This window comes from Pagrus major, chromosome 20, assembly GCF_040436345.1.
Source record: "Pagrus major chromosome 20, Pma_NU_1.0".
Taxonomy (NCBI): domain Eukaryota; kingdom Metazoa; phylum Chordata; class Actinopteri; order Spariformes; family Sparidae; genus Pagrus; species Pagrus major.
This window is the reverse complement of record NC_133234.1, coordinates 13980446-14090445: the sequence shown is the minus strand read 5'-3', so window position 1 is coordinate 14090445 and position 110000 is coordinate 13980446. Positions and strand designations below refer to the sequence as shown.

At 41.8% G+C, this 110000-nt stretch overlaps 12 protein-coding genes across 16 annotated transcripts in view; 5 read left to right on the top strand and 7 right to left on the bottom strand.

The window, feature by feature from the left end:
- kif22 (kinesin family member 22) overlaps nucleotides 1–1490 on the bottom strand; it is an 8767-nt gene extending 7277 nt beyond the window's left edge. Inside the window, exons 1-2 of one of the 2 annotated variants that reach the window (XM_073489398.1) lie at nucleotides 1402–1490; nucleotides 31–242 (exon numbers count right to left, since the gene is read on the bottom strand). In XM_073489398.1, the coding sequence (XP_073345499.1) occupies nucleotides 31–218 (188 nt within the window). In that variant the 5' untranslated portion in view covers nucleotides 219–242; nucleotides 1402–1490. Of the gene's footprint in view, nucleotides 1–30; nucleotides 243–521; nucleotides 1000–1401 lie in introns of those variants that run through there. The other variant, XM_073489397.1, reaches the window with a different exon arrangement.
- A 17-nt stretch (nucleotides 1491–1507) lies between these two features.
- Nucleotides 1508–4266, top strand: pagr1 (PAXIP1 associated glutamate-rich protein 1). Its single transcript, XM_073489402.1, has 4 exons — nucleotides 1508–1679; nucleotides 3222–3555; nucleotides 3641–3729; nucleotides 3810–4266. Exons 1-4 carry the CDS (start codon nucleotides 1508–1510, stop codon nucleotides 4043–4045), a joined length of 831 nt encoding a protein of 276 aa, XP_073345503.1. The 3' UTR covers nucleotides 4046–4266.
- A 1509-nt stretch (nucleotides 4267–5775) lies between these two features.
- tlcd3bb (TLC domain containing 3Bb) lies at nucleotides 5776–12629 on the bottom strand. Of its 2 annotated transcripts, none has more exons than XM_073489400.1 (7): nucleotides 12175–12629; nucleotides 10614–10816; nucleotides 10360–10443; nucleotides 9774–9999; nucleotides 9029–9124; nucleotides 7993–8102; nucleotides 5776–7848 (listed from the first exon to the last, which is right to left on the bottom strand). In XM_073489400.1, the coding sequence occupies exons 2-7, from the start codon at nucleotides 10736–10738 to the stop codon at nucleotides 7581–7583; spliced, it is 909 nt and encodes a 302-aa protein (XP_073345501.1). In that variant the 5' UTR covers nucleotides 10739–10816; nucleotides 12175–12629; the 3' UTR covers nucleotides 5776–7580. The 2 variants fall into 2 exon arrangements, with proteins under 2 accessions (XP_073345501.1, XP_073345502.1); XM_073489401.1 differs by lacking the exon at nucleotides 12175–12629 and adding an exon at nucleotides 10918–12159.
- Nucleotides 12630–14647: 2018 nt separating this feature from the next.
- On the bottom strand, nucleotides 14648–22870 carry mazb (MYC-associated zinc finger protein b (purine-binding transcription factor)). Its single transcript, XM_073489399.1, has 7 exons — nucleotides 21932–22870; nucleotides 21596–21746; nucleotides 19931–20355; nucleotides 19154–19401; nucleotides 18509–18572; nucleotides 17838–18009; nucleotides 14648–16949 (listed from the first exon to the last, which is right to left on the bottom strand). The coding sequence occupies exons 1-7, from the start codon at nucleotides 21962–21964 to the stop codon at nucleotides 16606–16608; spliced, it is 1437 nt and encodes a 478-aa protein (XP_073345500.1). The 5' UTR covers nucleotides 21965–22870; the 3' UTR covers nucleotides 14648–16605.
- A 4533-nt stretch (nucleotides 22871–27403) lies between these two features.
- On the bottom strand, nucleotides 27404–52926 carry taok2b (TAO kinase 2b). 2 transcript variants are annotated; one of them, XM_073489726.1, is made up of 20 exons: nucleotides 52398–52926; nucleotides 49077–49217; nucleotides 47884–47955; nucleotides 47676–47777; nucleotides 46531–46576; nucleotides 46325–46421; nucleotides 45922–46035; nucleotides 44395–44486; nucleotides 44128–44221; nucleotides 42919–43000; nucleotides 41974–42141; nucleotides 40433–40639; nucleotides 39421–39638; nucleotides 39030–39207; nucleotides 38810–38938; nucleotides 38497–38700; nucleotides 37894–38133; nucleotides 32287–32499; nucleotides 29043–29225; nucleotides 27404–28342 (listed from the first exon to the last, which is right to left on the bottom strand). In XM_073489726.1, exons 2-20 carry the CDS (start codon nucleotides 49206–49208, stop codon nucleotides 27404–27406), a joined length of 3510 nt encoding a protein of 1169 aa, XP_073345827.1. In that variant the 5' UTR covers nucleotides 49209–49217; nucleotides 52398–52926. The 2 variants fall into 2 exon arrangements, with proteins under 2 accessions (XP_073345827.1, XP_073345826.1); XM_073489725.1 differs by lacking the exons at nucleotides 27404–28342; nucleotides 29043–29225; nucleotides 32287–32499 and having other exon boundaries at nucleotides 34001–38133.
- Nucleotides 52927–53039: 113 nt separating this feature from the next.
- Nucleotides 53040–58981, top strand: cabp5a (calcium binding protein 5a). Its single transcript, XM_073489976.1, has 8 exons — nucleotides 53040–53055; nucleotides 56737–57050; nucleotides 57448–57497; nucleotides 57839–57869; nucleotides 58029–58172; nucleotides 58291–58400; nucleotides 58508–58655; nucleotides 58795–58981. The coding sequence occupies exons 2-8, from the start codon at nucleotides 57011–57013 to the stop codon at nucleotides 58821–58823; spliced, it is 552 nt and encodes a 183-aa protein (XP_073346077.1). The 5' UTR covers nucleotides 53040–53055; nucleotides 56737–57010; the 3' UTR covers nucleotides 58824–58981.
- Nucleotides 58982–62783: 3802 nt separating this feature from the next.
- Nucleotides 62784–67186, top strand: nif3l1 (NIF3 NGG1 interacting factor 3-like 1 (S. cerevisiae)). 2 transcript variants are annotated; one of them, XM_073489553.1, is made up of 7 exons: nucleotides 62784–62871; nucleotides 63701–64299; nucleotides 64493–64649; nucleotides 65758–65881; nucleotides 66025–66163; nucleotides 66557–66640; nucleotides 66860–67186. In XM_073489553.1, the coding sequence occupies exons 2-7, from the start codon at nucleotides 63711–63713 to the stop codon at nucleotides 67042–67044; spliced, it is 1278 nt and encodes a 425-aa protein (XP_073345654.1). In that variant the 5' UTR covers nucleotides 62784–62871; nucleotides 63701–63710; the 3' UTR covers nucleotides 67045–67186. The 2 variants fall into 2 exon arrangements, with proteins under 2 accessions (XP_073345654.1, XP_073345655.1); XM_073489554.1 differs by lacking the exon at nucleotides 62784–62871 and adding an exon at nucleotides 63023–63078.
- Nucleotides 67187–70799: 3613 nt separating this feature from the next.
- On the top strand, nucleotides 70800–75047 carry tbx6 (T-box transcription factor 6). The gene is made up of 8 exons (XM_073490341.1): nucleotides 70800–70869; nucleotides 71751–71967; nucleotides 72185–72452; nucleotides 72545–72688; nucleotides 72788–72858; nucleotides 72952–73010; nucleotides 73127–73421; nucleotides 73865–75047. The coding sequence occupies exons 1-8, from the start codon at nucleotides 70800–70802 to the stop codon at nucleotides 75045–75047; spliced, it is 2307 nt and encodes a 768-aa protein (XP_073346442.1).
- Nucleotides 75048–81939: 6892 nt separating this feature from the next.
- Nucleotides 81940–87226, top strand: prodh2 (proline dehydrogenase 2). Its single transcript, XM_073489545.1, has 11 exons — nucleotides 81940–82016; nucleotides 82183–82613; nucleotides 82798–82988; nucleotides 83428–83554; nucleotides 84014–84085; nucleotides 84218–84298; nucleotides 84753–84896; nucleotides 84975–85141; nucleotides 85376–85486; nucleotides 86245–86333; nucleotides 86596–87226. The coding sequence occupies exons 2-11, from the start codon at nucleotides 82383–82385 to the stop codon at nucleotides 86772–86774; spliced, it is 1392 nt and encodes a 463-aa protein (XP_073345646.1). The 5' UTR covers nucleotides 81940–82016; nucleotides 82183–82382; the 3' UTR covers nucleotides 86775–87226.
- Nucleotides 87227–87681: 455 nt separating this feature from the next.
- On the bottom strand, nucleotides 87682–97008 carry eif3c (eukaryotic translation initiation factor 3, subunit C). Its single transcript, XM_073489085.1, has 23 exons — nucleotides 96856–97008; nucleotides 95514–95631; nucleotides 95362–95427; nucleotides 95077–95266; nucleotides 94793–94918; nucleotides 94632–94683; nucleotides 93282–93406; nucleotides 93062–93192; nucleotides 92483–92633; nucleotides 92227–92330; nucleotides 91725–91866; nucleotides 91440–91565; nucleotides 91102–91195; nucleotides 90776–90963; nucleotides 90418–90642; nucleotides 90138–90329; nucleotides 89740–89911; nucleotides 89487–89646; nucleotides 89238–89303; nucleotides 88946–89033; nucleotides 88662–88827; nucleotides 88444–88488; nucleotides 87682–88118 (listed from the first exon to the last, which is right to left on the bottom strand). Exons 2-23 carry the CDS (start codon nucleotides 95609–95611, stop codon nucleotides 88039–88041), a joined length of 2787 nt encoding a protein of 928 aa, XP_073345186.1. The 5' UTR covers nucleotides 95612–95631; nucleotides 96856–97008; the 3' UTR covers nucleotides 87682–88038.
- A 259-nt stretch (nucleotides 97009–97267) lies between these two features.
- LOC141015142 (uncharacterized) lies at nucleotides 97268–104071 on the bottom strand. Its single transcript, XM_073489078.1, has 8 exons — nucleotides 101434–104071; nucleotides 100589–100634; nucleotides 100130–100279; nucleotides 99700–99789; nucleotides 99382–99507; nucleotides 99100–99222; nucleotides 98504–98575; nucleotides 97268–98060 (listed from the first exon to the last, which is right to left on the bottom strand). Exons 1-8 carry the CDS (start codon nucleotides 103936–103938, stop codon nucleotides 98023–98025), a joined length of 3150 nt encoding a protein of 1049 aa, XP_073345179.1. The 5' UTR covers nucleotides 103939–104071; the 3' UTR covers nucleotides 97268–98022.
- Nucleotides 104072–105796: 1725 nt separating this feature from the next.
- LOC141015982 (uncharacterized) overlaps nucleotides 105797–110000 on the bottom strand; it is a 17431-nt gene continuing 13227 nt past the window's right edge. Inside the window, 5 exon segments of the mRNA XM_073490208.1 lie at nucleotides 105797–106014; nucleotides 106545–106636; nucleotides 106716–106795; nucleotides 106896–107091; nucleotides 107209–110000. The exon segment at nucleotides 107209–110000 is cut by the window's right edge and continues 781 nt beyond it. Coding sequence (XP_073346309.1) covers nucleotides 105954–106014; nucleotides 106545–106636; nucleotides 106716–106795; nucleotides 106896–107091; nucleotides 107209–110000 — 3221 coding nt within the window. The 3' untranslated portion in view covers nucleotides 105797–105953.

Here is a 110000-nt window from a genome sequence, read left to right as displayed (position 1 = left end):
CACTAGTTAAATCATGGTGAGGACACTGACTGGTATTTGACTGTTTCTGTAGCGTTCCTCCAGTTGACTATCTCCAGGTTCTGTGAGTCCAGGCCTCTCACACACGGCCCCTCGTCTTTCTCATCGGGTTTGCTCATATAGGGTCGCAGACGAACCGCTACCCGAACCCTGGTCGTCTTCTTGTTTCCTCCATCTGATTGCGCCACACGCTGAGCCATGGCTGAGCTGTTAAAAACAAAGGCCTGGACAACAACATATGCCAAGTTAGCCAAGCATAACTCACGACGTAGCCTATACAGGGTACTTTAAATAGAAAAGATTAACAAACTGGCTTATATTTCAACTAAACACCGTCATACTGAGCAAGTTTCACTTCATTAACCATGTCTTTAATCGCCTATTATCAAGCTAACATAGCTAACCTTAGCTAACGTAAAGTTTACTCTCGCTTCACAAACCTGCCTAGCTTAGGTCAGTTACTCCTTCACCGACATAATTACTAACACTTCGTTAGTGCTTACCGATATTATTTGCGTACTCCTTGAACACACCTTCGTTATCCTCCAAGTTGAACTTTTAGCAACATTGCGAGCACCGTCTTTTAACAATGGCGATCGAGCCACTAACCGAAGTTTTCAAATGAAGAGCGCAACAACCGGAAGTGGCTGTTAACCAATCAGAAGCGCTGGCGCCTCTTTGACGTCTGCCGTCCTCATTTAAAAGATTTACTCGCGTATTGAATAAAGTACAAAGCGGGTTGCTATATAAACACACGCGTACGCATTTTTAAAATGATCATTTAGCGTTAAGAGTAAAGCAAAAATACGGTGATTAAAATCGGGCCCGATTTTCATTCAGGCCTGTTTGCGATTGCGCACTGCACAGGATGTCGAGCCCGCAGCAGATCTCCACATCAACACCGCGACTGCCGCGTCTCATTGTGCCGTCCATGCTCCGTCCATGTGATGTTCAATCAGCGGGGGCGAGCGGTCCGACAACACCGAGCAGCTCGTCACGCAGTTCTTCTCGTCCAAAATGGCGCTATGTTTACGTCTCCGCATAATCGTTTATTATCCCTAGCACGTCTCATGGAGCGCTTTGGTGGTTTTATTCACAACGTTTAAGCTACACCAGCAGAGATTGACGATAAACCGTGCACACGGTGATGACTGTTTAAGGTTTGTTGTGTTTTTGTATTTTTCTGTGTACAACTAGCTAACCGTTGGGCCCAACTGACGTTAGCTAGCTAACTTAGTGAAGTCAAATCAGGACAGGATCACTTAATGTGTTGCTTTGTTGACTGATTCTCACGCAGGAAAAGTTAACAGCAATATTTCGACTGAGCTACCTGTTAAAAGTCATGCTAGTATTCCCGGCTCGCCCTTTTCTCAGACCTCTTACCTCACATACTGAGAGTTACGTCCACTCGTACAAAACATTAATCTCGTCTTGATGCTTCTGTTCAGCAGATCTGTGGCTATAAAGTGAACCAGCAGCAGCGGGAAGGATGCAGGCTGAGGCCACAGACTCGTCACTCAGAGAGGGCATAGAGGCTCTGGGTGTGAAGGACACCGAGAGACCTGCAGCAGTCCAGGAGGAGGCGGGCAACACGGAGCAACAGGACACCGAGATGACTGCTGCCACGGAGGAGGAGGATACTGCGAGCAAGGATGAAAAGGGTAACTCCATTTAACAAACACATAAAGCGGGACATGTAGCATCCGCAGACACACACGCAGAGTTGGCAACAAGTTTCACTTTTGAAGGCGAAAGTCTTTATTCAGAGTCTAAAAAAGTCCCCAATACACGTGTACCGATTAAAGGTGCAATATGTAAGAATTGTAGTTGAAAACAAGCACGATAAGTGAAGAAATAACAGTTTTGACATTATGACGTCGTCTATGTATTGGAATGCAGAGGTGTCTACTGAAGTTAGCATGCTAACAAGCTAGCTCCGGTCCGTCCTGCTACAAACTTCCTATCCTAGCAGTGTAAACACCAACCTTGCGTTCCCATACCCATACTACCATACTACCATACTACCATACTATGTAGTATGCCTCAAAAGATTTAAGGTGCGTTTCCAATCACATAAAACTTTTAGTACATGCTGCAGCTGCCCTTACAAAGTACACACTGTTGCTTGCAGTACGTATACAATTGGGACATGCTACTTAGTCATGACGTGCACCTTGAACTTTGACCCTCTTGCTCCTATATCCCTACAGTACAAAGAACATAGTACTTACACTGGCATGTGCTTTCTTTCGTCATTGTGGTGTCTGTCAATCTGTCAGTACGCTGTGGTATGTTTGTGCTATCTCTGCCTTTATATTTGCGTTACACACTGTGACGTATGTGACTTATCTCCCACTGCGCAGAGGATTGCGGCTCAGAATAGCCAGAAACCTTAACCCTAGTATGTCCCAATACCAAATATGTAAAATGCAGTATGCCTACTACGTCCAGTCACATTTTGCAGTATACAAGCCAGCATGCTTTTCTGGCTATTCCGTCCCACAACCCTCTGCGCAGGGGAACATATGTCACATATGTATCGATGTGCCACGCAAATCTAAACAAAGCTGAGAGAGCATGAACATTTGACACCACAATGACAGATGAAAGCACATGTAAGTGTAAGTACTATGTTCTTTGTACTCCAACAATTTTGCGTGAAGGCTGAGACGGATCTAGGAGCAAGAGGGTCAAAGTTCAAGGCGCACTGTCATGGAGTAGTATGTCCCAATTGTGTGTATACTGCATGCAACAGTGTGTACTTTGTAAGAGCAGCTGCCAGATAAACAAACACTGTCAATGTAAAGCAGTATTACCCAGTATGTGATGGAACCCTCCTCTGAATTAAAGGCTGTGTAAAATCCTTCAGTGAAATCTTTTCTCTCTTGTTTTGAGGATTTAAAGAAAGTAAATGTCTTTACAAGTTGTTTAATGACTTTTTAACCTTCACCAGTTGCTTTAAACCTTTTTCCCAATTTGTAAGTTTTACCCAGCACTTGACATGCAAAATATGCAGTACTGTAGAGTTGTATAAATAGTCACATTGTAATTTATCTGCAGCACTTCATACAGTATAATTAAATACAGAAGTGCTATAATTCTGTATGATGCATAATTAAACAGGTTGTACTATTATTCCTGTCATTGATCGCTCAGCAGCTTTTGCTAAACAGCCTTTCTGCACATTTTTGCTGTCATCTTAGATGGAGACGAGGATGCAGCAGACGGAGAGGAGCACAAGGACGAACCTCAGGCAGACACAGGTGTGGACGGAGAAGAGGGAAAGCAGGAAGCAGTGGAGGAAGGCGAATGGGAGATCCCATACAGCGACGAGGAAATGGAGGACCCCAAAAACTGGATGCCCCCTCCCGCTGAGATAAAAAGACTCTATGAGATCCTCGCGAAAGGCGAGATGCTGGAATTGGACTTTGTGCCCCTTCCTAGGAGGTCGCTTACGCCTGAACGTAAGCCCTCACCTGAGAGAGATGACGAGGAGGAGGCAGCAAAGGAAAGGGAGAGGGAGGAGAGAGAGCGCAAGTCAGTATTATTACTTCTCATCATTTGATCTCTTCAGGATTTTATAGGTATTGTGGATGACAAACCTCTTTACTTTTTTTTCCAGGCCACCATCTCCGACTGAGTTTGACTTTGATGAAGAGCAAATGCAAGCCACTCCGAAAAGCTCCTTCATCAACAGACGCAGAACACCAGGTATGACAGGAAATTAAAAGGATTTGCTTAGCTCTCCACTGTTTGGTATCATTAAACTCTAACTCTTCCTTCTCTCCCAGGATCTTCAGCCCGCTCTTCTGTGAAAAGGGAAGCTCGGCTAGACAAAGTACTGTCGGACATGAAGCGCCACCGCAAAATCGAGGAGCACATCATGCGCACGGGTCGAGATCTTTTCAAGAGCGAGAAGAAGCTGGAGGAGGCTCTGTCTCCAAACAGCCAGAAGGAGCGGGAGAAAGAAAGGGAACGAGACAGCAACCCCAACACCATCTTCTCCCCGAGGCAGAGGAGATACTGAAGTATTAAGAGACGAGGACTGGCCCAGAGGCAAATTTAGGCCAAAATCTTTCCGAGGCTTTCTCAAAACTTGAATTTTTTTTAATGTAACGAGTTTTGTATGTTTTCTATGTGTGTTTTGTATATTGGCAATAAATATTTTAACCCTGGAGAATGTTAACTGTTCTGCAGTCAGTGTGCAGTAAGAATGGGTGACAGAAATCCCCCATTAATTGTTTATGATCATCAGTGAAACTAAAGTTTGTGGAGGATCAAGGATATAATAACAAGATAGGAATGTATTTATGCATTGAATCAAATACATTATGGTCACATCACATTAAGTAAAAATTGTATGGATTAAAAAAACAACAATATTGTATAGTTGTATTCACAGGTCTTTGAGTACTACTTCATATATGGAAAAAAGTGGTTTAAAGCCTTTTGCAGCTCCAGACGAAGCTGCATGTAATCTGATGCATTGTGGGTAATGTAGGTGCCAGATTTTAAAAAGCAGTCCACTGGTCTAATATTGCACTTGGACTCGTAAAGTTGCTTTCTTTATTGCACGCAGTCTAATTCATTTTCCAAAACCTGCAGCTTACATTACCCACAATGCAACTTCAACACTGAGTGACATCACTAGAGGCAGTTTGTCGGATTACGTGCAGCTTCAGCTTTATTATATTTTTTCTCACACGTGCAGTCGTACTCCCCAAGTTCTGTAAACACACTTTAAATGTTTCAGATTGGTGGTTACCCCTTTAATTTACACTGCATACAATGGCCGACGACTAGTGGTGTACCAGTAGTAAAGTACACATTTCAGGTACTTCACACATTTCAATTTTATGCAACTTTATCTCAGACTATACTTCTTACTCCACTACATTTGTCTCACAACTTTTTATACTACTTTTCAGAAATTTTTGATACCCTTCCTGTCCAATGAAACCCATGTATCTCTGAATGTGATTTTTAATATTTTCGATGAGCTGAAAGATGAAGTGTTCCTTTACGCAAAATAAAATATTTTAAAAAACCCTCTTGGATTAGGTGGCAAATGCATCATCACAAAGCTGAAAACAAGTTGACTTTTTTAGAGATTTGTTCTAACAGGAGTGTCGCTACAAAAAAATATACATATATCTTACAGAATATGATGCATTGTTGTAGATTAGAGTTTAAATGAACTCAACCTTAAACATCTACTGCAGTAAAATGAGACAGTATTGTAGCACTCATAACTTTAACTTCTGATATGTGCCTGAGTGAACTGTACAGATTATACCCTTCCTTAATTGAAGGTAGTAGGATTTTACGGTGAGGCATTAGTACCTTTACATGAGTAAAAGATCTTAATACTTCTTCTACCACTGCCTAATACACCCAGATGTTAAAGGATATCCACAGAAATGGTTTGGTGAAATCTCTGCCATTCAGTAACAGTATACATTGCTTCAAGCATGGCATCCCTGCTGATGCCAGTCCTCATTTCCTCACATTTATCCACAATGTGAGGAACTTCCTTTATGAAACACATTAAAAGCCTCTTCATAATGTGGAGTCTCATCTACACTGAGGTCAATCAATGAAGTGTTAAAATATCACATAAATTCATGGCTTCTGGTGCCCTCTCCTGGCTTGTTTTTGCCTCATGATGAAGAAGTGATTTAAAAATGGCACTTGATAAATTCTACTTTTCAACATTGATTGTTAAAAAAGCTAAAAAAGAAAAGACTCAAGGCAGGCTCAGGACAGAGAAGTATATTTTAGCTAAGTTTGAGTAACAATACAGCCTTCACATAAGGCTCAGAAGCATATAGTTTAATATGTATGCATAAATATGCATTCAAAAACCACAAACCAAATAAATAAATAAATAAATACTTACAAATAAATAACGAGCATTTTGTGGAATATACAGTACATCAGTTGAAATGTTTTAGTATTGTCAAGAAGCAGTACCTTATGAGTCCATGGAACAGGGGAATGGATGTTCTGTGTTCAACATGCCCACAGTTGTCCAGATGTTTTGGCACACGCTGCCCTGTCTTTATGGTTTCTGAGCTTTTGTTTTATTTCTTTTTTTTTTTTAGACCCATGTGCAGGACAGTGAAGCTGCTTTAAAACAGTCATGAAATGATAAAAGCTAGCGTTTTGTTCATAGAAGGTTCATGGAACCAGTGGCTCAAATAAACGGCTTAGTGAATAGAAGCAAATCATACAATTTAAAAGGTTTAGACAGTTCATGGTTAAAAAATAATTATCAAAACAAGTCGCCGTGGACAAACTTGCCGCGTGTCAATCACAAGTGAATGCTTCCTTACGAGATTTCACTTTTGTTTCCCTTCAAACTGCAACATCAGAAGTCCTCTAACGAAGCTAAAAATACTCAAATCTCATGGATCCCTTAATGAAATATTCCAGCCAATCAAGATGGATATTTTGAGATTCACATCAGCACCAAACTATAAAAAAAAGAAAAAGAAAAAACACATGTAAAGTGACTGCTACTGTGCATCACTTCCTTGAATGCAAAAAACACTTTGTGATACCAGTAAATGGAATGAGGTCATATCTACACTGAAACGAGAAGCGCTGCCGTTAACGTCGGGGGTGGTGGTTTGCGTACACTAAGCTGGAAAAGTGTGAAATGATTTGTATTAATGCTAAGACGCCATTGTTTAAAAACGGGATGCAGAAATGAGACAAAACCTTAAAACATTAAAAAAAAGAAAAGAAAAATCGACATCGACCTAATACTGACATGGAAATGAGGACAATTTTACATCGGCTATGTACACCCGTCACATTTTTCCGTCTGAGGGAGCCTCTTCCTTCTCCTCTGAGGGTTAAAATAAAGTAAAATGTAAAGAAACTGCAAAAAAAATGTGGGGGAAAAGGGATAAGGCAGCAGAATACAGTCTTATGAGATTATCTCCCTTCTAAAGGTGAGTCAGTCTGCAGGTTGGTTACATTTTGTTAGAGTGACAGTGACTACATAGAGGATACAGATAATAAACACTAACAAGTCAAAATACTGCTTAGCCGGGATTTTTTTTTCTTTTTTGAAGGTCATCTTCATTACTAAACTGAATCAGGCCTTCCATCTACAGCAAATGTACTAACATACAATATAATACATTCCTATTTTCCTGCTCTTCCTGTACTGTGAGGCAGAGAGGACTGAATTTGATCTACATGAGGGAAATAGCCACCTATGCTTGCTATACATCCAGGCAAATTCCTCTCAGGTCAGTGCATGTTCCTATCTGTCACAGTGCCCGATGACATCTTTAAAATACTGAGTGCACTCGCACTCTGTTTCCTACAAACTGAGAAGCTGAAGTGCTTGACGGCCAGCAACCAAACACCCAGCTGTTAGATTGTTGGACACAAACACTTCAGCGCTCTTTGAGGCCGTCGTCTGTAGCTTTCTCTATATTGCTACTTGTTTCAAGTCTCGCTTTTTCCCTCAAAAGCTTTCTTTCCTTTACATACTCATTGGTACATTCGCCTTCCTTTCCCTCCCCACCCTCCCCCTGCCACTCTTCTCAGTGAGTGGCCAGCTCGGGCTCTGTGGGGCGCGCGCTGTAGCCGTTGGAAGGCTGCGGGAGTGCGTTGCCATCCGTCTGCTGCTCCTTGGCCGCCGCCGTGCTCGCGTGTGGTCTCTGAGAGCGGGAGGTGCCCATGAATAGCCGCAGGGCACCCCTGCAAATTAGGGAGAACCAGTAGAGCTGGGGCGCCATGAGCAGAGCGGCGCCGAGGTTACAGTGCCAGGGCACAGACAGGGGGACCATGTGGAAGGGGATGGACGCGTACCTGGATCCAAACACAGGAAAGGACATCTGTAAACGCGTGATCTATGAGCCATACAGTAAGACGTCATGTGGCTGTGCGAGTTAGCGTCCCAAGCTCAGCGAGACAGCAGAGCATGAGAAAACAGAGATGGAAAGACAGACGTACCTTCCATAGGCGTAGTAGAGGTAAGGGAAGAGGAGGACTCGACAGATGAAAAAAGTGATCAGCATAAGAGCCCCATTCACTTTGTGCAGGAGAGTGTGTTGCTGTTTGTACTGAGAGCAGAAAAACAGAGAGAGAGAGTGAGAGAGAGAAAAGCAAGCAGTACAGTTCGGTGAAAGCTGACGGGGTTAATCTCATTTGCCATCGTTATAATGTTAATACTAACACTGTTACACTGGTCTAGAATATCTGATGGGAGAGTGCAGGGGGCCATGCAGCTGGTCGGTTTCTAGTGAAGCAGTCCCTTTCCCAGATGACACTTTTATCTTCAACAGTCAACCTGTTGCGGTGAGATAACACTCGGGGACAAGCTGACGCGCTACAGGTTTTCCACTAGCCCGTTCACTACTCACACGAGTAACATGTCAGCCTAGGAATAAATACGTCTTTGTTTCTCGTTATTCATTGTGTGTTTTTATTCTACAGGTACAAGAGGGCGGCTCGACAAGGCCACAGCTCTTGTTTATCTCATGCACTGTTGTCATGGATGGGAGGGGGGGGTGAGGGGGTGAGGGGGTGCTAAGAAGGACAAGCTGATATTGTATCTGCTGAACATCCAGTCTAAATACTAGGGGCTATATTCAGAGGCTAACAGCTGTGGGAGCCCCAGATGGGGGACAAGCGGGAAGCCATGGAGGGGCAACCTTCACCCGGACACTGAAACACTGTAAACACATTCACACAACCTAAAACAAATACAGGAGGAGGAGGGGGGGTGTGGCAGCTCCTACAGAGTGTATTCAAGCAAACTGTGTTACCAATTAACGACTGATGTTTCTGACAGTGCTGATCGCGTAAGACACAGTCGACAGAAGCCGACGGGCGTGAACAAGCTGCGTGCCGGGAGTGACCGGAAATACTTTCTCCATTGAGTGAAAAGTGGAAGAGAGAAGTGGAGAGTGCAGAGGAACTTCAGTGTGACACATGCACATGCAGCAAACGCACCGACATCTTGTTTGAGGGCCAAACCGACACTCACCTGGATGAGGATTTTTCCTAAGCAGACAGACGGAGTGCTGAGCTCAGCCATGAACATTATACCCTGGAAATAATCTCCCTTTCCTTGTCGCCAAAACTGGAGAGAGAGAAAGAGAAAGTGGTTATTTGTCTAGAATGCAATTACAGCTTTTTTCCCTTTGGGGATTTTCTGGCAGATTTGCAATAGATTACCCTCCGTTATTAAATATCCAGCGGCAGCCAACAAGTGAAACATTTAGAAGAGTCAGACAAACGTGTGAATGTCTCTGCAGGCAGTCTGAATCCATAGTGAACAGTGACCTTTGCGTCACGTAGCCTGTTTCCAAGATGTCTAAGAGATCAAGTAACAACTCCTCTCAGGGAAGTATAACATTCAGACTTCTCTGGTTTAATTGGGTTGAGTATAAATGAAGTGAATCACACTTCTCATCCATGTGTTTACGTGTACACACGGCTATGGTGCACCGCCGCAGCAGATAAATACCTATACATCTTATAGACTGAAAACCATGATGATAATGGTTAGTTGCAGCCCCAGCGAGGTTACTGCGCCACTCAACATACCTTCATACTGCACACTTGGACATAAAGGCGTCTATTAAGTGTCTCGCTTTGGATAAAAATAGAAAAATAGCTGGCATAATTTCCCCATAACCACATTGTTCCTGTGGGTAGCTGCATACAGATAATTCAGTGCTATACTTTCAAATCTCAGCCCAACAGAAAGAGCAACGTGCGACAGTTACCACAGAGACAGGGAAGCAGACGGTGACCATGACAACGTGGTGCAGCACCATGAGGAACTCGCGACGCAGGTAGCTGGTCAGCGCCGAGCTCATGTGCTGGGGTGCCGCCGTGGCCTCCTCGTGCCCTTTGACCTGCAGCTTGTACCAGTAGCACATGAACATTGCGTAGATGTCGTACACGAAGTAGGGAACGGCGAACATGATGTAAGAGCAGGTCAGCCAGTGCCTGTGAAGAGAGGAGGAAGATTCAAACGAAGCAAGAACACAACTTTTCTAACGGTGTGTTTGCCCGTTAGGTTGGTAACTAAGACGAGAACATCTGACACGTCTATAAAAAGCAGTGCGGTAGCTTTCCCCATCTGCAATCCAGAAAATCTCAACGGAATCCGTCTCACCTGAATTTACAACCATCTAAAAAGAAGTGATAAAACGCTCGGGGCAGTTTTAAGGAGAGCTGAACTACAAAACTCTTAAACAATTCTGGTTCACGTTTGCAGACGATGTACGACAACAAGTCCAAATCCCAAAGTGCGTCCGACTTTTTCCCATACATGAAAAATATTCCGATGAGGATTTCTTGACTTACTGGTCCTCGATGATGTCCTCGCAGGAAGAAGCAATGATGTAGCCAGCTGAAGAAGCCATGACTGCCTGGACTGACGACACCAACCTGGAGGGGGGGGGGGAGCAGTAAGTAAACAAATGCATTTCTCATGAGCGAATGCGGTGAAAGCTTTTAGACTGTCTAGTTAACACGCGGTAAGAACGTAGTGCCTATACACTCTTATGCAGACACAACACAGCCGGAACAGCCTGCATTACTCGAGCTTAAGGTCTCACCTGGCGGACACAATGACGGCATCTCCTTCGCTCCATCGCAGCGCTGGGATTGACTTCAGGCATTGTTTGGACAGAAGGAAAAGGCCTGGAAAGAACACAGACCCAGCAGCTAGGATGGTCAGCATGGTCCCTGGCGAGCTGTCTGAGAGGTAAAAAGTTCAGTGGGCAATCTGGTCCTTGAGATCCGTGGCTCTTTCCCCTCTCTGTTACAAAAAAAACACACAAAACATCAATCGGTGAGCAAACAGTTCGTATCGATCTCCATAGCGGCAACTCCCACGAGTGTACAATTGGCTGCACTTACTGAGATAACAGCAAAGCACATTATCAAAGTCCAACATATGTGGCAATATAGGATTGTTAGTGCCACTAAAGGTCTCGCCTGTTATGCTGTAAAGATAAAAAGCGGTGTGCATCAAAGACAGCTCAGGCACAATGTGGGAAACAGCCTTAGATTACAGCAACATGGGATCAGGAGCAGAGAGACAGAGGATATCAGAGAGGAGGCCTGTTAGTGCAGCATGCTGCCCCATCCATCTGATGACGAGCCTTATTATTCACTTTCCCATTTATTCCTAGGGCGACCATGCGGTTTAGCAGTTTGCTTACACTAGACTAGCTGACTCATTAAAAAGTTCAAGTCCATTAGCAAAATACGCATTGCGCTATTTTAAAATCCCCCCAACATCGAAAGTATCGACATAGACATAAGATGCTGGTGCTCATAGTTCCTGGCAACAACGTTAGCTAACGTTAACTGAATGGGAAAATGAATTACTGGCCAAGCTTTGGCAGGTAGCACACCAAAAAAAAGCGAATAGAGACCGGCTTAGTGTTGACATGTTAGCTTAGTCTTGACGCCGATCCGCAAAAGCGTTAATAATAATAACGTTAGCTTAAGCAACTCTGTCTTAATGGTGCAACGTTTAGTCCGAGAGCACACATGTCAAATGAAACGCTAACTTAGCTAACCTCACACATAACGCTTTTCATAAAATACACCTGCTAGTTAAGCTAACAGCAAACCCGAGATAGCTACAGGTAACACAAACTAACGAGCTTTGTTTTTTGGTTGTCAAGTTGTTAGCATGAAAAACTAGGTCAGCCAGCATCCAAGTATGTAACCAGGTTTAGCGAGCAGAGACGATGCTGCTAGCACTAAATGTCACCCCTCGCCTTGGTAAGCATGACCGACTGTCTGCGCCGTGGAAGCGCCTGCTAACAATGACGCTAAGACCGTTAGCTAAGCTAGCTGCAGCTAGCAGCTGACACCGCTGGCTTAGTTAGCAACCATTTCGTCTAGAGCAATTTCAAATAACGGTAGTTAGCAAGATGATGACACCCAGTACACGACAACTAATATTTGAACGTGCCACTGCCCACGTTTGTCGCTCATTCGTGGCAGTGTTATATTGAAGCTAAACTGTTTTGTTAGCTTGGTATTTGTTTGTAGCAGTTAGCAGTAGCACGCGAGCTAACCGACACCCGTGAATGCTAGCTGGCTAACAGATCGGAGTTTGCACATGTTTAGACTAAATGGAAAATGTTAGGCAACATTTACACAGAAACTCAGCAGAGTCCAGTCAGCGGCCAGTCGAAACTCGTGTCCTGCAGAAAGCGTTTAAGGTTGGAGATGTCCCAGGGGTCTCCGCCTCGATGATCCGCATGTTTATGTGGCCACTTCAATGTCTGAAGGGTAGCGGCAGCGAGCTAACGCTAGCTTGCAGCAAGTTAGATCGACATCTATGTTGAGGGCAGCTCACTAAAGAGCATTGGTGACTAGCCCCGCGATCTTAGCCAGTTGAAGCAAAACAGCTGGCTAAAACACGGCCAAAAAAAAAAACAAGGGCACGATTTGATCCAGGCAATCAAGGTAACGTTAGCGAGTCCAGCCGCTATGTCATCTCATCTGTCTCGCAGCAGCAGACCGGAGATGCCGCCGCCTCACAGCCTCGCAGATGCAACGTTGACTCAACACTGTGGACTGACTGACTGCTGCGCCAGCTCCTTCCTACAGGTCCAGGCAGCAAGCTCATGACATGACGAGGAAATCTGCACCAGTCAATGCACAGCGTTTCAGAAACTGGGGTTTCGTGTTTTATTTGCAGGGAAACGTTGAATGGACTCCGGCTGCATTCACAATTTGGCAACATCCACTTAAAAACACGTGAATTCGCATGCAAACTGAAGCTGTCATCGTTTATGTGATTAACCAGGCAACCATTGGAAACCTGTTAAAGACAGCAAGACGATAACACGTGTGTCCGTGCAGGCTTTAGATTATCTTTGCAGCATTTTTGCAAATCAGCTGATGGATTATCAATCCTCAGCTGCTCCTTATCAGAGATGCCTGTGGGGTTTTTGTAGGTTCAGAGTCCTGACATTTTGCAAACTGTGACAGATTACATGCTTATCAATGCAAACACTGTTCAAACAGCCCAGCTCTGCCCTGAGAGGTTAGCTCATGTTGAAACTGTAACTGTGGCCTTTGCATGATTTCTACAACTGGGGATAAAAAAAAGAGTAGAAGTGAGATAAGTTAGAAAATGTAATTCATTTTTTAAAAAAGTATGTACTGTATATGCAACACACATACATAAAGTACAGGAGAATTGTGGGTGACAATAGAAAAACCCTGTCATTTAAAAGTGGAGTCAGTAAAGTGCAGCCGAGGCCTCAGACCAGGAGTCAATCGGACAGATTAGGAACAATGTTCGAGTTTCAGTCAGCAGACGTTCGGCTCTGAGGCTGGAAAGAGGAGCAGTGTTGTCTTGAGTGTAAAATCCAATGAAACACTTGTTGCCATAAATGACGAGAGCAAGAAAACTTCTGCTGTGAAAGAAAACATCCACACAGCTTTAACTTGCATGCAAGTGTTTTACGAGTATTTACTTTTTAGGGAAGAGACTTTGCTTCAGTGAGGGATCTGCAGCAGCCAGTGTGAGTGTGTCTCAACTTGTTGTGTTCATAAAGCACAATAAGTTTGTCAAGTTTATTTATACACTGGATTCAAGTTTTGCATCTGTGAAGACGTCACACACGAAGTCATCTTTGCAGGCTTGTGTTCAGACGGGTGTGAAGGAGATGTTTACACATGGACCTGTTTTTTTATGTTTTGTCTGTTGGGTCGTGCGCCAACTTGTCCATGTGTGCGTTGGTCGACCTGTTTGATGATACGAGTCATATTTCTGTGAGAAGAGGGATCTTCTTTCAGTCATTCATTACTAAAGCATGTGTACACCTAATGTTGGGTTTTACTTTAATATGACGACATTATTCAGGCTCTAGGGGGTCTTGTTCTGGAGGAGGTTTAAAGGGTAAGTTCACCCTTAAAATAAAAATGTAATCATCTACTCACCCTCATGATGATGGAAAGTCAGGTGAAGTTTTCGTAGTCCACAAAACATTTCTGGAGCTTCACTGTAAAACAATGTTGCTGCATTCTCCTGAACAACTGAAGCAGATGGGGACTTGTTTTAAAACGTGAGGAAGTAGGTGTTAGAGATCTTTCAAGAGCTTTTAGGAGTTGTTTTGGAGGTTTACATAGTCACTGAGGAGGTTTTAGACGTCTTTTAGGCGATTCTTGGGATCCTTTAGGAGCTTTTAGTGCTCATTAAGGAGGTTCTGCCATACTTTGTGTGTTTTAATTGTGTTTGTTGACCGCTGAGTAGCTTATTTGTGTCACAGGAGCTCATGGTGGTCATTGAAGAGATTCTGCAGTCAGGCTACTGTAGGATTTTAAATAGCCTTTTGATTATGATTGAGTAATCAAATAATAAATAATTAATCTATAGTTTAGGTTTTAGTGGCCATTCAAAGCGTTCCAGAGGTCCAGAGGAGGTTCTAGCGGGCCCTTCAGGGCTCCAGCAGGTAGTTCAGGAGGCTTGTGGTGTAACACCTTACTTTCACACTTTGTGTCGTGTTTTTCCTTTAACGTGTCGTCCGTCTGTCCCTCCAGGATGAATGTCTGTAACTGGCAGACGTGACGAGGGAGCTGCGATTCATTAGGAACAGATCAGCACACAAAACAACGGCTGTTTACTCTTTTTACTTTAAATCGTCCAAATTACAAAATAATAACATGATCTCTACCTCATCTACAAAATAACAGAATATTTATGACTGTAGTAAGCATCGTTGATTTTTTTTGCTCTAACAACCTTTTAGGCATGCATACTGTTGAGAAATATAAAAATATAAATATAAATACATCCCATTAATATTCTTAATGAATCCATGACTAAGATTTGAAATATTTCATCATAAAAGAATTAAAATGCAGTTGAGTACGATAAGGCATTAAGATGTATCACAAGAGCTGTACAGAATCCTAGAGTAGAGGTATTATTTTTTTCTTAGTGTAATGGAGAAAAAAACCCTAAAAAGTAACTTCTTAATTAATCACTACTTTTCTCAACAGGAAGAACACATTTCCAAAGGAAAGAAAAAGAAAAGGAAGAAAGAAACAACTCTACAAATTTCAAGGTAACATGAACACAAAACTGAAAAAGCACTCCAGTACAAAACCAGGATTTGTTTACAGCATACCATGTGGTGTTGTCACCCCCCATTGTACTTATTTCACCTGACTTGCGACTTCATAAGCCCTTTCTCGACACCACGTCACTCACAATTAAACTCAAAGCAACCGAAAATACCCGACAGACGAGCGACCATTCTTCACGTGATTAATGTAGAACGATAATGACTTGGGTTCAGAACATTTGTGTGCTATACAGAGTTAAAGGACTAAATCTAATGCATAAGTTTCACTCATTGGACTGGTACATAGAGAAAACGAAAAAAAAAAAAAAAAAAGGGCTATGGCAAATGACAGTTACAATCAAATGAATGGCCAACAATGTTAAAATCTGAATAAAATCAACACTTTTATAAATATTATCGTTAACAGCCAGCTAACTCGGCGGAGCTGCTAAAAGTTTCTTTTGCCGCGACCGCTCCCTAACGATAAGCATGACTGAGCGAGCTTATTTTCATGCAGAAGGTAGTTTTCAGGTGCAAGAACTGCAGCCGTGTCAGAAGCTGAAGTGTTGATTAGCAGTTTTATTTTCTTCTTTATTATTATTATTATTATTATTATGTTTTTCTCTTTAATGGCCCGGACCCAGAGAGGAAGACTCAGAGCAAGAAAATCCAAGAAATCTCAAACCCATTTTTTTTGATCCTTGCTGAATCAAACAGTAACATTTTTAAGGTGCTTGACACTCCTGAACACAACTCTACTCTTATCTCTGTACCATTAAGAAACAAATGTACTAGTACATCCCACATTTTCCATACTGACCACAACACGTGTGCGGCTTTCTGTCCTGATCTAGAAAACAACAGCCCTCTAGAGACTCGATAAACTGGCATCGCAAAAAAAATCAAATGCCAAATTTTAGTGTTGTGAACAAACAAGCTAACGTGCTAGAGGAGCCCTGACTCACGCGCACCCAAACACACAACTTCCCTTCTAATGTGTTTCTTCTCGAGAGCTACTCTCTCCCCGCTAGTTGCTTTACGCAAAGCCGTTTGGATTCTTAGTTAAGTGAGCTGCAAAATGGAGGTAAGATCAGAGCTGGTGTGAGATATACAGTACTTGGTGCACTTGCAGAGAGCGGCCAATGCCGGGGGAGGTTGAGGGGAGGGACAGAGGGAGAGGGCAGAGAGGGGAGAGTAATACAGTAGATGCTCACGATACCACAGTTTCACTGGAGTCTTAAACGCGTGAGAGCATTCGGGAATATTCGGACAACACATCCATGTTTGTCGTTAGTGTCGATGAACCTGCCGCAGCCGCCAAGGTCCCTTTTTCCATCACTTCATTTTAATACAACTCTTCTTTTTGCTCTGATGCTTTGAGGTGATGCTGCTCTTGAACGCTCCTTAATCCCGACCTTACCGGACCAGCATCTACGCGTAACTTTGACCTTCTCTAACCTCGCCCTCTGTAAAAGGACTGAGGTTGTTATTGCTGAGCTCTCTACTGCTAACTGTGTTGTTGCGGTGCCTGGATGCTAGAGCAGTCTGTGACGAGCAGGTCCACCACCGTGTTACCGGTGACGTATACAGTGGGCGCCGTCACCATGTTGCTGAGGGAGACAGAGCTGCTGGCACCCACGTTAGAGGTGATGGGGCTCGGGGCAGCCTGGCTGTTGCTGTGGGTGCCCATGTGCCCCTGGAGCTGGGTGGGTGTCTTGCAGTGGACGCCGCACAAGTGGCAGACGAGCACGCCGCCGGAGGCTGAGCCGCCAAAGCCCCCCGGACTGTCTTTCCACTCCTGGCCGTGGTGCTTCTGGGCGTGGACACGTAGGTATGTTAGTGTGGTGAAACCTGAGGAAAGAGGGAAAGTGACACATCAGTGAAGTGTTTTAGCAAAAGTGCAATCAGCAAAGACGGTCCAGGTAGTTAGGGACAGAGGATTAACGGGGCAATATGTACGAATTTTAGTTTAAACATTAAAAAAATAACAATATTTATCTACTGAAGTTAGCATGCTAACCAGCTAGGCCCAGGCCTGAAAACCTCTTCTCCCTGCGCTCCAAAACTTGTGCACTAGCAGTGTAAATACAGACACTCCCCCAGAATACACTTAGCCGCAGTTAGCAGTTACTCTGGTGATATGCTGCTCCTATTTGTTGGGAGTATGAATTTACCAGGTGGCCAATTCTTACATATTGCACCTTTAAGACACATAAACTGACCTGAAGGAAAATAATTAACTCTTTTAAAGTGGCTGTAAATACAATCTGATGTGTTAAACAGATATAGTAACTTGATTTTTACACAAAGCTACATCAAGAGGTTGAAACTCCAAGTTAAATACAGTATGTGTGTCTGCATTACTTTAAAATTATACTAGTGATTTGTTTTGCCACTTTGTAAGCTGATATGGTGAACTTACTGGCAAACACCTGCCTATTTACACATCTAACAGATATGGAACATTAGCCTCCATCTGGAGCGATTTTTCTGTCTGCCAGGTGAATGAAAATCCATATTCATCCTCTTTTTAACGGTTTTGGTCTCCAACTCCTGAGTGAATTGAGAAATATCTGGTCTCTAACTGTGTCTGTCTGAAATGACTGAAACCGTAAAGTTACAGGCTGAAAAACCAAAAACAATGAGCTGGAGAGACCTGAGGAGACAGTCGTGTTAACATGAAGATATCGGTGATAGCTGCTTTAATGTAAACTAGTAAATCAAAGCGTCTGCACTTACTGCGGTTACAGAGATGGCAGGCGTGGTGCTGCGACTGGTTGTGCACCCTCATGTGATCTGTGATGTAAGCAGCTGACAGGAGCTTGCCACAGATGTGACACGGGACCTTCTCCTCGTGGCGAATCATATGCGCACGCAAACGATCCTTTGTGGCAAAGCTGGACTCACAGGTCTGAAAAAAAAAGGTGACATTGATGAACTCCTACCGTTTACAACAAACCTAATTAAGTGACATCACTTTTTAGTTTCGACTGTTGACATGAGCCGTTGTTCAAGATGATCAATGTGGAAAATAACGTCATGCATGTACGTCACATGTGTGCAGTATGTGATGAAGTGCGTCTGTCATGCTTGTGTAAACATCGGGCTTCGAGCAGCTGCGTGTGCACAGAACCGTTTCAGTTAGACACCTCGCTACGTAACCTGATTCAACAGGGCATGTACTTTATCCAGATCAGTTTCCATGGCAATAGTCTCAGTGTTCACTTGCTCGTGTCAACAAATATGCGAGCGTGGCGACTAACGACGCAGATAAAAAGGTGCAGCAATGTGTGCGACCTCAACCTTGACTCATCTGGAACACGGTGCACGTAAACATGGTCGATGGACTAAAATAAAAAGCCGTGCACAGCTGCTGGGTGAGGACGCTACACAGGGTAAACATGACGTACCGGACATTTAAAGGGTCGCTCCGAGGAGTGCACCTGCCTGACGTGACTGTTCAGATGGTCGGGCCTTGGGAAAGAAAGAGTCGACAGATTAGTTTGGTTAACATTTGTTGGTTATGGCAGACACAGTGTTTTGGCTGACATCTTCTGTGTGTTGCTTGACCTAAATTAGTGTAACTGTTATTGTGGTTGCCCTGTTTGTCACTTCAGTCTTACTTGTGGTTGTCTTTGCTCTCATCTGTCCTTGCATGTGTCTATTTTTGCAAAGCTGTTCTGTAACTTGCGTGTCATCTCTGCCTGCTTGTTGTCGTATTGTTTGTCTCTGCTTCGCTGCACTGTAATTTGCTCTGCTTTTATTGCTGCCCCTGTCTTTTTCTGTAATTAACTTGCCTGACGCAATGATTGTTGTTTTTAAACTTGTTTCTTGATTTAAGGTTGCCACATTTACACCTGGCCAGGGACAGATGAAAACTAGCCTTTTGGCTAATTCTGCTAAATTTGCAGTAATGCTCATTAAAAAATGTGCCTGTTGAATTCATTCTCGAGAAGATCGATAACACTCTCACATCTGTATGCTCAATATGACGCTACATATACAGATAAAAACTCAGTCCTGATAGTGATGTTATTACATTCACTGTTCCACACCTGGAGAAGGCCTTGCCGCAGTGGGGGCACACGTAGGGTTTTTCCACACCGCCCTGGTGGGAGCGCACATGGTGGCTCATGCGGTCCTTCCTCTTGAAGCGCTGCTGGCAGATGGGACAGGAGAACGGCTTCTCGTCCGAGTGGGACAGGCGGTGGCGGTTGAGGTGGTAGACGTCGCGGAAGGCTTTCCCGCATGTCTCGCAGGCGTGGTTCTTCCTCACCGGGTTCGGGTTGGGATTCGAGGGCCGCTGAGAGAAAACAGACAAAAGCAAATAACACACTCTGGAGTTTAGATGGGAAGTGCTTCCTGCCGTTATACAAGAATAGAAATGCATGTCAGTATCAACCATGCAAGTGCACACAGATATCTGTGCCTGATCAGTACAGGCTTTTCATGTCATCACTTGTGCAAAACATTTTTCAAAGTTGATTCACATGTTAGATCAACTACTTCCCACTAGATCTGAACTCTCACGGTGTTTGTGTTACAGAGAACATGCAGGGGAGCGTGGGGGGCTTCTAGCACGCTGTTTCTCCAACTGGGGACCAGTGCCAAACGCTGGGATGGAATTTACTGGTCCCTGAACCGTTTACTGTACATGGACATGAGGTCAAATCTGACCCAGAGGAGAGTTTCAGTCATGTATGAATCAGGTGACACACAGTGCAAGTCCGGAAGGTGGTGGCTTAACCATCCCTGTGGCCAGACAGCTGAAGAAACAACATGCTTGAAGGTTTGGGGTTGACGACAGCCATCTCCACAAGGCCCTGACCCACCTGTACTGTCGCCCCTGTGGCCATGACGACAGCAGCAGGAGGCGGAGCATGGGGGTTAACACTAGCCATTACGTTAGCCATGGCAACCCCTTCACCATCCTGACTACACAGGGGAGGCTGCTGGGCCCCCGCCAGTAGGCCGGGAGGGGCGAGAGGGGGAGGCGCGGAGAGGTGCAGCAGGGAGAGGGGAACAGTGGGCCTCTCCACCCTCCCTCCAGCCCCCACCGCCATCACCGACGGGGCAGCCACCGCCACCTGGCCGGCCGCTCCCTCCTTTGCCCCCTCCGCCTGCTCTCTGGCCCTGTCCTTCATGCGTACCCCAGTGTGGACCGACTGGTGCCGCCGCAGGTTGTAGTTGTTCTTGAACTGCTTGTTGCAGATGGCACAGATGTGGGGCACGCGGGCCGGCCGAGACACTGGCTTCACTGGACCGCAGGGAGGCAGGAAGTAAAGACAGAAAGACAGTCGGTCAATTTCAAAGGAGGTGATTTTTATCTTTAAGTAAACTTTCAGAATATTTTTGTGAATAAGCGTTTCAATTATAATCATAATGTGTAGCTCTACTGAGCATCATGAAACCATCTAATGTTATGGAGACAAAAAGTTTCTCAGAGGTTCATCTCACTTTTCTTTTTTTAGATCATTTCAAATGTTGGATTTCTAAACGTGTGGCAAAAACTACATATTTATAAGGGTGTGATCAACCTAACCGTACCACCTTTATTAAAGAAAAACAAATATTAAGATGCTGTTGAACAGGTCGTCCAAACTGTGACATTCATATCTTGAATTTCAGTGTCTGAATTTGAGCCACCAGGCTGTGAAGTTTTCAATTAAATTCAGCTTATAGAAGGTTTTCAAAGTAAAACTTTCCGTTCTATGAAGTCGGTGCTATTAAGGTTTCTGCATGAAGTATTTAGCTGTGATTAAACTTATAAGATTCAAATCTTTGTGGCTATTATTCACACCAGTATGTCCTGTCTTTTCACTTGTGACTCACCAAAATAAATGTAAATGAGTGACTTTAAAGGATAAGTTCAGCAAAAAGTGAAAATCCATCGTCTGTCTGCTCACCCCCATGACGATGGAAGTTTTATAGTCCACAACACATTTCTGCAGCTTCAGAGCAAAGCAACGTTGCAGCGTTCTCCTGAACAACTGAAGCAGATGGGGACTTGTTATAAAACGTGAAAAAACAACCATAAACAAACATAAAAAGGCTCCATACAGCTCATCTAGTGTAATCCGAGTCCCCGCAAGACCCGAGATCCCAAATTGATTTGAAAAGACGTTTAGCGTTAGCGTGCATCTGAAATGGGTGTGTGACCTCGACCACGCATCGAGGGTGCATATATTGTCTTTTCAAATAAATGTGGGGCTTCGAGACACTTGGATTACACCAGATGAGCTGTAAAAAGCCATTTTTTGTTTGTTTTTTAACGTTTTAAAATAAGTCCCCATCTGCTTCAGTTGTTCGGGGAGAACGCTGCGCCGCTGTGAAGCTCCAGAAATGTTTCGTTGACGATGAAACTTCACCCTGACTTCCCCATCGGCACGAGGGTGAGAAGAAAATGACAGAACTATCATTTATGGGTGAACTTATCCTTTAAATGTTTTTTTTTTTTCCCAAACTGAACATCCACAGGTGTGCAGTGAGTCTCTCACCAGGCAGGGGCTCCTCATTCAGGGCAGCAGTGTCCACAGTTGAAGGAGGCTGTGCTATGTGGTCTGTGGGTGGGGTCTGGGGAGAGCTCGTATGCACGGGCATGAGCTCTGATTGGAGGCCCCCCTCCACTTGGTTTTGGGTGGGAGTATTCTGGAGAAGCAAGTAGAAGGCCATCACCAAATGTAAACACACAGGTCACAGCATTATCTTGAGGTGCTACCTTTGTAATGCAACATGTGAGGGGGGGCTGTGAGGACCCCAGACACACACACACACATGGTGAAGTGAGAGCAGAAACAGACAGAGCAAGACAAGAGGCTCAACAACAAGCCTACCTGGAAGAGAAAATTGCTCCAAGCAGCATCCATTTTGCGCCACAGCAGCAGCAGCGATGGAGATTATAAAGTCAGCTCCTGATTGAGATCGTGGCGAGCAGCCTTTGCATGGTTCACACGGGCCCAGCGGTGATCGAGGCTCCAGCTCGTCCCCCGTCCTGCAGCACACACGACGGGCTTCTGGATTCTCGTGAAAAACCGTGAATAAAGTCGTCTGCAGAGCCGTGCTGTTCTCATTGAGGTAGCCTGACGCTGCCCATTAACATGCACGCAGCTGTTGACTGAGTCGCGCAGGCTGCAGCAGCTACACAGGCAGGCAGCGGTGAGCAGGCCAGCTCCTGGAAATGGCCTGTTTCTTTCCTACTACACTTTGGTTTCTAACTTTAATTCACCCACAAAAAAACGCAACATCACACAAGAAAAACTGCTTTGAGAAAAAAACGCATATTACAGTATCAAGCTATGTTTCTTGTTTTTTTTGTTTTTTTTAGCAATAAACATAAACCAGTCTACGTGAAAATAAATGCATATTTTACGCAAGAAAACAAATATGGGTTATAACACACGTATCTGGCGGCACAGCAGGTCATGCTTTGTTTTTAATTTATGAATCTATTTTTCCGATTTCCCCCCAATAGGCCAATCGGGTGTTTGTCGAAGCCTCGTTGTTGGATTCAAGCCCTGACCCCGGCGAGCGGCGCTCTCGCCGGGCCGCAGCCTATCGCTCCACCTCGGCCGTTCAGCTGCGAGGATGTCATCTTTCTTTTTTTATCGCCCGCTCTCCCTCCTCCCTCCCTGTCTCTTTCTTCCTTTTCTTTTTTAATTCCTCTTTCTTCTCCCCCTCCTCTCCTTTTCTCGCACCGCTATGTCCCACTTGCTCTTAAAGGGATAGGGTTTCCTCTTTGGACACCCCCCTCTCATTTCCGCCTCCCTCGGCGGAGCCCGTCCTCTCCCCTTCCTTTCCTGGCTCGAGTCGGCCGACGTAAAATGCACCACAGCCTTGTGTGTGTGTGTGTGTGTGTGTGTGTGTGTGTGTGTGTGTTTATTCTCCTTCCTCGGACCAGCTGGAGCAGATCTGTGAGCAGATCTCTGGAGCAGATCTCCTGCCTCACCGCAGAAAACAGCCTGAACGAGAGATGACAGACGCATCTTAAAGGGGAGGTGTGCGCACAGAGCCTCCCAGTCGGCCTACAATAATGATGTCAGAGTCAGATATAGTACACAGGGCCAACAACAGCTCAGCACACACACACACACACACAGAGTAGAGGAGAATAAATGTCAGCGCTGCATAAATACATAGAAACAGTCTGAACATATTCTGTATATAATACTTGATGTTAAACTTTATTTAGTCGTGAGCGTCTATTATATTCAACTGGAGCTGAAACGATTAGTGTAGAGACACAGATTGTTTTTGTTTTTAAGGTAAAATCATCCAAATTCAAAGGTTCCAGTTTCTTAAATGTGAATAATAGTTGATTGAAAACTGATCATCTACGAGTGTTTGACTGTGAAAATAAGTAATTGGCCTGTTTAAATGTACTATTCTGACATTTTATGGACCAAATGACTAAAACATTCAACCAAGACAATAATGAATCAATGCTTAAAATAATCTACAGCTGCAATGAATGATTTTTCTGATCAAATAATCTGTTGTTGTTTTTGTTTTGTTTTTTTAAAAAGTGCTTCACATTTTCCCAAAGCTCCAAAATATTCAGTTTAATTTCACAGTTCATTTTTCTATGATTGTAAACTGAACATATCAGAGTTTTGACAAAATAAGACATTTTAAAAATTGGCTTTCTTATATTTACCAATTGGCTTTCTTATATTTACCATTCTGACATTTTATAGACCAAATGATCAACTGATGACCCAAGAAAACCTTGAATCATGATTAAAATGATCTATGGCTGCGTTATTTTATATGTTAAAGGGGCTCTATGTAACAATTTTTTCTATTTGCATGTTTTCGTCACTTTTCTATTGGCCATATGTGACCTGATTGTACCGTGACATGAAAAATGAGATCGTCCTTGTCTCTCTCTGTTGTCTGTACAAGCCTGCGGACGATTTGTTTAAGTTGTTTAATGCTGCAGGACTGTGGGTTTCTTTGTGAAGGACTCAGGTCAGATTTTCCATGACAATCCAAAAAACACGACTTTATGTACGTTCTCCAGTGCTTCGTCTCAGTGACATAAACTATCGATCGACTTCCAACGCAACACAGAGCCCCTTTAATTGTTTGATCCATAACATGTTAGAAAATAGGTTTCCCAAAGCTCAAAAATATTCAGTTTAATCTCATAGAGGACGAACAAACCCAGCAAATATTCACATATAAGAAATGTTTTGGTATTTTTGTTTTAAAAATAATTAAAATCAAAGTTGGTTAACATATAACAAAAAGAAAGATATAATATTAACTGCTGTTGATGCTTTTTTATTTTTTGTGAGATAAAATGCACTTTAAACAGGCCTGTGTAGGATCCCTAACTATTAATTCTTTAATGATCTGAGCAGCCAGAGCGACAATTTGTGTATGAAGTCAGTCAATTAAAGGAACTTGGGATCCTTCTATGGAAGCTCTGAGAGGCCAAGAGAAGAAAAAACAGATTGAAGAACAAAACAGTTTTTACCTCATAAACACAGGAGAGGAAACAGATGTTTTTCTTCTTCTCACTGGCCTCTCTGGGCTTCCGTAACTTAACATTTCACATCTTAATAAATGATGACTCAGTTATCAGATTAGTTTCTGATTAATTTTACATGATTGACTAATCGATTGGTTGTTTCAGCTAGTAGCCGCCCTGTAATAATAATGGTGCCATCCGAGTAAAGTACATCCAATCAAGACGAGTTAATGTGTTAATATCAATTTATTATCTTTTTTAAATTACTTTTTAAAGCACCCCATTTCTTTTCCAATACATGTGTTAAGACCCTTCGTCCTTCTCCTCCTCAAGCTTGGAATCGCTTGATTTGGATATTTAATAATAAGGATTTCAACCCGGCCTTACCCCCCCTCCCCGAAAACTCTGCAAAACACAGATGAGCCTGCGTTGCTTCTTCGTCTTCATCTTTCATCCGGGCGTGATGACGCAGGAAGTGGGACTCCCCTGTGTCGCCGCCGCCACCACGACCTCTGACACTGACAACAACCCGTCTAAAAACACTACCACACCGATTTCCCCCAACACAAAGGACCGTCCCAAAACCCGCCAGTCTTAGTTTATATAAGGAGTTTATGCATGCACTGAGATTTCCAACCAAGCATAAAGTAGTAGGTTATACAGGGAATTGTCTTGAGCTGGTGTTTCTGAGTCATACAAACAGCAGGGTGATTATCTTTTTTCTTTTTCTGTTTTTTTGAATTAAAATTAAATAAAAAAAAATACAAGAAAAAAGTCCAGTTATTTCTGATTTCCTTCAAGTAAATGACCCACGAAAAAGGGGGAACAAAAGCTCATGAAACACTGATTACTGGTGTCTTTCTGAGTGAGGACGGGCTGCTGCGGTCACCGCTGCTGTGCACCTTCACAGCAGCTCAGTCGACGCCTGTCCTTTCACTTCTTCCTCTTCCTCTTCTTCAAACACTGCACCCTTCAGCAGTCAGATTATCAGCTAGGATTGTGCACATCTCTTTGTTTTCTCCAGAGGTTCTTGTGAGGAAACCTGAACTGAAAACCAATAAATAATATTAATAATAAAAAAAAAGGAAACCAGCATTTACATTCCAGTGCCCAATTGTTTTTTTTTTAGTCCAGAGGAGGAGGTCAGAGTTCATGTGAACAGTGGGGGGTGTTGCTGTTGTAGGAGTGTCTTTTAAAATTGTTTTTGTCTTTAAAAAAAAGTGGCAATATAACCAGACTTGACCGCTCGACACACATACATAAATCATTAACAATTATTAATAATAACCCCTTATTAATAATCATTAATACCTTGAACACACACCATACCTGACAATGCAACAGTTTTTTTTTTTATCGTCTATTATTTTTTGTACAGTAAAAGTGGGCCCTTTTCTTCGTCGCGAGAAAAATGTGAACATGATTACAACAACAATTACATCAGGATTAGTTATGGTAATATTGACACCTATAGAAAATGCGGTTGGAGTTGTCGCTCTAAATCTTGAATTCAATACTCATTTGAATATATCAAAATTACTATCATTATCTTTGTTACTCTATAAAACCAATGACTTGTTTTTGTTTTTAATATTCCCATAAATATGTACAGTAAAGATCAAAAAATGTGGGACGAGTGATCTTAAATGCCAGTGAGACTTGGACAGGTACGGTACATTTCAAATGTGTTCGGTCATGTTTACAAATGCTTTTTTTTTTTTTTTTTGTACATCTATCTCATGCATTGGAGTGACCCCCGTAGACACCTATGTTGTTTAGATACTCAATATGTCATGGATGCCGGAAAGCTTTTTTTTTTTTCTTTTTTGTTCTTTCGTTTGTTTTTGTACACGTCCACACAAATGTTTCTCCTCGTCCCAGCTGCAGAGTCTCTTGCCTTTACAAACATTCTGCGTATTCGCATTTAAATCATCCTGCAGTCATCAAATACAAATTTTGATGGCACGACATCCCTTTAAGAACCCCTTAAAGGCATTGGTGACGTTCCAAGCAACTTGTTTTTGTGTTTTTTTATACACTTAATACAAAAAAAATCAACAAAACATCAACTGTTTTTAAATCAATAAAAAGTGTTTTTTTCCCCCCAACCTCCCAGCAGGCTGGAGACTAAAGTAACCCATCTTTTTGTGATTCACCCCCTTTTTCCTCACTGGAGCAGAAGTTACGAGTGCTTGCTAGATATATCTTGACACTACGGACTACATACAAGTACATACACAATGCGAAAAAAACACCATTTTCCTTTTTTCCTCCCTCTTGTCTCTCCCTCTCTCTTTCTCCATTCCAGCATAGAACATCATAGAAGAAGACATGGCTGCCGTCCCCTCTCTCTCTCTGCAGCTCTGGGAGGACAAAAAAGGCAAAAATATCCCTCCGTTCACACTTCCTGTCTCACTTTTATACAGGCGGTAACAAAGATAAAAACATTAAACACAAACCTCCTCTTTTTTTAAATCTAATATCGCCTTAATCCAGTGGAATCACAGGTGGTTACATTCCTCCCTTCCTCTTTGATACCTGTGAGAATGGGAGAAAACCTCTCTACCCACCCTGAGTCTAAAGAAGCAGGAAGCAGCTCAACAATGTCAGTTTGACCTCTCTTTGCCTCTGACTGATCTCATCGCCTTTCTGTGGGTTAAAAAGGAAAGGGTGATATCCCTAAATCCTCAAGCTATTCTAAGAGATCTGCCCAAGAAACGAGACAAGGCAAGGCGGTAAGCTGAGAGTATTGAGATGCCCCCTGTGATAGCTACCTTCCTAAATCACTCCCACCTTCAAGCTACCACCCTGTCCGCACTCTTCCTCCTGCCGTCTAAGAGTAGGAGAGGTGGGAGCCGTTAGAGATGTGCGAAGTGACTGAGGTGCTTCGGCTCAGGACGCCGTCGCTGCCCCCGGCTCCTCCCGGCCCTCCGCCGGATGCCGTCCTCCTCAGAGGCTGGGGGCTGTTTCTCAGCGCCATCAGGCTGGGGGCACCGCGCACGCCGAGCCCGCCGCCCCCGTAGATCCCCCCCTGCGAGGACGAGGAGGAAGAGGAAGAGGAGGATGGGCCAGAGATAGAGGGAGGGGCGGGTGGTGGGGGAGGTAGCATGGCCAGGGACTGAGAGGAGGAGCGTGAGGGCAGGTGATGGGAGAAGGGCAGGGGGTGTGGGTGGGCCAGGTCACCGCCGGAGCCTCGCACCCCGGCCCACTCCCGCTCCCTCTCCTTCTCCCGCTCCCTATCTCGATCCCGATCTCGCTCCCGTTCGCGGTAGAGCTGTGGCGTGCTCTGGTGGTGGTAGTGCTGGGGCAGGTGGTGGCGCTGGTGGTGGGAGGAAGAGGAGGAGGAGGAAGAGGAAGAGGAGGCAGAGGAGCGGGACGAGTGGTGCACCTCCCTCCCTTCTCGGGCCAGCCCAAGGGCCAATCCCAGGGCGTGGGAGGAGGACTCGCTCCTGCGGTCCCCGGCTCCACTGCCGCTGCTGATGCCGCTGCTGCTGCTGCTGTTGTGGCTGCGGCGGGAGTGCTGCTGCGGGGGCACGTTCTGCGGGTGCATGCCGTGGCTCCAGTGGCTGGCAGAGCGGGAGGCTGAGGGCGGGGCGTTGGAGTAGCCCTGCATGGGGTAGGCCTCGCTCGGGATGCCCGACAACGCCATGTTGCTGAAGCCCAGACGCAAGCTCTCTGAGTCGAAGGACTCGATCTCGCTGGCCTGCCGCTCCAGGAGGGTGCGGATGCGTTCAGAGCGCTCGTTCTGCAGGGACAGCATCTCCTCCTCGATCTAGGAAAAGAGAAACACGCATGAAAACACAATGTCATTTCTCTTTAAACGAAAGATAATGGTATTGAAATATTTTCTTAATTCTAGAATCAAAATCTTGCATTTTCAATTGTAAAACTCCTTGCCGCTTTTTTGTTTTGCATTTTTCCCCTATCCACAGCCATGCTGGGGGCGTGGCTATATAGTTGTGACATCACAACGTTACAGAAATCCTGATGGCTCATTTTCAGGCACAGTTTCTGAATACGGGCTGTGTGCTTCTCTCTTTGGACTGAGCACTTTGATAGTTTCACAGTATTTATATAGCACCTAGACCTGACTTATTATTAAAAAAGAAACGTAAGTCCCACTTTTAATAATATCGGTTCTTTAATGAATGTAAATCATCATGGAGCTCTTGATCAGTATCTTTCTGAACAGATGGAGTTGCCCAGCTCTCATTGAAACGATGTTCAAATTTCCATTTTTTTCTGATATGATGCGATATGACTGAAAGCTCCAGGACAGCTTGTGAGAGAATCTTGAGGTGAAAATCATTAAAGGTGCCGTTGTTGAAGAAATTTCTAAGTAAATTGTATCGAGAATTGACAAAGGACAACAAAAATCTTGCAAAAGCTAATAATGCTATGAAGATTATATATTATATACTATATTTTAAAGAGCTTTTCCTTCATGGAAGTAATTTCCAAAGGACACTCACCCTCTGCTCCAGCAGGGCCCGGCGGATGGACACCCTCTGCTCCAGGTCCTTGACCTCCCTCTCGTGCTGCGTGTCGGTGTGGATCTTGATCTTGCTCTGGTAGGCGTTGAGCAGCTCCAGCTCCTGCTGCAGCTGCATCCGCAGCACCTTGTACTCTGCTTCCTGGGTCTCATCCAATCGCAGCTGAGAGGGAGAAAAAAAAAGAGGGAGTGTTATGAAAAATGGATTTGGCGTATGCGGGCTGCAAATTGGTAGAGCAGAGAAGTTTAGAGGCGTAAAGGAGAGAAAGGGAGATGAACAAGAGAGCAGAGGAGAGTTTTGTTTGATCAGTGTTTTGTCAGGTGCAGCTTTGATCAGTCTGGGCCTGCATATGCTGTATTCAATAGGATGGTATTAAAGGGGCACTATGTAGTTTTGGAGGAGAAACTCAAACTCAGAATTTTAATTTACAATATTAATGAGGTGATAATACAAACTCAGAATTATTTATTTTTTCCATAACTGAATAAACAAGCTGCTCTCTGTTTGAAGCTAGAAAGGTGGCAGGGTCCGCCAAATATAAACAACGTGAAACACTATGAAATTGTCAGTTTATTTATTCAGTTTATTCAGTCATAAAAAAAAAGATTTTTCTCTTCTGATTAAAATGTCTTTCCCCAATGTAATAATTTGTTAACCTAAAATCACAACAAAGGAATATGTCAGTGTCTTTATTATTCAGATATCGTTTCATAAACTTGTAGATAAAAGATGGTAAAAGCTATCTAAATAAATGAGTATAATATAAACGTGAACTCCTTGTGTGTACTGCGTGTGTGTGATGCCTGTTTTAAAGCCTGGCTCCAGGAAACAGATTAAAATCTTGTTTCAAAAGACATTCTTCATTTGAAACATATCTTTTTTTCTGACCTCAGGACTCAGTTTAATCAGCGAGCAGGAAACCTTCCCAAAGAGATTTTAACCACAGCATGAGTAGATGTGCGGACAAACAAGGGCAGCAGGGATTTGGCTTACTGGGCTTACGTGGCAGGCTGCCATGTGAGGTAATTAAAGTGGCACAGGAGCGTTATGTCATCGAAAAGGAGCCAGACATTTTGTCACATCCCATCCCCGTCCTACTATGTTTCATTCATTTAAAAGCCCGGGATTTGTGTGTGAATGAGTCTAATGCTTCAAGGGCAGTGGATCAGCGAAGAGTTTAGCCATGAGTGGCTGTAGGAAAATGATTTGACTACTTAAAAAGCAACAGTGGTGGAATGTTAGTCAAGAACTGGACTTAAACCTACTACAAGGAACTTTTAATTGGTTATGAAACAGTCTCAATTTAAAGCTGATCGCTCTATATGACCTATATAAGCAATCGAGGCCTTCAGCGAGAAGATTCTTATTGCCAGGTCAGATTTAGACTTCTCAAAGCCTGAGGGAGGAAGCTTTAAGTACAAATTTCGAGTACTTGTACCTGACTTTAACAGTTTAATAATATTCATTACCTCCGCCAGGACGGTTATGCTTCGGCCCGTGTCCGTTTGTTGGTTGGTTGGTTTGTCACCAGGATTACACAAAAACTACTGAATGGATTTCCACGAAACTTGGATGGAGGATGGGTCTGGGCCCAGAACAGACCCCATTAACCTTTGTTGCTGATCCAGATAAAGGAATGAATCCAGGAATTTTTTTCTCACTTTCCTTAAAGTAGTTTTGGAACAGAAATACAAACTTCAAAATTTCCGATATTAAGAAAGGAATAATACAAACTAATAGTTCTTTTTTCCAAGTCTCAATGTCGGCCAAATACAACAGTAAAATGCTGTAATATCTCCACCGCCACTGCTCTCCAGGGTTATCAATAACTACTTTGAACCCTCCTTTTGACTTTTAAAACATTTTCATCTCCCTCCTCCGTAATATCTCAGCTCAGCCCTGATTACAAGGTCTATCTGTAAATGAAACATTTTTCTTTAAATAGCCAAAATTGCACATTGGGAGTGGAATTAGTTATACTATGTTAAACGTACCTGCATGTTTGAATGTAAGAGCTACTAAATGAACAGTTTTCACCACGGTTACCTCTTCTCACTTCACCCATTATTCACCTGAACATGTTGGATTATGCTCCACATGGATTACATCACAGGTTAGTCGATATAATACATTTAAATGTTATGACGCAGAATAAAGTAAAGGCAACTGTTAGCTAGTGAAAAAATGATGCGCTCTTTAAAGAGATAATGTTTAATCCCCACTGAACTATAAAGATCCATTATGGTTCTACCAGCTATAGTTCCTGTAATTGTGGAGGGCAAAGTAAAGCCCTGATACAGGTCAATGTCCTCTAAATACATTTTTTTTTTAAAAAAAATGTTTGATGTAACTGTTAAGCCTTTTTTCCTATTTAAACACGCAACACCCTCACTTTTCCATCCTGACAATAATTTCCACACCGTCCCTAAAAGGAAAAGAACTGGGCTTATCCCAGTTTGCTGCCATCTTCATGTCAACGTAGTTTTAAATGTGACACACACTGTATACAGCTTATCAAGGTTTATTTAACAATGCATTGGAAAGATGATTTAGGTCATATTTAAAGGGTAACTCCACTAATTTTACACATTAAAGTTTGTTTATGTGAATGAATGATGTCACTTGGGTCACTGTCTGAAGAAAAAGTCTGGGATGTGTGTGAATTAGAAAGAAGTGAGCTTACCGACCAAACTGCCGGCTGTTGAGTTGCATTGTGGGTAATGTAGGCAGCAGGTTTTGACCAAGAAGAAGAGCGTGCTGAATATATAAGATGAAATCTCTGGTTTCACTGTCCTTTTAAAGCCTCAGTCTGACATTTGCGTGTAATTGCAGTTTTATTAGTCTTATTATATGGCTGAATATCAGCGTTCTTAGCTCTGAGGTCTTTCTTTACATGATTGTAACTTTTATCCTCTGAACTAAAATGTCATCACTGCTCAGTTTTCCTCCCTGGAGGCAGGACAGGATGAGCATTTCTCCAAAAAATTCAAGGACAAGGATGGTTTGGAAGAGGACTTGCACAGAACTATTTCTAGGGGAAACAGGTATAAAACAGAGAAATGTGGGTTTAGGTGGTGATAAACATTGAGGGACCAGGTGGAGGCTTGTTGACAGGCAGGAAGGCAGGCGGACGGACAGTCGGGCAGGACGGCCCCCAGGCCAGGCACAGCAGTGGTGGTGTGGTGCGAGTGTGAAGTGAACGACGTCTCCTTGCCTTACTCACAGCCTGTGTGGACAGCATATCATTGATGGAGTGGTCATACTGCTCTGCCAGGATGGCCAGCTTACGGGTCTGCTCATCCTTCAGCCGCTTCAGCACGGCCTTGTGGTCCGACTTGGGCGTGTTCTCCAGCAGGTGGTTGCGCAGCGCCTTGTACTGACGGGTTTGGATCTTACAGGTGTCCTGGAACTGACGCTTAATCTGTAGCTCTTTGGACTGGAGGAGAGAGGAGAGAGACGGAGGCAGCTGGGCTCAAGTGCTCCTGTGGTTTTTATATACGAACATGCTGATGGAGGTGTTAAATACAGAAAATCAGGCAAAACAATGTGACTTTTTACACATTTTTAAAGACATTTTTAACAACTTGCTCTCAGTTTTGCTAGCTGACATGACTGATATAAATCTACATCAGTAATCACAACTGAAAGAATAAATACCTGTCAAATGCAGAATCTTTGCCACCATCACAGCCGGTGACAAGGGTTTGTACACTCACACACTACGTCTGCCTTTGTTTTGAAAGTATGACAAATTGAATGCATTGAAACACAAGTGCTTCTCTGAGCGCTGCTGTTTTTACATCTTGCTGCTTAATTATTATTGTGATATATTGCCCACAGCTGTAAAACTTTGTAAATGCAGGATCTTTGGCCGTCAGCTGCAAACTAAAGACATGATACTACATACTTGAATTCAACTCACAAAGACCGGGCCGATCCAATCCTCAAACACAATCAGTGTTTGAAACTCTGAAACTGTCATAGAATGAGTGTAAATGGATGCAATGATTTTATAGCAACAGTCAATAACTCCTAATAATGTAAGAACAAGTGTTGAAATAAAATGTAACATACAGGAAAGTGTTTAAAGGGCCAATCCACGGGCTTTTTTCATAAATTTAATTCAAGATGTAGATGAAAATAAGCCTTCAGTGCATTTTCCAGGGGGATATTATTAATTAGAACAGAAAACGTTAACAACTGAAAATAATTATTACTGATTCACTGATTGTGACATTCTGGGTCAATATTGATGTTTAAAATAACAATATGGCCGACAGCAGATGTCGATATTTTTGTTGTTATTTTGTTCTCCCATTTTGTGCAAGGGAAGCAAAGAAACCTTCATGATAAATATAACTGAACTATGACTAAGTCATTCATTTCTTCATCACACCATCTTTGAAAGAGTACAACTTCCTACTGATGTTTGGCCAATACATCAGTGCCTCCTTAACTCAGACACTTCTGAGTAATGACTCAGCATTGAATGTTTTGTCAGAAAGTCTGAAACAAACTCATCCATAAACAAAATCTAGGGAATATCTAAGGACTATTTTTTTTACTTTCCTTCACTCAAAACTAAACTTGTGATTTGGTAAATATGATGATTAAAACAAAACAGTCTACTAGTGAGACCTATGCATGACTATACACCCAGTCTTTAACATATTTCAACCGTATATGTTGATTAGAAATAGCACTTAAAGTCACAGATTCTGCTGGCATTATTCTTTGCTGGATTTTAGACAAAGGGGAGGGCACACCAGATGACAACAGAGATAAAATGTGTGATGATACAGGAGGAATGATGATGAACAAAAAGGTAAAAGGGATCTTTTTATATACAAGACGATCGGCTAATAAATCAGGGGAAAAGGAAACAAATGAAGACACGGTAATAATGGAAACGAAAATCATAAAAACAAACAAGACAATGATTTTCACACAAAAGAATTTATTTTTTGTGTAAAGAAAAAATCTGGAAGTATGACAAAATATTTTTTTTTTTATCTATGCTTGCGAGCACGCAGCCATACAGTAAGCCAACACTCATGCAGCTAAAATGAGAATAAAATAACAAAATGGCTGCCAAACATAATGCAGTACTAATCTGATAAATACTGCATAAATTAAATATATAAAAACAAAACAAAAAAAACTCGAGGTGATATAAACTCTCAGACGGTGTCACAACAAAACAAAACAGGATACAAACATGTAAACATACACAGAGGATCAGGAAATAACTGATACTGGAACACAAATGTAAATCAATGGCAAATAAGTTACATTCAAATAAAACAATGTTTGTTGTGAAATGTCTTTTTTAAAGCTTGACTTCCCAAATACAGGTCACCCAAAACAAGTGCCTTATTCTTTGTTCCCTCAGAGTCAAATACAGTTAAGATCGAGGTTTCCTACTCAGTAATATTCCTCCATGTAAATGGCTCAAATGTCGACCTTTCGTTGACATACAGGGCAATTCTTCCTACATGTACAGCATTTATAAGCACTAAAGCATTTTACTCATCTTAACCAGACTTCCCTTGCAGATATGCACATTTTAAAATCCTTATACTTTCACTATACTTTCAGCTATAATTGGTTAATTTGACTTCATTCAATTAAATGTAAACATCAGAGCATTTTGGTGTTCAAGTCCTCAATTTTGCAAAAGAATACGATAAAAAAAAAACAGCACTTTAAACTGTCAAGTTTTGGTCTGAAAGGAGTGAAAATGATCGGAAGCTGTTTTAATAAGCGATTAATTCTTTCATTAATCTTTTTTTAAAGCAAAAATAGTGAATAAAAGCCAAACGTTCTCTGGTTCCAGCTTCTAACATCACAGGACTTTATGCTTGTTTTCGTTATATATCAGTGTAAACTTAATACCAGACAGTTTTTCACTACTACACTTTTTTGACGTTTCATAGGCTAAAGGTTTTATAGAAATGTTCTCCCAAATTTGGTATTTTTTTTAAATGCTCTTTGGAACAGTGCAAAATCAAACAGCTGTCTGCTATTTCTGGATATCCTCTTCATATGATAGTCTCAATCTTAATGTTCACATTCAGTAGTTGCATCAATCTTTGGACTTATTTTATGATTGCGTGTCTCAAAAGATTGTCTATATGGCTTCATATAAATTAAGCTACACTGAAATATTAAATAGGTTTCTTTTGTTTATATTATACTACTCCAAAGTACATCAGCTTTCTTTATGTTTCCACTATGAATTTAGGATATGTCACTTCACAACAGACTATTAACATTTGTGCAAACTGTTGTAACTAGGCACTCAACTGGTATTTATATGATTATTAAAAAGGGGAAATATCTAAATGTTTACACGGTAAATCATAAGATTATTGCGTTACGTGCAATAAATAAGTGTATATCTAACTAGAATCTGACAGCTGTAAATAACATCCAATGATGTCTTAACATGAAACGATGAAATTGACAGACTTTATGTTGCAGCTTGGCCCCAACTTGATTATTTTAAGTCAAACCCGCTAACTATTTTCCATTTTGACTTCCAAACATAAATGGTGGTCCTAGAGTGGTCCCAGATATTTCTACTGAGCTGGTTATTGCACTTTTATACTGACAGGGAGCTAGTGTTCAGGGTGATGTTAGTAGAAGTATTTTTCTCATGTTTCACAGTATTCAGCTTTGGGGAGTGAATTATAGCCCTGACGCTACGCAACACTGTAATATTTGTTCTGAGCACTGACATCACAGTGCGCCCTATGAAATAAGACCACTAATAAAGAAAAACAAAAGATTGCACAAAAACGGTCTCAAAAATAACCATAAAAATAATTGTCTTACAAATTAAGAGCAAAATAATAAAATTAAAGAAACTTAAAGGAACTTTTACAAAAAGCACAATAATGAAATGTTAAAACTTCACTGGGTTTTGGTACAGTAACCGTGGGTTCAGCTGCATGTTAACATCTGCTGAATCGACAGTACAGCTTGTGTGCACACATGTTTGGAAAAGCTTCAACAGCCAAAATCACTTTCAGCCAGTGCACACAGATATACAAGTGTGCAGGGAAAATATGTCTCATCTTGGAGATGTGTGACCAAAAACCAGTTTGGGAATCATGTAACAAGAGAGACACGTGGGCCCAAATCAAAAAGACACACAGACAACGGTTGAACAATGGAGAATGATCATGATCACACACACACACCACCAGCACACGTGTCACACTCTTTCCTTCGCCTCACACTCTTGCTATCTCCACGGCCGTACTTTCGACCTGACAAACCTTCCAGATGAAGTTCGTCTCAACCCGCACTCCCACCTCGACTCATCGCGAAACATCCTCTCCCTCTCTACCCTCCTCTGCCTCTCCCTCTCTCTCCTCCTCCTCTCCCTCTGCCTCCTCTCTCTCATCTCCCTGGGCAGCAGTCGGGGCAGCCTGCTCGGGATTTCCTTCTTCACGAGCCCCAGAGTTTGGAGTCTGACTCTGACATTGGGCGGCAGCTTTATAAGGAGCTGTCTGGCTAGTTTTAACACTACAGAGTTAGCCAGGTCTGCCAGGACCCCGAGGGGGCGCCTACTGAACCGCCTCACCCACAGAAGGCCCTTGGCCAAGGGAGAGGTGTTCCTGCAGCGAGCCTGATACTCTAAAGGCAAGCTCTTCAAGGGGACAGGGATTTTGGACTGGCGCACACCCCAGTTGCGCCCTGCTTTGGGGAACATCTCATAGAGGTTACGCTCAGCCATACCGCCAAGGACTGACTGGCACATGGCGAACAGGGGTCGAGGCAGGCGGAAAAGGACGCGCATGCAGAGGCGGTTGACTTTGCGGGGTGCGTGCTGGAGGAAATCGCGGGCCGGCCTGACAACCAGCACGACCACCAGGTAGAGAGAGAGGAAGAGGGAGGGAGAGCTGAGGAAGGAGGCTGAGATCAAAATCATGGGGATGTAATAAATCCCCAAACTGAAGGACAGACCTAAACTGAAGAGGCCGCTCACCCAGAGGCTGAGCGACAGGTAGGTGGAGAGAGACAGAGAGCAGCAGGAGCGAAGGAAAAGGTATGAGAAGAAGAGCGCCAAGAAGGCGAGCTCGGCGGAGAGAATGAGGGAGGCCACCGAGGGCAGAGGGGGAGAGCGACGGAGGGAGAGGAGGAAGATGGAGAGCAGCAGCAGAGTGAGGTTGGAGGGCTGGGCAGCGACCGAGAAGGAGAGCAGGAGGCAGATGGCATGAGAAAAGAGTGAGGGAAGAGAAGTCTGGGCAGGGGGAGGGGGAGGAGGGGGTGAGGTGGGGATGGGCTCCAGCTCCTGAGTGTCGGGGAAGTAAAACTCGGACAGCTCGTCGATGTTTCGCTCGCGGAGCCGTCTCTTTTCTGGGGACAGAGAGGAGATGAGCTCTGACGGACAGCCGTCGGCCACACCTCTACCCTCGTCTTCCTCGTCATCGGTGTCTATATGTGTCGTTTTACTGTGCTCATCCTCGTCCTCCCACTGCACTCCCTCTACTTCCCTCACCTCTGTGCCTTCTTCACCGATTTTCCACTCCTCCTTCTCATCCTCATCTTCTCCCTCAGTAATTCCCTTTGGTTGATTGTCTTCATCTACCTCATCTTTTCTTTCTACCACAGGGACACTCACAAGCTCCACCTCCTCATCTCTGAGTTCTAATACTGCTCCGTCAAGCTCATCCTGACCATCATTCATCTCTTTAGCTATCACCTTCTCCTTTTCCAACTCTTCCACTTCCACCTCCACCTCCACCTCCCCGCTCGGCCCCCCTGCAGCCTGGCCCTCTCCCTCCTCGGGAGACCCCGGGCCCTGGGTGCTCTCACTCACTTTGAGGCTCTTGGGCTGTTGGCGGACCTCCACAGCGTGTTTCTGACGCAGCTCCTGCTCGCGCCTCTTGTTATACTCCATCTGGTTGGTGAGCTCCGTCTGGTGCTGCGTGCGGATCAGCTCGGCCCGCGTATGCTGCACCAAGCCCAGCTGGCGGAACTCCAGCTCCTGGGTGGACTCGTGGTGACGCAGGAGCATGGCGCACTCCAAGTCCTTCAGAGTCTGCTTCTTGTTCAGTTCCTGGAGAAGAGAAGATGATGAAGAGGCAACGAGAGGAAGATTATCAAAGAACACACAAAAAACACACTTGTCTAAATGACTATAAAAATATTTTACTTTTAGTTAGTTTATCTTTGGGAAACAGTGAAACCCTATTCCTCCAGTCTTTAAAGTTTCATTTAAAAATAAAATAAAAAGTATTTCTTTGTTTCAATTTGCTACCTGAAGATGAATTTGTGACCTCTTAATGAAATACACGTTTCTCTCGCCTAACTTTGTCTTTGTTGTTCTACTGATAAAAACTGATTTTGTCTGGACTGCTAGCTGTTCAAAATATGTTTCATGGAGAAGTGAACTGTTGATCCAACCATCTAAAAATGGTACCTCTCGGAGCAGATCCTGCTCCAGGTTGTGGCGTGCCAGCAGCATCTTCCTCTTGTACTGGCGACACTGTAGCTCATAATACTGCCTCTGCCGTCGCAGCAGGCCCGCCTCTTCCTCCGCCTGTAGCTGCTGCAGACACTCCTTCTGATGCACCAGCCACTCTTGTTTCTCCCGCTTTGGTGTCGACTGGTTCTCATTCAGTTCCTTGAAGGGAAGTAAATTAAAAGCAATGACCAGAAAGAACAGCAGTATAAGATGAAAAGGAAAGATAGCAAGCTAAACGATCTAGGCTGTCTGTATATTGTAGAAGCACCTCTTTGAGCTGCTCCTTGCGCTGCCGATACTGCCGTTTCTGGGACTCCAGCAGACTGGTCAACTCCTTCTTCTGCTGGGCCAGTATGTGCTGCTGGAACTTCTTTTCCTCAGTGAGGACTGCCTTTGTCTGAAAAAAAAAAAAAACAGTCTCATTGACATCAGGGTTCTGAGAAGCACACAAGTGGCAAACTTCCTTCATTCCTCCTCCAGTGGCTCACCTCCTTATCCATTATGACCGAGTGCTTCTTGGACAGTTTCTCTCCCTCCATTGAAAAGCTGTTTCTCTGATTCTCCAGCTCTTTGTCCAATCTCAGCTGGTGCTCGTCCATCTCCGACTTCAGCTTGTTCTCCAGGCCCATCAGCTGCTTCTGATGCTGCCGCCGCATTCGCTTGTAACTGTGAGGAGACACATAACAAGAAGTTAGCTAGAAAGAGATGCCGACACATCATTTAATTTCTTACAAGATTTTCACTGAAGGTTTTCTTTGAAATTCAAACATTAAGGCTGTTTTATTTCCATTATGATTAGGAGCAACACAAATAAACTTGACAGGCAGTTGTTTTCCCTTCCTTTTGAATAAAAACCCTAATTTGCAATGGCCACCTTACCCAGACATCTGCTCTCTGAGGGCCGAGCCCTGCTCATGTTCCTGGATCTGACGGGTGACGAGCGAGGCGGTTCTGATTGTGGCAAAATGGTCTCTGCCTCGACGGCGCCTCCCTCCTCCACCTCCTCCTCCTCCTCCGCCGCCGCCACCAGCAGACGAAGCTTCTTGTTGCGAGTCGACCTCTGGCTGATAGGGATCGTCGTAGATGTTGTCATGGCTCTACAGGAGACCAAGCAGAGGAAGAAAAGAAGTGAGCTACGGTGTTTGAATTTTTAACCGACTTATCTCTTAACTAAATCTTAAAAGGAGTACTAAAAACTGTTTATTTAACTAATATGACTGTGGTCCAACCAAGCAGTTGGTGGTTGCTGTGTGGCGATTTTCTTCTTCTGCACTGTAGGTGGCAACACCGACATGTCTACTGTGGTCAAAACTAGTGCTGCCATTACCTTCTATTTCCTGTAGGTGGTGCAATTCAGCATGTGTATAATTGGTCCCTGTGGATCACATGTAGCTAACATACACAGTAGTTTGTTAAACTCCAGCATTTCAATAGGACTGATTTGACGCATCAGGGTGTCAACGAGTATGAGACATTTAAATTTCAAGCTTTTTAAGACATTATCAAGATCAAGAAGTGTCTTATTCAGAAGAACTCAGCTCATTTTAACAAAAGGAAACTAAAAGATGGATAAATTAAATTAAAACCAATGAAGACCTGACAAATTCAGATGTAAGACTTCTTTTATGTCTTTCAAGGCCTAATATTTATAAAATATATATTACATTTAAGACATTTTAAGACTTTTTAAAAGGACCTGCAGACACCCTGTGCATCTTCTAATGAGTTTTACTTCTATTATATTATTATGATTTAAGTCTTGAGAAAAGAAAACCAGTTGGTTCTCTCTTTAAATGCTATGCTTGATGTGAAACTGATGGTCATTGTGGGGTTTGCAGGGGGACAGGACTTTGGAACTCCCACCTACAGACATTTGGACATTTGGACTGACCAGGGGCTTGTGCAGGACGGAGCTGTTGGAGGTGACGGTGTGCTCTCCCTCCTGCATCATGGCCATCTCCCCGCTGTCGTCGGAGCCGTCTGCCAGGCTGTTGACCGAGCTGCTCTGGGAGCTGGCGCTGATTGACATGGACGGCAGAGAGTGGGAGCTCTCCATGCTGTTGACTGTGCCGGTGCGCAGCATATACTGCTCCACATCCTGGGGGAGAGGAAGAAGAGGAAGTGTAGGTAAAACGGTTAAAAGGTTCTGGGGAAGGACAACACTTTAAAGACGGTGAATCTTTATGTCTTATGCTGAAAGTATCCGATGAAAACCCTTCTGAGCAGACAGAGCAAAATATGAAACGTACTAACAGTGACACAAGTGCAGCCCCACATTCTCTGAATTCCTTTGTTTCCTTTTGGGGGGAACAGCCAACTGGAATTAAATGCTGATGGAAACAAAGGCCTTTGTATGGAGAGGAAGGGGTCTCAGTTCACGATATATTGAGAAGTACATTACAAAGGCAGGATGGATGCTGAAACCAGCTGTTTTCCCTCACAGACTCTGAAACATTACTACAGGAACTTGAAGCATTTCCAAGTGGAATATGCAGTAATGAACAAAAGACCACTACAGTCTTTTAATCAAGGCTTTTCAAACGTGTTCTTGTTCCATTCTTGTTGTGAGCAGGAAATGCAAACTGTTTTACTCAGACCATTGAAAGCAAACCACTATCATATCCGTATCGGTGCCTATCGGGGTATGTTTCAAAGGATCGCCTAAAATAAAGCTGAACAAATGCTCATTTATGACAGACAGCCTCTACGGTGCAAGTTTTGTTTATACATTCGAGTGTGTGAACGTGGATGTATTTGGCGCAGTGGTGCGAGTGACTCAGAGTTCTCACACCCAGATTGGCCAAATTCAAGATTCGCTAAATTCTGACTCTACCTCTCTCTTTTTCATTAGCAAAGAGCAAACACATCCAGGTAGTAGCTGGATGTTTTGTTGCTGGCAGCAGGTCACATCCGTTTATCCTTAATTAACATTAATTCCATGGGTAATCAGATTACTGGCCTAAATAAAGTTGTCTGGTCTTTTGTGAGGGAAGAAGCTCCACTCTTTTACACCACTGCACGATTATGAGTGTTTCTGTAGCATTCACAGCTCTAACAGAGTGATGCATCTTTTCAGGAGTTACTTTCTCCAGTTCAACTTTTATTCATATCATTTCCATTATTTAAGATCATAAATGTTATGGTTTTGAACCAGGACATCCAGTTTTCCATCTAGTAGCTTGTGAAAAATGAGGTGTGTCACATTTAAGAGGCTACAGCTGTTAATTCAATACACTTTTAGTCAACATTTAGGTATTAAGTATTGCATCTGACTCAGTGTTAAAGGAGTCAGATCAGGATCAGGATCAAAATTATTTAAAATTAACATTTATTGCGAGCAGCAGTCATTATTTATTCCATCAGTCACTGCGTCTCTACCCTGCCTGCCTTTTTAACCTCACGTCTCTTCCTCCTCCTCCGTCCCATTCTTACCTCTTCCTCATCGCCTCCCTCTGGTGCGGGACCGTTGTGTGCCTCATGGAAGAGGATTTTCTTCATCTTCCGGTACTGAAGGTTGTCCAGCTCGCGGACAGCATCCTTGGTGCGGGCGATCAGGTCCATCACCACTGTCATGGGACGCTCTCTGCATAGGAAATGGTGCTGGGTAGACAGTAAGGACGACATAACAGGGGGGGGGGAAGAAAAAGGACAGAGACGGGGTGAACTACTGAATAGTCACAGGTTTTAGAGATCAAGATCTTGATTGTTTCCTCCTATACAGGGACCATTTCACTAAAACATCTATAAATAATGTAGCAGAAAGGAGAAGGGGCTCCTGCAGCCTCTTCTGTCAAGAAGCGATCATTCCCAGTTGACTCTTGTGTAACTTCATGCCTTTTTTATTGATCTGGTTGGTGCAGTGCAGTTTTGTCTCAGCTCAGCACGCAATATAGTGTGAAAGTGTTTATTTTAAATGATGAAATCTGCGACAAACAGTGTCACTATGGATTTCAATTGACCAAATCAGAATATTTTGCGTAAATAAATTCCTATGAATCATCATTTTTGGCACAAAGTGGCTAATAAACTAAACTACTCTTCCTACTTCCTGATGATGATCACACATTACACCTCCACTCCCCTTTGATATTTCCCTTTGAAGTTCAAGTGCTCGGCAAATAATTTGTTTCCCCAACAGCCACGAGCTGACCTGCTTGTTATGCCAGCGCAGACTTGAGCCAACTGGAGCAACGACTGTAAAGAGAGATAACTATAGCATTTGCATCTGGCTGTAAGTGAAGAGAAAGGGGAGCACCTTGTTTTACATTTCAGATTTCCTCTTGATTGATCACAAAGACGCTCCCTAACAAAGAGATGATCACATGTCTCTGCCGGCCTTCATGTACGACATCAAAAAATTCTTTTGACGCTTTGTACCTTGAGCAGCACATCAGAGGTAGGTCTGTCCTGGGCGATCTTCTGCAAACAGGAGTCCACAAAATTGCGGAAATAATCCGACCTGAAAATGATAAAATTGTCACTATGAAAGAAGCCTGCATGTGTTACGTATGCAACAAAGATTCATGAATTCAGTTGGTCTAATTAGTAACATTACTTAGGTGATGTTAAAATATAATATTTAAATTTTGTTTCAATGTTGTAGTTTATACAGGATTTTACGAAGCATTTAGCTAAAAGGATAAGTTCACCCGAAAATGAAAATTCAGCCATAAATTTCCTTGTCCACAAAACATTTCTGGAGCTTCAAAGCAAAACAGCATTGCAGAATTCCCCTAAACAATGTAAGTAGATGGGGAACTTTTTAAAAAAGGTAAAATAAATAAATAAATAACTCCAAAACAAACCCAACAAAAACATACAATGGCTCCATAGAAGGTTTTCCAACATGATGAAAGTCTCCAAAAGCGCTAAGATCCTACATTGATTTGAAAAGAAGTTATTTACACCCTCGACGTGCGGTCAAGTTTGTGCACCCACTTCAGACGGTAGCTTAGTAGCTACAGTAAAGATTTTGTCTCAAAAAGGGTGGATATTACGTCTTTCCAGATCAATTAAGGATCACAGGGCTTCTGGAGGCGTTGATTACTCTTAAAGAGCTGTGTGGAGCCATTTTAAAACAAGTCCCCATATGCTGTTTAGGAGAATGCTGCTATGCTGTTTTGCTGTGAAGCTCCAGAAATGTTTTGTGGACTATGAAACCTCCCCCCGACTTTCCATTGGCATGAAATTGAGTAGATAATGACTACATTTTAACAGATGCTTATTCTGACAGCAAATTGAGGCATCACACAGGCATTTTATTTTGTTTACCAGATTCTTTTAGTTTATAAGGAACAGAAATAATAAAACCATTGTAACCAATTGATTTGTGCTTCTTGATTTACTGAGATCTGAAAGGACCAAATGCTTCAAACAAACTACAAGAAACTGAAGCTGCAAACATCATAAATTCAATCAATCCTCAACCTTTTTAAAAGCAGGATGTTGTAAGAGCCTTAATACTATTGGACGCTCTTTTACAAAAGCAACATTTATAACATAATCCCAAGCAGCATAACTCAAACTCACAACGCAACAAAAGTCTTATTTGCCTAAAAGGACAGACTGTTTAGGGCTGACGCTCACCAGTGATTAGACTGCAACACAGGGCTCTCATTCTGGGCGATGTGGTATAAGGCACTCATAGCATTCATGTTGAACAGAGGAGGCTTCCTTTCCGCTAGAGAGTGACAAAGCACGACATAGCGTGACGGACACAGAGAGTGGCAGATAAAGAGCAAGAAAGAAAAAAAGAAAAAAAGAGGAGGAGAAAGCAAAGAAAAGGGTTTGATGCTTTTGGCTTTGTGAACACATAAAAACACATTTGTGGACCATTTAATTGCTGTGTCTTACCCAGCTCTATGCAGGTAATGCCAAGTGACCACACATCCACCTTCCCGTCGTACTGTCCCTCGTCCATGGCCAGGATCACCTCAGGGGCCATCCTGCATGGAGGATGCAACAAAGCAATTCAGCCATTTCCAGCTTTTTTTCCTTTGATCCTGGACCAACAGAGAGCACCACCACAGGGCTCACTGCCCTCCCAAGCGTCTCACCACATGAATAGACACGAACACGATGACGGTTAGGCTGCCTCATGTACAATAACAACAGTCACCTGTAGCTGATGAACGCTGGAATCTGATGCCCTTGAGGGGAAATATGCGGGTACGGTGAAAGGATTAGTTTACTGACGGTAAAATACTCAACACTCAAATAAGAGTGTTGTGATACAATGAAATCACTTCATAGTTTAAAACTTAGTTACTCTGCAGATTGAAGTTTGCTCTGCTGCATGTTTTGAATGAATTTGACTGTCAGGTCGCCACACCTTGTTGGAACGTTTTCGCTTCACAAGTGTAACAACACGTGAAGCACAGACAGAGGCGAGTCGTCGCTATTTGAAGCCTGCTGTAGTGCAAATAAAACTAGGGATTGCACCGATTTATGGGCCTAACATTGGTATTGGCAGACATGCGCCTTGTTGACTGCCATCGGCTTATCTGCAAATAAGGTGTAATTCACCGAGGCCAGTGGCCGGTGTTGAAACAACAGAGACCACATTATTAGAGGTTGTAAACAAACGCTTAATGGAGTCCGATCCCATATTCTGCACTGCGACCTCGCTGGATTCTAGATGTAGAGACCACTACTTTGATGAGGATGTTAAACAACCCGCACCCAATATAATATATATATATATATATATATATATATATATATATATATATATATATATATATATATATGTATATATATATATATATATATATGTATATATATATATATATATATATATATATATATAATCCATATAATATTATGCATGCATGTAATCCATCATAATTTCATCTAATTGTTAACGGCCTCACTCGTTTACTGCTCACTCTCTACACTGAGCCTGCGTGGGGGCAAGTTAGCAGTGAGAGGAAACAGCATATTTGTCATCGTGGTTAGCGCAATCGTGAACATTGATCAAAAAAAGCATCTATAAAAAAACAAGACAGCGGTCAAAACAAAGTAGCAGCTCAAGGAGTGTTTGCTGACCCATAGTGGTAAACCACACTTGCTGTTACCATGGCAACCAGGACCGTCTCTAAATCAAGCAGGGCTGGACTCTTAAGAAATACGACTTCAAAAACATCTTTCAAGTGGATCATGATATGTGGACATGCTTGACGGGGAATACTACATAATGGTTGACAACTGTTTCTGTTTGGAAAAGCTGATTACTACTGACGACATGAGCAAGGTGCAAGCTTTTCTGGATCGTTATTTGGTGTAATTCTTAATAATCCACATGGGGGTAACTTCTCAAACCATTATCTAATGACAAGGATGGCACTGCTGTGAGAAAAAAAAAAAAGTCTGACGTCTTACCAGTAAGGTGTTCCCACGAAGGAGTTGGCAGGGGCAACAATGGAGGCAGAGCCAAAGTCTCCCAGTTTGACCTGACCTGGCTCTGTTAGCAAGATGTTTCCTGCCTTCACATCCCTGAGAGGCACAAATGATCAGATAACAGAAAATGACTGGTCAGGAAAAACTGTGAGTAAGACAAAACACACAGAGAGACATCTAAAAATGTATTGTTAGAGGCTGGGGAGCAGCACGACGCACCTAAATGTGCTGCTGCAAAGTGTGTAAGTACATTCGCCATTGCATAAGCTTATCTTAGGCAGCACAGTTTGTGCTTTCTCCCCTGTATTTGTTTTGTCTCCTGTCAGAAGTGTGGGCAGGGAGAGCAGAATAGATACCGATAGTGAGAAAAGGAATGGGGGGCTACCTGTGAATCATGTTGTGAGAGTGAAGATACACCAATCCCTGCAATGCACCATGGGTTATGGCAGCTATTTCCACTTCCTGGAGGGGTTTTTTGTGGACTGAGAGAAGAGAGATATTAGACGGTATCAGGCATTGTTTATGTGAAACGTCTAATTAACTCAATAGGTGTTATCAATCACTCATGTATCCCTGTTCTTTTGTACTTACCTTCTAGGAGGTCAGAAGCTGAGCCCAAGCAGTACTCCATCACCAGCTAGGAGAGAGGCAGAGGGTGTGTTAAAAAACCACCTGCTATTTTAGGGAGCCTAACCCAGGAGCACACTTGATGTTAAGGACGTTTTACACACTTGAACCGAATGGAAAGGGTTTTTTTGGACTTGAGGCACTTTTTCCTGAGAGTCCAGTACAGTTATTAAAGTGTGAGAGCTGATGGTGAACGGTAGAGCCCAGGAAAGTGCTCTCATGTCCAAATCAAAATGGAGGTCTGAAGCCTCCACATAGTTGATCAACGTGACAAGATAAATGTGTCAGATTAGCATTATCTGTCATTATGTACAGTAAGAATATACAACTCTAAACATAATTATCATAAAATACTTAAACAATACAGCAGATAATTGCAATCCGGTGCACCTAACTTCTTCATTAGGTGCACCAGCAAATAATTTAGGTGCTCCCAATGACACAATTTAATTGAATTTCTTATTTCTTATTATGTAAATGACTGTAAACGGGAATAAAGGTGCAGGTGAATGTTGAATTTTCAGGGCAGAGTTTGCAGGGCTGAACATCAGCAATCGGCTGAGCACAGGCTCTGTGCCAACTATAACTTGGGGACCATTTCATAGAAAAACTACAATGGATATTAGGACAAGAGGTCTCCATTTCTTGTTGTCTTTCTTGTTATCTTTTAAGTAGGGCTTTGTTGTTGAAAGAGTGAATGAGAAAGAAGAGAGAGAAATAAAATGGGTAAAGAAGAGAAATAAAACTTGATCTGATAATGGTTTCATGGCGGTTATGTTCCAAAGCAGAAATAAATCACCATCAAACACTCAGCAGATCGTTTACTGTGGAGACAGTGGTAATGGAGTTTTCTTCCGCCTTTTTTTCTCCATTGATTACATCAGAAACATCAGAGTCATGCAAGGATAAATACAAAAGAACTACAAGATAACTATGCTTTTGTTTTAGCATTTGTTCTGTATGTCACAGGGACCAAAGCAACACCATTAACATACTGAGAAGCCCCTTTTGTACGTGCATTTCATGAATGTGACATAGACAGTGCACAGAGCTGCTGTAGATATGTAGAGCACAATCCATTTTACATTTACATTTACACACACACTCACCCATGCTGTGTGCTCTCTCAGATAGCAGCCACGGTACTCAACAGTGTTGGGGTGGCGCAGCTTCTGGAGGAACTTCACTTCCTTGACAATATCCTGCCATTTCTGGAGCAGGAGCAGAAGCAGAACCATGATCATTGTTGAGCAAACCTGACTGATAAACTGATCCTACATGAACAAGATACTGTATATATTAATGATCAGCTCCTACCTCATTGGACTGCTTGCCACTATAGGACATCTTCTTGATGGCCACCACCTCATTTGTGCGGATGTCATGGGCCTAAAAGTGGAAAGGTGATCGAAAACAGAATAAATTACTTCTTTTGAGTCTTTCTGGGAGCAGAACATGTATTTGAACCAGTAGATTTCAGTGAAAAAACGCAGGGATTTATCGGTCATTTTTGCATCAGTCCCAACAAAGAAATCACTATTATATAAAACAAAGATTTCTGTGAGCCAAGCCTGCTTCCTCTCCTCTCTTCTCCCCTCTCCTGTCGATCCCTTCATCCATGACTAGCTCCTTTTCACCCTTCATTACACAGGCCTTTTCATCCCCCGCTTCGGAGTTTGTCCTTTGTCCTTGACTCACACCATGCTTTTACCTGCCACCTTTCATCTTCGGCTGATGAGGTTTATCCACCTTGTGTTCTTATTGACAGTACCATCATCACCATCATCACCACCACCGCCACCGCCTTCCCTCCTGTCTAACGGACGTCTCTCTGACCCACAACATCACTCTTATTATTGTCTGTCAGCCTTTCTCCCTTGTTGTGATTACCTTTTCATACCATCCATCACGTGTGACTGCATCTCACTGATGGATTTTTGGGTTGTACCATCACTTGTCAATTACTGACTAAACTAAATTGTATTTTTTTTTTTGTCTATAGGATGACAAAAATAGTGACAAACTTCAATCTTGAGTTTGAGCGCTAGATAAAATAGAAGCAAATCAACACATTTCAGAATATAATGATATTCATGATTACTTTTATTGTATAATGTTACTTTTAAAGTAAGGCAAATTCAAACTTTAGTTCAATTTGGTCTTTAAGGTCTCAAGATAAAGATAAGCTAAAGATTAGTAGTCCAAACATCCCCCAGACGAGTAATCACTATTAACAGAAATCAACACTACAACATTTTTACATTTCTGTCAAGTAAAAAAGGGCTGATATTCAAAATCTTCAAAGTTCAAAGTTGGGGGTCTCCATATCATCGCTGACATAAATGAAAGACATACGATTTAGACCTATAAAGGGGATACCAGCACCTTAATTCAAATTAAGTACGAGGCCATCACATATTTACTGCACTGACAAAAAACGTACACTCAAACCCTGAAACACATACGCCCACTGTGGCGCCAATATCCCAAACAGCGAAAAAGTAACTCACGAAGTAGACCGCTCCGAAGCTCCCATGGCCGATCTCCCTCAGGTCCGTGAAGAGCTTCTCAGGATCCTCCCTGAAGAAAAGCTCAGCCACCTCCGGGTCCTTCAGGCTCCCGGCCCGCACACTCGACGGCATGGCCAGCGCCTGGTGAGCGCCGAAGAGACATACTGGGTGAGCGTCTGCTATTTGAGGGGATTACCGAAATTTGTGATGGAAACGTGAGCCGCCAAGGAAATATGGAAACCTGCGTTACTGCAATGAATCTATCTATATATCTATGAGACATGAGAGTTTTAACCTTGTTAAACTCAATAAAGATTTGGAATAAAAAGGTGTGTCACTTGTAATTAACACTTGGATCTCTTGAGGAAATGATCAATATTGATGTAGCTTAATATCCAGTTCTCTAAAGTGGTTGGCCTGTCATTCCTCTTCAGTACACTGTTGGAATATACCGGCACTTTAACAACTATAAGGAGCACCTTCTAACCAAATGTGTGTGTGTGTGTGTGTATATATATATATTTTCTCTGGATGTCAAAGATCAACATGTTAGTCTGCAGCTTGTTAGCTTTTCCACCCCACAGGGTTGAATCACCTCAGTTCATGTGTAAAAAGCAAACCCTGCTCTACAGCTGCATCTAAACTGTGTAACACCACAAAAATGCAAATCTGTGTTGCCTCAAATGGATGGAAAATATCAAAGTGCCCATCAGCTTCAAATGACCATCCATCCACCCACCCACCCATTCATTCATCCATCATCACCCATCTGTCTCTCTACCAGAAATATAAGGCTGAACAATACTGGCAAATCTTAACATCACTGTATTTTTTCCTTTTTTTTTTTTTTTACGATCAACGTCACAATATTCAAGAACAGTTAATTACCATAATTTCACCAGATACAGTCATAGGCAGTTTTTAGCTTCCATTGTGGAAGAAATGAACCACTGTTTTTGCTGCGCACAATGTTTTATTGAGATATCGAAATTTCCTTAAATGGCAGATGCAGCCATTGTTTTTTTTAAATGGTTTCTCTCGTTTTCCTCACGTTAAAGCAAGATTGAAAAAAATCCACGTCGTTATTGTGTGCTAAACATAACAATCCTCTCTGACAATGATTTTGACTGGTCATTCACTGGTCCTTACCACCCCGCACACTCGAGGCCATGGCAGTTTGACAGCAAGCACATGTCAATAAAACACAATCAAATCGGGCTGAAATACCAGGTTGCTTACATGGTTCGTCTCTAAGATTAGTTATGAAAAAGCAATTAATTTCTCGCAAGCAGTAAAATGTTTAGCGAGCCATGGTTGGCCTGATCAACCTCATTACACTGCATGCTCTGCAATGTGACTATCGCACATATCAAACAAATCAATCACAGCAGATCTCATGATGGTGAGAAGAATCCACCACTAAATGGATGTACAGTACAGAACATAGCTCGTCTGATTCTGGATTTCGGAGGTTGCAACTGACATTTGAAAATTAAAAGTGATACATGATGATATAACAGCTGATAGTATTTTTTAAAAACATAATCGTCAATCTTGATACAGGTCCCTTAGATTTGTTTTTTTTGTGACAAACTAAGCAGGACATTTTTAAACATCAGCCTCGATGATTTATCCGTCTAGCTCTGGTACAGAAAATCTCTCTGAAAAGCAGCAGCAGGCCAAATTTCCCCACATAAAAGTAAAGTGCCAACCAGTTTAACAGGCCCAGGATTTGCCTGCTGCGTAGGAACGGTGTGACCACAAGTTTTACCTTTGTTTTTATCGCATAACAACCTGGAACCACTACAGAGTTTGATATCTGTCTGAAAAAGGTCATCAGAGGTTTCCGCACCAATTTTGGAAATACAGCCAAAGGAGTGGTGTTCACAATCAGATAAGGCATTCTGTAATAAAGATGCGTCTATTGTAAACTTAGATTAAGATACTACAGGATGAAACTGATCACTGAATTGGTATTTTGTATTAGTCCCTATAGGGTCAGGCAATACGACACTATACACACTGAGACAATAGACATTTGGCGTGTGGGGTGACTGTAAACTCCTAAAATATAGCAGGAAAAATTGCCTTTGCCTTCAAATGAGCTTGTTCATAATATTTTTTTTATTTCTAAAGTTGTGTGTAATTTTTCAGTTATTTTGCATTAGAAATCATAAAAACAGGATTTTTTACTGCACCATGATTACTATACTGCATGCGTACTACAATTAAAAATCCACTTACATTGTTTTTTCAAGGATTTCGAGGCCTGATCTGTGTCGCTACAGGTTTTTGTATGATTTGAGTGTGTGCATGTACTCAAATACGAAAATATATATATGACATAGGCCTATATGTCATACATAGGCCTATATGTCATACTGATTCGATGTTAGTGATGGTTGTGTACCAGCGTCTCCAATTCCAGTCTCCCATTGAAAGAGAAAGAGATACCGAAGCTCAAACTCTTCCTAAAATGTACATATTAACTGTACATGTTGTATGCTTGTAAGTGTAGCTGTAGCTCATTTGTGTGACGCACCGACTGCCCAGTTAGCAGCCTGGCATGGGGTGTTACATGGGATATTTGGATTTTGTCACAGGGTGAACTCATGCTCCATACTGTGGTCAGTAACAGCTGGACCTTCGAGTCAGCATTTGAAAACACTTCAAAACGACCAGGCATCATATGAAACATTCCTCTAATGGCCGTTTTGCCGGTGTCAAAAGAGGAAGCATTTGGTTCCCTTTGAAAATGAGAAGTTCTTTAAATCTTGCAATCAAGCCTGAAGAAAACTCTCAATCTATATTTTTCACACATCCCTGCCATACTCAGACACACAAACATATGCTACAATTATGTAGTTTCATTCAACATTATCTCCATCACCTACGAGCAATTTTGCAACCTTGGAGTACCCTGGGTATATTTTAAAAAAAATATATATATATAAAATGTATATTGTCCTTGGCTGGTGAGACACACAGAAGTAATTATGTAGGTAGGTGCTTGCATTCAGTATCATGTACATCTCAGCTGAGCAAGCTAGATGGCTTTTGCACTTGGCTGGGCAATTAGGCTATCTTTGCTCTTGCTCACCAAAGAAATGCATGACATATATTCAACAGTAGACAACAACAACTCAAACCGGCTGGGTGTTCAGGCTGCAGGCCAACAACAAGCCTGCATGTCAATGTCAACGACTCCATGATCTGAAAATGAGGTAGTTCATGATGCTAGCTGCTCATTTCCCTGCAAACGGAGGCAGGGAGGCGCATTCGGCCGCTTTAGCATGCTGAATGATTTATAACATGTCTTACCGTGGCTTTTGGGATCCACTGTAGCTAGCTCAGGAGCTAGCTAACTGGCCTGGCTGGAAAATATTGGTCTCACTCCCCTTTCCTCGGCACTGGTGTCTATTCAACACGAACAAACCACATTCTGCCTGTCGATGCTTTTACACAAACCCCTCTCCATCCTGATGCTCCCAGTCAATTGGACAGCTAGCGCGTCTACGCGACTTGACATGAGTAAAGTGCCAGTCAATTAAAGTGACAGCTAGCTGACTGACGCCTGCCAGCTAGGCGAGCCAGCCAGCTAGCAGCAGAGCTCTCTTCCAAAGAAAATCTGAGGCTAGCTCTAGCTGCAGTTAGCTACAAGGCTAACTAAATAACGTAACGCCAGGAGCTGCCTGGGACGTTTTCAATGGGAAATTGATTCATTAATTTCCACGGGTCCGCTCCGTGCTCCACTGTGTACTGTCATTACGTTAGTGTTGTCGGCGGATTTCATCTCAAGTCCGTGTTATCCCCATTTTGCTCGACTCTCATCCGTTTTTGTTCAGGACTTCATGATGGCGGAGCGGGGCGGGAGCCGAAAGGAAAACGGAAGTGCTCTTCTTCGACGCTTCAAAAGCGGGCAGATGAGCTACAACGACGCCCCCGTGTGGCCGAGGAAGTTCGCCAAAACATCACGCTGGCAAGTTAAAAATTCAACAATAAGGTTAATTTTGTTAGCAGATACTGTTAACAAACAGCCTGGATATTACTGGAGTGATATGATCATTAGCTGTTTTCATTAACTTATGAGCTGTCAGTCTCTTTTTCAATGTTTCAGGTTCAACCTTTCAGTTTCTCATTAACAGTTTGTTTTCTGTTTATCAAATTAGCATCTGTTAGCTAAGTGGGCTAAATCAAAAGGAAAAACAATCAACTGTTGTGCTAGAGGCTCTAATTAGTAAGTATTTTAGTAGAATAATTTAGATATTGTAGCTGTTGGAGATGGAGGTATTTTTTTATTGATTTGGGTAGTTTAATCTATTGATAAGTGATCATATTTGATAAGATGATCATATAAAATCTGCACATGAAAAATAACAAGTCAGCTAACGGACATGTGGTGTTGTTACAATTTATTTTTTGAATGTAGTGGAGCACAGTTTGGCCCATAAAGTAGCATAAAATGGTAATAATTAAGCAAAGTAAAAGTGAACTTAATCACAGTAACTGATTAAATGTTATTTACCCACGCGTCTTTCTGCTAAACCAGCAGATCCCAGTCTAATTTTCACATCATCCTGATCATTATACTGAACATTAGATGAAATGTGTCTTCACAGTTTGTCCTTTAATCCTAATCCAAATCAACATCTGTTCGTTACCCTATTTCACTTGCAACAGCTGTCCTCAAAAAGGGGCCAGTGGACTAAAATTTTTGTCCAGAACAGACTGTACAGGTTAGGATGATGATGCAACAAAAGCTTCATAAAAGAATAAAAAAATGTTTAATAGCTACTTATCCTGACAAGTGGTGGAAAATATGGATAAATTCCTCTATCATATCACATCTAATCTATATGTATACTGATGTAACACATGGCAAGACAGGAAAACCAGAAAGGTATTCGTGTTTTAGCCTAATTCAGAAAATAAAGTATCTGTGACTCACAAATCAAGCTACATTGTTACTTGAGTGCAAAATCATATGTAGAGATATCAAACAGATAGATACTACAGCAAAAAAAATCTGGGGTATATATTTTTATATTGCTCAGGGATGTTTTATGGTCCAGAAAACATTTCTGGAACTTCACAGAATAACAGTGTTACAGCATTCTCCTAAACAACTGAAGTAGATGGGGACTTGTTTTAAAATGTAAAAAAAACAAGCAAAATGGCTCCATGCGGCTCGTTCGGGTTAATCCAAGTCTCGGGAAGCCCAGTGATCTCGAATTGATTTGAAAAGATGTTATATACAGAATTTAGCCATGGTAAACTTTGAGCTTATCAGCTGCAATGAAGATTTTAGCTTAAAAAGGGGTGCAAAAAAGTCTTTTCAAATCAGTTTAGGATCTCAGGGCTTCCCAAGACTTGGATTACCCTGGACCAGCCATTTTTCTTTTCCTTTTCTTTTTCAGGTGATTTTTACATTTTTAAACAAGTCCCCATCTACTTCCAGTTGTTAAGGAGAATGCTGCAACACTGTTTTTCTGTGAAGCTCCAGAAATGTTCTGTGGACTACGAAACTTCACCTGACTTTCCTTCGGCATGGGTATATAGGCATAGATAATGACTGGATTTTTAATTTTTGGTGGACTTTTCCTTTAACGACATCAGCTTAACATGGTCACGTTGGAGTTGAAATTCAGCTCAACAAATATAAATTGCATTTATCATTCATGTCTGGCACTCATCCATTTTAACAGTGACCGATATTAGGGATGAGAGATTATTATGCAATCCTGGCTGAGGAATGAAAATGCTATAGATTTGTATCAACAGTTGCATAATGTGTCTGAAACTCAGAACAGGGGTTGTGCTGTAAATCTACTGCTGCACTTTAATGCTATTTTCCAAAATTCAGATTTTATTTGACTGACTTTTCTCCTCATAGAGATTTAACTTGATGATTACAAACCCCAAAACGGGAAATAACTGAGGGTCTGTGCTGTTTATTTCTGGCCACAGATGACATTACATATTATATTGGTTTAGCTGTTACTTATTGAGATTTTTCATATGACTGGATTTTGACATTTTTTCTTGGCAAACTCCCAGTGTCATGTCCCCACAGTCCCACATATGGCTTGTTTGGCCGGGCTTTGCTCCCGTAATCCACTCGGTATAATCTCCATGTTGTGCACTTTTATCTGACGCACCACATCCACAAAACACACAATAAACCCAAACATCCATGAGGCTGTGATACAGTTGTCTTCTTTTATTCCCCAACACACATACATACATACAACATACAAACGAATGGATCCTTCCACCACCCAGCCCTCCCTCCTCCCCTTCTCACCTTTCATTCATACTTTCACCTCACCCATTTTCCTCCCGCCCTCCGCTCCACGGGCATCTTTTCACATCTGTGGGCACGGCCTTGCATAATCCTTCAGCTGGCCTGCTACGACAGAGGGAGGGGAAAAAGATAATAAAATCATTACTAGTTCCCGCTTCGTAGCCCGGCGGATTATGGCTCTTATGCGAACAGATTTTTGATGAATTTACATAACAGTGAATTCAGCAGGCAGAGGGGAAAAGGTCGGAGCAGAGGACACACACACTATCACACACACACAACCGGGACCCGATGCTGAAGTGGTTTCAGCTCAGCCAGTTAATTCAGGGTTTTACATCCCCGCTGCAGGAAGTGAAGCTTGTCCTCCTGGGGTCACAAATCCCAGACATTGTCATCAGGGAATTTCACAGAAAAAATAATCCTTTTCCTTTTTTTCAGGCAGATGTAACCAATACTCATGCAGATTATCACACACTGGGATATTAGCTGTGATTAGCCTGTGGCTCTTTAATACATCCTAAATCTGTTTCACTGTCATATATTTAAAAACAAAAGGGAGTCAAACAACAGACAGAAGATCCAGATGAGCCGCTATTGTCTTATAGTGTCGCTGTTTTTCAACAGAGAGAATAATAAAAATGATGAAATGATTTAGTCAACAGTTAACATATTGTCATAATTAATCAAAAAGCTTACTTCACTTTGCAGATTGCATGGTGCATCAGAGCCAAATTAGTGTATATTTGAATTCATTTTATTTTACCAGCAATCAGATTACAAAAACACTCAAATAATCAGAAAATTGCAAAATTTTGGATCTGATAATCGACTAGGCCTGTCAACCCCTCGTATAAAGTATGTACATACATGCATATATGTATATATACATAATTATATATATATAAATAACTTCTTTATACTTTTACTTGCGCTACTTAAGTAGATTTTTTTTTTCAGAAAATTACCATTGACACTTTTCCTCAAGTCCTCTTCATATGGGTGACTTTCACTTTACCAAAGTAATATTTTAGCATGATATCATTAAATTTACTCAAGTACGACTTTTGGGAACTTTTTACAACATTGATACTATATATACTATTTACTATCACTATAAACTATCTGTATATTTTGTTATACAATACAGAAAAAACAGCCAGATTAATCAATAATAAAAAGAACTGTAAGATACAGCCTCAGTTCTTTTGTACTGTAATCAATATATGTGACTCTTTAAATGTTGAATCTGCAGTAATTCAGACAACACTGTAATTAATGCAAAGTAAGCAAAGAACCCAAACTGTAAACAAGCAACTCTACCCCTGTGAACTCATAGTGTCCTATTTCTTGCGTCAGCTTCAGATGGCGGTATCATTTACAACACTCCACACATGAACTGCTGACTCCTCCCCGCCAGCACGCAACCCTGGATGCAGCCACACCTCCCCTGATACTAACCTCCAGCATCCCATCAGGCTGGGCAGACGCACAGGGTCGCCACACGCTGAGAGGACAGCTCTGTCCCGTGTGAGGATACTGAGAAGAAGATTACCAAACAGAGGGAAGCCAGAGGGGCTTTTTTGCTGCACTGCACGGGTCAGCTGCCGAGTCTCTGCTTCCCAGGTCGTGTATGATGCGCTTGTCTGAGGACAAGAAATCACCAGAAGAAGGTAAGCACACTTTTTTTTCTAATTATATTATAATTAGCTCAAGAAAAAGTGGTTTATGAGCTTTAGAGAAAATTATTTGAATTACATAAAACTGTATTTGACAGATTATTGATCAATTGAAATAATGCAGAAGAGATTCTTGATGTTTTTGACTCATTTTATCTAATTTAGCTTGAGTTTTTGTAGTTGTAGCAGTGTAACACACACACGCATGCACGCACGCACAGTTACATCAAAGGACAGGGCATTCAATCCCTCCGAGGGAACACAGACTATTCAATCTGTCCTAATCCCGATTTTTTTGATTTGGACCAGCTCTGTATCATGTGCAGGAAAGTATTTATTTGTGCAGTTTTTATTACTAATCGCACATCACACTCTGTTTCCCCTCTTGCAGAAATGAGTTTGGGGGCAGCGTGCATTTTCCTGCGAGGAGGGAAAAATATTGTGAGTACAACAGCGACACCTTTTTATATTTTTGATGGGTTGTGTTGATGTTTGGAAACTGGTCTGAAAGGTTTATGGGATTATAACCCAGGAGAATAACAGGATAAAATGAGAGGAAATACACACTCAGAGAGACAGAGAATCTGAGCCTCCTCTTTACTATTGTATTCCAGTGATTATACCGTAGAAATATCCTGTATTAAACTGTATAGATAAATGTTGTAAATGAGTTCTCTATGCATGCTTAACAGCTGCTTCATTTTACTGTAGCTTTGTATTACAGAGCACACATGAAGTCCAAATTAAAGTGGACCTAACCAACTGTTTTTCTCTTCTTGCAGGCGAGACAACTGGCTGATGATGAGATTGATGGTGAGTTATTTTCTGACCATCTGCATCTTCGTTTATTCTTATTTTTTTTTATCATTAAATGCAGATTTAACTAGTTGTTGTAACCCACACAACCATTACAGAAACTTTTACACCACGCTGGCTAGCTGACTTAATGTTTTGTTGCACATTTCTCTGCAGAGCTGCGTGATGCATTCAATGAGTTCGACAAAGACAAGGACGGGCTGATCAGCTGTAAGGACCTGGGGAATCTGATGAGGACGATGGGCTACATGCCCACAGAGATGGAGCTGATCGAGCTGAGCCAGAACATCAACATGAACCGTGAGTGAAGACAAAAACACGATAGTTAATCTGTTTAAATCAATGAAACACTTTTAAAAGTTAGAGAGTGGTGGATGCTTCTTAATTTCTGCATCAATTCTTTTAATTTTCCCTCCAGTTGGTGGAAGAGTCGACTTTGAGGATTTCGTAGAGCTCATGACCCCGAAGCTTCTGGCAGAAACAGCTGGGATGATTGGCGTGAAGGAGCTTAAAGACGCCTTTAAAGAGGTGAGAACTTCCTTAAATTCTTCAGGCTGTCAGATCTTTTTCTGCTTCCCTGTTCCAAAGATAATCCTTACCTTTTTAAAATCTTCTTCTATTGTTTCTCTGGTTAGTTCGACATGGACGGGGATGGAGAGATCACAACGGAAGAGCTGCGGTCTGCCATGACCAAGCTGATGGGAGAGCACATGAACCAAAGAGAGATCGATGCCATAGTCAAAGAAGCAGACGACAACGGGGACGGAACGGTAGACTTTGAAGGTGCGAGCCGTCTTTATAAATGCATTTCAAGAGTTTCATTTCAAGACTTTATGAACTTATGTTACAGGGGTTCAGCCACAGTGATTTTATTTATGATGAATCTACAGTAAACAAATGAAACTCTTCTTCTCCTCTGCAGAGTTTGTCAGAATGATGTCCCATCAATGACAACCAGGAAGCCGTCAATCAAGCGAAGCACCTCTGCACCTCTACAGACATGTTTGGATACTGACGCTGTCTTCCTGTAATTCCTCTTAACTGATTGTACATATGAAGAACAAACACTAATAATATTAACATTCATATTAAAGTGCTGAGACAATTCAGGTCGCTCTCAGAGAGAATTTCACAGCTATGCAAAGATTGACAATCATGTACTGAGACTTTTTTAAAAGTGTAACATTATGGCACAGAGTGTGTAAACAAATGGATGTATTGTTGGTTTGTTTATGATATTTGTTTATTGTATATACAGGAAGTCATTTTGGATTGTTTTGTTGAATTGGATTGAGATTTTTTTTTTAAATGTATGTATCGCTGACAGAATGTATTTATTCTTTATTTAATTACTCTGACAGTATTGCATTACTCTCTTGTCATAATCAGAATTTACCAACAGTTAATATACTACTGTGTAGTGTTGTCACCATAATGGAAATTATAACTTTGATACCATACCTAAAACATATCGATACCACGTTCGATAATATGAGGAAAATTTGATGCAACAATGAGATTTTAATGAAAAGATAAAAATATCAAGGCTTGTGTAATGTGTGTTGAGCCCAACAGCATCCTCAAAAAAGAAACGGCACTGGATAATAGATGTGATGTGATCAGCAAACTGTGTATTGTAATATCAACATACATAATATTTTGTATCCGTACAGTAATTATCTTCTCTGACCACATACGATCTCCCCATTACATTGCCTTAAATTTGATATGTTGAAGATTGTTGAAAAAATGTTCTTTCATCTGAGCTTTTATGTCCCCAACGCTTTTCAACACAAAGTGACGCCCTTGTGTGTAATGCAGCAGTGAATGTCAACTTGCTACTGGTACATGTGTATCGATACTGCAGAAAACGAGAATTCAGAATTGATATGTATCGCTATTTCGATTTTTTTTTTGACAACACTACTACTATGTAAAGTATATGTATATGTACAGCTTGTTGTAATGTGGAACTTCTTATCTAACAAGTTAGATACAAAATAAAACATATAAGTAAAAGTAAACTTTGCACACGAGTGATGATTTGAATCAATGCAACATGATTCCCGTCTGCATGTTAGCTGTATCAAGTATCTGATGAAAACCTGAAGCTGCCTCAAAATTCGGCGAATTCTACACAAACTAATGAGACTTTAGTTTGCAATATGTAAGAAGTTTGGTTGAAAATATCCAAGACTTCATTAAAATTAACAGCAGATGGCGAGGGAATAACAGTTTTGATGTTTTGACGTCTGTGTATTGTGTCGCAATGTTTAGCATGCTATCCAGCTAGCCCCGGTACATCAGGGATCAAACTTCCTGTGCTAGCACTTCCTCGGGGCTCCTAGCTCCCAGCCTGTACCGCTATCTGCACTGCTAACTGAGCTAACTAGCTAACAGAAGCTACAGTTGGCAGCGGTTAGCGGTTACTCTCTTGATATATTGCCTTCTATTCCTTTTATGAATTCATCATTTGGCCAATTCTCACATATTGTACCTTTAACAATGAACATATGAAAGAAAATCATGTCACATGATGATGTAATATAATCAAATTCCCAGCATGACTGCCATAATAAATCAACTTGCATAATAACACATAACTTGTGCTTGTATAATACATCCATGCAATGATCTGTATGTATTTCATGTGCCAGAGAAGGGATTTGGAAACCAGAAACATCAGTGATGCGGCTGTGCTGTGGGCAGAAATGTTGAGGATTGAGTAACTTCTCTGCCCTGGCTTTGGATAAAGAGACCAAAAATGGACCGGCTTCTCATTTGATAAACAGCATCCCAAAATTGTGACATCATGACATTATGCATAACAGATTTCTAGGTATTAAGCGTGAAAAAAAAGAGGAAAAAGATGTACATTTCCCAGAATTTTGCCATTTAGAGAGTCATTCTTGAATGGAACAAGTACAATTTGTTAATTCTCGTGGACATCTTCGTGAGGGGAATTTAAGGATGTGGACGGGAACACAATGCACCCCTCTCTGAATGTCTGTCTGTCTGTGCACATCAGCCAGACAGATGTTATTGAATGACAAATCGGACAGAACTTAAAATGGACGGACAGATGGGGCGAGAGGGCTTATAGTACCAATTAACAAAAGTGAAGCTGTTCTCTCCCTGAAAACACAGACCTAATAACTACGCACATCTGTCGGTGGCGCTCCACAGATTAGACAAGGAAGGTATAGCATGCCAATGTGCTTAATGAAAAAGTGTTTTCTTGTGTTGTTTAAAACTGCTCTTTTGTGTGTGTGTGTTTGTGTGTGTGTGTGTGTGTGTGTGTGTGTGTGTGTGTGTGTGTGTGTGTTTGTGTGTGTGTGGGCAGTTAGAGTGAGACAGACAAGAGTCATTTAGGATGGGTTAACATTGTGTCATTGCTTTTATAATGTATAGTGTGTGAGAAGAGGGGGTACCATGTGCACATGAGGGGTGTAGTGACCAGAGAGGTTGATGAGTCCAAAGAAAGAATCAGATGATGTAATGCTCGCTGACCGGCCTTTGCCCTGATCCTTCCCTGATCCCTCTAACATCCAGCATCGACCTTTATTGCATTAATCCACAATAATCTCTCCCTCTCTCTCTCCATCTTGGTCTCTTTCTGACTCAGTTCAAAGGTAGCCCCTCTGCCCAGCAGCTTGCCGGCGTGCATGTTAATGAGAACTGCGTTTCTCCCAGCATTGATAACTGTCTGATTTGTTTTTGTGTGCGTGCGGATTTTGTTTATCTATTTATTCCAGAAGACCTCATAATCCTTCTGAGAAATGGCGGATGTGACCGGGGTATCTGTTGCTGGGCCACCTGCGCTGTGAGGGTTAACACAGTCTATCAGTCATCCAGTCTTTTCCTGTTTACATTAATCTGTGAATTTGTTTTATAACATCACAGCGTTATGTAATGCCTGCAACTATAGGATACATGTTACTCACTAACTGAGCTGAATGCAAAGTTGTTCTGTGGGTTGCTCAAGTGTATTTTTGACAGGACACATCTGTTGTGGGGATAAGGAAACTTTGTGACGTTCTGATTACAATAAAAAGCTCAGTAAATGCTTCAGATTCATCTGATTAAATTCACCCCTACGAGTTAAGTTTGCAAAATTTCAATGTGTACAAGTTTTAGTAATATACTGTTATACATTGTATTTTTTTTTGTTCCAATCGGCCAGTCTGAGAACTAGAGAATAAAACTATATTAATATGTTCCTGCAAAAACATGATCTCTCTGCATTTGTAGCCTACTGACCAGAATCTGAATCCAGTGTCATTACAGATCACAACAAAGAGGAGCCTGATCCCCCAGAGTCAGGGGTCAAAGGGTTTAACCTACCTTTACGTTGTTTCAACAATGTCTGCAAAAAAACAACATCAAAACAAACTGGAAACTGCTTTTTTCACTTATTTATTTGTGAAACAGTCCAGTAAAGGTTTTGCATATAAATATAAAGGACTATTGTCTCTCAGAAGGTCTCATATCACTGAGTGGGTGTGATGAATCAATTTGTCAAGAGCTGCCAGTACTTTTTATTTTTTACTAGTGTGTAATAGCCTATTTGTGATGAAACTTTTATTATTTTATGTTTTTTTAATGAACCTTTATTAAATTAATCTTTATATAGTCACAAGTACATGACTATAGCCTGATTACGTGGATTCATTGTCTCGTTTCAAAGTAAATGTTTACTTTAATGTAATGTATCCATGTATAAGGTGAAGTATTACTAGAAACAAAACTATTTAACTACAATTACAGCCAGTGGTAATGCATTAAAAACTCATACTTTGTCCCTTTTCGCACAAAATGTGCTCACTATGATATTCACTGACGTTTCAGCCGTCCAATCGAAACCGTCACACGGAGAAACGGAAGCCGGAAAGGGACAATCAGTAAGTTCTCGCGTTAGCGCAGCCTCTCCGTCACTTCAGGAGAAATGTGTCCAGCAACAGAGCGCTAGTAGTCTTCTGAAGTGAAAAGGCAAGCCGAAGTATGTAATACTCACTCATGCACACATCCACATGTTGATGCTTTATTTTCAAATAGCGTGGTGACGATTTAGCGTGTAAAAGCAGCTAATGATAGCTTACTACCTAGCTAGCTCTGCTGGTAGCTGCATGCTTCCCTGCAGTCAGTGACATGTCCCAGGTCATAACTGGAAGTCCTGTTAGATCCACGAACAAGGTTTGAAACACAGGTAGAGCACTTTACTCCTGTAAAACATCAATTTGATACATATGAGGCTTCAGAAATCTTCACTGTCATCCTAATTAGCCAGATATTTGGCTAACAGTTGCCACAAAGTTCAGGTTGTTTACATGTATTGCTAACTGCTCAGACTGGTGATTTTGGTTGAAGTCTTAGAGGTTCTACTTTTTTTAAATTTATTTTTGAATTTTACTCATTAAAGTGTGTTTATGGGTCTGGGAGAGTACTACTGCATGTGTGGAAAAAGAAGTATGAAGGCTTTTTTGGCTCCAGAGCTGTATGCAATCTGATAACTTGCCTCCAGTGATGTCACTCAGTAGCGAAGTTGCATTGTGGGTAATTGAGGTGCCAGGTTTTGAGAAGCAGTCCACTGGTCTAGCATTACACTCCTATGACACTGTTGGACTCATTGTGGATGGTTTAAAAACAAATGGTCAAAATTGATGCTGCAGAACCAGAGATATCACCTTTCTTACTCCATGCGTTATTCCACCTTTTAAAAACCTGACACCTACATTACCCAGAATGCAAAGTAGCCACTTAGTTACATCACTGGAAGCAATTAAGGTGAAGATAAGGTAGGACCTCATTACATTATTCTGTTCACACAGGTCTCCACTGATGTTGGCTGGATGTAGGAGCCTTTTCTCGCCCACCTTTAGTCGACTTTGTACCAGGAGGAACTTGACCTCTCAGGCTGCTCTCTACACCACTACCATATCCACCTCACCATCTTTTCCTCCACCGGCTCACAGTCACAGCTTCTTGACAAGCCAACACGCTTCACTCCCTATAAACTCATCCCTCCACTTCTCTTCCACCCGCTGCGTCTCTCATTGTCACAGTCCAGGCCTGATGGAGCTGAAAGAAGTTCTACAGGTGATGGAGCAGCTTGCTCCTCTGTCTCTGGCTGAGTCGTGGGACAATGTCGGCCTGCTGGTGGAGCCCAGCAAATCTCGGCCCATTAAAAACATCCTGCTAACCAACGACCTTACAGATGCCGTCATGGAGGAAGCACAGGCCATGAGCTGCGACCTCATTATCTCATATCACCCTCCGCTGTTTCGACCAATCAAACGTCTGGTTCAGAAGGACTGGAAGCAGCGATTGGCGATCCAGGCAGTGGAGGCTGGGATAGCGATCTTCTCCCCTCACACGTCGTGGGATAGTGTAAAAGGAGGAGTGAACGACTGGCTGGTCGGGGGACTTGGTAAGAGGTCATCCTGAATGGAAAATGTGCCACACACACCTACACACACTCATTGTGCATATTTAATGAAGGTACAGGATAAAATGTTTTGACACATGACACTGACCCAATGGTCAACTATTCTGACCAAGTGTCCTCAGACTTGTCCCCTGAGTTTTTTTTTCCATCTCTGGTGTCTTCCTCTGATTCTTAGGTAGCGGTCAGGTGTCTGTGCTGAGTCAGGCTCTTGGTGGCGCCTCCCATAGTCACAAACTGGAATTCATGGTCAAGAACACAGAGGAACTAAATGCTGTTATGGAGGAACTGAAGGCTTGTGACAGTGGAACAACAATACAACATTCAGTTGACAGGTCCTGCACGTTTGCCTACACCAATATGTGTGCCAAGGATGTGTTTATGAATTAGCACTTAAACTGGGCCCTATGTTTTGCATATTGTGGGGCCCAAATGACTAATAAGTACAGAAAGATGAGGCTCAGATTGTTATTTTAAGTGGCTGACAACTTCACAGAAAGTATCCTTCAAGAGATAGATCTTTTAATTAATGAGTATCCTTTTTGTTTAAATAGAAACGGCTGCTATGTTGCTCTGTTCAAATCCACCAGACTCCATTGACAAAAAAACTGTGATTTTACCTTGCAGGACACTGGTCTAGTTGCTGGTCTACCGCTTCCTTAATCCGTTAGTATGTTTCTGTTATTGTGTGACTCAGATGTTTGCACACATTATTTGTCAATTCTGAAGTAATGTGTTAAAAACACCAAAGTTGCACAAAAACACAAACAAACCAACCAATCGAGGTAGAATTACTGTTTTTGTCCATGGAGTCTGGTGGCTTTGAGCAGAGCGCTATAACCGCTGCTTCTGGTTAATCAAAAAGGATTTCACTCTTTAACAAAACGGGTTGTAATTTCCTTAATTTCAGTACAGCATGAAATCAGCTTGCAGGCACCTAAACCTTCACAGTTAATCCACAGTTATTTTTTAATCTGGGTTTTACTCAAAGTTATGAAAACTGTTTGTACAACATTTTAGGAGTCAGTTTAAATGAAGAAACAGCCACTGCTACTGCAGTCACAACATCCAGATTTGCTTTATTTTACTGGCCACTTAGCCTGTGAATGCAATGCATTTTGGGACTAACTTTTCACACCTTGGGTGTCAGAGCTCCCACAAAGAGCCTGATACATCACACAGGCCCTGCTCTCAACTCCACCACCAGAAGCTGGTAACTTAACTTTGACAGCAAAGTAAAAGCTCAAACTCATGCACTCTGCCTGGTTGATTTCCTTTTTTCAGCAAGTGTGAAGGCAACTTACTGAAATGAACAGAAACTAGACGTTCATATAAATTGGAGCACGGTCATTACTGATGTAAGGTCCACAGAATTTGTAGGTAATAGGTTTAACCACAAGTCACTTGCCCTGGTGAATAACAGTTTATTTGCCCTCGTAACAGACCGGACAGCAGTGGGATCCATGTCAGTGTGACCTGCAGTGACTCAGCACTGACCCCCAGTGTCCAGACCCTGTTACGACACAACGCTCCCAGCCTGTCCCTCAACATCCTGAAGTTAGAAAAGGTACAGCACAAACAGCACACTGAAGAAATTCAGCAAATGCCATGATTTTTCCAATAATGTCGTTATTTTTAAGAATTAGCACAATTGTCGTTCACTGGAAACTGAAACTTTTGTACTAACTTGCCATCTTTTGTGCCCTGCAGCCCCCTCTTCCGGGCCATGGCCAAGGTCGACATAGTATTTTGGACCAGCCTGTAACCGTGGCCACTGCCATCCAGAAAATGAAGTCCCACTTGGGTTTGAGTCACCTCCGTTTGGCTCTAGGATGGGGGAAAACGCTTGGTAATGAACACTTATACAAAACAGCAGGCTGCAGAACAACAAAGTAGAGGATAAGAATACTTACTAATTAGCCCAGCAGATGTCCTGATGGTCTGCAATTGTTATACCGAGCAAACAACAAATCTGCTGGTTTCACAAATGTGCACAAATTGAAAAAAAAAAAAAACCCTAGTCTTCAGCCTGAACATGAAGGTAAATGACAAGTACGGCCAGAGATGTCAGCCTGGACTTTGGATTCTTTGAGGATTAATAGTTCACACAATCAAAGCAATCAAAGTCTCAAACAGCCCCAGTGCCACTAAAATGAAGCAAATTCATATCATGCATTGATTTCAAACTTTCATGTTTGCTTCGTGGTAAATGTCAGTTAGTCTTTGTTCTGATATTTCCCAGAGTCTTCTGTGTGTACTGTGGCTGTGTGTGCTGGATCTGGGGCCTCGGTGCTGAATGGAGTCAAGGCAGACCTCTACATCACAGGTAGGCATTTTGAACAAAACCCCAGTTTAGTTTAATTCAAAATCTCAGAAAAGATCACAGTTTAAGGGCATCACAGTATCAGACAATTATTGTTATTATTAGTTTAAATGAATGAAGGAAAACAGAAGGGTTTTTTAGGTAGAAGTCAATATCCTACTGCTAATGTATTTGCTTGACATCGCTATGCCTGCAGATGTAATTTTTATATCCACTGTTCAGGTGAGATGTCCCACCATGAAGTGCTGGACGCCTCGGCTAAGGGAACCAGCGTCATCCTCAGTGACCATAGCAACAGTGAGCGAGGCTTTCTGGCTGTGTTCAGGGAGAGGCTGGCTGTGCGTCTTCCTGACAGCGTAACAGTGGTGGTGTCGAAGGCTGACAGAGACCCTCTGGAGGTGGTCTGACCCATTTTGAGCAACAGTTGCACAAGTCAGTCTTGTTGGATAAAATTGTTGACTGTACAAAAGCAATGTCTGCTTTAAATTGATTTGTGTTACATGATTGCTTAAAAATAAACTATCTTCCAAGCTGTCCAGTGACCGTAAACCAGTTGCACAGTGTATCAGTGCAACATGTTATGATGAATAGGGCTTCCTCGGTTCATGTTGTATTATTTATCATGTTTTCCTGCCGTCTCTTAATAAAAATGGAATCTGGTTGATCAAAAAAATGGACTTTGGGCGTGTTGTATAAAAAAAGATAACCTCAAATTCACGGCGGGAGCCAAAGATAAAAGCATGTAATCTGAAATCTGGCGGCATGTGTCGTTTTGCACGCAGAGGATTTATTTATGGACTACACATATCGTGATTTAATCCTAATAACCACTGACCTTAAGTGCCCCCTGTGCCGGTGTGCAGAGGGAATTTCAACATCCACAAATAAAAAAATTACATAAAAGGAAGAGTGTTTGCATCCTGCACACAGGAACTGAAAAAAAAAAACGTAATCCTCATCAGATTAAAAGGTTGTTCATCATAAACATGCTTCTGTTTTACAGGGAGTGTTCAAACAGCAGGAGCATCTGCATCAAAAGTGAACCGGAAATGAAAATTTTAAACACAATTTATGATATTTTATACATTTTTAAAGAACCTGACCTTTAGACCTCAGTAAGCAAACGAAGGTGGAAATCAAACCACTTAGCACATCCATGTCAAAGAGCAGGCCTATGCTAATACTTAATGCACTGTAAACAGCATGCACCACCTTCCCCCGCTCCTGTAATGGTAAGAAAACAAAACCAGTAACAATCCCCATCATCGGCCATTATAGAGTCTGGTGGCCGCAGCGCCTGCGACACACCTGTCAGTTCGTAAAAACATTAAGAGACGTCACGCACACCTCGCTGCCCCCATCAAGGTAATGACTTTACTCTCAGCATGGCGTTCACACCTCTGCTTCCTCTCGGCCCTCGCTCGCTTTTATCCCCACTGACAAACACACGTATACATGCGCGCACAAATGGAGAAGGAAAACAACACCTAGAACAACATTTAGACTTCACTCCTGTAATGTGACCCCAGCTGTTGCTCTTATAGTGGCAGAAATGTCTGAGCAGGTAGATTTGGGCCCTGGTTTTCAGCAAAAAACATTCCAAGTTTTCATTTTCTAAGTATTGATCTTCACATAAAATCTCCCAGACAGACAAAAAGCCTCACAGTTTATCCTGTTTGATCATTTAAGTTGAAAAGGCTCGACTCATGATGTAACAGTAATCCTCTGATAAAGAGCCCCCATGGTCTGTTGACCAGTCCTCCAAAAAGCATCACTGCTTCTTGCATATTTAAGTCTCTGGTGAGGATTTGTTTTGACCATGGTCAGTTCAAGGAATTCAAGATTAAGCAACAAAAGCAGAACGGGGAACTTGTTGACGACGGCCAGTAAAATAATAAAAGAGAAGGAATACGGCTTTTTGCTGTCGATTACTTTGAGCTGCAGAAATCTAAAATCATATCACAGCTGGTTTGCATACTGACTTTTTTTTTTCCTCTCGGCCTTTTAACATTTTGCGCCGATTAGACACGTATATCCTCATATCTGATGCTGTAATGTTACTAAGAACACTGACTCAAGTATAATTTTGAGGTACTTTACTTGAGTATTTCTATTTTCTGATACTTTATACTTCACTACATTTTTGAGGCAAATATTGTAGTTTTACTCCACAACATTTATTTGATAAATTAGGTTACTAGTTACTTTGGAGCATGCTGCATCATATCTGATCCAGATATATATATGTGTATACATACGTACATGTCAATATACAGTATGTAAAATGTACTTTTACTTGTACGTTTGATACTTAAGTACATTTATTATCAGACACTTTCCTCAGTATTTTTTTTATGGATGAATTTCACTATTACTTAAGTAATATTTTAACATTATTTCTGTACTTTAACTCTGGTATGACCTTTGGGTACTTTTATAATACAGATATAACTAAGTACATTAAGTATTTCACTGACGTAAAAGGTTTTTCCATTGATGCTAATGTACTGCTGTGCTACATGATATTTCAGTGGGACAAAAAATGTCTATTTTACTCTTTTACATTGAAAAACATGTGAAGAGTGAGAATAGATAGGTAGATAGATAGAATATTATATATTGCTGTAGGTTAAACTACCAAAGAAAGTATATAAAATCATTATAAATAGCTCCCTCTGGAAGGAACATTAAAATGCTGCTTTTCAGTGGTTCAATAAAAAAAAATCACTAACATATTAATATAACACCAATAGGAGAGACTCAGCTTTATGATGAGTAGGCCTACATTTACTAACTAGCAGACCGTCTGGAACTACCAACAGAGGTTTGTGTGTGTGGTCTACATTGTGCGTTTCATTGTCTTTCATCCTGTCTGCTCACCAAACCTCCTTCACAAAACAGCAGAATTATATAGAATCAAGTCAACAGTGTTAAAAAGCGTTAAATATTATAGGAAATGTTTTCCCTGAATCAACTGCAAGACTGGGCTCATACCTGAATTAAAACTTCTCATATAACCTTCTAGACACTTATGTTTGCCTTGTGGCCAAATTGCAGCTGTCGGCCAAACTCTTCCTCTTCCACCTTCATTCATTCAAGGCCCGACTCCCTGCTGAGAGAGCCTAATAAGCAGAGTGGTGAGAGGAAGAAACATGTCATCAAGTCGTCAAACAGCCACAGGGGAGCTGTCAGTAAACACATTTCTATGTGTGTGTAGGAGCCAGTTGAAATTTGAGTAGCATTTCCCAGAATTGTTGAATAAATCACAGAAAAATATTATTAAAAATGGCAGTACACATCGTGTACCTCTGAATAAATGCTTTACTCATGACTACAAGTGAGGATAAATATATATAATATCAGAGACTGTTTCTTTTGGAAGAAATATTCAGATCCAACAACAAAATGTTAAAATACTGTAAAAGTGCAGATGTATCAGCAACAAAATGTACTTATCATATATATAAGTATCATGCATATATAATATAATTTACTTGTTGATGCATTAATGTGTAAGCAGAATTTTAATTTTGGAGGTGGAGCAAATTTGAACTACTTTATATCATTTGAGTAGTTTAACTTGTAGCAGATTTGTTTTCTTTGTATGTATAATGCTTATCTGCAAAGTAGCTGGTAACTGCAAATAAAACACAATATTTGCCTTTTGAAATGGAGTGAAAAATAATTTAAAAAGCACCAAAAATGAATACAAATAACTCAAAGCAGTACTGGAGTGGAAGTACTTCTTCTACCTCTACTGACATGAAATAACAAAGCACATAACTTTTCCCACTCTAAAGTAAACCCAAGATGTTTCAGATCACCTTTGATATGAGTGTTTGTGTTTATCAAGCAGGAACAGAAGGGAAGAAGAGTGTGGCGAGGCAGGGAGGCCAAAAGAAAAGGCCATTTGGCCTCATGTGTGAAGATCCACACACCTATTTAACAGAGCGATGCACCACTGTGGGCATTTGTAGCAAAGCACAGCAGAGGGATCAGAACAGAAATAGAGGCAAGAAAGAGCAACAGAAGATTGATATCACGTGTCTGTGGAAGGAAACAGAGAAGGAGACAGCGAGAGTTGAAGAGTGAAATGTTACTTTGCAGCAGGTGAAGAGGACGAATTAAGGGACAAACACACACACACACACACACAAGGAAAATGCTGAGCGTGGACATGTACCCCAGTCTGACTCTGGGACCACAGAGGATCGGAGACTGCTTCTACAGAGGTGAGTGTGTGTATACATGCATGTGAGTGTGAGAGATAGAAGTAGATATGATACACATGAATTGTAATTTTAGGATAATGTTATGGATCAGAAGTTCCCCTTAATTGATTGGTTAAAAAGTGTCACTCTGCCTGTCATGCTCAGATTATGAGAAATCGTTATAAATGTGTTCATTTCTTTTTTTGATAGAAACTTATGGCAGACCAACTTTGGCCCACGGGCCCCAAGCCTCCTATTGGTCTATCTATAACCACAGGGGTAGTGCACATTTCTAAGATAAACTCAATCAAATATGTAATGTGCAAAACAACATATACTGATCATTTATCTTAAATATGAAGAAAAAAAAGTGTATACATAAACATGTATAAATAAAATATAATAAAAAAGGCAATCAACTGGATACAAATCTGAGTATAAGATCAGAATGAAACTGGTTAAAATTAGTTATATTTTAGAAAACAGGCCATCTAAATCCAAAAATTTAAAGCAAATTATCAAAATGCTAACAAATAAATTGAACATTTTTAATTGAGCAAAATAGAGGGATGAAATCCTCTCTGGCAGAAGAAACAAAGAAAACGTCACTAACAAACCATCTTATTTATAAAGAGGACTTGAGGGGCGCTGAGTTTGAAGGTGATCCATATAAATAGATGTTGTTCTCTTTGAGGAGATGTTTCTCAGTGCCACCTTTTCATCTGTGGGGGAGGACATGTTCTATTCCTAGATACCTCAGAGAGGCCACGGGATGTTTTGCTAAAAAAAAAAAAGTCCATCTACAGGGCTTTTTACATCACCTGCAATATTCTGCAATATTTCAAATGAATGTGTTTATAAGTGGTTCCTACATTTAATCATGGTTTTGTGTGTCCCCACAGACCGGCAGGCTCCGGCCCACATGCCAATGTACCCGCCTCCCGCCTGTGACGTGGCGGCCAAGGCCCTGCCCCCAAGGCTGCTGGCCCCTCCCCCTGTCCCCAACGAGCCCGCCACCAAAACCCCAAAAGATGACGTGAGGATGGAGCTGGAGAACGCGTCTCTATGGAAACAGTTCAGCTCGGTGGGGACGGAGATGATCATCACCAAGAAGGGCAGGTGAGAGGAGATAGTGCAAAGACCTTTGACCCCACACTCTGTCTATACCTTAACTTTTTAATCTTCCATATTAACCATTCAGTTAATTTCTTCTCTGCAACTTTTTCAAGCCTGTTTCTTACATTGTTTTTGCATTTTCCCACGATTCTCTCTTCATCTCTGCCCTCATCTGCCAAAAAGTGAGCTCACTCTTGTCCCCTCTCCCTCCTTCTCCTAGGCGGATGTTCCCTGGGCTGAGGTTGAAAGTCTCGGGCCTGAACCCATCTCTCCGTTACATCCTCCTCCTGGACATCATCCCGGCAGACAACTCCCGCTACCGTTTCCAAGGCGGCGGTTGGCAGGCCGTTGGCGGTGCAGAGGCGAGGCTACCCGACCGAGTGTTCATCCACCCGGACTCACCCGCCACTGGGGCTCACTGGCAGAGCCGCACCATCTCGTTTCACTATGCCAAGCTCACCAACAACACACTGGACACACAGGGACATGTAAGCACAGCAGAAATACAGTGCCAAACATTCACTGGCAGATTGTGTCTTTATGGTGCATTTTGAGTCAATTTCCTTTCTTTTCTTTGCAGATAATCTTACACTCGCTGCATCGCTACCAGCCTAGAATTCATGTGATTGAAGCCAGAGATGTGCTGAGGTGGGGTGGAGGTCAACACTCCTTTGTGTTCCCTGAGACCCAGTTTATCACAGTCACCGCCTACCAGAACAACAAGGTACCAAAATAATACATTTATATACTAAGAAAGCGGGGCCACGAACACAAGCAGAAGAGAAGGTAAACCAACTGTACGCTTCTTCTTTGTTGTTTTCAGATCACAGAGCTGAAGATCAACTCCAACCCCTTCGCAAAAGGCTTCAGAGAGGAAGGCATGAACAGTAAAAAGTAATTCACAGAGAAACACACACATACAGATACATACACTTTTAATCGTTGCAAACATATGGAGGATCTAAACTCATTTTTTCTTCTCTGCAGACAAAGAGATGCAAGACAGAAGCGCAAAATGTCCACCGTGACAGAAACCTTGGATATTGGTAAGCAGGATTAACAGACTTGCACCAGTTTAAGTCATGAATTTGGACTTTATTTTGTCACTTCCTGTATCGCCTTTTTCCTAAAACTTCTCCACTCCTCCATCTGTCCCTCTTAGTGAACTGTGATCCATGCGACTCTGCTGAGCTTCTGCCGCAGCCCATAACCACTACTGCCACCAGCAGCACCACAGACCTGCAGGCCCTCGCTCTGGCCTCTCTGCCCCCGCTGCCTGATCCCTCCTGTGGCTACAGACCAGAGGAGGCCTCCTATCACGACACGCTGGTCCCGGAGCAGCAACTGGACCTCGGCCAGGCATTCATGGCATCCCAGATGTCTGATATCGGCATCTCGATGGCCAATGGGATGCAGAGCACACCAGGAAGTGAGGTGGCCAATAGTATGATTGAAAGGTAGGTGTGCAGAAAGACAGGAGTTTACTTTGTGTGATAATTAGTGGAGTTATATTTTGTTACCTTTGGCAGGAGCTAGGCTAGCTGTTTCTGCCTGATTTTCAGTCTTTATGCTAAGCTAAGCTAAATGTCACTTGCCTCCAGGTTTATATTAGGTAAAGAGATTTGAGAGTGGCATGAATATTTTCATCTTACTCTCAGCAAGAAAGGGAATAAGTGAATTACCCAAATGTCAGCTGTTCCTTTAAAATGATCATCTTCCTTTCTATTGAAAAATGGTCCTTAAAAATGTCCTGAGGGGCCAGGGGAACATCTGACACACAGAAACCAGCAAATGTTTTTCATTTTTGCTTGAAATTACTAACTGTAATAGCAAAATTGTTGACTAATCGTGTCTTTTCAACATTAAAATGAACATATATACTTCTTTTTCTCCTCCACAGATCGGACACTATTGGCGAACCCGCTTACACCGCCACCTTCCCTGCCACTCAGCCCAACTCCTCCTCTTTCCCCTCGGCTGCCCTCTCTCAGTCCTCCTCCTTCTCCTCCCTCCCTGTCCCCAACTCTTCAGATGCATCCAACCCTCAGCCTCCCATCGACTATCCCTCCATTCTTGCCTCCTCCCCCGCGCTCTCCTCCCCCTCCAGCACCACACCCTCACTGCAGCAGACCTCCTTCACCTTCCCCACTCCACCTCCTTCTAACTCCTCCTCGCCACAGCCACTTCTATCCTCCCCCCACTCTGCCGACACCTATCACACCATCCCAGAGATGATCAGCCCGCACACACCTACAGACGCCTCTTTTTCTGCCCCGCCCTCCACGTGTCAGTCAGGTCTTCAGGGTCAGATATCAGCTCAGTCTCTGCTCGCCCAGCCTGGTGGAAATAATGCACCTAGTGATCAAAACTCAGCAGCATTTATTGATACAAATATTCCTCTTGCTCCAGTTACCGCTCACCAAAACCAACCAGCTCCCATCATGCATTGCTCCCTCCCCTCTCACGCTGCTCCGGCATCTTTTGCCTTCACCTCCGTCCCTCCACACATGCAAAATCTGTCTTTTCCAAATGTGCCTCCCAGCTCTGCCCACCCTGCCCTGCACCTCCCAAATCTGAGCCACCAAGCCCAGACTCCCTCCCTTTCTGCTGCCTTCCCTCACTCCTCCTTCACTCACCCATCATCCTCCCTTCCTCACCCTCCTTTCCAGCCCTCCTCTTGCTTGGCCTCTTCCTTCCAGCAGTCTGCATCCTCGTTGCCACCAGCAGCCCATCCTCAAAATCTGCCCAATCCCTCCACTTCCTCCTCCACCTGCTCTTCATACCCTCCAGTGGAAATAGGTGCCATCCCTCAATTCAATCACACCGCCCCCTACCGCCCGGAGATGGTACTGCACCACCCGTCTCTTCTCCCTCAGCTGGATCCATCACTTCCCTCCAATCTTCCCACCTCCAACCCTCCCCAATCCCTCTACCCTGCCTTTCCGTCCTACCCTCTCCGGCTTTGTCAGGACCCTCACTCGTCCCTCTCCATCCCATTCAGGCATCTGTACAGACAGCACCAGCATGGCCACGCCCACCCCCAGGGGTCTTACCTGGACATGAGCACAAGAGCTGTGTTTTAAAACACAGGAACGTTATTGTTGATGAAATATTTTGGCTTGATAGCGCTTTTAGGTTTTTTTTTTAATCAATGTGTAGCATTAATTCAAGTAGACCAATTGTACTTTGTGTGTTTGTGTTCCCAAGAAATTAGCTGATAAGCAGATTTATGAAATTGAAGCAAATTTGTATATATAGTTGTGAAAGATGTTTTTTTTCAAATATCCATTCCAGTGTGAAAAATAAAAAAAAGAGTCTTGTATTTAAGGATTTTGTCGTTCATTTCTTTGCAACTGAAACACTTAACAGGCTAAAAAAATGACTGTATAGAATATAAATGGGGTTCTTTGTTTTGCTAGCTAGATATCTGGATTCGCCTATCTGGCAAAAAAAACTAAAAACCTACAAAAGTCTTCTGTTAAAGTAAAACAGTTTGGGAAACGTGCTACTTCACTTTCTTCTCAAGTTAAATGAAAACATTGATACCGCTCTCATGTCTGTGTGATAAATATAAACCTGATTAATGATTGATTTAATAAATAATGGGGAGTATTCCAACATTTTTTCCCTATATTCTTTTTTATAAATTATATATAACATATATATGTAGGCTATACAAATAAAAAAATTAAATAAATACTGGCCTGCCTTAATGACGTAATGAGAGGATTCTATGGTTGCTATGGACGCATATAAATATGAAACGGCCCAATTTGCTTCCGCCATTTTAACTCGTGAAATCCCGACACATCCCACCAGAGAATTCTAAACACAAGCTAGCAGCTAACAGCGAAAGAGACCACCAACCCAGAGCAACCTCAAGAACCAGTGACTGACCCCAGTTGTCCCACCGCCTTAACCATGGTTAAGGTAAGGATATTAACTTATAATTACTTTAAAGCCTTTAAAAAAAATTCAAGTTCAATATCTGCGTCTTTTGGGTAATAAGCATGTTAGCTAAAGTTATTGCTAGTTAACATTCATGCTAGCACTTAAGTGTGAATTATTCAATTTTCCATTAAAAAGAGGCCTAACCAGTGAAAGGAAAATAATAACAACCCATCATGCATAATTTAAAAGCCTTTTAGAATTTTGAATCTGCAGTGTCATAGCATGTTAGCTAACATTAATGTTAGCCTTCAAGAATGACATTTCAATACATGATTTTAGTGTAAACTCTTATTTAAGTGTGAATAATTCGTAAATATTTTAGTTTAAAAAAAAAAAATTCAATATCTTTTCTTTTCATTTGGGTAATTAGCTTGCTCACTAATGTTAATACTAGCAAACATTAATGTTAGCCTTTCAAAGTAGGATGTTTGAATTCATGAAATTTGTGTAAACCTCTTGTCACATTTTAGTTTTAATACTAACAACAATAGTAATAATAATAACAAAAGGGAAAAAGTTCTGGTTTTAAACCTCTTAAATTTTTTAAAAAGGATTTTTAATTCCAAGTCGGGACTCATTGTAAAGCTGAAAAACTCAGTCCTCAGGCGTTCACCTCTGCCCAGCAGGTGGACCCTGTGCAGCCACAGGTGAGTTGGAGCCCTCATAAAGGTTTGCCTCAATGGCTTTGAAGGTTCCTGATTGACGATGAAAAAATGTATTTAAAATCTCAGTTAACTAGAGTTGCATTAAAGATACTGTGTGGTTATTGCTGTTGATGTCTGTTATAACTGTGTGCAGAACTCAAAGAAATGCATTTTGCGGTGGCATTTTTCATGGCAGCTGTTCACAATAAATGTTTTACACAATTTTAGTGAACAATTTAAAACTGTCTCAGTTTTTTAAGAAAATTCAAGAATGTGTGAAAACAACTGTCCTTAAAATGAAATTAGTGAATTTGTTCAAATTGTTGGGGATGAGCTAATGACATAAAATAAACTGGTAGAAGCAGCTTGTGAATATAAGTGAATATTTTTACCTGTAACATACGACCACATGCATACTGCACAGATCAATTCTGGAGATAGTTTTAAGTGACTATGACAAATGTAACTGAGTCTAACTGAGGAGGAGACTATAAAAGCTGAGGGAGAATAGGTACATTACAAAAGTAACTTCTGCAATATCATGAGCATTACAAAGTCTGTTGGGTCAGACGTGTTCTAGCTTCATAATTTGTTCATTTATTTCCCGCTGGTTCATCCCACTTGACCACAAAATCAGTGTGAAAGAGATTCAGTTGAGAAGTTTGACATCATTCCTTCATTTTCATCCTCTCTCCATCTCTCTCACAGGACAACAAGAGAAAGCGTGAGCAGGAGAGCAGCCCCGGGGAGCCTCCGCGAAAGCGATCCTGCTACAACGCCCAGCTAGAGAGGAGCTCTAGCCCTCAGCCGTCCACCTCTGGCCGGCAGGTGGACCCTGTGCAGCCACATGGGAGTTCCAGCCCTCAGCCGTCCACCTCTGCCCAGCAGGTGAACTTCACCCAGTCAGAGAGGAGCTCCAGACCCCAGCCATCCACCCCTGGCCCACAGCATGGAGGGCAGGAAGGTGCCCAGCAACCGGTGAGTAGTTGACCTTAAACACTCTGCTGAAATGAAGACACACTAAGAACTTTTTTTTGTGGAGGTTGATAGTAAGGATAGTCAGTCTTGAAAATAAAGGAAGGCAAGAATCCCAGTAGACACTTTTAGAGAAGATTGTTTGATCACAAGAAAGGTCATGTGGATGTACTTTTTTCCTTCAAGAAAATAGAAAAGAAAACTTCCACATCCTTCCTCTGTCTCATTCTTGTAACTTACCTGTTTCCTCCCTGTTCCATCTCTCTAACAGGGTCCAGAGAGGGAGAGGGAACAGCAGGCGAGCCGTCCCCCGATGCATCTTGTTGTGGACGCTTCTGTGAGGATGGTGTCCAGCCGTCCCTTCCCTGCCACGCGCATCCCCAGCTGGGCTTCACCTGCTCTTCAGGCACAATCACAGGAGGCTATCAGGGCATGGTGGTACAGTACTCCTTACCGTGCAGAGCTGTGAGACTCCACTCAGGTAAAGGTGAGTGCCCAGCTGGACATCAGGTAAAGTATACTTATTGGCAATTCCACCGCCACAGACAGACACACTTTTCCAAATCCTACTCTTCGACTATCTACTTTCCTCCTTTTGAAAAAAAAAAAAAAAAAAGTATATAGAAAAAATAGGGATAAGTGCAGGATATAGACATCTAATAAGCTTAGCATGTAGATAAGTAATAATAAGTTAAGATGTAGATACTGTAAGTAGTCATTAGTGTAAGATATTGATAAGTGATAGGTTTAAGTAAGTATAAGGCTCTTCTTCTTCTTCTTCTTCTTCTTCTCGTACCCTCTTTTAAAAGACAACATAGAAGTATTGATAAGTTTAGGATGTATATTAGAATTTAGATAAGTCATAGTGTAAGAAAAAAACTTCCTTTAAAATTGAATTTGAAAATTGTAAAAGAAGTAAAGGACTTCTGGACTGGTCTCTTGGAAATGTTTCATTCAAATCCCCTTTTTCTGCTGTGTTAAATATGTATGTTTATAAATAACAAGAGAGAGAAAATAATTATTTTGTTTTTTCTTCATAACGCCCATTTGATTTTTTCACATCTCAAAATTGTAACTGACAGTTGGTCGAAATTAAGATTAAGACATTATAACCAGAACTGGATTTCTTGTTAAATTAGTGTCTTAGGTCATTACATCGCATTGTGAACAAGAGGAAGTAAATGAATGTATGAAACATTTCCAAAGAGTTAGGTATAAAAAATTGTATATACGAAAAGCCACAGGGGAGTTCCACCCCTCAGCCGTCCACCTCTGCCCTGCAGGTGAGTTAGTAGAACCAGTATACATTGACTGTCACATAAAGTAACTAAAGATTGGTGTTTTTCTCACTGCACCTTTTAAAAAAGCTTCATCAAAAAATGTTCATAACAACCTTAAAAGAAGGAAAGGCTTTAAGAGGGTTTTCAGGAAATGTTTCATTCAGCCATGTTTAGATTATTATGACTCAAGAACTGGACAAGTTATATTCTTCTATAATTATTTATGAATTTCATCTTTTTAAATTTGAGTCTTGATGAGAAGTTGAAACTATAAGAATTTATAGACCAGTTTTATTTGTATTGTTGTATTTTGATGGAACATTTCCAACGGGTCAGTGTTTCCTTCAGTTACTGTTGTTGCTGTTACTTAGTAATAATAAGTCTTCCTTTTTGTTTTTGTTTCTGCATTTCCCCTAAAAAAGTCTGTAAAAACAATTACAATTTTTTTTTAGGATGTTCTTAAGCAATGGTTAGTCTTCAAACTAATTCTTGCCTTATAAGATTCTTAAAATAACTAAATTTTATACATTTACATTTTTATTTACTAAACAATTAGTGTAAATGAAGAAAATGTCTTCAAGAGGGTCTTCAGGAAATGCTCCATTCAAACCCTTTTTTGTTATCATTAAAACTTACTTACATCCGACGTGAGATTTATCTGTTACATCATTTATATTAGTAATGAAAACTTGCAACTAATTTCCGTGAACTTTAAAATGTTAGTAAATTATTGTCTGATTATTTAAAACCAAATTTGGATGGAGCATTTCCAAAGAGTTAGGGTTAGGGTGGGTGAGACCCTCTTGAAGCCCCCCTTTCTTTATTTACTTAATTTATTTTATGTCACTGATTAATGCTAATTCTTCTGACTAGGGCTGGGCAAGTAACTAAAATTGTACTCATAAGAACAGTCTGTAATTAACATGTAGTGCTAAGATATAAATAAATAAATGCAGTATATAAATTGATGAGCAGGTAAAAGTATCTTCCAGAATCTGTAAAACACAGTTGGTTTGTTGGAGTAGTTTGTAAACAGCAGTAAACAGATAATTGGATGGGACATTATCAGAGGGTTGGGTTAGGGAGTGTTAGACCCTCCAGAAGCTCTTTGCTTTTGTTACCTTTTGACTGACAAAGCTGATTTAAAAACATTTTCCTGCTACAAGTTCTTTACTAAATTGTAAAGGATGAGTCTTGTGATATCATACATTTGTAATAATATCAACAAATTCCATGAAAAGACCAAATCCAACAATGTCTGTGCTCAAAACCTAATAGAGTATTTTTTAAATCTCTGCACCATAGAGCTCCATTGTTAAACAACAACTATTAAAAACTCATCAGGGAGTCACATCGTTTCACAGGGTGACATTTTCATTCATTAACATGAACCCACACACACTGTAGTATATTCTTAGTCAATCCAACATACATAACTACTCGCCCCCAGCAAATGCACTGTTCACTGTTTGAGTAATGTTTGCTAAAAGCTACAGTGCCTATGTTGTTGTTTTTGGTCTTCTTGAGATTTGTTTATATAGTTAAAATAAATATCACCAGCCATCTATAGTCTACTATAAATTTTCAAAATATGTCAGAGGCTCCAATATCCCATCTACAATACTTTGATTCATTTTGAAGTCTGTCCCCTTTTACCTGCAAGAAGAGTGCCAATTCTTAACCAAACTGCTTCAGATGGACAGCAGATTTTAAAAGGTGCAATATGTAAGAGTTTTTATTTAAAAAAAATCAAGAAATAACAAAAATTATCAACAGAATGTTTAGAAATAAGACTTTTGATAATATCTCAAAGACATCTATGTATTGTTTTGCAGAGGTGTCTACTTAAGTCAGCATGCTAACCAGCTAGCCTCTGCCTGTCCTGTCTCGTAATGCTACTCTGAGTTCCCAGTCTGGACCGCTAACTGCTGCAAACTGTAGCTGCCATAAGCTAGTTAGCTTAGACAACCATGCAGCTAGCAGTTACTATGGTGATATGCTGCCCTGTTTGGAGTGTGAATTCAAAAGGTGGCCAATTTTTTATAAATTGCACCTTTAACTTAGAATTATGGCCAAATGAAATAAAGGAAAAGAGATGACAGTTTGCTTAATGTAATATAATGTGGTTTAAAGAAAAAAATTGGGTACTTCAAAGACAAGAAGGCACTTCAGATATAAGAAAATGTGTCATATGAGGAAAGAAAATATAAAAAATCCTTTATTATAGTGACTTTTTAAATATTTCCTTCCTTGTTCGACATATTTTTTAATATTTGTAGCACCTGGGTAGACCTCCTTTAACTTCTGTATGGTTACTTGAATATCCTGAGATGTCCCCGACCCTTTAGTGTTGACAGTATCAATCATTAGTGTTTTCATGCCTGGTTGGTCAGCAGTGCCAGCATTGCAAAGATTTGAGTGGTCTGTGTGTGAAGTTAGAAGTTTATCAGTCTTTCAGTTCAGACATGAATGGCAGTAGGCAGCAGTTAATCATTTCCTCTCCCAACTGCTTCGTTTGGTCTTTTTGGGAAAATATGTTCAAACTCAGTCCCCCTCAGAGTATAGCTGACCTCTCCAGAGCATCTGTTATGTGTCCTCTTCTCTCCCAGTGTAGAGTTAGCCAAGAAGCTATTTTTTTTTTATCTGTAGTCCCTGAACAGATGCTACAAAGTCACTCTAAAATAAAAAATAATAAAATATAAAAAAATACAAACCCTTTGAGATCACTTGTAACCATAGACAAATAATGAAAAAGCAAAGAGAATATCAATGAAAAAAAACCTCATAAAGGACACCAATATACTACACTACACTGTCATTGTCACAAATGACAGTGTAGTGTAGTGTAGCCATAATTATAAATGTAATGCATGTATTTGACCCACTTTGATTCTACTATCTGAATCCCTAATCACACCCTAGAATTGCCTTTTACTTTAAGCTCAAACACAACAAATGCTTTTTATAGATATGACAAAGTGAGCTCTAAATGTCCATTTTGTTGATGTCACACCGAGTGAACACTTGTGGGTTGATGCTAAGGGTCAACTTAATGTTTACTCAAATTTCCAAGTAGTCACTCATTAACCAGTGAGTAAGCCAAAAGATGATGGATTTTACAGAACAACACTCAAACCCTCAAATCGCACCTGCTGAGCTTTTCATCATTTCGGTCTTCAGAGTGTCACTTTCAGGAAGGAGGGTAAGATCTTCTAATTTCTTCTTTGTTTTTGCAATTTTATTGTCAATTTCAGACACGTTTGTTGCTTTTGGGTCAGACACCTAATTCAAATTGTTGTTTTGATTTTTTTCAATTGATTGATCATTGTCACTGTCTATTTGATCATTTCCTTCTCCTCGTCCAACAGGTTCTGACATGAGAGGACATCTGTCTCCCTGAGCTGACCACTCAGGCTCTGATGATGTCTCTCTGACACTCTGGATCATTGTATTTCTATTTAAGATACAAGACGTCAAAATTACAACAAAGGAAGATTTATACAAACACTAAATTGAAACTCCACCAACAAGATCAGCCTGTCACCTACAAACAGACACTTTTCTCGGGATGATGATGTGCTCTCGTTTGCGTCCTTCACTCCCTCACCTCTTGTCGCTGAGGCTGCTGGGTACTACGGCCTCCAGGACGGTGGCCGTCAAGCAACCCGACCTTCTCTCAGCCACTCTGGCCTTTGAGGATCCCAGCGCCTTCAGGGTGAAGAGTTGGGCTGAGCTGCTCCGTGCTCTGGGCGTCTTCCGCCTCTGCTCCTTCCCTGTGCTGGTAAACAACTGTGACAAGGTAGGACTTCAGTTTGTGATTATCTGGAGGAAGGTGACATGAAAAAGACTGACAGGTGAATTGAAGGAAGAATGAGTGTCACATGGACAGATAGATCTTAGATACACTGCTTCTGTGTCACCTCTTGTATCTCCATCCTCCTCTCCATTACTCCTCTGTCTGCTTCACCTTCTTCTTCTTGCAGTTGATGTCGATAGCCCGCACCCTCCTGGGGAGGAGGGGGTTCTCCTTGCTGTTGCGGCCCACTGTGTATGCCCAGTTTGTGGCCGGAGAGAACGAGGGTGAGATCTCTCAGTCCATGGAGAAGATGAGCCTGCTGGGACTGAGGCCTATGCTGGCAGTACCCATAGAAGAGGATCTGGGAGAAAGCACTGGGTATAATTCAGACTCCTTTTCACCATGTGTATCAGTTTTAAATGAAGGCCAGGAAAAAATGTTGTTTCATTTTAGTTTTATTTATGTCTGATCTTGACTTGAGAATTCTGCAGCCGAAAACCAGATTTTCTGAGGCTATGAGCTGCAAAAAACATATTTTTCTTATTTTCAGGCTTATAATTATATATTGCGTTACTCTGAGCGTTTCAGACAGAAGGGGAATACAGAGCTGCAGCACCGGACAGTATGAGAAAACTGATGTGGTTTTTGAGCACTAAAGCAAGTAAACCTATTGTAGAAGTAACCCAAAATAAAATCATGAACCGAAAATGAATAATGAACTTTGGATGTCAAACCAATGCTGATCAACGATGCAAATATAGATGATTTGAAGTAGTTACGTAGGTTTATTCTTTATATTGCTTTTTGTCACCACCAGAGAGAAGAGATATGACGACAACATGGACGCCATGTTGGAATGTGTGCGAATGTCCCACAGCAACGCTTGGAGCAAAGACCCGATGATGCAGCTGAAGATCACAGCCCTGCTCAGCCCGGAGCTGTGTGTAAGGCAACATTTCACATCTCACAGTCACCATTCATAGTGTTTTTGGGAAATTATTTATATATTTACGACATTATTATACAAGAAATGTCAAGAAACACATTTTAATCAACTTTCAAATGTGAAGTCTTTGACATTTAATCTTTTGGGACACAACGCCATATACTGGTATATTTTATGAATTTTCTTAGCATTTTGATGACAGGGAAAACCATTTGAGTAATTTGAGAGTCGTATGAGAACCTGACACACTGTTTGATGGACCTGAGCCAAACAGTGACTGAATGTAGTTCAAATACGTGGGAAAAAAGATAAGAGTACATGTTGTAATGTTTGATGTGTCCACAGCTGCTTCAGGTTGTTCTCGGATGTCCTGGCCCTCCAATGTCTCCCAGTGTCTCTCTTTTGATTCAGTGTTGTGCCTTTCCTTCACTGACGAGTCTTTGCTGCTTGTGTTAAGGTGAAACTCACAACCCTCATCGCACAACAACCGTACGACCTGAATCTCCTTGTCAGAGCTATGAATGGAGAGGTACGACCACAGTACACCAAAATAACCCTGTTTGTCAGACTTTTTTTGTTTTTCCCAGTTCAGATACACATTTGCATTGTTGATGAGGGCGAGCCATGTAAACAAAATGTGAAATTATGTCTGACCTTTCAGCCAATCAGCTTCCCTGGTTTAGATGAAAGTGAAGTTGCCCATTTCCTCTGTGGCCTGCAGAGACTCAACAAAATAGCAGAGGTACAGATGTGACTGCAACAAAGTGATTTTACTTTGGAATTATTAATTACTACTTTTCATCTTAAAGGTGCACTATTTAGTTTTTATTTATATTAATGCTTAAACAAACTTAATAATCAATCTCTCTTCTTTTTCATGACTGAATGAACAAACTGACCTTAAAGGACAACACAATTTCATACTGTTTTACTTTGTTTATATTTGGCGGACCCTGCCACCTTTCTAGCTTCAAACAGCGCTCTGAGGACCTTATTTTCCTCTGAGAATAGCTTGTTTATTCAGTTATGGAAATAATGGGTTTGTATTATTTGCATATCAGTATTGTAAATATGACTTTACTGAGTTTCTGAATTTCTTTTCCAAAACTACATAGTGCCCCTTTAAACCCTGAAATATTGTAACTATTTATTGTAAAGCTCAACTCAAACCGCAAAGATTAATTGTATATTTTCAGGCAAGTGTGAGCAAAGTCCGAGTCCTGGTTGATGCAGAGTACACCTACATGAACCCTGCCCTCTCTCTTGTCACCATGGCGATGATGAAGAAGTTTAACAAAGATGGCGCCTGGATTTGGAACACATATCAGTGTTACCTGAAGGCAAATATCTGCGATATCAAAACATTACTTTTAATTGCACTGACCTCTGTAGTTAATAGTTAGTTAACTGTCTTCCAGGAGTCCAGGTCTCTCCTGTTAGAAGCTCTGCAGCTGGCCAAGACTGAGGGTTTCTGTCTGGGGGTGAAGCTGGTGAGAGGAGCCTACATGGACAAAGAGAGTAAGCTGGCGGAGAAAGAGGGGCGTGTGGACCCCATCCACCAGTGCTGGGAGGACACCAATGTCAGGTGGATAAGAGTTCACGGCCAGACAAAGACAAAAACATAAACTACAATAAAACTGAATTTAGCACTCATCTGCATGGATTAATGCTAAAAAGCCTTTTTATCTGGATTCAAATCAAATGAATTAGTTCATGATGGAATGAAGGCTGCTTCATGTAGTAAACTTCTTGAAAGCACACGGATCATTTTTGACAGTGAACCCCAACACATTTCGTCTACTTGCTTGTGTTTGTGCAGTTATAATGGCTCGCTGGATGTGATGCTGGACCACATATCCCAGAAATCTGAGCGCTACAGGATCATAGTGGCCTCTCACAACGAGGAGTCAGTGAGACACGCGGCCAAACGGTTAGTGAAATGTGAGAGAGATATTTTTACACAGGACCACTATAATCAGTGAAATATTTGTCTCTCTAGTCTGATTTTACCTTCACTTGAATGTCACTTGATAAGGGGTATGATGGCTCCCAACCATTTTGGCTTGTGGCCCCTTAAAATAAAACAATGTGTACCAGTTTTACAAATTTTTGACTTATTTTTCAGAATAATTTACAGTCCTAAAACAGTCAAATTATTTACTAATTTTCAGGAAATCAGATCATAAGCAGAACTTTTTGGAGTTTTTCTGCTTCCTTCCTCTGTTAGCGGGGAAGCCACTGAATTAACATCAAAATATGGTTCTGCTTACAGATGTTAGTGTTGTAATACCTTTGAAAAAAACTGCATAAAGCCTGTACCCAATCTGATAAATCTGATCAAGTTATGCCACTTGGGTCAGTGTCGGTTGAAAATGAAAGTGGCTCAAAGCTAAATTAACTTCTATCTATTACTATTATAAAGCACCCTAATCTCCAACAGAGCTGTTGGCAGTCAAGTTAGATTTTGGACAATGAAAGCGCCAGAAATGAACAAGCAAGATAAATGCAGAATAAAATCTGGTGCTGCTGCATCGCTTTCAGTAATTAATTTTTAAAAAACAGCCATATCTAGCATAAAGGCCCAGATTTCTCCTCAGATTTATGTTGCAACTGCTGATGGGGGTCTTGAGTCGAAGGCTTTTTTACTATTGCCATTTATGATGTAGCTATTGTGTGTTTGATCTTCAGGATGGAAGAACTGGGGATCGACAAGGATGGAGGCTCAGTGTGTTTCGGCCAGTTGCTGGGCATGTGTGATCACGTCTCCCTCACTCTTGGTGAGCTGTGCCTTCTTTACATTTTCTGCTGAAGGTCCTGTTCAACAATGTTGTGCTTAAACAGATTGTGCCCAAAGCTGAATTTAGCAAATATTTGGTATCATTTGACATAAATCACATATTCGCCTGAACTGGTTTGTGATCCTAAGCGAAAATTCATAAATTTATCATTTTTCATCACCCATCTTTGCCTTTAGACTGATTTATATGCAGTCTTGATGATTAATATGTTCACATTTTGTCTCTCTTCTCCTTCCTCAAGCTAAAGAAGGTTATGCCGTTTACAAGTCAGTGCCTTACGGCTCAGTGGACGACACGCTCCCCTACCTGGTGCGTCGGGCTCAGGAGAATCGCACCGTGCTGCAGGGAATCCGCAAAGAGAGGGACCTACTGAGGAAAGAGCTCTACAGGAGACTGAGACTGAGGAAAGGCAGCTCATAGGCCACCAGCACAGAGGGAAAACAGAGAAGAGGGACCAGTGTAAACTCTGATGTATGCGCCCAATCAGGACATGGTGTTGAATAAGGAAGCCACATGGGAATGGATGGCCAACTGAATGAAAGAAAATTGATTGATTGATACTTTTCAAAACAATGTTTTGTATTTTGTAATATCCAGAGATATTGAAGATATTGAATATTCATTAAGCTTGAAAGTTAATAGGTAGAGCAGTTTTCATCCAAGTGACTGTTTGATAAACTGAACAATAAGCGACTGAACTACTGAGAACAATAAATGCAACAATTGATGAAGAAGTTGACATTTTTGCTGCTGTACATTAAAACTGTCGATATCTTTGTCTTTTGTAAATGTACAGAATACTTATTTTCATTTTGGCCTGCTGGTCGAGTGAAACGAGACTTAAACATGATTAAACAGCAACTGAGACGTTATACAGGTTATACACTGTCAGTCTGATGTTTTGCTGGTTACTCTTTGCCTGAATTTCAGTGATGTGTGGCTGATGACTTTTTTTTATGAATATCAGCACAAAACATTGCCAGAGAGAGAGGGAGCGCATTTTTTTTGTTTTAGTTTTTTTGTTAACTTGTTTTTTTGATCGGTGCAAAGTCATCAGTAATTAACTGACAAATTCTGCCCACTGAACTTCAATAGTCCTCTTTTCTTCTGGACAGATCTTCTCATATTTGCCTCTGCAGTTTAATTCAGCCAGTTGGTCGGTTAAGTATACATGCAGAAGATGATTTATAATTAAACATCATTGTCCACAGCTACAAACCTCTGTAGACGCCCCCCCAGTATAAAATAATAATGTTAATAACTTTCACTGATGTGAATCTGGAGTTCAGTGTGGAGGAGGAGCCAAGAAGAAAACACAGAAACACACTTTATTAGTTTACTATTGTTTATTTGATAAGTCAACAAAACTTGACATGTCTGTCACCCGACTGTACTGCCACAAGCCAGCCACACTGCAGTGCCATTAGTAAACACCTTTCTATTAGCAATAATAACCTTAAAACTTCACTTTATCCAAACAAGTTGGCCATACTTAAATACCACACTGTGCAGTTGCAGTGAGAGGCTGTGGTAACTTTCAGCTGATTCAGGGTCAGTGAAAAGCAGTTTTGAGTCAAATGAAGGAGAAGAGCAAACAGCCAAGTGTTGAGCACAGAAACTCAGGTTGTTGTTATGGAATGAAGACTAGTTCAGGGGGAGAGACTGAAATCCACACGGTCCAAGCTCAGTAGTTGTTTTGGTTTTGATTTCTGTAGCCGCCTCGCTGGTAGCCCCCCTTGTTCTGCTGGTAGCCACCTTTCTGATCTGTGAACATGCAAAGAGGAAAACATGGTCAAAACAATAGCACAACTCTCCCCCAGAACACCTGTAAACACTTGTTGTACAACACTACGAACACACCTATTCTGTTCGAGCATGACCTGCCCTTTATCCTTAATCTGACATTTTAATGCATTACAAGTTAGTCACTGATTAAATGACATAAAACACTCAGTCAGCAACATTGTTATAATACAATGAACAAACAGACGACAACAGCCTCTGCAGAGGATCAGAGGCATGTTGGCTTGAAGAGGTCACCATGTGTTCCTTTGTATCCGAAGTGCAACTTCAGTGTGTCTTAACTTACCTCTCTGGTAGCCCCCCTTGTTCTGCTGGTAGCCACCTTTCTGATCTGTAATGCAAAGAACAAGCAGATATTGTTTATTACGAAGCACTATACAACCTTTAGTAGCAATAGAGATGTTGATGGAAGTCTACAAGATATAGCATTCACAGTCAATAACTTTAATGTGACTTGCAGTCATTGACAGCAGGGTTACAGTGAAGCGTGTTCCCTAAACTCACCTCTGTTGAAGTAGCCTCCATAGACGCCCTGTTTGAGGTCGAAGACGCGCTCGTTGTTCTCAACCAGGCTGCCCAGCTTCTCAGCCAGCTGCAGGGCCATGTTCTGCAGGGAGGTGGGCTCTGTGCGGTGCATCACCACCGTCTGTGTGGGCTGGTCGAGTGATGCCTGTTGGGAGGACGGGATGCATTTGAAAATGAAATGAAAAATACATTTGTAGATGTAGAGACGCAGCAAAAATACCATAAAAGGATATCGTGCTGCATCCACGCTGACAGAAACTTACCATCAGCTCCTCGTTGATGATCATCTTGCTGATGATGCTGTGAACCATGGGGATCTCCAACTCAAACATCTCAGATAGTGTCTGCATGCTGGAGGACAAACAAAAATTGTAAGAACATTTTTTCCCCCCCCAAGTAAATATTTTCATTATTGTCAGAAAATTGAGGATAAGCTTGGTTTGATCTCAGTGGTTTGCTTGAAGGGTAACTCCACCAATTTTACACATTAACCACTATTTCTGGTCTGAGTGGATGCAGACTGGTTGACACAAACCAGCTTCAGTTGTGACTCACCTGATGGAGTCGTACACACTGCTGTAGGTAAACAGATAAGTCCTCAGTGACTCCTCTTGGATCTTCCTATAAAAAGGAAACAATGAGAAAATTCATAAAAATGAAATTATGCAGGGCAACAAAATTAATTTATAATTGTAAATAATATCTGAATTACCTGACTGAATCATAGCATGGATATAAAGCAAACTTGCTACTTGATACGACTGAACGATGAACATTTGATGGATGATAACGGTTTATACCAACCTGACAAGCATCTCTCGTACTCGCTGTGTCTCAGGAAAAAGGTCCCAAACCTTGCTGTTCATCTTCTCATTGATGATGAATGAGTGGCAGGTACGCCAGTCTCCCATCTTCATGGCCTTGCTGGCTGCCACCACGTGCTCCCTCATGCTCTCTGGGGGTCCTGGAGGACAGACGGAGAGCAACAGTTATTCTCTCTGGTTTCTATGAGGAGTAAACATCCTGCTGTAAACAGCTGAGGGGACATGTTGCGTACCTAGCAGTGGCTGTCTCTCTCCCACCCTGAGCTGGTGGTGGAACTGCTTGCTGATCATCCTGCGGCGGGCGTCGAACTCGTGGGCGGCCATGTAGGGGATTTCCAGCAGCATGGCTGACACCAGGTACACACACTCCAGCAGCTCCAGGTTGATATGCATGTGGAATGGCACCTGCGAGGGAGATCAAAGCCACATCATCAGATTTCTGTACTACCCGACATCCTAATGCTCTGAAGACAATAATTTTCATTACTTGTTTCAAAAGTGCTCTAACTGCTGTATCACGAACACAACTGAAAAAGTAATTTCATGACACTCCATCCATTCGCTGTCAAGATATTTCCCAGAGACAGATACCCCTATCGCCACCCACATGTAAAAGTAATTTGACACTTACTTGTCTTCTCTTTTCAATCTTCTCCTGTTCAGCGTTCCTCTCCTGCATGTTCCTCATGAGCAAACCCTGTCCCAGGAGCTCCTTGGCGCGGCCAGAAGACTGGATGTCCAACAGGGCGTTGTGGGCGTCTTTAATCATGCCCTGCCTGAATGCACAGATGCCAAGCTGGACCATGGTTCTGTTGTACAGGATCTACACGAAAGACGAAACAGGTACTTAGCTTTCACTCAGGGTTCATTGTTGTTGTTTTGTGTAGCTTTGTGTGTGCCTGCCTGCCTACCTGTACGGGCGGGTCAGCGTGCTGGATGTTGTCCTGCAGGTGGCTCATCAGCATCAGGTCGCGGGCCTGGTACCAGCGGGAGTGCAGAGCGTGGTGGTAGATGTGGCAGAGGATAGCGCAGGTACGGATACGGTCGGTGCGATCCTTGGCGTAGATGAATTTGCAGAGGCGGTCCATGATGACGGCGCTGTCCTCCCCCTCGCTCTCCTCCTGGTCCTGCTCAGACTAAACGGCAGACAGAGAGACACGACTCAGTATTCATATAAACGTCCAGATGCACTTCCACTTACTGCTTCCACCCTACTGCTTGTGTTTGTCATGCTGAAGATCAGTTGTACTACTCCTTTTCTCTTCTCACCTTGGACTCTCCCTGGAGGCCCAGGCTGCGGCGGTGGGCCTTGTAGTCAAACTTGTAGTAGGTGTGCATGATTCTGCGCAGGTAGATGCGGCAAATCTCCTCTGTGCTGCCCTTGGTCTCCATGTAGTCGAGCAGTCGGTCAATGATGCCACACACTCGTCCTTCGTCTTTCAGATTGTCGACATATTCTGGAGGAAGAGTGGAAAGGAGACTGATGAGCTACTACTAATGATACAGCAACACACTTCAGGGATTCATCATTTTCTAACACTATGATTTACATTCACATCTAAAATTAAAACCTCATAATGAAAAATAAGTCTCACCTTGCGAGTGGGGATCGGTGTTCTGCATGATCTTGGTAAACTCTTCATCCATCCTCTCTACCAATGTTAAGATGCATCCACGCACCCTGTATGGCTGACAAACACACACAATAAAGCAATAAATACTTAATCAATGCCATCCTCTATCTGCAGTTACAAGATACAACCACAAACAATGCAGACTGTACAGAAGGTTCATTTCCATGTAAGCTAAAAATGATGCTGCTTCCATAATTTACAGCACAAATGATACATATACAGAAACAAAGACATTGTTGGAGGGATTCGGTTTTGAGATATTACACCTTCAACCAGACCCGAAAATAAAAGGAGGATACCTGGTCATTGTTGCTCAGACTCTCACTGTCCTCTGCGATGTTCTCCCCGATGAAGATGTTGTTGTTTTCAAAGAGGATGTTCAACAGCTCGTCTATACAGTCCAGGCACTTTTTCCACATGTCAGGCTGAGGGAAAACAAGATCATTCAGATATTATTATTAATTTCAATGGGTGTGTTATACCAATATATAAATATGTGTACTTCAAATCAATTAGATGAATTTTTCAAATCTTTACCAAGTATAAAACCTGAATTTAATGTTACATTGTAATACGGCTCCTACCTTCATGAAGGCCGCCAAGTTGGGGTTGTAGTCGTACAGGGAGGCGATGATGTTGAATTTAATCTTGACACTGATACCTTGGCCCAAGTTATTCTCATTAGCGATGTTAGCCAGAGCGTGGAGCAGTTCAATCTGTGCAGCCCTGTCAGAGGGAGAAAAAAGGAAGGCTGCTATAAACATCTAAAACATTACAGACTGTATCTTTGAATATAAAATACAATAAATAATAAAACATGCAAGGGAATCGCTGATGTTCATCACTAGATTTAAATGGTGTTTGTAGTACTAATAATACTTAGTGTATATTTAGTAATAAAACAATGTCTTGCAAGGTACAGCAATTAAATGTAAAATAATGTATTTAGTGAGTGTAAATAAGAGATATTATTTACATGGCACATCCGTTTTAATAAGTTATCTGTGTTGGTGTTTCTTTAGTATGAATAATATATGTGTCAGTATTTTCTATGAAGCAGAGCTTTAATGTATGATGTGGTGTTACCTGTCTGTGCCCTTTTTGCCTCTCGCTTGCAGGATCTCATTCAGCTTCTTCACCACCACCGGTACGTTGATCTCTGTACCTTTGGCAAACATCTTGGGCTTTTCCTGATAGACAGAATTCACCACGTGACAAGATTAATATTGACATTATTTGTTGATCCACATTATGTGGTTGTTTCAAATATGGAGTGTAAAATCTATTGTTCTATCTTGTTCCACTAAATCTAAAAATGGTTTTAACAAAATATTTTTTTTACCTTGACCATCGGGGCGCCTCCCTTCACCTTCTCCCAGCCTCCTTCAACCTCCTCTCCTCCCTCCTCCTCAGCCTCCTCCTCTAGACGCTCCTTCTTCTTGGTCTTTTTCTTCTTCAGCACTTTTTTGTCACTCTTCTCCAACTCCTGGTTCCTGAGGACAGATGCAGAGTGTGTGTTGGTAAGTCTACATAATACTTATTTGACATACTGCTAGGGCTGAAATTTGGTATTCTTTTCATTGTTACTTCATCTGACAATTATTCATTTTCATTCAACAGTTTGGCCTGTAAAATATCAAAGATAATGTAAAAAATGATGCCAACAAATGTCTTATTTTTTCCGATGGTAAAAAAACTCCAGTGTGTTTGATTTACAATGGGCAGAAGAAAGAAAACAAAAGCAAAATTCTTTATTTGACAGGCTACTTAAATTATCAAAACTGTACATGATTAATTTTCTGTCAAAGCATGCGTCCCATTTTGCCTTGTGCTGCTCCGTCACATTTCGTTTATATCGCTCAAAATGTACGAACATTTTCTGATGTAAATCAAAAACTAAGATGAGGAGAAGAAGACTCACTTCTTGAGGAAGACCACGGCCAGGGATGCACCCTGTCCATCTCCATCATCTGAGCTCTCACTGCCACTGTCGACGCTGTCTGAGCCCCAGTCTCCATCATCATCTTCATCATCACTAGAGGAGGACTCATCCTATCACAGGGAGAGAAACCACAGCACATTAGCACAAGGTTGTTTCTTGTTGTTGTTGTTCGTTGTTATACAACGTGCTGGCCTCCTACCCCGGATCCCTTGGCAGACTTGAGGAACTTGCTGGCGTCTGCGGAAGCCTCTGGCTTTTTCTTTAAGAAGGCCTTGGCTGACACTCCGTCTTCTCCTGCCTCTCCCTCACTGTCAGAAGACGAGCCTTGTAGGACAAACAAAGGATGGATTTTAGAGTTGACCTGTGATCTTACTAGCATCGATTTGTCTGTAATGCATGCAACAGAGTTTAGCACAAAATGAAAACCTGCTACGTGGCAAATACTGACAAAACACTATTACCGTATTGACCCGAATATAAGACGACCCTGAATATAAGACGACCCCTCTTTTTCAAGACCAATATTTGGAAAAATACTTTTTATTTGGACAAAATTTCATTTGCATAAAAAAAAATTCATTTTTTGCCCTGTACATTTCAACATCGTTGGTGTTCATGCGGGGGGGGGAAAATCATAAAATCTTCTATAACTCCGCAAATAGGCAAAGCGAACGCACTTCACGGTTCTCTATGTCATAGGTTATAACAGTGCAATTAAACGAGCATAAGCCTACTGGCTTAACCTGTGCAATAAACGGCGCACATTTTCTTGACAAACAGTGTCAGAACAGTCTGCAAAATGTGAGAACAATAACATCTAAAAACACCACGAACAGTTTTTTGTTTTTTTTCATTCATTCAGCTGCATCCTCCGCATCACTGGGTTCCTCCTCCTCACTCGCACTTTCGTTGTCGCTCGCTGCCGCTGCCGCCGGCTCCTCCCACATCAAATCATATTCACACACCCTTCTGTCAACTTCTGTGAAGCGACCAGTTTGTGGACCACGATAGCTCCTTCTCTGGCTGTGAGCGTTTTTTAGCTCATCTTTCTGGGACCGCCAGCGTCGCACGTTGCACTCAGTCACATCATATTTTTTTCCTGCCCTCACGTTATTCGTTCTCTCAGCTTCATTTACAACCATAAGTTTAAAATTCGCATCATAACTTCTCCTCTGATTTTTATTCACCTGACCGACTTTGGAAGCACTTTTTTCAAGTGGATCTCTGTGTCCGGGCTGCATCTTTCTGTCATTCAGTACAGTAGCTTATGCAAATGAAGGCTAACACACCCACCATGCTTGTTTATGTTTACAGGATCACGTTAGGGTCACACTGCACTAAACGCTGACGGAGACAAAAGCGCTCATATGGCGCTACCTATTGTTTTACATGAGTTATTCCTTAGACCCCGAATATAAGACGAGGCGTAATTTTCAGGCATTTTTCAAGGGAAAAAATATCGTCTTATATTCGGATCAATACGGTAATTCCATTCTACAGATCCTATCCAATTCTACAGAATCCTCAGATATGGAAACATAAAGCTCACCAGAATCCCCTGGCTCCTTCTCCTCCTCTTCATCTGCAGACTCCTGTGGGTTCTAACAGAGACACAGAAGACACTGAGGTTGTAAGTTTACCTCTCTCAACCAGTCAAGTTTCTGTATGTTTTAAAGCACAGAAGAAATAAGATAAAGTGTCCCAATTTACCTCCTTGTATGCAGCTATTTCTGTTTCATAGTCTCTGTTGTACTTGCGGATCTTCTGACGGAGTGTACTGAGGGCTTTTGCATTGTTCTTGTTCATCTTCTTCTTGCCTTCTTTGTCCTCCCAAAGCTAGAAGAACATAATGTTAATCATTTCAACCAACACTGGAAATGCAGACTACATTGACCAAAGTTAATATACTTCATTATCTGAGGGGAGTATTAACTTATAGTTAAATAACATAGTTGGTATTTTTCAGAGTTGCGGTTTAATTTTAGTCTACTGACCTGGTTCAGGTAGTCCTCCAGGTCGGCTAGCAGACGAATGTAGAAAGGTGGAACACCCTCTTTGTCCACGATATTCTTGCTTTTGAGGAACGCTCGACATAGCTGTTCAAACTCCTCCAGACATTTGGCCATGTCACGAATCTTCATAGCATTGCGGATAGTCTTGATGAGGTTGGTCAACTCCTCGAACCTAACATTTAAGAATGAAAATATTCAAAACAAAACTGATAAGTGAGTCTGCAAATTAAAAAAAAAGACAAGACCAAAAAAAGGGGCCACACCGACCTTTTGTCTTTGGCGCTGCGCACCACTCTCTTAGTATCCTCCTCATCGTCACTAAGAAGCAGCGACCTGTGAATACAATAAGGATGCGTGAGATTATGACAAAAAGTGGAATTTGAGTCCTGTTGATAGGATTTATTATAAGTTGCACTGACTGCTTGAAAGTCGTCCCGGGTGCTTTAGGGGCGATCTCATCGGCAGATGAGGACTCCTCTGACTCGCTGTCAGACCCGGTGGCAAAGAAACGAGACATCGCTGAAAGAAGATGTCAATCTGCAAGGACAAAATGAAACATGTGAGGAATGATATTTAAGAGATTGCAGCATCTTTCTACATCAGCGCTATCTGAAATGTGAACATTTTGCTTCCTACTATTAATCAAGTGTGAATGAAAACTATTTTTTTAATAATTAAATCTAATTGTGATGCTTCTGAAGGCAAGACTAAAATGTTAATAAAGGTTGTTCATTTCCACTTTACTGTTGAAGTTACTGCTGCTCAATAAAGCTGTCAATTATCAAAAAACATTTTTATAGTCTTGCTTTTGTGTCTGTATCATTTTATTCTTTTCACTGTTCTTTATCCATTTATCTGTCTACTCCCTCTCATGTGGTGCCTTATTGTCGTTATTTATGCTTTTAAAAAAAACAAACTGTATTGCCTTTGAGTGATTTGCCTTTTACTTGTATTTATTCCTTCTCCTAGTCTGTAATAAGACTGATTCAGTATAAATCAAGATGTTGTTATTATCACACAATACAGCTGACACACAACTGGGGAAATAACATACTTTTCTAAGATGGATAATGGAGTATGGCTGTGTTAGGTATAAATCATCCCAATGGAGTTTATCGGTGGTATGATACCAGTAAATACAATAAAAGCTTGAAGTTTTGTCAAGCTACATGTTATCTGGCTAGCTAACGTAAGCTACAACACTGTCGCTGCCCAACAATCACACAATAAGGGACCAGTGTTTGCTTGGGTTAGCTCAACATGCGACGGCCTTGGCAGACTATGAAGACTTTGACAGCTAACGCAAACATTGTTTAAAGGTTAATTTAGCACAGCATGTCACGGTTGACATGCTCTCAGTAATTGATGGTTGTCCACACAAAAATCAACGGGGCGACGTAGAGACGCTAGTAAAGTTAGCAACTGGCGTAACGTTACGTACGTGCTATGCTAACAGCATCTAGCTTTGACAGATGGATTACAAGTGAAGTCAAACTGAGAACCACACTGTAGCGTTGGAAGCAACTGGCGTAACAAATCGCACAGATCATATTTTCTTTACAAAATCCACATACTGTAAAGATATATCACAGCCTTGTAAGCAAGCTAACGCTGATCCATATGTGACATACTAACGTGGCGCGGGGTTGTTGCTAAGCTAACGCTAGCACCAGGCCTCTCCGCATGCGTCGCCGGCAAATACACTTCACGAATACGACGAATATCCTCTCATAGTTCAGTCAAATATTGGCACAGACTCACCTACGTCCTCGTGAAAGTTATCCTGTGGTGTGTCTGTCCGCTTTGAATCGTTATAATATCCAGTTTTGCAGAGCAGCGGCCACAAATAAAGGTGTGCGACAGCCTTGCCGGGCACTGGCGTGGGGAAAGGAAGTGCGCTGCAGAGCCACAGATCATAGGGATGGTCCGCGGCAGAGCTACTCACAACAGCGACGAGTTATGTCGCCACCTAGTGGCTGGAAACCGTAACAGCATTCACCTGTTCTTGGAGCTCATAGTGTAGACAGATTTTTCTAACACAAAACATAATAAAAGTAACACAAAAGTGAACAGATTACTCACAGCATGTTTATTTCAAATATCTTAGATATAAGCAAACTCTTAAGATCACAACACACGTCTCAGAGTGAGAAGAAGCTAGAAGTTATACACATACACATACAGTACCTTCATCTCATCACTGTTCATTAATGTACTTTAATATTACAGAGCTTTATCGTGTCCTTTCTACGTTCTTGTAGGTCAGATGACAGCTGATTAAAGCACTTAAAAAAGGTATTTGTGTTCATTTTATAAACAGCATCCAAATCAGGGTTTCACGATTTCCTGTGAGCATTTTATAAAAGACCAGACTCCAATAATATAAAAACTGGTCAACCAAAGGCAATATTTTATACAGAAGAGTTTCAAAGCATACAGTAAAACATGTCAAACCTCTTAAATGAGTAAATATGTGTTAAATGTTAGCATATTTATTAATAAAATACATTTATTGAAGTAAAGTAATTTACGATGTGTATCTGTGATTCAAACATTTATGAATGAGGGCAGATATTCTATTAAAAGGTGCACTATGTGGCCTGAGGGAAGGAAATTTTCAATCAGAATTGAACATTTGTTTGTGCCTAAACAAACAAACAAACAAACAAACAAACTCTTTCATACTGTTTCTATGTTTATAGTTGGCGGACCCTGCCACCTTTCTTGCTTCAAACAGTGTCCTGGTGACCTTATTTTCCTCTGAGAACAGCTTGTTTTGGAAAAAATAAATATTTTTGAGTTTGTATTAATACCTCATTAATACTGTAAATATTACAATTCTGAGTTTGAATTTCTTCATCAAAACTACACAGTGCCCTAATGTGTGTTCACACAATATTCTCTCTGGGATTGCAACAAAAATCAACTTCAGCATTCATCCTGTGGTTTTCTGTACTTCAACAGCTCTGGAAAAAAGAAAAAAGAAACAAAGGCATTGAGAGACACCACACCGAACACAAAGAAACATTGGGATCTTGGGAGGAAAAGCTGTGATTCAGATAGACACGGTTTACAATGTTACAGCTATGACATCACCTAATAGCTAAACTGTTGCACCTCTGCTGATGAATTTAACACTTAGTTTGCCCACAAATTGCCAATAAAGGTTTGGAAATTCATCACTCTGCAACAACCTAAAAATCCAGCTAAAACATGATGTGACAGGGCCCAGAGCCGATACCATCATACCACTGAGGTCATTATTCGATGAGTGGTACTGATAATGAAAGGGACTGTGAAAAAGCACTGATATTTATTTTATTCCAGAACCGTGTAGCATAATTGATGATTAATTTCTGAATCATTTGCAATAAAAACATAAAGATGAGACCACAGTAACGACTCATACCTTCTTTCAGTGTCTTTATTTCTTCTGATTTCATTTCCAGTTGCTGTTCAAGCACGGCACATTTGGCACAACCTGAAATACAATGTGAAGCACACATTACTGAGGACAAGGTCAAATCTTTTATCTTCTGCTTTTTTTTATTAGTAGTACTGTATTAGTGAGGGTGACTACCTGATTTTTAACTTCCCTATACTACTCCTGCTTCCTCCAGCCACGCTATGTGGTCATAGTGGTGATAGTGCTCGGTCCCAGTGGAGCAATTTATTCATTAAGACACAGTCTGACTTCCTTTCATGACAGAACACGTAAGCTTGTCACTTCTATATGGACAATCAATACTGATGTAAGCAGACTTTTGCAGCGTCATAAAAAATTAAACCTTCATTAGTTGCTGTCAGATGTTGGCAGCTGTATTAAAAGAACCGGTTATCAATGTAAGAAGCGATAGCAGAACAACGTTTTGTTAATATTTGGATCAAAGATTGTACCATTATGATTAATCACAAAAACTTCAACAAGATGTCTGATTCAGGGAAAAAAATACATTAGAAGTACCCTCAGCCGTCTATTTTGGCATCTCATCACTCCCGACTTACCATGGCCTTGGGGTTTAGGTAGCAGAGCTTTATGGCTGGTTAAAGGCTGCTTCAGGGATCTGGCTCTGCTAACAGCATTACATGATGCTGATGTTTCAGCAGTACAGGCGGGGACTGCAGCACCTGAAAGCACGTGGTAAAGAGCCATTACCAGAACAGGTAAGTAACTCAACAAAAGTCAGACGTCAGGGTTACCAAACACACCAGATCATAAAAACCTCTAGCAACATGAATTACATCACAGTCTACATAACAGAGCAATATGATACAACTCCGACCTACCATCTCTTTGGGTTTTAGCTGGCAAGGCTCTCTGACCGGTTGTGGGCGGTTTCAGGTTTTTGGCTTTGTTTGCAGCATCACAGGAAGATGCAGAGGTCTCAGCACTAGCAGATGGTAAGGGAGCATCTGAAAGGTTGAGATAAAAGTAAGTTATGTCTATTTCAGGAACTCCGAAAAGTCTGATTTTTCAATACCATCACGATAACCGTTGTCAGTTAGCTTCTGTGCTTATACTAACCATGCCAGTCTAAAAAATGGTCAAGATAATGAAAATCACTGCGTGATTACAGCATTCCTTTGCAGTAACTCAGTAATTACCCATTTTCTTCCTCTTTGCTGTTGGTAATGCTTCACCTCTGGTTAAGGGATGCCTCTTTGCTTGTGACATTTTTGTCGCAGAGTTAGTGGCTGAGAGAGACAAAACACACAATTACATTCAAATTAATGACCGTGGATTCATTCCCCTGTGCAGAAAATACTCAACACAGGCACTTTTTAACTGAAAATTAAAAAACACCTCTTAAAGTGGTTAAACAGATCTGCCCACTACAATAAATAAAAAATAAATACGATTTAAATCATTTGATGTTTTAAATACCAACTATGATCTTCGAAACTAGACTGAACAACAGTCAAGCATTTAAAAGGTGGAGGGAGTATCAGAATTTTAACGTCAATATATACATTTTTTGGACTGGCACATGTCTTTAATCAGTCAATGTACACATTCTGACTGCTGTACGATTACCTGTAGGTCCGCAGAGTTTGTCAGTGCTCAAAGAAGCCTGTGCGTTGCTTCTTGCAGATGGCGGCCTGAGACCCGGTGCAGCTCTCTGGATGCCTGATGGTATAGCACTACACCGTGGTTTCTGCAAGCCAGGATTGGGCTGCTTGGATCCTAACGGCAGCACGGAGGGAAGAAAGAATAGATAATTGATACTGTGAGCACACACACATATCCCATTTAGAGGGCATGTATACTGTCGCTATAGTAGGACTGAATGATAGAAAAAATTAGGAAAAAGAAACAAAACAAAAACTTGGTCTAAAAATCTGAAAAACTACATCAATTTTTACATTACCCCATAGTTCACTGACTGATGCTTAAATATATAAAACATATTTTAATAATTCACTCCCAACATTTATGAAGAATAAAACTCCAATCTACAAAGCCCATTCTGAAAACACAACACACACAGCCTACCTGTTGCTGTAGCACGCAGGTTGTACGGGGCTGATATTCCTGTAGTCTTAAATACACAAGAAAAAAGGATGTAATCAATACAAGTAGTCAATGCTTGTGTTACATGGTCTGGTCTTGCTTATAAAAAAAGTTCATTTGATCCATTTAATTAAACTTGAGTTGCTGACCAGAGTTTCCGTTATCCATTAATAACCTTAAGTCGATATATTTAATGTCTCTGTTCATAATGTCCGGCAGTCCGGTCTGGTAGTAGTGAGTAGCGTGAACTTGGCATTGCCTTGCAAGGCAGCTGGAGTCACAATATAACGTGATATTGTGAATTCACCTCGCCAGGCTTCGCGCTATGAGCTTGAGGCCGAATATACGGTGGTGATGTATGGCTGTAACGAGTGAGAGAAGCGACTGTATGTTTGAAAACAACGACAGCCCTGAAGAGGTTAGCTTAGATGCTGCTATAGCATCTGTTATATCAAAACTGGAGAGTATTTCATTGAAAGAAGAGCAAAGAAGGGCACTGATGGCTTTTCTCCACAGAAAAGATATTTTAGCTCATCTCCCAAATGACCTCATTAATAGGCTCCACTAGTTGTAGCACTCTTCTACTGTTTATCTGATTGGTTTAAGTTAGCCAGTGACAGATGGTGACAGACATATGGATTTATCCAATCACCTGACAAGTATTTTTTTGAGAGCCTGCCATTTCCTGAACAGTTTCTAAGAGCGACTTCCCAGATGGTTTTGTGTAACAAACCGTCTGGTGCGTCAGGTTAACGGAAACCCTGGTGCTGTCAACATTTTGTACACTCAGTAGACAACAAGAAGATGTTCAAGTTTCAAAAGCCTACCACGTGAGGTGCCTCAGAAGCGGCAGTATTTCTCAGAGCTTCAGCTTGGGTTCTTTGTCTCGTCATTGGCAGGCCTGATGTCATCGGCTCAAACCTTCCTGGAAGTAGGGAGGCTGGCTTGTACTTTAACAACTGAGAAGCAGCTTTCAAAGGAGGCCGAAGGGATTTAGCAGCGGGTTGCGTCAGGAACGTTTTACGGTCACAGATGATGTTTGACGGCACGTCTGATGGCAACTGTCCATTTGGTTTCCTGGGACCGTCCCCATACAGTTTTTTCTGTGCCCCGATGATTTTGCCGTCTTCTCGCTCAAAGTGGAAGTTGACCATTTTGCAGTTAGTCATTGGTGTTGAAGTAATCAACGAGTCTGCCCTTAAATCTAGGGTATCATCCAAATTTAATGTGTTTGCTTTGTTATCCTGCTCCATATCCATGCTCTGATGGCCTAAAGTGTCAGAAAGACCAAGTTGCGCAGGCAGACCTGATTGCGAATGATCTTTAGCCTCACATCGATCAGCTCCAGGAACAGCCTCCACAACTGGATTAACTTCAAACGTGCTCTCAGGGGTGTCAACCATCTTGGCATTAGGTTCTGTACTTTCTGTTGTCCCATTGTGTTTGGATAATTCAGGATTGTGGACCTCAGAATTGTGTTTGGGACTACTCGTTGCATTACAGACCTTAGGAGGAGAGGGCCTGTCCAAAGTGTTCTGGTGACTGTCACTCGAGCTCGTTTCTGACACGGTTATTGTGCCATTCTGTTGAGAAGGAGACTTGGTATCAAAAGTGTTGCTCTGAAGGCTAAAGGTTGCAGCCCCAGCTTCACCTAAAGTACTATTTCCACTCGATTTGTGAAGAGAATGCCTATCAAAAGTGACATTCTGCACATCACATGTGCCACTTGCCTTTACGGCTGAGCTATTTGGATTAATAACAGAGGAAGTTTCGGTGGTATTCTTAGAGGCTGAAGCAGACGGATCTTGAGCCTCACTCTCCACTGTGGGACTGTTTACATTGGATGGGGGCAGATCCAGTGTCTTATTTTGAGGTATCTGTGCATAAGTGTTTACACTGGTAGAGGCACTCAGATTGGACTGCTCAGCAACGGTAAACGTGCCATTCCCAGACCCAGCTGTTTTTGGACTTGGCTGTGGCACGTTGTCATGGCTCTTAAGCGGCTCTTCATTGTTAGCTTCTATAGTGTCAGAGTTCACCACCTCTTCACCATCAAGCTCAAAGGTGCCATTCTTTGAACTGATGTTGCACTGCATATCAGAAGCAGAGACCTCCGATACAGCACACTGATCAGACATGTCACTGGAGGAGCTTACGTCGTGGGTGACATTAGCAGGATGGGTACCAAGTGTGTCCTCAGCTGTTTGAGTCTTCGCCATGTTTTGTCCACTGGGCTCTGATGAAGGTTGACTGTCTTCTGAAACACTGTCCATAGAAATATCCCGAGTCACTTCCAAAGAAGCTTTCGGTGTGTTTTCATTCTCACACTTATCAGACTGTTCACTAATGGAGCTTACAGTGTGGGTGACATTGCCATCAAGAGTACTTGACAAATCTTCACTTGGAGTAATTTCCAATGTGCCAGACTCTGCTGGAATTTGTCCACCGAGTGCTGAGGAAGGTGTGTTGTTTTCCAAACTATCCACGGATGAAATATCGTTTGTTACCTCCAAGGAGGACACTTCCCCTCGTGGTGAAAACTCTGAATCATGTGTAACATCAAGCAGAGTAATTTCAGGGAAGAATCTGTCATCCAGCCAGCGCAGAGGAGCATCAACAAGCTCTGGTGTCTTATTCTGAGGGCAGGGTATTTGGGCAGTAGTGTTAGTGGAGGCACTCAACCTGGGGGGCTGGGGAAGAGCAAGTGAGCTCTTCACAGACCCACCTGTCACAGGTGTAGAAGGCACACTGTCAGGAAGAGCTGAGTCATTTTTAGTCATCTGCATCGTGGAATCACAGGTAACATCAAGGAGAGTAATTTCTGGCAAGCATTCGTCAGCCAGCCAGCATGCAGGGGCATTACTGTCACCTAATGATCGTCCAGAATGACTGCTAGAGAAGTTGGGATACTGGCTAGAACTTCCAGTTGATTTTTGGTAATTTGCTGCAGTATTGCCGGGGGAAAAGGGGGGAGCTGTCAGATGAGGATTGTTTCCACGTTTTAAAGGCTCTGGAGATGCACATCTATTGCCAATATTTAAGTATTTTACAATTGGCGTTAGAGCAGACCGGAGACCAGAGAGCCGGGACATTGCCTTGACTCCACCATTGCCGCTTGTTGGACCTGGGGTTGAAAAGGTGCAGGTGTCAGAGAGAGGCTCATTTTCTCCACCTGGCTGTGTAGAGGAATATCCTACCACATCTCCTACTTGGACTTCGAGCTTTGAAGTTCCAGCTATTGCCGTGACTCCTGTTGGAATATTTTCACGGCATTCATCGTCCTCATGAATGTCCTGAACACATGAGGTTTGCAGTGTTGTCTCATTAGCCATGCCAGATGATTTCTCTTTTGTTTTCACAGGAGGAAAATAGGGTTTTCTTGTTTTGTTTTGTTTTTTGGATAGGACACACTGCTCAGTCTTCTTGACACATCTTTTTTCAGGTGACTTCTCAGACTCCCCTTGCCTGCAGCCTGTGGATTAAACAATATGAGTAATGCAAAACATGTTTCACTTTTACATTATAACAGTGATCTCGTGTGCTGTTCTCCAAAGCTGGGCCTAACATACTCTTTAAAGTACAAGTACCCAATATAGTAATTCTAGTAGCTGTAATAAGTTACCTCCACTCCTGCTAGTGTTGATAGGCTATTACTTGTGACGTGAACCAATCAGATGGTGTTGTGAGTGGTGTTGTGTTCATCAGAACAATGATGAATATTGACCCTGATAACCTTCTATCCTTTTAACAAAACAACGTTTTAGGTAAAAAACACTAAAACATTTTAATCTTAGAATAAGCCAACTAAATATTTTCATGATCGCATTATAACATGTCATTAGGCAATGAGGCAGTACTGGGGCTTTTTGATAAACAATAGTAATTAAACATAGTGTTAACTGACTAACTCTAGCTAGATGCAAGGACATCGCAACAAGCTAGCGCAGACTGATGACAGGCTGAGCAGGTAACATACATTCACGTCAGTTTCAGAAAGAAAACAGCACTGACCAGTGTTGTTCTGTCACGTTTTATCTTAAGAGTTTACAGTAGTAATGTATTATTAGTTTGTAGTAACTTAGTGAAGTTATGTTCGAGGCATGGGACACCAGTGACACTCCCGAAACGAGGTTAAGCTAATGTTAGCTTGGTAACGTTACTTGGTAGAAGCAAAGTCTCTGGTAGAAGGGAAACAATTTGACTTACCAATGTCAACAGGCACTTTTGTTGGAGGTTAACGTCCGTGAAAATATCTTAAATGTTGCCTTTTTTTGAGACTGTAGTCTCCTGAGTGAACATCTAACGTCAACTGAATATCAACACAACATCGAGAAGTTCATGAAATCACAACCAACGGAGCGCCGCTGCTGTTTCAAACGTCAGTTTTGCTCACGCTTATTGGGTGATTCCAGCCAATCACAGCGGGAGGTTTCTTCTTCGTGTATTTTAGAGTGAGTAAATCCATGAATGGGGCAATACTGCCACCTGCTGTCTCGAATTAAACTAGATTTAAAAAATAAATACATTTCTGTAATTTTCTCTAATCTGCAAAGTTTAAAGTACTCTCATTCACTGTGTGGATTTTAAACTCAGTATTGATTAATCATACTATCATGAGTAGCAAATTTAAGCCTGTTTTATTCAGTAGAAAGGCCTAACAAGTGCACATGCTTCCTTACAGAGAACAAGGGCTCACTGAATAGTTTGAAGAATATCACGTCATCTGCAACAGACTTCACAGTCACCTGATTTCAACTCTGCTGGACACTAATTAGAGATTTTTGGACTGACATGTCAGCAGGTTTGGGTACAGTAGTAGTGGATTACATGTTATTTGTGATTACATAATCAGATTACAAAAGATGAGTACTGAACTACAACCAGGCCAGGGGGGAAATGTATAATTAATTTAGTTACATTGTCAAGGATTACTTGGTTGCAATTTTTGATTATGTCTTGATTTAGTTTTAAAATCATGAAATTTTTTTTCGTTAAACGAGTGCTCTATTATATTGATGAAGGAGTGCTCTATTAGATCATGCGAGGCACGTCTGACATGTAGGATATTTTAGACAAGTGCTTCACTTTGTGTTACAAGAGCAAAATCTTCCATTCTCATGTGGCCCGACAACTTACTTCTGTCACCATCTTTCTCCACTAATTGTTTAATTTTTGTGCAAGAAAATACCATTCCTCTTTCAGCTGAGCTTTATTACAAAACATCAAACATGTAGTTGCAGGAAGAACATGTCATCACTGTATTTCAGTTTCATAAATACACAAAAAATAAAGCCATTTGTATATTATATTCAGATATTCACACAAAGCGGTACATTTCATCTTCTTCTCAGTCTTTTGTGGGTTTCTTCAGTTTGGTCTTCAGCTCAGACATGAGTGGATTTCCAAATCTGGGGAGAGACATGACAAAACATGTTTGTACACAAAATGCCTCTTTCATGCTGAATATTTTAAAAGAAAACCTATAACCCTTTGTTTGTTCCTCTTCTTCAGTGTTTTATATATAGTATTTTCTTTTGCATGTAAAAGATCTTAAAAGTTAAAAAGGTTGAACTCTGCACCAACAGAAGCTCCTCTCTCCCACAGAAAACACTGCTCCTGAAACGCCTCATCAGTAGTCCCGCCTTTAATTCCGTGATCTCACCATGTCACACATGATTACTGCCTTGTGGCTGCATGTAAGAACTGATCTGGCACAGCTGCTCTGTTGTTGCTAGTGGTGCAGGGTCAGGCATGTGTGAGCTCACCAATCAGAGCAGACTGGGTATTCGGGGGGAGGGGGGGGAGAGACAGTATGACAAAACTAATGTTTTTTTGGCCAATTCAGTAAACCTATTCTAGTTGTAAAACCAAAATAAAATCATGAACTTGAAAAAGAGCATAATATGTTTCCTTTAATGCCAATACTCAGAGACTTTACCCTGGGTGTCTTGGTGGCATCCATTTAGGTCTGTGTTGTGCCTCATCTTGTTTGGGAGAGTCACTCTTCTCCTCTGGCTTTGTCTCAGGTTCCTGTTGATATTATGACATTTCAATAAAGTACCAACCTCAACATAAGATAAAAGTAGCATTCAAAGATTATTATTAGTACCTGTGAGAGGGTTTCCTGGCTATTTTCATCTCTCACCACCCTTGGAGTCTTTTTTAAAACTGGAAAACCTGCACCAAACCCTAAAACACAAAACACGTACAGCGTTATTTACAGATTCTGAAAAATGACTTGATTAATAGACTCAAGGTAGTGGCTTTCCATGTGTTGCAAGTGACCTACCAGGCAGTTTCACTCCAACGCCCAATCCTCCGAAAGGCACACCTGCAGGGACTTTTACTGGCAGACGAGAAGAGGGCGTGGGATCCACTGAGGGCATGTGTAGCAGGGAGCGGGGATCTTTGGGTGGCCTCACACGAGGGTTTTTAACAGCAATTCTTGACCTTTGTGCAGCAAAGTCCAACACATAAGCGTCCACCTGCAATGACCAAAACAGCTGAATTAACACCACCTCTAAGCTACGATACTGTCTGATATTATTTATGATTTATTATGTTGTTTTTATAGTTAAATATGTTAAAACATGAAACAATACCTCCATCTGATCGTCTGACGTCGGCTGCTGTGCCGCCTCAGCCCTGTTTAGCTCATGTAATGAATTATCTTCTGAACATCTGGGCAGTTTGTCCTCTGAGGGAAACTTCGATAACTTCTTCTCGGATTCAATGCTGGTGTCGGCTTGTGATTCTGATGACACACTTCCCTCTGAGGCACTTCTCGATCGTCCTGAGTCAGTGTGTTCGACTTCATCTGCAGAGTCAGAAATCTCGAGAGGCTCATCTTTGACTTTTGTTTCCTCGACTTTGACATGCGCGCTCATTTCTGTCAGTGACTCAACTTCTTCGGTGTCTTTCCAGTCAGTTGTCCTTGCTGGGTCTGTTATATCAGCATCAATATCTTTCTGCGATCGATTCTCTTCGTCTGCTGTTTCTTGTGATTCATCCGATCCCTGATTCAGATGTCCGGCCTCTGGTGATAAAACTCCTGTCTCAGCGGAAGTTTCCTCCTGTTTCAGAAACGATTCCCCTTTTTCAGCCGTTTCCTGACCTAACCCTAACCCTGGTTGTTGTGTTGACAGTTCGGAGATGTCTGCTGATTCTGACATGTTAGCCAACATGTCACCTATTCCTTGAAACGATCCAATGCTGGTTGAATTCTGTAACTGAGTTTCACTGCTCTGTGTGACTGATTCACAGAGAGACTGATCTGAAAATCCAGACTCTGCTGTCGACGAAGACTTTTCTGTGTCACTCACTAGCTCAGATTCCTCTGAATTCGACTCCACAAGCTGCTCTTTATCCTCATCTCTCTGCACGGATAAGATTTCATGTTGCTCCTCATTTGTTTGCTCTGTATCTGTGTCAATTTGTTGTCCGGGTTCAGGCACTTCTTCTTGTTTGATGCCATCAGTGTCCTCTGACAACGCTGTCTGTATCCATAAGTCAAGGATTTCTTCGTCAATCACATCTTGACGTCTGTCTTCAGCGTAACTCCCTTCAGATTCTGTCACATGCTTTGACATTTCTTCTGCTGATATCAAGGTCAGATCTTCTGGTTTGGACTCACTTGTCAGTGATTCTTCCGCTGCTTCAGTCTTCTCGTTGCTTATCTCAAGTGCTTCGTCTGATAGCTCATTTTGTGTCTCCAGTGACTCAGATTCTGCGATCAAAGTCTTTCCCGTTTCCATCTCATTCTCGTTCTGCACTTCATCTTGTGCAACCTCCTCCTCAACCCCATAACCCGTGTCCTCCAAATCTCTCCCTGCATCTTGCATTTGTACAGCACTCTTTTCAAGTAATCTAGGTTCAGTCTCGATCGACTGTTTCAGGAATCCAGATTCTGTAAAGTCTTCTAGAAAACTCTGTGTCCTGTAGCTGTTTTGCTCCGAGTTTACAGCATCTACCGACTCCTGAAAGAAGCTCATCTCTGCCATTTTCTGCACTTCAGCCTCAAGGAAAGTTGCTTCTGCTGCAGCTCCTGTCATCTCACAGTCATCTTCCGCAGCATCAGTTTCTTTGAAATCACATAATCCCTCATCTATCTCAACCAAAAGCTCTTCAGTCCCATCCTGCAGCTCTTTTGCGGTCTTATCAGTCTCATCTGTTGAGCCAACATCTGACTCGAATTCTTTTTCCGATTGTTCGATCCCTGTCTTCATTGAGTCAGCCGATAATGTTCCTTCCTCTTCCTCAAATAAAACGCCTGATTCCTGAATTACTGGTTCAATAAGTATGGTTTCTGCTTCTTGATGCAATCCAGCATCAGCGTGCTCCTCCACAACCGAATCTAAGCTGTTTCTTATCTCTTCTGGGCTTTCTTGTTCCTCTTCCATACGCTCCCTCACCAGTAAATAGTCAGCTCCGGTGCTAGAGCCACTGTTTTCAAGGCTCTCCGGCTCTTTGCTCTCCACCTCTTCTGGTAATTGCAAGGTCTGGATTTCCTCGCACTCTTCTAATTCCAGGAACCATTGTGTTGCATTTTCATCTGGCCCTGGCTCATTGTTGTATTCAGGAACTCCCTCTTTTGCTTCCTCACATGTGGGAGAATTTAGCTCCTGCGACACAACAAGCCGGCCTTCACATATTCCTGGAGGAATATTTTTAAACTCTCCACTAATTTCCTGTCCAGTCTCGCCTTGGGGGTTTACTGTAACCGAGGTGGTTGTACACACTACTTCTAGGCAACTATCTTTGTTGCCGACTTCACTGGAGTGCCTCTCCTCCTCTGCTTGATCTTTATCAAAACATTTCTCATCTACGGGAATGTCTGTATCAGTACTTCCATCGCTCACCTCGCCTTGGCTTTCTATTTCAACAGCATCTGTCTCTCTTGTTTTGGTTTGCACTTCTGTGTCCATGGCCACGTCCTCATGCTCTCCATCTGTGAATTCAGCTGTGATCAGCTCTGTTTTAGCATTCTGCACGAATTCTTCGCTGCATGTAACATGTCCGGTTGAAATGTCTTCTTCTTGACCATCTTCTGTAACTGTTTTCATGCTGTCGTCCTCTATTGTCAGGTTGCTTGCAACCTCATTCACATCTTCTTTCTCAATTACAGCATCCTGCTCCCTCTCATCCAATGTTCTCTCGTCCTCTTCCTCATCACTTTCACTTATATGAGTGATTGCATGCTCTTGTCCAACAAGAATTAGCTCATCCTCAGACTCAATGCCTCTTTTGTTGTCGGCCATTCGTGATTCGACATGCACTGAAGTGCAGCTTGGGTCTCCCTTGAAATCTCTTTTGTCGTCTGACAACTCTCCAGCTTGTTCTGCTCCTTGATCAGATTTGTCTTCATTTTCAGAAGCCAGCAGCAACACACCATCAC

Excerpts from the sequence above, each read along its gene's own strand:
- nif3l1 (XM_073489553.1), top strand. The coding sequence starts at position 63,711 with ATGTTGGCTGGATGTAGGAGCCTTTTCTCGCCCACCTTTAGTCGACTT. Across the intron at positions 64,300-64,492 it reads CTGGCTGGTCGGGGGACTTG|GTAGCGGTCAGGTGTCTGTG; the intron begins GTAAGAGGTCAT and ends TCTGATTCTTAG. Across the intron at positions 64,650-65,757 it reads ATACAACATTCAGTTGACAG|ACCGGACAGCAGTGGGATCC; the intron begins GTCCTGCACGTT and ends CCCTCGTAACAG.
- pagr1 (XM_073489402.1), top strand. The coding sequence starts at position 1,508 with ATGCAGGCTGAGGCCACAGACTCGTCACTCAGAGAGGGCATAGAGGCT. Across the intron at positions 1,680-3,221 it reads TGCGAGCAAGGATGAAAAGG|ATGGAGACGAGGATGCAGCA; the intron begins GTAACTCCATTT and ends CTGTCATCTTAG. Across the intron at positions 3,556-3,640 it reads AGGGAGGAGAGAGAGCGCAA|GCCACCATCTCCGACTGAGT; the intron begins GTCAGTATTATT and ends TTTTTTTTCCAG.
- tlcd3bb (XM_073489400.1), bottom strand. The coding sequence starts at position 10,738 with ATGCTGACCATCCTAGCTGCTGGGTCTGTGTTCTTTCCAGGCCTTTTC. Across the intron at positions 10,000-10,359 it reads GAGGACATCATCGAGGACCA|GCACTGGCTGACCTGCTCTT; the intron begins GTAAGTCAAGAA and ends CTCTCTTCACAG. Across the intron at positions 9,125-9,773 it reads TCTGCTTCCCTGTCTCTGTG|TTTTGGCGACAAGGAAAGGG; the intron begins GTAACTGTCGCA and ends CTCTCTCTCCAG.
- tbx6 (XM_073490341.1), top strand. The coding sequence starts at position 70,800 with ATGCTGAGCGTGGACATGTACCCCAGTCTGACTCTGGGACCACAGAGG. Across the intron at positions 72,859-72,951 it reads GAAGGCATGAACAGTAAAAA|ACAAAGAGATGCAAGACAGA; the intron begins GTAATTCACAGA and ends TCTTCTCTGCAG. Across the intron at positions 73,422-73,864 it reads GCCAATAGTATGATTGAAAG|ATCGGACACTATTGGCGAAC; the intron begins GTAGGTGTGCAG and ends TCTCCTCCACAG.
- prodh2 (XM_073489545.1), top strand. The coding sequence starts at position 82,383 with ATGATGATGTGCTCTCGTTTGCGTCCTTCACTCCCTCACCTCTTGTCG. Across the intron at positions 84,086-84,217 it reads TCAGAGCTATGAATGGAGAG|CCAATCAGCTTCCCTGGTTT; the intron begins GTACGACCACAG and ends CTGACCTTTCAG. Across the intron at positions 84,897-84,974 it reads CATATCAGTGTTACCTGAAG|GAGTCCAGGTCTCTCCTGTT; the intron begins GCAAATATCTGC and ends ACTGTCTTCCAG.
- mazb (XM_073489399.1), bottom strand. The coding sequence starts at position 21,964 with ATGGATGCTGCTTGGAGCAATTTTCTCTTCCAG. Across the intron at positions 19,402-19,930 it reads CCACAGGGGCGACAGTACAG|CGGCCCTCGAATCCCAACCC; the intron begins GTGGGTCAGGGC and ends GTTTTCTCTCAG. Across the intron at positions 18,573-19,153 it reads TGCGGCAAGGCCTTCTCCAG|GCCCGACCATCTGAACAGTC; the intron begins GTGTGGAACAGT and ends TTCTTTCCCAAG.
- eif3c (XM_073489085.1), bottom strand. The coding sequence starts at position 95,611 with ATGTCTCGTTTCTTTGCCACCGGGTCTGACAGCGAGTCAGAGGAGTCC. Across the intron at positions 93,407-94,631 it reads GAAGGAGCCAGGGGATTCTG|GCTCGTCTTCTGACAGTGAG; the intron begins GTGAGCTTTATG and ends TTGTCCTACAAG. Across the intron at positions 88,119-88,443 it reads CAAGGGGGGCTACCAGAGAG|ATCAGAAAGGTGGCTACCAG; the intron begins GTAAGTTAAGAC and ends GCATGTTCACAG.
- taok2b (XM_073489725.1), bottom strand. The coding sequence starts at position 49,208 with ATGCCGTCGAGTGTGCGGGCCGGGAGCCTGAAGGACCCGGAGGTGGCT. Across the intron at positions 43,001-44,127 it reads GTGTTGCAGTCTAATCACTG|GTCGGATTATTTCCGCAATT; the intron begins GTGAGCGTCAGC and ends TATCATTTTCAG. Across the intron at positions 38,939-39,029 it reads CGGTCATAATGGATAAGGAG|ACAAAGGCAGTCCTCACTGA; the intron begins GTGAGCCACTGG and ends TTTTTTTTTCAG.
- cabp5a (XM_073489976.1), top strand. The coding sequence starts at position 57,011 with ATGATGCGCTTGTCTGAGGACAAGAAATCACCAGAAGAAG. Across the intron at positions 57,051-57,447 it reads CAAGAAATCACCAGAAGAAG|AAATGAGTTTGGGGGCAGCG; the intron begins GTAAGCACACTT and ends CCCCTCTTGCAG. Across the intron at positions 58,656-58,794 it reads CGGAACGGTAGACTTTGAAG|AGTTTGTCAGAATGATGTCC; the intron begins GTGCGAGCCGTC and ends TCTCCTCTGCAG.
- LOC141015142 (XM_073489078.1), bottom strand. The coding sequence starts at position 103,938 with ATGGCTAATGAGACAACACTGCAAACCTCATGTGTTCAGGACATTCAT. Across the intron at positions 100,635-101,433 it reads CTTCTGAGGCACCTCACGTG|ACTACAGGAATATCAGCCCC; the intron begins GTAGGCTTTTGA and ends TGTGTATTTAAG. Across the intron at positions 100,280-100,588 it reads CCTGCGTGCTACAGCAACAG|GATCCAAGCAGCCCAATCCT; the intron begins GTAGGCTGTGTG and ends TGCTGCCGTTAG.